This window comes from Sminthopsis crassicaudata, chromosome 1 (assembly GCF_048593235.1).
Source record: "Sminthopsis crassicaudata isolate SCR6 chromosome 1, ASM4859323v1, whole genome shotgun sequence".
Taxonomy (NCBI): Eukaryota; Metazoa; Chordata; class Mammalia; order Dasyuromorphia; family Dasyuridae; genus Sminthopsis; species Sminthopsis crassicaudata.
The window spans coordinates 413,896,579-414,009,995 of record NC_133617.1 but is presented as its reverse complement, the minus strand read 5'-3'; the positions used below and the strand labels follow the sequence as shown (position 1 = coordinate 414,009,995).

Genomic DNA, 113,417 nt, shown 5'->3' with positions numbered 1-113,417 from the left:
GAAAGTGGTCCCCAGTTAATAAAATAATTTACTTTTATAGGGTACTTAAAATGACAAGGCAGAATAGAAAAGGGTAACAGGATGTCACCAGGAATTTCCTATTTCAGAGATTCTTAATCTAGGATCTGTGAACTTGTTAATTAAAAATACACACATTTTAATAAGTGCCTCAATATAACTGGTTTTCTTTGTAACCCTATGTATTTAATTTTAGGCATTTTAAAATATTCTGTAAAGGGGTCCACTGTCTTTAGCAACTTGCAAGTGAGGTCCATCATGAAAACATATACACACACATACACATGCAAAACTGAACTGTGAAGAACACTAGAACTATTTAAAATCTTAACTTTTGGGCTACGTAGGAAATTTTAAAAAAGCTTTAACTATTATCTTTCCCTCCCTTCTTTCCTTCCTTCCTTCCTTCCTTCCTTCCTTCCTTCCTTCCTTCCTTCCTTCCTTCCTTCCTTCCTTCCTTCCTTCCTTCCTTCCTTCCTTCCTTCCTTCCTTCCTTCCTTCCATCTACCTATTTTTATTTAAACTATTTTTAAAATTCCCATCACAACTTTTTAATGTGGACATATGGGGCGACATGTGTGTATGTCTAAGAAATATTCAGAGTGTCATGGAATTACCTACAAGTCTTTTGATCTTTATATCTATGACTGAACCCTATAGACTGTGCTCTGGAGGAGAGAGAAAGGAGGAGCAGAGATTGATAAAATAAGGCAGAAGATTCGATTTTGTTCTAGGTATCATGTTTCATAACTGAAATGTTTGGTCCCCAAATGTATCATTTCAGCTGGCCAGTATCACTTGGATAGAAACAAAAGTGGATGTAAGTAATTAATGCTTTAATGCCAGTGGAGGGTACATGATTCAGGCCCTGCTTCAGACACTTCCTTCCAAAGAGCACTATTGACTCAAAGATAAAGCAGAAATAAAGCATCCCAAACTAAAAAGTAAAATAAAATAAAATAAAATCAGCTGAAACACTGGCTTGTTTAAAATCTGAGAGTATAGAATAAATCTCTTTTTCTACATTTTAGCAAATTAATAAGATGATATTTTAGATTCTACTCTTTAAAAAAAAAAAAAGCAAGAGACTAAAATCCTAAATTCCCCTTTCCCCTTAGCTCCAACCGTGGGCATTTAATTAGGCATCAGTGAAGCAGGAATTCATGTGACCTGTGATTTTAGTGTCAGCAATAATAGTTGTTATTTTTGATTTATCAAACTTTCCCGGAGCTGAACTTCTGGGCACACTTACCAAATGGATATACAGTTAATTAATTCACAGGCACTTCAGTCCAAGAACTTCATACCTATTCAGCCAATCTGTTCGCATCTATCAAGCAAATGTCTTATGGAACAGATGGGCTTAGCACAGTGCCCTAAAGGGTTGCAAACCTCAGCTCTGGAACATGGGGGAGAGAGAGTGAATTTCAGAGTTGCCTACTCTCTGAGGAAATACTAATGTCCATGTGTGGAGATCATTAGCAAAAACACCCCTTCCTGACTGCTATGGTAGCTGGAAAAGGAGATCAAAGATAAGCCCAGATGACCCCACTCTGTAAATCAAATCAGTGCCCAGGAATTATACTCTCAGCTGAAATAGGAAGGCCGGGTAGGATTTCTAGATTGAGCCTTTTCAAATTTTAAAGTACATATTAAAAATATTTTCAATAAGAATAATGTTTTTTAAGTAGATTTCTGCTTCTGACTGATAGTTTCATCTTAGGAAATTGTTACCTCATTAGAACAAGATTCCATTTTTTAAAAATATGAAACTAGATGAAAATGCCATCCTTGGGTTTGGTGAAAATCCTGAGTTGTCCAGGGAGACAGAATCCAGTGAATTCATTTTTGTTAATGACCATTAGCTTTCCCCAACCAGATGCCTTCAGAGGGCATGGATAAACTGAATCTCTTATGAATGAGTGTGTTTCATCCCGCTTTTTAATTTCAGGAATTTCTTATTCTTCCTCCTCCTCACCAATCCCCCTCCCCCTTCCCTTCCCTTTTCCATGAGAAATCTCCAAGAACTGAAGTACAAGGAGCTCACATCTTGACCTGTAGGTGGCAATCTTTCCCTGTTAAATAGAACTCTTTCTTCCCCCTGGACAAAAAAGCACAGGCCACTGCTTCTCACAGTGAAACTTGGCTAAGAAAAAGCCACTGAGGTGGAAGTTTATTGTAGTTAATGGAGGTCTAAGATATCTGCTTAACATACTACACTATTAATTTGAACAAATTACCTTTATCTTACTAAAGAAAAAAGGTACATGGTCATAATCTATTATAGATAAATAGAGAGGTTATATAGCCATACACATATCACTGATTCCAACAAACATTTATTAAGTATATACTCTATGCAAAACACTCTGTTAGGAGCCAAGGATTAAAGAGAGAAAATTAAAACAGTCCCTGCCCACAAAAAGCTAATATTATTTTGGGGGACAAAGACATATATCTAGACAGCTATCTAGGACTAAGATACTTAATTTTTTTCTTTTTTCTTTGTGCATTATACATTATTAAAGAATTGTGCATATGGAGTTTTACATGTTAGGGCCAAGTCACAAATTTACATACAAACATACATATATATATATATGTATATATATATATACATATATATATATATATATGTATATATATATATATATATACATATATATATATATATTCTATGTCTTAGCAAACAAAGTGAGCCTTTCCCCTTATGGAAAGAGTAAACCTAAGGGAGAGAGGTAGTTAGCACTCTGAGAACAATAGAGAGTCTTGGATATCCTCCCAAGAAATCTCCTTTTGGTGATGAGTGGGGTGTGTACTTGTTATGTTAAGCACGGGATTATCAGTTAATTGTATCAAATATGCAGGCAGAAGGCCCATCTGGAAGCTAAATATACAATGTCCAAACTATACATCAGTCTATCAATGATGTTTATTAATGCCTGTTCTGCTTACTTAATTCATTGATTGCAATTTATTTAAAAAGTACATTTAAAAATTGACTGAGAAATTAACAGCTCTCCCCAAAAATCTAGAAAAAGGTTGGGAGAAAAGAGAGAAACATTGTCTAAATCCAACTAATCGGTTGAAATTTTCATTTATCAGTTGAGTTGTGATTTCTTAGATATGCCTAATAATTTCGACATTCATTTTGACCAAAGACTTACAATTTTGCATTTCTAGATCTGGAAGGGTCCTAAGATCATTTTTTTAAATAGTGAATTATTTTAAGGTTTTTTAAAAGCGTGTTTTGTTTTTAAATTATACAGATTTTCAGGCTACCTTCATTCTGTGAGAGGTGTTTTATAACAAAGTAGATCAAAATAAAGTAATTGTCAAAACTAGCAAAAATTACAACATAGTGAACTCATTGGAAAATACATGCGACATTGAGACATTGACATTCCATATCTGTAGCATCATTCACCTCTCTATTTTGATTGTTTTCTAAAAAAATGAAAAAAATATTTTTCTCTTCTATTCCCATGGCATTAAAAATAGAAAACAATTGTTATAGCACATATGCATAGTAAAGCAAAACAAATTTCATGTGCTTTGTGTGTATGTACAAGAGAGTAAAATTGAGAGAGAGAAAATGAGAGACAGAGAGATAGAAAGATAGAGATAGAGAGGGACAGATAGAGACAAACAGAAAAAGACAAAGAGAGACAGAGAGAGGAAGAGAGAGAAAGAAAGAGAAGGAGAGAGAGATGAGGGGAAACAGGAAAGATTATATAAAGAAGAGGAAGTCAGGAACTTTATAGTATATTTTATTAATTCATCATTTGTCTTCTGGAATTATTATTATATTGTTCCTAATTCTTACAGCTTTCAAAGTTCTTTGTCATTTCAATATTTTTATTGTAAAATTAATTTCCTAATTTCATTCTTCAGAAATGTACAAGTCTTCAAACTGTTAATTTTTAAAATATCAATTTTAAATTATTCTCCTGCTTCTGCTTATTTCATTCTTTATCAGTTATAAAAATGTTTTCTTCTCTCTGTAAGAACATGTATCTCCTCTTCTTTTAGAGTACAATAATATTACATCACATTCATACACCTCAACTTAATCAGCTATTCTTTATTTCAAAGGCATCTCTTTAGGTTCTGTTTGTTTCATTGTGGGTTTTTTTGCTACAACTTAAAAGAACTTCTATAAATATGTTTGTATATAAAGGATTTTTCCCATTTCTTTGATCTCTTTTGGTTATAAGCAATTGTTTATACCAGGACCAGAGGATATTTACTATTTAGTAACCGTTGGTGTATAATTCGAAATTTCTTTTCGTAATAGAACATTCACGGGTCTACTGAGAGTGCCTCAAAAGGTTGATTTTCTCATAACCTCTCCAGCCTTTATAAATTTGCCTTCATTTTTTTTTTTTTATCATTTTTACCATTATGATGGGTATTGGATAAAAATCTCAGAATAGTTTAATTTGAATTTCCCTAATTAGTAATTATTTGAAGCATCTTAATATAATTGTGTATGTATTTATATTCCCTTTAGAACTGCCTGTTCATTTCCTTAGACTATTTATCTTTTGAGGAATAGCTCTTATTCTTATAAAAGTATATCAGTTCTTTATGTATTTTGAAAATGAGGAAAATCAAAAATATTTTTTTACCACACTTGTTTCCCATCTTAGATTTATTGGGGCTGTTGAACAAAATCTCTTAAATTTTATTTATCAAAATTAATCATTTTATCTCCTGTGATCCCCTTTAATCTTTGTTTTATCATGAACTTTTCTTCTTGTCATAGATCTTACAATTTTTCCATGTTCCTCTAATTTATAATGTGATTTTTTATAACTAGATCATTTACCTCCTTTTGAACTTATTTTGATATTAACTGTGAGTTGCTGATGTAAATCTAATTTCTTCCATATGTTGACCAAATTTTTTTGGAGTAATGTCAATTAATGAGGCCTTATCCCAGTAATCTAGGCCGTTAGAGAATTAGTGTTTTGTAATATAGATTAAGATTTGATACTGTTCTACCCCCTTCTTCCCATTTCTTTTAATTATTTAGCTTTTAATTTTTTTTTTTTTTTTGCTTCTGTGTGAATTTAGTTATTATGTTTCATTAGTTTTTAAAAAGCAATTCTTTGGCACTTTAACATGACACTGAAAAAAAGTAAATAATTTTAGGTAACATCATTTTTTATTATATTGATTCATTCTATCCAAGGGCAACATATTTTTTAAAGTTATTTTGGTCTTTTTATGTAAACAGTCATGTTTAAATGTATCTATATGCTTGTTGGAAATATCTTGGTAGGTAAATTTCCACGTATTTTATGCATTATATTGTTACTTTTCATGGGATTTCTCTTTCTGCTACGCTTAATTCATATTTTATGGTAATGGTGATGATTATATTTTAAATTATGATCTGTAGATTTATTTTATATTCTATAAGTTTCCAGAGATTATTGTTTCAATTAATTTTTTAGTTGTATAAGGTTTATAAATATAGGATCATATCATCTGCAAAAAGTTATGGCTTTGCTTTTTCTTTACCTATGTTTATCCCCTCAATTTCTGTCTCCCCTCCCCCCCCCCATTGTTATATCCAGTAGTTCTGGCACTATGTCAACTATAAATGGTGATGATGGACTTGTTTATTTCATTCCTAATTTTATTGCAAAGGCTTCTGTTTATTTCTGTTGCATATAATGATAGTTCTTGTTTCAGCTACATACTATTTATTATTTAATGAAAAGTCTATTTATTCTTCTATATTTTTCTTAACAAATCTTTTTTGTAATTTTTCAAAATATATCTATAGTTTTTGTTTACTTATTTTTAACATAGTTGCTTATATTTTTTCTTATATTAAATTAACCATATATTCATCACATACATTTAACCTAGTCATTGTGATATGCTATTTTAGCCTCTTTATCATTATTTCATTTAAATATTTTGCATTAATGTTCAGTAAGGCTAATGATTTCTTTTTTTAAATATAAACTATGTATCGAGATTAAGTTTTGTTATAGATAAAATTAGGTAAAATTTCTTATTTTGCTATTTTTGTATAATATTAAAAGTAATTTATATAATATTTTGTATTATATATTGTATAATATTAAAATTAATTGCTTTTATAATATTTTGTAGAACTGACTTGTTAATCCATCTAGTCTTGTGATTATTTTTTTCTTTGAAATTTCATTTATTACTTGTTCCACTTCATTATCTGAAATTAAGTTAAGATTCTGCTTCTTGTTCTGTTAATTTGAGGATTCTATATTTCTGTAAATATTTATTTTAAAATTTATGTTAGTTGTATTGTAATATACACAAAAAGTTTATAATAATTTTTTATTAATTCTTTATTTGTTGTCAATTTCCCTTTCATTTTTGATAATGGTAATTTCCATTTTTATTTCTCAATAGCTTTCAATTTCATTTATTAATAATTTAAAAACATTTGTTAATTTTCTTTTTTATCAAAATATCTTTTGCAGTTTTTTTTTTTAGTTTTTTTTTAAGTTTATTGGCTTCCTAGTTTTTTTAAGAACATTTTTAGATCATTTATTTTTCTTTTCTAAGTAAAATAAAAATAATAGTGTAAAGACTGATTTGGTTGCATTTCCAAATTTTGAGTAGGTTGGATAATTATCTGTGCTTTCTATAATTATTTCTCTGAACCACTACTTCTTTAGATCTCTTTTAATTTCAAGTTCATTGTAAAATATACATACATATATATATATATATATATATATATATATATATATATATATATATATATATATATATATATATATATATATGCTTATTATTCCACTTTAAAAAAAACAATTTTATTGCATTATGGTCAGCATGGTATGTGTATAAAATTTTTTGATTTTCTACATTTCTGCATTTCTTTGTGAGTTTTTTTGTCATCATACATGATAAATGCTTGTAAAGGTATCATAAACAGCTTAAATATATGTATACTCCTTTTCATTTCTGTTCAATAATACTAGAGGACTATCATGTGTACTTTTTCTAAAACTCCATTTGATTCCTAACCTTCTTTCTTATTAATTGCTTCACTATATTAATCTACAACCGATGGGGGTAAACTGAGACATACCTTACATTCATGTAGTTTTATTTTCTATTTCTCTACATAATTTCTCTATTTTTTTCCTTCAACTATTTAGAATCTATGTCATTCAGTATCTATTGTTAATTATTTTAACACAATCTATTTTCTGTTATCTTTTAGCAAAATGCAATTTCTTCTTTATATATTTAAATAAAGTTTATTTTTTCTGTCTGAAATAACAATTATCACTTCTGCTTTGTTGCTGGTTGTTCAGCTAACATACTAGATGTTCTAATCCCTTATTTTAACCCTGCTTTAGTCTTTATGTTTCAAGTGTGTTGTTCTGACCACTATACTTGGATTTTGTTTCTTAATCCATTCTGATAAATTGAATCACTTATTTTTACATATGTAGAAAGTGAAATTTAGAGTGGTAAACTGATCTGTCCAGATATAATGTTTGGGACTAGAATCAATGCACTGTGACTCCCAATTCAGTGCTCTTTTCTACCATGCCATTTTTACTTGCCATGGTTGGTTTAGACAATATTTTGCATTTTCACTGAAAATGATACTAAATAGGGACAGATGGTGCCTATGGTTTTCAGCATATGGGTACTTTCATTTCTATTGTGCTTCAGTGTGCTACTGTAAGTGGAGAGGGGGTTCGTTAAGGAGGGGCCAATTCAAATTAGATTCTATCAAATCTTCTTGAGAGATGGGAATCTAGTTGATTTTTAGAAGGCCTCATAGGATGAAGATTTTGTTATTTGACATAATCTGATTATGTGTTTAAAATTTACACTCTTTTGCATTCAGTTGGGTGTCAAAAATAAAAGTTATAATATATATATGATGATTCAACCACAGAAAATTTTTATTTCTCAGAATCCATGCAATATTCACCTGCAGTCAAAACATAATATTAACATTCAGTAGATCATCTTGTGCTTGATACAATTTTTTTTTGTTAGAATCTTAGTTTTTCTCTCCCTTTTTGTCACTTTACCACTGTTGTAAAAGAAGAAAGGTTCATGGCACACAGGGCTAGGGACCATTTTGTAAATCTCTTAGTTTCATAAATTACCTCTGACAAAGATTTCCTCACCTAGGGATCGCTTCCAAAATCTCTCACTTCATCATATCTTTCAACTTACCATAAGATTTCAAATAAGAAATTTTGAATCATGAAACATTAAATTTATAACATAAAATATTGTCATTTGACTTCAACAATTTCCCCTATGGGACATTATCTTCTGATCTTTGGCAGGGCCCCCTTCCTAATCCAGATCTATAGGAGTATTTTCAAAGTCTTCCAAATAAGAACAAGGATATTTTCTGCATTCATTGACATTACAAACATAGAATAAAGTTGATTTTTGTGCTCATTCTGTCAATTTGCTCAATTTACCAGGGATAAAGTTCATTGTCTACATAATTTCAGATGGAAAGCTACACATAAACAACTAAAATGAATGTCCTGGCATGTGGTAGATTCTTTTAAAATGCTTGTCCATTGATTAGCTGGCCTTTCTGTGTTCAAATAGCAAACCAATCAATGTGTAAGCATTTTTAAAAAATATCTACCAAATGCCAGACACTGTGCTAGGCAATGGGATACAGAAACAAAGATAAAAATGTTCCCTATTCTTAAGGAGCTAAAATAATATCAGGGGAGGACAACACACACATAAATAAACATTTATAGTATATATAAAAATACATATGATAGTGTATGGGTGAAAAATCCCTAAAAGCTGGGAGAAATAGGAAAGCTTTCATGCTGAAAGTGCCTCTTGAGCTGAGCTTCAAAGAAAACCAAAGATTCTAAGATATATTAGTGAAGAGGGAGTGCATTCATGTCACTAGTTGGACATAGTCCTATATCTGTTTATTGACATTTTAGGTAGGGTTTTGGAATGCCACTGGCAAAGCTAAAGTATCAAAGCTTTTACAAGTTGTGATAGAAAACTTTAATTTTTTAAACTTATCTATCCATTCATTCATCTGTTCATTTTCTTTGTGATAAGAGGTTCTTCAAGATATTGTAGTAAAACCTCCTTTTTTAAGTAGAGAGACCTGAATTCAAGGACTGCCTCTGATATATAGTGGTATATAGCCAGGTCACCTGCCATCTCAGTGCTCTAGGTAATTTTTAAGTATGTTGCAGAAAGAATGCTATTATGCATTATTTAGAAGCATTTTCCTTACCAGGAGTTCCTCACATAAATAAAATCACTAGGAAAATCCCAGTCTCTATTTGTTATTCCACTTTGTGTCCATTCATTTATCTATAAATTTATTGGCTGAAGCAACATTTTTTAAGGCCATGGGCTTTGGCTAGCCACATGCCAGATTGTGCCAGGGACTATGTGAGTTATTGGAGAATTTTTTTTTTTTAATGAAACCATTCCTACCCTATTCTTTTGATACTAGGTAAACAATAAAAAGTGAAATCATTCTTTCCCTCAAGGAATTTATTTTCTATTAGGAAGAAACAATACGTTTCATTCTTCAGTCATTTCAGAATGACCCCATTTGAGGTTTTCTTGGCAAAGATACTGGAATGGTTAGCCATTTCCTTCTCCAGCTCATTTTACAAATGAGAAAACTGAGGCAAACAGGATTAAATGACTTGCCCTGGGTCACACAGTTATTTAAGTGTCTGAAGCCAGATTTGAATTCTGGAAGATGTCTTCCTGATTTCAGGTCTAACATTCTATCCTCTGAACTACCTAGCTGCCCAGGAATAGCAGGTAAGTCATTTCAAAATAGATTCAAAATATTTTTTTTTTCTTCCTGAAGGGAAGAATGGGGAGGGAAATTGAAGGATAAGGCCCTTGCCCTTGTAAGAGATTCTATGAGAGTTAAACCCTTAATTCAATTAGGAATTCCAGGATTAAATAAAGTCCTGAAGCAATTAGGAAGGTGATTAAGAGCTGCAGTAGACTCTTCAGTGAATAAAATGGGGCAAATACATGAGATATTTTGAAAGTAGAAATGTGGAAGTTATGAAAAGAGTATGCTTGAATGGGCAGGTGGGAAGATAGTAAGTTCTGTTTTGAATTTTTTGAGTCAGAGATGATCATTAGACATACATTTGGTAATTTCCAATAGGTAGTTAGTAATCTGGAACTGGAATGCAGGAGGGAGAGTAAACAAAATATATGTATCTGAAAAACATCCACTAGATGATTTTTCTTATCTTTAATATATATGAAATTAGTCAATAATCATTAGGAATTAGGAAGATAAATTTTACTTGTGAATTGAATTCTCCTTTTATTAGGCAGATAAGTGCCACAGTAGATAAAAGGAACATTCTTCTTGGAGTCAGGAAGATCTAAGTTCAAATCTGGTATCAGATATTTACTAGCTGAATGATCTTGGGAAAGTCACTTACTCTTTTTGTCTCAATTTTCTCAGCTGTAAAATGAGATAACAATAGTATCTACATTGATTGAGATAATATTTGTAAAACACAGTGCCTGGTACACAGTAAAAGTACTATGCTTTATAAAGTACATAGTGCTTAATAAATGTTAACTATTAGCTATTATTAAATCCTAAGGAGATTCTGGGATTGTATAATTAGGAGATATGTTGAAATACTACTCCGACTACTCACTACTTTATATAACAATTGGCAGGTCACTTTGTTTATATGGAATCCAGTTTCCTCACTTGTAAAATTTGGGGCATTGAACTAGATAAATTCTAAAGTCTATTTTATCTCAATCAATCCATATGCATTTATTAAGTGCCTACCTCAAGATGGACTTTGTGCTAAGTTTTGCACATGTACAAAAGTTAAATAGTTAAATCCCTGCTTTCAAGGAGTTTATATTACCCCAGTCCAAAGGATACTAAAATCTTAGAATTGCAATGTCTTAGAAATCAATTAATTCAACTTAATTTAATCTCTTCCTTAAATACTAGGGAGGTAGAATCACTGGCCCAAAAATCATACAATTGTAGTACAATTGGAATGAAATTCCTAGGTTTTTGATTCTCAGTTCAATCCTTTTGCAGCTAAACTTTTCTGATTTTGTGTCATAATCTAAAAATGTTTAATTTTACTATTTGTTAATTTAATTCAATCTTTAAAATGCTTTTAGTATATTTTCCTCAATTTGCTATAATTTTCCATGACAATAGTTTGCTTTGCCTCAACACAAAGCAAGCAAATTAATAAAAAAAAAAAATCTTCACATTTTAGGATTAAAGAAGATATATTTTTGCTTTATGCATTTTTCCTATCATAATGAAAAAAATTAATATTTCTGAAAGAATTCACCATTTTAGCATAGAATCATGGTTATCTTACCAATGGTAACATTTCCAAGTGATTATGGTTACATTATACAATATTAAGTGATGTGGTTCTTCATCTAGAATTACCAATATTTTATTTACTAATGGAAATTTTTATATTTTTGCTCTTCATTTAAATTATGGATCTTAAACAAAAGTGCTCTTTGAGGTTAATATTTTCAATCAAAAATAGCCTGCTTTCCCAGTTCTGTAAGAAGATAGTATTGATATTTAGAACACAACCAAGTACATGATTTCCTTCTAATAAGGTTTGCAATGTTGACAAAACCGAAAAAAAATCAAATCAAAATTCATCCAATTTTTGTAATTAAAAGCCAATTTTAATTTTAATATATTTTATTCATATCTTTTGTTTTATATTACCTAGATTTCTACCTATATAACTTTCCATTTTCCCTTTTGCAGAATCAACTGTTATAACAACCAGTTTTTATTTTGTTTTGATTTGTTTTAAAGAAGAGGGAAAAATTCAGTAAAACCAATTAATATGAAAATGAAAATGAAAAATGATGCTATATACAGTCTTCCATACCCATGGATCACCATCTTTGCAGTGGAAGGGAGAAAACTATTTTGTCACACCCCTCCTTGAATCCATGTTTTGTCTTCAGTAACATTCAAGTTTCAATTGTATTGCCAATTTTAATTTAAAGTATCATCTAGACTTACTATCAAGCCTCAATGTGACTAATTTTTTGTGGAAAAGAGTAGAGGGCTAGGAGAAAAGTGGAGTAAGAAAGCAACTCAATACTTGTTTAAGAAATACCCTTCCTGAGTGCTTTCACTGTGGTAGGAAGTTGATGGTTTAAAGGGGTCTAAATAATGGGCCAGACTGTATTTCTTTGTCTCCAAGGGCCTGTCCTGTTTCGACATCTGTTCCTGTAATCCTTAGGCAAAATCAAGTCTTTTGGAGTTGGGTCTATCAAACGACTTTCCACATGCTGTATTTATATGCCAACCATTGTTTGTCCCTGCATGATTTATGTGATAGAATATGTCTGCTACATTTCTGTTTTCTCTTCAGTCTATAGCATGATTGGCATGTTCATCTTTATAAGGAAAAAAAAAAAGATTTTTAGTATAGCTCATTTGTGAATGCTTCCTATGGACTTTTCTGTCAGTGTCTTTGAACTCAATAAAATTCTAAATGTATCCAAGTAAGCCTTTTTTAAAGAGAAAAACAACAACAACATGACATTCTGTAAAACTGAGTAAGACAGTTGTTTTTTTTTTTCATTGCCACTTGTGCTTAGTTTAGCTGCTGCAAAGCATCTTAAAGACCTGTTTTAAGCAATTGAGGGGTTTTCAGTGCTTGTGACATAAGGGTTTATGCAATGTCTAAAGTGATGTCAGATCATCAGAAGGCCCAGAGGAATCTAAGCAGGTTCAGATGAAGTTCAGTTTTTTTAAAAATCCCCCCACATCTGCTTTTTGCAAGCTTTTCCTCTCTCCCTGGACCTTTTCATTGTATCACCACCTTTAACCTCTAAATCAGATTTAGAAAAAAAGACATAATCTCTGGCTTGTTCCTACCAACTTGGGAAATGCAAAATGGATTGAGTATTCAAAGTCGATCTTTAAAAGTGGTTTTATGTGAAGCTGACATATTTGCTTGTGTGAATTGCCTAATCTTCATGGATTTCATGCTTGCTTTGAATGCCCCACATTGAGGAGTTAGTATTTTAAGTCAAGCAGATATGGAGTAACAATTAAAATATAACTGAATATGCAAAATAGCAGTATTTAAGGCACAGCAAACATGTCTTCCTAATTTTGGCACAATAACAACTACATTTACTTTATTGCCTCATCTTGAACTAGACCCGTGTGGCTCTTATAAAGGAGTGCATCTGTTTAACATCATCTGAAAACAAACAGAAGTGTTGTCAACTCTTCCAATTTCAAATAGATAAAGACAGTTAATCTGGAAATGGCAAGCACACAGAGTGCTTTCTTGTGGGGAGAAGTCCTGGAGAGGTCAATTTCTCAAGGGTAATGGAGATCCAACTTTGAAGAATGAATGATGGTTTGCTTCCCTCCCCTTTCACTCTGTTTATTTTGGACTCCCTACAGTAAGCCATCTAAGAGACTTGCCCTGCTCATTTTCCAGCATGGAACAAACAGCTTCTGTTTGTTTGGTGATATTGTTTGTGGCCCTTGAACCCTGGATTTTCAGTGACTACAAAAAGAAGGGCTATGAGTGTGTTTACCAGCATGTAGTCTGCTTGAAGAGATGTTTGTTTATATTTGGAGAGAGGATTCTGACTGAATAAATAGGACCATAGAAAGGGAAGAAAAATGGGCAGGTAAGGATGAACAGGTTCTGTGAATGTATGAATCCTTGATAGAGAACTTCTTGTTCTGGGACAATAAGGTGAGTACCTCTATAGCTTCTCTCACTTTGGGTTTTGTGGCAATGCCTAAAATTCAGAAAATGATTGTCTTTATGTAAAATATTTTAGATTTTAAGAAATGGATACAACCTCCAGAAATAAGGGTCCATCTTATAGATGATATAATCCAACCCACTCATTCCATGAAAGAGAGAGATGAGGCCCAAAGAAGATGAATAATCCAGATTCAGATCAAGTAAAGAATAGCAGAGTCAGAATTTAGACTCAGTTTCTCTAACTCTAAATCCTGTGGTAATGAACCTGAAGGATTTTATGGTGGGAGAAGGGGTAAGGAGGGAAGGAAAATGTTAAGAATATGAATCCTCTTCTAAGTAATATTTAGTGGGCTTCATTCTTTGTGGAGCTCAGTAGAGTTATTCATATTCCACAAATGATTCTGTTCACAGGTTTTTTACTGAAAGTAAATGAACCCTTTTCTGAGTACTGTGGGTACATCTAATAAATGGTACCTCTTGTTCCCTCCCACCCACATGCCCTGGCTTGCTTAAGAATCAACAGCCAACAACAAAGCTATTTATAATTACTCTACTTGCTAATTTATGCCTTTCAGCATAAATTTGTTTGGGAGTGGGATGATGGCCCTAAAGAAAATAGCAGTGGAGAGAAGAAATGGAAAAATTAGTTATTTCCCAGTGAAACTAAAAAATACAGAATTGATGATTAATGAATACCAATTCTGGCTCCCAAGCTTTTGGCATATAAAAGTTTAGCACCTGAAAAAATGCACCAGGTTTACAATACTTAGTCAAACCTATGTTGTGTGGATGGTGGGTTAACTCAGTTCTCAGAAATCATTTAAAGGAAGCCAAAAGGAGAATGGTATGCAGATGTGAATTGAACCACATTGGATATGGAGGTCCTTTTATTCACACCTCTACATTTCTATATTACATAGCAGAAAAACACACTGTGGGGAATTTTATTCAAATTTTGTTCAAAATTGCTCCTTGAGCTCTATCTCAAGCCAAAGAGCAAGAAGTTTTAATTCCCCATTTTACAGGTCAAATTTGGTACTTAATCCCTAAAGTGTTGTGAAAGAAGTACACCTGTGGATCTTTTGCCAAGCACATTGGCCTTCTGTTGACATAAGTGGTAGTTTTGTCTGATAGCACAGAGATCAAAGACAAATAATGGAAAAGTAACCCAAAATGCAGAAGAGGAGCTTCACAGTTTTGTACCATTTCATTATGGCATTAAATTGCTTTAATTGCTTCATTACTGTATAGGTATAAGGATTTCATTCACTGAGTTAAATTGATATTTTTATTTCTCAAAAAGCTTCTTAGGAAAAGGCACTTCAAATGCATGTATTTCTAATGATCTCATAAGTACTATTCTTTTTTCTTTCTGATTGCTAGGTAGTTTCCTTTTTTTTCTCTTCCAATGTTCATCTTCCAGATCCTTTTTATATTTCCAAACTGCTGAAGTAAAGCTCTAAATAGTTACTTATCAACTTAGAGTGTGATAGTTTGCTATGTCATTGGTAATAGAGAGGATCATCATTGTGTTTTTTTTTTTTATTTTTGGACAATAAGCAAAGATAGGTTTGGTTGAAAAAGAAAATGATCTGGATTTCATCTAAAAGGAAGAGACTGTTTAATTAAGGTGATGAGGGGAAACCTTAGAAACAAACATGACCAAATGGTTGATGCCAAGTTCTATATAAGAAGGACAAAATCACTTAAAAAAATCTCAGAACTTTGGCATCATAAATACCTTTTACAAGTAAAAGGACAAAAACAAGGAGAAAAATATAAAACCTAGTTAGGGAATGAAGAAGATGACTGTGGTATATGAATTTTATTAAAAAAAACAAATGTTTTGTTTACTCTATTTGACTATAGTTGGCTTCTTGTTTAATTCTGTGTATTTTATTTCATACATTTAAAATATTGTTCTGAGAAAGAGTACCTAGGCTTCATAGAACCTTAAAGGTTCTATGACAACATGCAACAGCTAGTATTTAAATAATGCTTTGAGACTTGGAAAGCACTTGACATTTTTAATTTCATTTGATTTGATGCTCTCAACAACCCTATAGTAGATGCTATTATTATCTAGATTTTATAGATGAGGAAACTGATGTTTAGAAAGATTAATGACTTGCTCAAGGTTACAAAGTTAACAAATGGATTAGAGAAGATTAGAAGTCATGTCATCTCTATTCATGGTACCAGGTAGCTGCCTGAAATAGGTCCATTCCTCAGAAAAAAGTTAAGAATTCCCTGATGAATAGCATAGAAAATGCTAGTAAATCCAGCTTTTTGTAAAATTGGCTTTTTGCCAGCAAATCCAAGCACATTGTTTAAATTCCATTGCCTTAATGGCAAAGATCCACTATTCAGATGATCTGATTGATTGTGCAGAAAGCAGTTGTTAGGACAGCTTTAAAAGAGGTCTCCTAAAATGGAAGTTGCTTCTGTGATCACTCAGGGACAAAGCCTAAGCATACTGTTGGACTCTTATCATTCAATTGTCCACTAAAAGGTGTGAATACATGAAACAGATATACCAGAGGCTCTTGATTTTTGAATCATTTATGCTCAAGAGAATACCCTCAATTTTCAGAGTTCCTGTAAGTTACCTATAAGTACATAAAGGAGAACTAGCTGAAAATGCTTGGCCAAGGCTAAATTTTTCTTTTTGGAGTCTCAGTGCTGACATTAAGCCACCCCAACAAGAAACATGAAAGCTAAACTTAAATCCAGTGAAGAAAGGTAAGGCAACTATCAAAAAAAAAATGTGTTTGCATATATATATTTTAAGAGATTATCCCTCTAAAAAATATCCCCTTTCTTCCAGCTTTCTATGGTATTTACATAGAATCTATTGAAGCTCATGCATTTTCAAAGAAGTTACAATTTCCTGTCAGAGTTCTAGCAAATCCCTCTAAACAGCTGTAGACGGAAATCCAGCTACTTCTGTAATGAATGACCTCCAGTGTTTGGAACCCAAAGAGTAAACAAACATTTACTCTCCTGAGAAACTGTGTCCGGGACATAACATTAAGATTTCTGTGTTTTACCTTCCCTTGACAGTTGGCTGGAACCAAATTTGGTGATTGCCCAACAATCAGTTCTTAGTGAAAATGAAAGTGAGTTGAATATCCCAGAAGTTATTCTCCACACTTAAGAGGTAAAAATGCTAATGGTGTAATTCTCAAAGGCCCCTTCCAATTTGGCAGTCTGTGACTCCAAGATTCTGAGGGTGGCAATAATATAGGGGACATCAGGTTAAAATTGAAAAGACATGTCTCACATTTTCCCCCTTGATGTTTATTTTACCTTTCAGGTCACTAGTTTCCATAAATTCTCTGTGTCTTAGCAGCATAAAGGATATTTTTAAACACAGCTCTTATGCTAGAGTGTACATTAAATATTTGTTCAGCTGATTAAAACAGTTCTACATTTATTTAATGTTTGAACAGTAAACAGTTTATTGAAAACTGAAATGTCTTTTTATATACACACACAGACACAGATACACACACACACACATATACACACCTCTCATTAGACAGGCCTCTGTTATTAGGTTTCTTAACCTGTATAATCAAGTATAAGCAGAATTCAGATAAACATACTTTTCATAGGTTTTTAACTAACACAGAAAGGCGGGATTATGGCTGGGCCTTCTTGGTCTACAGGTAGGAATCCATGATAGGGGGCAGAAATACTGACAATATGCAGGAATGAATGACTAAAGTGATATGTGATTTTAAATCAGAATTACAATTTCCCATTAACTAAAATATTTATTTTAGGAGAAAACAAAAATAAAAACAAATTAAGCTAGTCTTGCATGTGATTTGACATAATCTTAGTAGTAATAGTCAATTATCTTTGACTCTTTATTATTATTTGACTATTTATTTTATTATTTAAAACAATCAATCAATAAGTCTCTATTGATTTCTTCCAGGCTCTATTCTAACTGCAAAAGGGTATAATAAAAAGATGAAGATAGAACAATCTTTGACATCATAGAACTTACAATTTAGCATGAGAAATAACAAAAAGAGGAACATATACATATACAAAGAGGAACATATGAAAAATATTTTTTGGGGGAAAATTTGCTATCAATTACTAAAATCAGAAAAGTTTTTTTGTTTTTTTTTATGTAGAAGGTGCTTGATGCCATTCTTAAATAAAGTGGATTCTAACATTCCTCTTGAAGAGATGGAGGGAAGGAGAATATGTGTTCTAAGCATCAGGATTTGTTAATTAAAAATGCATATATCTGAGATATCAGAGATATAGAGCTTTGCATGAGAATAAGACTAGTTAAATTATATGATATAGCCTGTGATAGAGATGGGGGAAAAGAACTTTATATAAGTCAAACAAAACCAAAAAAATAGAATAGAAGAAAATGTAAAATACTTCATTGAAGAAACAAGTGATCTGGAAAATAAATCAAGGAATGATTTTCTAAGAATTATTAGGCTTCCTGAAAGCCAAAATGAAAAAAAAAAAAAAAAAAAAAAAAAGGAACCTAGGCAGGAAATCATCAAGGAAAACTGCCCTGATATCCAAAAAACAGAGTGTAAAATAACCATTGAAAGAATTCACTGATTGTTAGGATTACTAGGTACTAACTCGGTTGTCTAATTTAGCATGGCACTTAACAATTCCCTAGCTCAGAGTTCACACTTTTAGTTAAAGAGGTTTACACCTTTAAAAGGAGTTTACACCTTTAGACTTCTTAAAGGAGTTTACACCTTTGGAGTACCTACAAGCCCATTCTCTGGGAGGATAAAAGGAGCCAAAGGTTAGTCTGGAAGAAGTTAGAGTCTGGAAGGGTCAGTCTGGATTGGGTCAAGAACAAGACTTCCCAGGAGAACTTCAGGGGAGCTGGAGGAGATTCAGAGTCAGTATTCAGGAAGAGGGGGATTAAAGATTCTACCTTTGTACTGATTGGAGGCTTTGGATTCAGAGGGAGCTAGAGACTGAATCTGGCTGGAGAGATTCTGACAGGAAAAGACAATACAGAACTAAAGCCAAGGCTGCCTCCCCAGAAGCTCCCCAAGAGATAGATCTCCTCCCAGAGAATGATCACAAATCTAGAGACAATCAGAACATCACAATTGATCACCCTAAAATGAAAACTCCAAGGAATATGGTAGCTAAATTTCAGAATGATTGGATCAAGGAAAAATATTGCATGCAGCCATAAAAAAAAAAAAATCAAATAGAGGAACCACAAGCAGGACTACCCAAGCCCTAGCAGTTTCCACATTAAAGGATTAAAGGGCCTGACATCTGATATTCCAAAAAGCAAAGGAACTTGGATTTCATCCAAGAATCAATTATCCAGTAAAATTCAGCATTATCTTTTAGGAAAGAAGAAAGAAGATAGACATTCAATAATACAATTTCATTTCAAATTTCATTTATTTTTTTATGAAAAGACCAAAGCTAAACAGATTTGCTCTCCAAATACAGAACTCAAGAGAAGCATAAAAAGGTACAATGAAGAGAATTTTTGAGTACTGTATCCCTATATCCCTAAGTATGAATATACTTAGAGGGTGCAAGTATAATTAGATTTTATTGTGATAATATAAACAAAACAACAAGGTGGAAAAAGCATTGTACTGGAAGAAGAGAAAAATGGAGATAAAATTAGATAAATTATACCTCAAGAAGAGGCAAAAAAGACCAATTATAACTGAAGGAATAAAGAGAGGGGAATGAACATTGTATGAATCTTATTCTTATCAGATTTGACTCAAAGAGAGGATATCAGATTTATTTAACTTCAAAGAGAAACTTGTCTCACCCTATAGAAAAGTAGGAGGGGAAAAGGGAAAGGAAAGGAGGAGACTAATAGAAGGGAAAATAGAAATAGTAGGAGAAAAGCATAGGAAAGGGAGAGAGGTGTTAAAAAAAGGAGGTATGTTTGAGGGAGGTGATGGTCAGAAGAAAAAAGGGGGGAAGAGGGAAAGGGGGAAAAGAAAGGGAAAAGTATAAGTTGGGGAAAATAAGAGAGTAGGAAAAACAGAATTAGTAATTTAAAGTGTGAATGTGAATGGGATGAACTCTCCCATAAAATGGAAATAGATAACAGACTATATTAACAAGAATCCTACAATATGTTATTTATAAGAAACATATTTAAAGCAGAATGATACATACAGAGTAAAGGTAAAAGGCTGGAGCAGAATCTATTATGCTTCAACTGATGTAAAAAAAAAAAAAAAAAAAAAAAAAAGCAGGGATAGTGTTCCTGATCTGAGATCAAGCAAAAGCAAAAATAGATCTCATTAAAAGAGATCAGGAAGGAAACTATATCTTGCCAAAGAGTACTATAGATAATGAAGTAATATCAATACTAAACATATAAGCACCAAATGGTCTAGGGGAGAAATTGAGAGATGCAAGAAGAAATAGACAGCAAAACTATACTAGTGGGGGATTTCAACCTTGCTCTTTCAGAACTGGATAAATCAAACCAGAAAATAAATAAAAGATGTTAAGAAGGGAAATAGGATTTTAGAAAAATTAGGTATGATAGATGTCTGGAGAAAATTTAATGGTGAATGAAAGGAATATACTTTTTTGTCAGTGCTTCTTAGAACCTACACAAAATTTACCATATATTATGACACAAAAAAACTCAAAATTAAATGCAGAAATGCAGAAATAGTAAATATATCTCTTTTAGATAATGGCAATAAAAATTACTTCCAATAAAAAGCCAGGGGAAAATAGAACAAAAATTAATTGGAAACCAAATAGTCTAGTTCTAAAGAATGAATTCATGAGACAACAAATGATAGACACAATCAATAATTTCATAAACAAAATGACAATAATGAGACAATATACCAAAATTTGTGGGGTGCAGCCAAAGTGGTAATAAGGGGAAATCTTATATCTCCAGATGCTTAGTTGAATTAAATAGAGAAAGAGAAGATTAATGAATTGGACATGCAACTAAAAAAGCTAGAAATACAACAAATTAACCCCCCCCAAGTAAATACCAAATTTGAAATTCTGAAAATAAAAGGGGAGATTAATAAAATTGAAAGTAAAAAAAGAACAACCATTGAACTAATAAACAAAACTAAGAACTGGTTTTATGAACCCAACAAAATAGATAAATCTTTAATTTGATTAGAAAAAGGGAAGAAGAAAATCAAATTGTTAGTCTTAAAAATGAAAAGGGAGAACTTTTCCACCAATGAAGAAGAAATTAGAGCAATAATTAGGTGTGATTTTGTCCAACTGTAAGCAATAAATATGATAATTTAAGTGAAATGGATGAATATTTACAAAAATATGGATTGCCCAGATTAACAATGAAGGAAATAAATTACTTAAGTAGTCCCATTTTAGAAAAATAATTAATTATTAATAAACACCCTGAGAAAATATCCCCAGGGCCAGATGGATTTACATTGGAAGTCTACTAAATATATAAAGAACAATTAATTGCAATATTATAGAAACTCTTTGGGAAAATAGGAAGAGAAAGGATCCTACCATATTCTTTTTATGACAAGGGGCTTATAATTAAACCAGAATAGGCTTAAAACAGAGAAAGAAAATTATAGATCAATTTTCCTTTTGCATATTGATGCAAAAATCATAAATAAAATATTAGCAGATATTACAGCAAATTATCTCTAGGATAATACACCATGACCAAGTAGGATTTATAACAGCAATAAATAATTGTTTCAAGATTAGGAAAACTTTAAACATAATTGACTATATCAATAAGCAAAGTAACAAAAGTCATATGATTATCTCAATAGAGGCAGAAAAAAGCATTTGACAGAATCCAGAACCTATTCTTATTAAAAACACTAGAGAGTAGAGGAATAAATGGGATTTTTCCTTAAAATGATCAATAGCATCTATTTAAAGTCATCAGCAAATAAGTCTCAGATGTAATGGGGATAAACTAGAGCCATTCCCAATAAGATCAGCAGTGAGACAAGGCTGTCCATCATCACCATTACTATTACTGAAGGTGGCCTAGCTATAACAGATCTAAAATTATATTACAAAGCAGTGGTCATCAAAACCATTTGGTACTGGCTAAAAAATGGAGTAGCCGATCACTGGGACAGGTGAGCTTCACAGGACAAAATAGTCAATGACTACAGTAATCTATTATTTGCCAAACCCAAAGACCCCAGCTTTTGGGATAAGAACATACTATTTCACAAAAACTGCTGGGAAAATTAGAAACTAGTATGGCAGAAACTAGGCATTGACCCTCACCTAACACCATATACCAAGGTAAAGTTGAAATGGGTTCATGATCTAGATATAAAGAGTGATATTATAAGCAAATTAGAAGAACAAAGTATAGTTTAGCTCTCTGATCTCTTGAGAAGGAAGGAATTTGTGGCCAAAGAAGGACTGGAGATCATTATCACAAAGTAGATAATTTTGATTATATTAACTTAAAACATTTTTACATAATCAAAAACAATGAAGACAAGATTAGAAGGGAAGGAAAACATTTTTTTTTACATTTAAGGATTCTGATAAAGGCCTCATTTCTAAAATATATAGAGAATTGACTCGAATTTGTAAGAACTCAAGCTATTCTCCAAGTAAGTAGTCAAAGAATATGAACAAACAATTTTCAGATGAAGAAATTGAAACTATTTTTAATCATATGAAAAGGTGTTCTAAATCACTACTGATCAGAGAAATGCAAATTAGGACAACTCTGAGGTACCACTACATACTTTTCACACTGGCTAAGATGACAGGAAAAGACAATGACAAATGTCAGAGGAGTTATGGGAAAACTGGGACATTAACATATTATTAGAGCAATTTGGAACTATGTCCAAAGGGCTATCAAACTGTGCAAAATTCAGTAGTGTTTCTACTGGGTTTGTATTCCAAAGAGATCATAAAAAGGGAAATGGACCCATATGTGCAAAAAAATGTTTCTGGCTGCCCTTTTTGTAGTGGCAAGTAAGTGGAAAATGAATGGATGCTTATCTGTTTTAGAATGGCTGAATAAGTTAAGGTATATGAATGTTATGGAATATTATTATTCTGTAAGAAATGATCATCAGAAATCATCCTGATCCAGCTCTCTGATCTCTTGAGAAGGAAGGAATTTGTGGCCAAAGAAGGACTGGAGATCATTATCACAAAGTAGATAATTTTGATTATATTAACTTAAAACATTTTTACATAATCAAAAACAATGAAGACAAGATTAGAAGGGAAGGAAAACATTTTTTTTTACATTTAAGGATTCTGATAAAGGCCTCATTTCTAAAATATATAGAGAATTGACTCGAATTTGTAAGAACTCAAGCTATTCTCCAAGTAAGTAGTCAAAGAATATGAACAAACAATTTTCAGATGAAGAAATTGAAACTATTTTTAATCATATGAAAAGGTGTTCTAAATCACTACTGATCAGAGAAATGCAAATTAGGACAACTCTGAGGTACCACTACATACTTTTCACACTGGCTAAAATGACAGGAAAAGACAATGACAAATGTCAGAGGAGTTATGGGAAAACTGGGACATTGACATATTATTAGAGCAATTTGGAACTATGTCCAAAGGGCTATCAAACTGTGCAAAATTCAGTAGTGTTTCTACTGGGTTTGTATTCCAAAGAGATCATAAAAAGGGAAAGGGACCCATATGTGCAAAAAAATGTTTCTGGCTGCCCTTTTTGTAGTGGCAAGTAAGTGGAAAATGAATGGATGCTTATCTGTTTTAGAATGGCTGAATAAGTTATGGTATATGAATGTTATGGAATATTATTATTCTGTAAGAAATGATCATCAGGATGATTTCAGAGAGGCCTGGAGAGATTAATATGAACTGATGCTAAGTGAAATGAGTAGAATCAGGAAATCATTGTATACAGCAACAAAAAGATTACATGATGATCAATTCTGATCAACATGGCTCTTCTCAACAAAGAGGCCAGTTCCAACGAATTTATGATCAACAGAGCCATTTGCACCCAGAGAGAGGACTGGGGGAATTGAGTGTGGAACACAACATAGTATTTTAACTTTTTTGTTGTTGTTTGCTTGCATTTTGTTTTCTTTGTCATTTTTTTTTCCTTTTTGATCTGATGTTTCTTGTGCAGCATAATAATTGTGGAAATATCACTGCATTGAGTGTAATAGTCAAGTTTTTCACAGTTGATCAATATTACAATATTGTTGTTACCACACACATTTTGCTTCATTTCATCTAGAAGTATTTTCCTGAAATCATCACCAAGATCATTTCTTATAGCATGATAATACTTCATCATAGTCATGTACCACAACTTGCTTAGTCATTCCCTTGTTCACAAGGATCTCTTCAGTTTCCAATTCTTTGCTACTTCAAATAGTTGCTTAACATTTTTGTACAATTAGATCTTTTTTCCTTTTTCTTTGATCTTTTTGGGTCAAAGGGTATGTATAATTTTATACCCTTTACACATAATTCCAAATTGTTCTACAGAATCATTGAACCAGTTAACAACTTTACAATAACAGCTTTACTATATTTTTCCTATTGCCCCGATTCCACCCAGATTTGTTCATTTCTGATAGATGACGTATAATCTCAGAGTTATTTTAATATGCATTTTCTCATCAAATGTGATTTAGAATATTTTTTCAAATAACTGTAGATAACTTTGATTTCTTTTGAAAACTTCCTGTTTGTATACTTTGACCACTTATCATTTGGTGAGTTTTTTCCCCATTTCTTTCAGTTCTCAATGCATTTGAGAAATGGGGCTTTTATTTGAGAAACTTAATGTAAGGTGTTTTTTAGAAAAATGTAATTTCTCTGATTATAACTTTTTAACTGGGTTTATTTTTGCTTTTGCTTTGTCTGAGATTGTGATTGCTACCTCTTCAGTTGAAGCATAATAGATTCTGCTCCAAAGGCAGATAGGGTGATATAGTAGATAAAGTACTGGTTCTGGAGTCAAGAAGGCTTAAGTTCAAATCTGACCTCAGACACTTACGAGCTGTGTCACTCTGGGTAAGTTCTCCAATCATGTTTGGCTCTATTTCTTCATCTATAAAATGAGGTGGAGAAGGAAATGAATAGCAAGCCTCTCTAGTGTCTTTGCCAAGAAAATCCCAAATGAGGTCATAAAAAGTTGAGCAAGAATGAAAAATAGCAAAACTTGTGTCTTTTTTTTTATTTCACCTGAAGAATAATACATTCTGCTCTAGTCCTTTATTTTAATACTGAGTAACTCTTGTATCAAATGTGTTTCTTGTAAACAAGATATTTTTTAGATTCTGCTTTTTAATCCATTCTGCTATTCACTTGTTTCATGAGTGTGCTCATCTCATTCACAATCATAGTTATGTTTACTAAATTTTTATTTTGCTCCATCCTAATTTCTTCTGTTTATTTTTCTCTCTCTTTTTATCCTGTCCCTCCTCAAAAGTATGCCTTGCTTTTGACCACTACATTCATTATTCCATTCTCCCTTTAATTTTAATCACCAACTTCTTCTCTTATCCTCTTTACTTTTTATTACCCTCTTTGTTATTACATATTTCTCTAATCAAAAGACTGAACATGTGTGTCTATGTATTCTTCTTTGACTTTCTGATGAGATAAATAAGTGTTGCCCACCATTTCTTCCCATTTAAAAGTTTTTCTCCTGTAAAAGTTTTTCTTTGTATACCTTTTTTATGTGAGAAAATTTTCTCATCCTGTATCTACATTTTTATTTCTTTCAGTGCATCACTATTTCTCAACCTTTCATTTTTTTTTTCAGATAACCCTAACCCACACCATCTTTGCAGAATCCTTCTAAATGCCCTAATAATGAAAAAGTTCTTATAAGTTGCATGTGTCACTTTCCTATATAAGAATATAAGCAGTGTAACTTTATTGAGTCCCTTATGATTACTTTCATATTTACCTTTTTATGCTTCTCTTGAGTTTTGTGTTTGAAGGTTGAAATTTCTATTTAGCCTTTGTTCTTTTCATCAGGAATGCTTGAAAACCCTCACTTTCATAAAACTTCATTTTTTTTCCCCCTGAAGGGCTATATTCACTTTCCTGGGTAAATTATTCTTGGTTATAATCCTAGTTCCTTTGCTTTCTAGAATATTATATGTTAAATATGATTACTATTCATTTTATGTGGTAGCTGTCGAATCTTATGTGATCTGACTATGGTTCTATGATATTTGCATATTTTCTTTTTGGATGCTTGCAATATTTTCTCTTTGATCTAGGAGTTCTTATAGTTGGCAATGATATTCTTAGGACTTTATATTTTGGGATCTCTTTGGCAATCAGTGAATTCTTTCAATTTTTATTTTATACTTTTGATTTAAGCTATCAGGACAATTTTCCTGTAAACAATACATTGTAGAATTCTGGCTTTTAATCGAACTATCTGCTTCTATTTTTGGGGAGAGTTGATCTCCTTAACATTTACAGTTATGATTACTAATTGTCTATTTCCCTTCATTGTATTTCCCCTCATTTAAATGATTTTTCTTTCCTTTCATCTGATCCTTCTCACCAGAGTTTTGCTTCTGACCTTCACTGCCCTCAATCTGCCCTCCCTTTCATAAATCCTCACATCAGCCTCTATTCCCTTTTCTTTCCCCTTTCCTCTTCCCTATAAGATAAGATACATTTCTATAACCAACTATATATATATATATATATATATATATATATATATATATATATATATATATATATATATATATATATATATATATTTATTTATTTATTATTCTCTCTTTGAGCCAAAACTGATTGAGAGTAAGATTTAAACAATGCTCATTCCTTCCCTTTCCCCCCTCTACTATAATAGGTCTTTTCTATCTCTTCATGTGACACAATTTATACTGTTCTGCCTCTCTTTTTCCTCTTCTCCCAGTGCAATACTTTTTTTTACCCCTTAGGTTTTTTTTTTTTTGTTTTGTTTTGTTTTTTTCATATCACCACATCATACCTATACCCTTTGCCTATGTATACTGTCCTAATAGAGATACAGTTCTCAAGAGTTATAAGTATCACTTCCCATGTTGGGATGTAAACAGTTTAATTTTTCTTGTTAAATAACATTTCCCACTTTCCTGTTTACCTCTTTATGCTTCTCTCGGGTTTTGTATTTGCAGATCAGATTTTCTGTTCTGCTCTGGTCTTTTCATCAGGAAAGTTTGAAAGTTTCATATTTCATTTTTCCCCTGAAAGATTGTTTCATTTTGCTGGGTAGTTGTTGATTGGTTGTAATCTAAGCTCTTTCACCTTGTAGAATATCATATTCCAAACCCTCTGATCTTTTAATGTAGAAGCTGCTAAGTTCTGTGTAATCTTACCTTGGTATTTTAATTTTTTTCCTTTCTGGATGACTTTAGTATTTTCTCCTTGACCTAAGTTTGGGATCTGGCTACAATATTCCTTGGAGTTTTCATTTTGGGATCTCTTTCAGGAGGTGATCAGATGATTCTTTCAATTATTATTTTGCCCTCTGATTCTAGGAAATCAAGTCAGTTTTCCTTGATAATTTCTTGAAAGATAGTTTCTAGACCCTTTTTTTGTCATGGCTTTCAGGTAGTCCAACAATTCTTAAATTATCTTTCTTAGAACTATTTTCCAAGTCAGTTATTTTTTTCCAGTGAGCTATTTTACATTTTCTTTTATTGTTTCATTCTTTTGATTTTGAATAATTCTTGATGACTAAAAAGTTATTAGTTTTCACTTGTCCATTTCTAATTTTTAATGATTTTTTTCACTTAGTTTTCTGAAATCTCTTGTTCCATTTGGTCAATTCTAATTTTTAAAGAGTTGTTTTCTTCAGTTAACTTTAATTTCCCAAGCTGTCAATTCTTTTTCTCCCCATATTTCTTTCTATTTTTTTAACCTCTCTTACTTTATTTTTAAAAATTATTTTGAGCTTTTTTAAGAATTTTTTTTTCAGCTTGAGAACAATTCATATTTCCCTTTAAGGCTTTTTTTGCCTGAGCTATCCTCTTCTGAGTTTGTGTTCTGATTTTTCTTGTCACCCTATTAGCTTTCTTTGGTCAGGGCTCTTTTGGGGGTTTTGAAGGGCATTTTTTTGCTTATTAAAAATCAGCTCTGTTCCTAGGGCACAGGGGGTATTGTTCCAAGCTTCTTTTGCTAAGGGGAGAGGCAAGAGCTTGATCAATGTATTTCTGTGCTGGGGCCTGAGGTACTTGGCAACTTGCCCACTGAGCTGGGGTGGTCTAGTTTAGTTATGCCTGTTGTGCCAGAATTCTGGCACAACATTCTGGCATTTTGCACTGTGGCTGGGTTCCTCCTAGCTGGCATGCTGTGCCACTTGTTGAGTCAGGACCAAGGGGCCTTGGTTCCTGCTTTGTACTATGACTAATAGCCTCCCACTAGATTGCCTGTGCCACACCTGTGCTAGGCTATGCTTTCCTTTTACCAAAAAGAGACAGGTAATTCCTTAAAGTCATTTTAAGTTATATTAAGTTGGAAAATTATTTCAGCTCATCTTTTTGTGAGTTCCATTGCTCCATGATTTGTTTAGAAGTATCATTGTTCCTAAGGGAAACTGGGGATAATTCAAGCAACTTCCTGGTTTCTCTTTACCATCTTGGCGGTGCCACGCAGGACAATTTCCCTATATAATGTCTTGACATATGGTAACTTGGCTCTCTCAAATCATGGTTTTTAGGGAATGCAATAATTTTAAAGTAATACTTTCCTTATTTTCCAGGTCAGTTGTTTTTCCAATGAGATACTTCACATTTTGTGATTTCCATCCCCCATTCTTTTCATTTGATTATATTGCTTTTTCATACCTTAAAATGTCATTTCCTCCCAATGGTCCAATTATTTTATTTTGTTAGCAGTTATACATTTTTTCCTCATCCCCACTCAATTTGGCCTATTCTGCTTTTTAAGGAGTTTTCTTTTTTTCTTTAGTGAATTTCTCTGCCTCTTTTGCCATTAGACCAAATTTTTTATAAAGTATTATTTTCTTTAGTATTTTTGTGCTACTTTTACCACACATTTCTTTTTTTCATATTTTTGTTCTGATCACATTTCTCTTATCCAAATTTTCCTTTACCACTCTTTTTTATTTTTTAAATTAATTTTATAATTATAATTTTCTTTTGACACTACATATGCATGGGTAATTTTTTACATCATCCCTTGTACTCACTTCTGCTGCAAATTTTCCCCTCCTTCCCTCCACCTTGTCCCCTAGATGGCAGGCAGTCCCATACATGTTAAATGTGTTATAGTATATCCTAGATACAATATATATATATATATATATATATATATATATATATATATATGTGCAAAACCAAATTTCTTGTTGCACAGGAAGAGTTGGATTCAGAAGGTAAAAATAACCTGGGAAGAAAGACAAAAATGCAAACAGTTTACATTCATTTCCCAGTGTTCCTTCTCTGGGTGTAGCTAATTCTGTCCATCATTGATCAATTGGAAATGAATTAGATCTTCTTTTTGTTGAAGATATCCACTTCCATCAGAATACATCTTCATACAGTATCTCATTGTTGAAGTGTATAATGATCTTCTGGTTCTGCTCATTTCACTCAGCATCAGTTCATGTAAGTCTCTCCAAACCTCTCTTTATTCATCCTGCTGGTCATTTCTTATAGAACAATAATATTCCATAACATTCATATATCATAATTTACCCAACCATTCTCCAATTGATGTCATCCATTCATGTTCCAGTTTCTAGCCACTACAAAAAGGGCTGCCACAAATGTTTTGGCACATAAAGGTCCTTTTCCCTTCATTAGTATTTCTTTGGGATATAAGCCCAATAGTAGCACTGCTGGATCAAAGGGTATACACAATTTGATAACTTTTTTGGACATAATTCTAGATTGCTCTCTAGAATGGTTGGATTCTTTCACAACTTCACTAACAATGCATCAGTGTCCCAGTTTTCCCACAGCCCCTCCACATTCATCATTATTTTTTCCTGTCATCTTAGCCAATCTGACAGGTGTGTAGTGGTATCTCAGAGTTGTTTTAATTTGCATTTCTCTGGTCAATAGTGATTTGGAACACTCTTTCATATGAGTGGAAATAGTTTGAATTTCATCATCTGAAAATTGTCTGTTCATATCCTTTGACCATTTATCAATTGGAGAATGGCTTGATTTCTTATAAATTAGAGTCAGTTCTCTACATATTTTGGAAATGAGACCTTTATCAGAACCTTTAACTGTAAAAATATTTTCCCAATTTGTTACTTCCCTCCTAATCTTGTTTCCATTAGTTTTGTTTGTACAAAAGCTTTTTAATTTTATGTAATGAAAATTTTCTATTTTGTGATCAATAATGATCTCTAGTTCTTCTTTGGTCACAAATTCCTTCCCCCTCCACATGTCTGAGAGGTAAACTATCCTATGTTCCTCTAATTTATTTATGATCTCGTTCTTTATGCCTAAATCATGGACCCATTTGGATCTTATCTTGGCATATGGTGTTAAGTGTGGGTCCATGTCTCATTATTGCCATACTAATTTCCAGTTTTCCTAACAGCTTTTTTCAAATAATGAATCCTTTTCCCAAAAGTTGTGATCTTTGTGATTGTCAAACACTATATTGCTATAGTTGTACACTATTTTGTCCTGTGAACTTAACCTATTCCACTTAACCTATTTCTTAGCCAATACCAAATGGTTTTGGTGACTGCTGCTTTATAATATAGTTTTAGATCAGGTACAGCTAGGCCACCTTCATTTGATTTTTTTTTTCATTAATTCCCTTGAAATTCTTGACCTTTTGTTCTCCCATATGAATTTTGTTGTTATTTTTTCTAGGTCATTAAAATAGTTTCTTGGGAGTCTGATTGGTATAGCACTAAATAAATAGATTAGTTTAGGGAGTATTGTCATCTTTATTATATTCGCTCGGCCTATCCAAGAGCACTGAATGTCTTTCCAATTATTTAAATCTGACTTTATTTTTGTGACAAGTGTTTTATAATTTTGCTCATATAATTCCTGACTTTCCTTTGGCAGATAGATTCCCAAATATTTTATACACTCAACAGTTGTTTTGAATGGAATTTCTCTTTGTATCTCTTTCTGTTAGATTTTGTTGGTGATGTATAAAAATGCTGAGGATTTATGTGGATTTAGTTTGTATCTTGCAACTTTGCTAAAGTTATAGATTATTTCTAATAGCTTTTTATTAGAATCTCTGGGGTTCTCTAAGTATACCATCACATCATCTGCAAAGAGTGATACTTTGATTTCCTCATTACCTACTCTAATTCCTTTAGTCTCTTTCTCAAATCTTATTGCCAAGTCTAGAATTTCTAATACAATATTGAATAGTAATGGTGATAGTGGGCAACCTTGTTTCACTCCTGATCTTACTGGGAAAGGGTCCAGTTTATCCCCATTACATATGATGCTTACTGACAGTTTTAAATATATGTTCCTGACTATTTTAAGGAATAGGCCATTTATTCCTATACTCTTAAGTGTTTTTAGTAGGAATGGATGTTGGATTTTATCAAATACTTTTTCTGCATCTATTGAGATGATCATATGGTTTTTGTTAATCTGGTTATTAATATGGCCAATTATACTGATAATTTTCCTAATCTTAAACCAGCCCTGCATTCCTTGTACAAATCCTACTTGTTCATGGTGTATTATCCTGAGTATGATTTTCTGTATTCTTTTTGCTAATATCTTACTTAAGATATTGGCATTAATATTCATTAAGGAGATTGGTCTATAGTTTTCTTTCTCAATTTTCAACATATCTGGTTTAGGTATCAGTACCATATCTGTGTCATAAAAGGAATTTGGTAGGACTCCTTCATTCCCTATTTTTAAAAATAGTTTATATAACATTCGGGCTAATTGTTCCTTAAATATTTGGTAGAATTCACATGTAAATCCATCTGGTCCTGGGGATTTTTTCTTAGAGAGTTGATTAATAGCTTCATCTATTTCTTTTTCTGAAATGGGAATATTTAAGCAATTTACTTCCTCCTCTGTTAATCTGGGAAGCCTATATTTTTGGAGGAAGTCATCCTTTTCACTTAGGTTATCAAATTTATTGGCATAAAGTTGGGCAAAGTAACTCCTTATTATTGCTATAATTTCCTCTTCATTGGTGGAAAGTTCCCCCTTTTCATTTATTTCTTTTTTTCTTTTTTAATTTTTTTACATTTTTTAAATTAATTTTATAATTGTAACTTTTTTTTGACAGTACATATGCATGGGTAATTTTAATTCTCTCAGATAATAATGAGTTTTCTTTGCCTCTGCCTGGATGTAGTTTCCCTCTTTTATTTCCCCTTTTCCTGTTTTCTGACATGTCTAACTCCATTTTTATGTTATATCAGTAAAATCAAATTATACATGTAGTCTTAATGTATATCCACAACAGAAATATAGTTCTCAAGAGGTCCTTTTACCTTTTTCTGCTTCTCTTGAGCCTTGTGGTTGGAGATCAAATTTTTTGTTTAGATCTGTTTTTTTTTTTTCCTTAGAAACAAATGGAATTCATCTGTTTCATTAAATGTCCATCTTCTTCCACAGAAGGAAATGCTCAACTTTGCTGGTTAGTTTATTCTTGGCTGCATTCTAAGTTCTTTTCCCTTTCAGAATGTCAGATTCTAGACCCTTTAATCCTTTAATGTGGAGGCAGTCAGATCTTTAGTTACCCTTATTGTGGCACCTTGGTATTTGAATTGTTTTTTCCTGGCTGCTTGTAATATATTTTCCTTAGTCTGATAGTCCTGAAGTTTGGCCACAATATTCCATGGAGCTTTTTTTTTTGTTTGTTTGTTTGTATGTTTGTTTTTTAGGGTCTTTTTCTGAAGGTGTTCAATGAATTCTTTCAATGCTTATTTTACCTTCTGTAAGGGTCCTTTAAATGGACAGTGCCATAATGCAACAGGAGATTGAGTGCCCCAGGAAGTAATCTCTGTGGATATAGGACTACCCTGTGGGTAGGATCCTAGCCATATTGAGATAGCTTAGTAATGGGTGACGGCTCTCTTGCTTGTTGGCTGTGCATGTGACTTCACAGGCCCTTTATAAGCCCACTGCAGACAGCAGTAGCTCTCTTTAACCTGGATCCCTAGTCTGGGGTAGCTGAGCCAAGCTGACGGAGCTGTGAGAGGTAAGAAGTTAACAAGTCAGGTCATCAAGTCAGGGCATTATCTGAGTAGGTATAATAAAGGCTTTTAAGATTACATGAGGCTGTCCTTGAGTGTGCTACCGGTTATTAAACTATAGATTCAAGAAATCATGGCCAGAGAACTTTGAAGGCCTCAGAGGAGGCGAGCTGGGTAGAGTTGACACTGCAAAGGTCAGTGGTCAAACGTACTCTGTTGGGCCTAGGACAGACTGGTAATATTAACTGCCAGGAGGGCATGTTACAACCTTCTGGTTCTATTATCTCTGGGAAGTTCTCTTTGATGATTTCCTGTAAAATAGAATCTAGGCTCTTTTTTCATCATAATTTTTGGGAAGTCCAATAATCTTCAGATTATCTCTCCTAGATCTATTTTCCAGGTCTGTCGATTTTCCAAGTAAATATTTGACGTTTTTCTCCAGCTTTTCATTTTTTTTTTTTTTTTTGGTTTTGCTGATTATTGGTATCTCAATGAATCATTCATTTCTATTTATTCAGTTCTGATTTTTAATGACTTATTTTCTTCATTCACTTTTTTTTTTTACTTCTTTTTGTATATTTCCAATTGAGTTTTTAAATGAGTTGTTTTGCTCCATGGAGTTTTTTTCCATTTCACTATATTTTTTTTTTAAGTGAGTTATTTTCTTTTTCCAATTCACAAATCCTACTTTCTTGGGAATTCTTTATCTTTTCCAATTCACATTTCAGGACATTGTTACTCTCTTGCATAGCTTCTCTTTCCTTTCCCCATTTTTCTTCTAGCTCTCTTTTGAGGTTTTTAATAATCTCTTCTAGGAGAGAGTTATGTGATGGCAGTTATGTGATGGGGGCCAGGTAACATTCCCCTTCAGGGTATTATCTGGAGACTGTTTGCTATTAGTCTCCTTGTGGTTGCAAACCTGCTCTCTTTCTGTATAGAAGCTATCAATCATCCTTTTAATTTTTTTTTTTCTAATTTTTATAAACCTATAGGGTCTGCCTTTAGTGAAAGGAGGTTACCAGCTTCCTCTGCAGAACAGGGATAGGTATATGGATGGCAGCTGTCTTGTGAATGGGCTGTAAAGGTACGAAGATGCTCTGGGAGAGTTCCTCCCCCCCACTGGAAGTGATTCAGAGCTGTTAAGCACTAGCTAGACTGGGGAAATGCCCATTGAAGAACTCCTGCTGTGTGGCCTGCCAAATGCCCTGAGGTTTGAGGCTGAACAGTGAAAGTGTCACAACCCCAGGCCAAAGCCCACCATGGCTGTGGATATTAGTAGCTGACCAGAGAATATCCTCAGCACACCTACTGAAAGTGTGTCTGCCCTGGGAAGCACAGTCACTGCTGCAGAAGTTTCGCTTCTTTGTTCCACTGCCTCAGGCCGAGCCCCGCACTGTGCAGATTAGAGGCTGCCCAGGCTGTGTTGGCTGTGTCCTCCTGCCATACAGGTTCTTAGCTGCCCTAAGGAAAATCCCAGTACAGCAGAATGGGGCTGCACAGCTGTGCTGTGATCTGTGCTGAGTTACTTCTGGTTTTGGGTAGATAGGCAGACTATAGTTTCTGGTGTTTTTTAAAGTGGCTTTGATTTCTCTGCTGATCTGCTGTTTTGCAAGCAGAGTAGAGCAATCAGCCTATGCTAGAGTTGTCTATCTCTGTAGCTTTTCTAACCCCAGCACCTCCCCAGCCCAATCTGCACAATATACTAGCCTAGTTTTATGACTGTCCACACTGGTCTTTTCCTGCCCCTTGGGACAGACCTTTTCTGACGAAATTCCAGATTCTCTTTGGCTGGTAAGTTGTTGTACTTCTAATCTTCATGGGTTTTACCAGTCAAGGGCTATTTTTGAGGCTGAATTAAATAGTTGGTAGTGAGTGAATGAGAGACTTATAAAGTAGTAATGTGGCTTCTCCTCCATCTTGGCTCTGCCCTCCCTCCTTTACCACTCATCTCTTTTTTAAACTCTTCCAGGAATTCTTGTTGAGCTTGGGTCATATTAGTAATTTTTCTTTGAAGTTCTGCTTATAGTTATTTTCATATTGTTGTCTTCTTTTGGCCTTTTTTGTCACTGATTATTTTGTGGTTAAATTTTATTTTGTTGCTCACTCCAGATTAATTATTGATTTTGAACGTTTACAGTAAAGTTGTGCTCTGATCACTTTGGGATGAGGAAGCTCTGTCTAAAGCTTCACAATTTTTTGTGTATTACTTTCAGTGCTAGTTATGTGGGTCTGCAAGTTTTTAGTGCTTCCAAGATAGTGTAAATGAGGGAGATGTGTGGTCACTTCTCTCTTGGTTAACAAGCTTGTATTTACTCAAGAAGAGCCCCTGCTTCCCTGCAGCTTCAAGAGCAAGCTCTTTTCTTTATTTTAGAACTGTGACCAGGGCCTCTTATGATCCAGAATGCAGGGCAATAGAGTTCCCAATCCGTGCCATTTATATCCAGTACCAGCAAAACATCTCTTCTTTTACTACTGTTCAACTAGTTTGAACTAGTGTTTAAATAGAAAGATATTGTTTCTGGGATGAGAGATGCTGAAGCTTCTACTGATGCTCCAGCAGTATACAACAAGTCCTGCTACTGGTACTATGCAGCATAATCTCTGGACTGGCTTCTACATTAGTGTCACAGATCTCTCCTCCTGACCAATTTTTTTTAGATTGGACCAATGTTTCACCATGACCTTTGTGATGGTCAGAGGCCATCTAAAATTTCAGTTGAAATATTATAAAGTTTTTTGGAGGAGAATATTGAGAAAATTTAACTTGATTGCTGCCTCTAATACACCATCATATCTTTGCTGAATGAAATATAAAATCTTCTTAGCTTTTAAAACCCTTCAAAGCCTTTCTTCCATGTATTTTCCTAATCTTCTCATGCCTTACTTCCCTTACTTGCACTGCAGTCTAGAAAATCTGACCTCTTTCTTGGTTCTCATACAGGACATTCCATTTCCCCAATCTGTACCTTTTCTACTGGCTGTTCTCAGTGCCTAGAATTTTCTTGCTCCTGGCTATGGTGGCTTTTTTCAAAGTCTCAGATAAAATCTTACCAAATTCCTCTTAGTGCTAGTGCTTTGTTTCTGAGATTACCTCCAGTTTATACCATATAAATTTTGTTCATATGTATTTATTCTTTAATAGGTAAGCTCCTTAAGATCCTTCTTGGATCCCAGCACTTAGCAAAGTGACTAACAAATGCTACTTGAACTGTTCACTTTTTCAATGGTTCTGGGATTCTTGCTGGGGTTCTTGCTACTCATAATTCAAATTGCAACCCCTTTAGAACCTTATAATACATAGTTCATGCTTATAGCTGATTTACCATTATGTCTGTTAACTAGTATAATGGAAACACTAATTAGACTTTTCTCAATGAATACAATAAAACTTTATTGGCAAAAACATGCAAGAAAACATGAAACCCTCTTCTAAGAATAAACCATTGAGCCTGAATCTTATGAGTTTCTTATGAGTATATTCTATTCAGGAGTCATAACTAAGTTTCCTCTCAGCACAATGTGAAGCCAAGTTTTTTCTTCCAAGGTGGCCACCTGGAAAACCTCAGTTCAGTCAATTTGCATTGCTCTAAAGCTACACCCTTAAATATGGGGAAAGAAGGAGTCAGTAGTCAGGATGGGAAAGGGGTGATAAAGAGGGTCTTTGGTATGAGTGTACCTAAGTTATTATTTTTGCTATTTATTTTAACTGATATTTCACTATATAAATTACTGATAAAGTTTGAAATAGTTTTACATTGATGGTCTTTGTCAGAAGGTACAAATAATTTTTTTTAAATCAATTACTCAAGAAGACACATTTATCACACAAGTGCTTATGGTATTTTTGAAAAAGATCTCACAGATTAAAGGAATTAGAGTAGGTAATGAGGAAACCAAATTATCACTCTTTGCGGATGATGTGATGGTATACTTAGAGAACCCCAGAGATTCTAATAAAAAGCTATTAGAAATGATCCACAACTTTAGCAAAGTTGCAGGACACAAAATTAATCCACATAAATCCTCAGTATTTTAATATATCACCCACAAAATCCAATAGCAAGAGATACAAACAGAAATTTCATTTAAAATAACTGTCAATAGCATAAAATATTTGGGAATCTGTCTGCCAAAGGAAAGTCAGGAACTATATGAGCAAAACTACAAAACACTTTCCACAAGTAAAGTCAGATCTAAACAATTCAAAAAATATTAAGTGCTCTTGGATAGGCCAAGTGAATATATTAAAGATGACAATATTACCTAAACTAATCTTTCTATTTAGTGCCATACTAATCAAATTCCCAAGAAACTATTTTAATGACTTGGAAAAAAAGAAGGAAGAAAAGAAGAAAAAGTAGAGGAAAGGAAGGGAAAAGTTGGAACAAAAGTGATTGCAAGGGACAATGTTTCAACCTAGTTGCCTTAAGACAAGAATCTTTAAGAATAGTTCTATTTCCCATGAGCTAACATAATGGCAATCCTCTCTGAATTAAACTAAGCTGGCTCTGGACTAACAGACTCATAATCTGTCACTGAGCCAACACCAAAGTCTTTCTCAGCTTGGTAAAATCTACAACTACTTAAATTATTTCCATAAAAACCTTTAGTAGTCAAAGAAAACTTCCATTGATGAGATATTGGAAGAATTTATTAGGAGAATTTTCAGAAAATTCAAATATAATATAGAATGTGGCTTTTAAGCTATATATAATATTTAATCATTCTCTGATGATCCAAGGGTTACTTCACCATCTGTCAGTACTTCACAGTACTGATAATAATACAAACAGTAATAATTGTAGTAGTATAGTTATCCCAAAGTTCTAGTTTTAGTTCTAGTTCTAGGATACCCAGCAATCCTCTCCTCACTCCAATTTTCATTTCTCAGGATACTGGCTTCCTTGCAATTCTGCATAAATTTTACCTTATCTTTCCATTTGGGGTATTTTCTCTGGCTGTCCCACATTCTTCTAATGTTCTCCTTTTTCATTTCTTCCCTCTGGATTTTTCAGCTTCCTTAAAATCCACCTTTTATAGGAAATCTTTCCTAATCCTTCTTAATTTGGTGCTTTCTCTTTTATTTCCTATTTACCATGTATATCGTGTCTTACTTTACAAAGTGATCTCCTTAAGGGTAGGAACAATATCTTATTTCCTCTTGTATTCTATTTTATGTATTCTTAGAGCTTAGCACTATGACCAAAGCATAGCAGATAATTATTGAGTCGTTGACTAAGGTAGTGCAATGGATACAATGTTGATCATGGAGTAAGAAGGGCCTATATTTAAATTCTCATATTTTTAGCTAGCTATGTTACTGTGGACAAATTACCTAACCTTTATCAATTTCAAAATCTGTATCCATAAAATTGATGTAATATTAGCATCTAGTTCCTAGTGTACATTTAAATTCTCATATTTTAAACTACTTATGTTATCCCAGACAACTTACCTAATTTTTCTCAACTTCAAAATATGTAGCCATAAAACAGATGTAATATTAGCATCTACTTCATAGATGCTGTGAAGAGATAAAATGCAAACTTTAAAGTATTACAGGATGGGAGCTATTCCTCCTCTTTTTCTTCATTATTATTATTATTTTATCATCACCATCACTACTGCTACTACTCCTATTGCTACTGAGAGTTCACTCTGTGTATGTATTGTGAGCCAGGAATTGAGGAAATATGAGTTAACTCCTCATGTCCTTATAGAACCAGCCTGCATTTCTGTGAACTAGGAAGCTGTGCTACAAAACTGGATTTTCTAGGGTTAATTTTAGATTAATCTCAGATTCACCTATGGACCCTGGTGAGCAAGGATATAAAATTAGTTCCTAGAGTCTTGCCTGATCATTTGAAAACCCGAGAATTACACTATCTGTGGCTTTTAACTTGCTTGTAGATGACTTTCTTTTATCTTTCTGAACTTCCTGTTTTTATCTAAGACATTTGAATATATTTTTCTTAAAGGGACTGTTTGCTTTAGTCTTTGGGCTCTGAGTGATATATTCCAATAGATGAGGAATGTGACCAGGTAAATATGTTTATTTATATAATTATTTACTTACTACATAATTTTACAAACCATTAAATTGATCCATAGGAGTCAAGACAGGAGATGGATTCAGTAAACATTTATTAAGTATATACCATGTGCAAAGGCACCACACCAGATTCTTAGGACATAGAGGAAAAACAAACAATTCCTTTCCTCTAGGAGCTGTATCATATGCACACGAGATGCTTACCAAGCAATGTCAAGAAACAGAGAGGACTAGTAAAATTAGGGAAAGACATTGAGTTGCTTCTTGTACCATGCTTTGAAGGTGATTAGGGATTCTGTGGTTTAGAAACTAGGTAACTGTGCATTTGAAATATGGGCACCACCTGTATAAATGTGCACAGATGAGATATAGAACTGTTATGTGGGGAGACACGTGCAGACCACTTTGACTGAAATTAAAAAAAATACAGAAAGGAAATTGTAAGAAACAAGACTGTAAAGTAGTGGGAGTTGAGGGCATTAAATGTCAAGTGGTCTTGTTGGTTTGTTGTTGTTGTTGTTGTTGTTGTTGTTGTTGTTGTTGTTGTTGTTGTTGTTGTTGTTGTTAAGCCTAGAGGCAGTGGGGAGCCACTGAAGTTTTATGAGTCAGGAGTTGAAATGGCCAGATCTGTGTTTTAGGAATAAGACTTTGTCAGTTATATAAAGGATGGCTAAGAAGGGGAAAAGAATTAGAATCAGGAAGATGAAAGAATAGTGTAGCAAGAAAAAGTGATATAAAGTTGTCCCAATGGAGAGAAAGGGAAGTGTGCAAGAGATTCTCTGGAGATAGACCAATAGTTTCATACTAACTAGATGTAGGATATAGTAGGAGAGAATTAGGAGAGAAAAGTCAACAATGGCTTTTTATTTTCAAAACTTATAGATAGATAATTTTCAGCATCCCTCCTTGCAAAATGTTATCTTTCACATTTTCCCCCTTATTTCCTATAATCCTCTCCCCTTGATGGCAAATAATCCAATATATGTTAAACATGTATAATTCTTCTATAAATATTTCCACAAATATCATGATGCACAAGAAAAATCAGATCAAAAATGAAAACAATGAGAAAGAAAACAAAATGCAAGCAAACAACAAAAAAAGTGAAAATGCTATGTTGTGATTCACACTCAGTTCCCACAGCCCTCTCTCTGGGTATAGATGGCTCTCTTCATCACAGGATCATTGGAACTGGCCTGAATCATCTCATTGTTAAAGAGAGTAATGTCCATCAGAATTGGTCATTGTATAAACTTGTTGTTTCTGTGTACAATGATCTCCGGATTCTGCTCTCTTCATTTAGCATCATTTCATGTAAGTCTCTCCAGGTCTCTCTGAAGTCATCCTGCTGATCATTTCTTATAGAACAATAATATTCCATAACATTCTTCCATATATATACCATATATATAAGTTATATACCATATAACATATATATAACATATATAAGTTATATACCATAACTTCTAGCCATTCTCCAACTGATAGGTATACACTCAGTTTTTACTTTCTCGTCACTACAAGAAGGGCTGCCACAAACATTTTTGCACATGTGAGTCTTGGGGAAGGTTGAGAAAGTGATTTTCACTTGGATTTTGTGGAAAGGAAGAGGGATTGGAGACAGAGAAGATGAAATTAACTTAGCTCTAAGTAGAGATAAAAATTGTGAAATAAGTGTTATGATTGTAGGGACCTACTTATCTGGCCAGTCAGGAAGATAATCTGGTATAGAAGAGAAGATACTGGGTTTGGAATCAGAAAGATCTCTGTCACTTATTCCCAGTATAAGCATAGACAAGGCATTTAATTCTCTGAGACTCACTTTTCTCATCTGTATAGTGAGGACAATATCAATAGCAGCTGTCTTACAGAGTTGTGATGATAAAGAGAAAGATTATTATAAATTTAGGAAATTTTAAACCTCACTATAAATATCAATTATCACAATGAACAGTAGATAATTCAGAAAAACACTATTGTTAGTGAAAAAAGTTCACATGTAATATGTTATTGTAATTCCTGACAAAAAAGAGGATGTTTAAAAAAGAGATTATCCTGCATTGTAGCATGTGTGTGGCATATAATGCAGTGAAATTATGTAACTGTCTAGGCAGCTAGGTGGTGTAGTGGATAGAGTTCAAAACTTGGAATCTGGAAGAACACAATTTAAGTCCTGCTTCAGACATTTACTATTTATGCCTCTCTGATCAAATTCATTAAATCTCTTCTGCTGTTTCCCCATCAATAAAATAGGGATAAAAAGCATCTCCTTCCGAGATTTGTTGCAAAGGTAAAATAAGATAATGTTTATAAAGCACTTTGCAACTAGCAATAATGCTAGTTGTTATTGTTATTCTAAAGTTTGACAGATACTTTGTATATATTATGTCTTATTTGATGCTCATAATAATCTTCTGTGGTAAGAGCTATTAATATCCTCATTTTACAGATGAGAAAACTGAGGCCAAAAGAGGTTAAGTGACTAACCCAGTGTATTTTAGCTTGAAAGTATCTAAGGTAGTACTCCAACTTGGATCATCCTGCTTCCAGGTCTATCTGGATATGACTATCTAGTGGCTAGCATATAAAATAACTTGGTCCATCAATTGGAGAATGGTTGGGTAAATTGTGGTATATGAAGGTTATGGAATATTATTGCTCTGTAAGAAATGACCAGCAGGAGGAATACAGAGAGGCTTGGAGAGACTTAAATCAACTGTTGCTGAGTGAAATGAGCAGAACCAGAAGATCACTATACACTTCAACAACAATACTGTATGAGGATGTATTCTGATGGAAGTGGAAATCTTCAACATAAAGAAGATCCAACTCACTTCCAGTTGATCAATGATGGACAGAAATAACTACACCCAGAGAAGGAACACTGGGAAGTGAATGTAAATTGTTAGCACTACTGTCTATCTACTCAGGTTACTTATACCTTTGGAAGCTAATAATTAATGTGCACCAAGAAAATGGTATTTACACACATATATTGTATCTAGGTTATATTGTAACACATGTAAAATGTATGGGATTATCTGTCATCAGGGGGAAGGAGTGGAGGGAGGGAGGGGATAATTTGGAAAAATGAATTAAAAAAAATAAAATAAAATAACTTGGAAAACAACCATGAAAGATGTGATTTCTGCTCATGTTTCAGTGAAAAAAGAATATAGGTTAATTATATGGCAGCAGTAAAGGATAAGTTCAGAGAGCTGTATTTATTTCATTTGGAGATTCAGTTATATCAATAAAAATTGAGGAAGACATGGGATCTTTGGAAAGAAATTGAGAGAAGGCCTGACTTGATTAAATCTTTTATTGAATGGCCTATTATTGACTAATTTGCATTAATATTTACTGACTACTATTGAAGAAATCAGAGCTATTTAAGTTGGGTATTTGCAAGTGGAAATGACCGAGGAAATAGATAAATGACAGTGTTTGTTGCCATGTCTAATAATAGACTTCCATATCCAGTTAATAATATGGTATATTTCATAAACAAAAAAAAGTATTAACTTCTTACCATTGGGACATTCATCTTCTAATACTTAGAAGAGTGCCTTGCATCTTTAGAAATGACAATTGATACTCATCTATCCATGAATTCATGCCTTATTACCCATGCATTGGTAAAATATCTGGTCAGGGTTGGAGATATATTCCATAACCACAGAACAGTTTGATAAGCTAGTGGCTTGTAGAAACAATGAACCTTCAGCCATGGCTTCATTAACTTGGAACTGAGGTACCTGAAAGTAACCAGCTGCAAACAGCATCTAAGAACCATGACCCATCTCTGGGAAGGGCTCCTGCCGTTTGCAGCTCCAACTCTTAATCTCTCCTATTAAAACAGAGGTTGTTGGTTGAATTGGGAATTGAAGCAGGACTCCCAACTTTCAGATTAGTCTCATTTCTCTTGAGCACAGTCTCTTACCAGAGGAAATCTCTGCAGTCAGCAAACTCTGTGATACTGTCTTTGACAAAGAGTTGCCTTTGCTTCCCCATTCCCTTGTCTTGTCTCTGAGATCAAGGACTTATTCCTGCTTTCCGAAACTTCTATTCTCAGACATACTTAGAAGGTGGGGGTAGGGGGCAGCCTCAAGAATAAGGGAGGTCTTTTCAGGTTATAACCAAAATGAGCTGCTTAAAGTATCAACACAGGGGAGCATTCAGTAATGTGTCGATAAGAGTTTAAGAGAAACCTTGCAGCATCTCTCCCGTAATGATGCTAGAAGCTGCAGGAGGCCATAAGCAACGGCACAGGGAGCTAGCTGACACGTTCTAGCAGATGGCAATGTGTGCACTCCTTTCATCTGCAATCCTTCCCCAAATTAAAGATTTTTCTCTCCCCAAACAATTCTTTTAGCAGGGGATAAAACCTTCCACCCTCCTCATTCTGATGTAAAAAGCCTAATATAGAGCTATGCCAGGAAAAACTTTAAAAGTCTGGGTGTTCAGGTGGGTTTCTTTGTTGTTTTATGACTTCTAAATGTCCAGAGCAATTCAACCTATGGAGAAGAAGCTATGTAGAACTTTGGCCCTCAGCTTATCTTATAACAAAGTTAGGTGAAAAATGAATTTTTCATCTCTCTATATAATATATGCTTATCATCATCATTATCATTATTTCTGGCAATTTTTAAAAATTATAGTTCAAATTGTAAAATATAAAGTAAATCCATAAAATTGTAATTCAAATTAGAAAACATGAACTAAACACTTACAAAAATAGAAAATTATCCCTGAAATCAAGTCATTTAAATTTTATTGAAGGGAGAGTGGTGAAGATGCATGGAAGGGGCACCCATTATTTTACAAGAGTGAATAAATACAAAATATAAACACAGTAAGAACCTGAATCTTGATCTGGATAAAACATCAAGATACTGCAATCTGATTCTCTCATTTTATAAGAATAGGGAATTGAGAGTGAATGAAATAAAATGATTTATTGAAGGTCACAGAGGTAAATGTTACAAGTGGGATCTGAAAGCAGAACCTGTTTCCAAAACAAATAAGTGATTATTAAAGAAGATGTCAACAAATGTGGGGATTTAGAAAAAAATATCATGGAGGAGATGGTTTCTAAGCTATGCCTTTTTTTTATTTTATTTTTGATTTATGGAATAAAACAAGCATTTCCATATCATAGAACATAGATTAGAGAGGGGAGAGACTAGGTAAAAGAAAAGCAGTAAAGTTGAATATAGTAGTCTACAAAAAGGTTAAATTCAAAAGTTATTTCATTTTATGAGGTAGCATAGGCAACACTAGAACAGCTAGGTGATGTTGTGAAAAGAGCATTGACTTTGAAACCAGGAAGAGTAATCTTCCTGAGTTCAAATCTGGAAAAGCATCATAAAAGAGATGGTGCCTGAACTATAGCTTTTGTTTTTATTTTGATTCATTTATTTTAAGGTTATTCATATACATTCACTTTTATGTATTTCCATAGGAATCATGTTGGGGGAGGAAAAAATAGGAATAAAGGAAGAAAATAATGAGAGGAAAAAAATGTGAAAACAGTGTACTTTATTCTGCATTCAATTTCTATCCAATTTCTATCTATAATTTATTGGCATTGCATCCAAAGTTTATAGGAATTGCTTTTTATTCTAAACTTATGGAATAAAACAAGCATTTCCATTACATTATATGATAAAAGAGATGTCTTTTAGAACAAGCTAAAATATTGTAAATATAATGATTTTTAAAAGTATCTTATTAGAAGCTTAGAAGAGGTAAGGAGAGTATATTTCAAGCATAGGGAACATACCTATTTAAAGGCATAGAGTTTAGATGTAGATTGTAATGTAATAGAGAGCAAGGCACTGTAGGGCACCTACCATTGAATCCTAGCAGAAACTGTATGACAGAGGTCATACAGTTCAACTTTAGGTCATAAATTCAACTTCGTAGTTAAAAGATCTGGATCCAAGCCTTAACTCTGATGCTTACTGCCTATATGACCTTGAATCTGAGATTCCTTATCTATCAAATAAAGGGGTTGGATTAGATGGTCTTTTCCAACTTTATATCCATTATGCTTTGAATAATGAATCAAGAATGGAAAAGTAGTTGAGACCCAAAGTGCAGAGGGCTTTAAATATTAGGTTAAGTACCACATATTTTATATGGCAGTAGAAGAGAGAGTAGAAAGTTATGGAAGAATTTTGATATATGTCTGGAAGAAACATAAATACAAGAAGTTTAGAAAGTAACATGATCCTATTTTAAGGTTATCAGTTTAGCAATTTTGTAAAGCATTGGTTTGAAATGCAGATAATAATGGGACTTTAAACCATATGCAAGGATTACTAAAGGGTATGTATATATTGACTTAGAAAATCATAATGTCTTCTTTGTTCTACTGTCTTTTCATTTATTTTGTTAAATATTTCCGTTCCTTTTAATTCGCCCAGATTCATCTTCCTAAGTTCAAATCAGACCTCAGGCATTGGTACATAAACACTTTTTGCTTCAATTTTCTCATCTGTAAAATGAGCTGGAGAAGGATATGGCAAACCACTACAGTATCTTTGCCTAAAAAAACAAAAACAAAAACCCAAATGGCGTCAAAAAGTTTTGAACACTATTGAGCAACAGATAGGCAACAATCAGTTGATCTTGACGAACAATTGATTAGGCTGATTCTCTACCAACCCTCTTATGTTGGCTGAATTTACAGGCAGTTTTGGCATTGCAAAGCATTAGCCATATAACAGCATCAGACTATAATGAAATTAGAGAATAAAAAAATGCATGGGTTATGATAAGAAAAAGAAAGACAAAACAATGGAAAAAAGCAGATCCAGATTAGCATGAATTTTTTCAGTTTTATAAGTAGCAATTTCTACATAAATACAAGTTTCTATGAAAAAAAAAAACAAAAGTAATGGGAAGGAACATTAAAAAATGACTATTATTAACAACAATGTACTGAAGTTGTTGTTTTTTTTTTTTTAAGTTGAATGGGCTATAAGTATGTTTAGTTAGTTTTGTTATTGTTTAAAGTCACATTCATATAAAATGAAGAGAGACAATATTTCACAAGATTTGGAATCAGAGGACCCAAATTCAAATAATGTTTTATCCAATCTTGAATATGTATTATTGCTAGTATTTTGGGCCAATTGATATGATTTTCCAGTATCTTAATTCCAGAGAGGCATTTTGAAGATGAATTGGCAGAAATGAGAGCTATTTCCTTTTTAATGAATTTTTAAAATAAAAATATCACATGTGAGCTCTTTCACTTATATCCAATATGTTCCATGCCCTCTTTGGACCTCAATTTCTTCATTCTATATTTTATGGGGGGAATTTTTTTAGGAGATCCTGTTTTAAATGGTTGTAATTGATAACAAAACTTGCTGATTTTTTCCCCGAGAATATGCTTTTTTAGTTGTTGTTAATAATCTCATCATTTTCCAAAGTGGGGTAATCACTTAATATCTCTGCAATTAAGTTTCCTCATCTTCAAATTGGTACTTACTGTCTCTTTGTTAACTGCTTCAAGATGATAATGAGAAGAACTGAAATCATTTTCCATATGCATTTAAAGAACAAACCAGTACACATAAGTGGTATGTTTTAAGTTATAATAAAAAAGGAAAATGACTTGCACCTCTCCTAACTCATATTGGAGCATGTTGGTCTGGTAGGCTAATGATGGATATGTACCTCAATCACCCAATTAACATTGAAAACTGCACTTATTTATGTTTTTATGGATTATTATTCCTGTGAAGAAATCCAGGGTTTGTTGTGGAAAATGTTGTTATCAGTGTTCCTTATGTACTTTGCTGTCATGGAAAATTCATATGTAGCCTACTTAAAACTGCCTAGAGAAACAACATATACAGACCAAAAAAAAATTCTTAAAAATGAGGAAACAGGGTGTTGAAGGAAAATGTAAAACACAGAAAGCAAAGTTAGAATATTAGCTTCCCTATGGAACCACTTGCAAATAAAATTTATGCTTTACTTTGGTCTACCCTGCTATAATGTCTTTTACATTAGACTCACTCAAGACCTTGTTTTCCTTGGCATCATTCACCATTAGTACTGGGGTAAAATGTTATTTCAATATTTATAAATTGCATAGAGGATAGATGATTTGCAGCATAATCATTTATATGTTTTTTAAATGCAACAAGTAATTCCATTAGGTTCTTGCCTTTCTTAAAAGGAAAATTCAGTTAGACTTTAAAAGAATCTGCTCCAGATAATAAACTGCCACTTGTCACCCTTTGACTTCTTCATGCTCCTTGTGTTTTCCATTTTTGAATATGTTGTAGAGGGAATTCCTTTGAGGAGGGAAAGAAGGACTGTGAATTCAGCTGTGTGTATGACCTCACAAATCTCTTCCAACTCTGAGATTCTATAATTTGTGAACTTTAACATTTATTTATTAGGCTCAGAGATATGAGGTAGATCATCCATAATGAAATGGAATGAAAACCAGCTCTGGGATCAAAAGACCTGGTTTCAAATCCTGACTCTGACACTCCCTTTGTGACCTTAAGCAACTATCTTTAGTTGAGTTAAATTGGGTTCAATACTCTTGTCACTAAAATGATGAATTGTGTTATATGACATCTTTTAATGTCTGGACTCCATCATTTTATGAGGGTGTGATCAAGTCACTGAGGTTCATTTAGAACTCCTGTGTAGTGGTAACCTTAGGCAAGAAGCCCCTTCAAAAAGGTTTAAAATGAAAGCTAGAGTTTCCATTCATAGCTCCTTAAGTGACTTCTTGACTTTGCATTACTCCATCCTTTTTCTTACTTACACAAAGTTCAATTTAAGAATTATTTCTCACCAGTAATATAGAAATGCCACTGCCTTCCATGAATGAGATTGCCTCAATGCTTTTCATTCTTGGTTCATGCAGGTGAGAAAATATTAGAGAGCTGTAGATAAAACTGGCACACTATGCCATCTGCTAAATATGACAGAATTTACAAAGTTTTATGAGTTAGAAAAAATTTTTGTTACAAAAACCAAATACACCAAAACTGAGCTGTAAGCAGAAGAGGCGAGTGGAACTATCACATGACATGCTTAACTATTATATTTTGGATCTCTAAGATCATGAAAGACCTTATAATATATTGACTTTAAATAAAGAAGATTCTGAGATCCAGAAATTGTTGAAGACAGAAAAGACATTTAATCTGAGTATAATATGAACGTGACCAATACTTACGACATGTACTGAAATATTTATTTTAGTCTGTCTGGACCCTATTTTCCAATTAATTCTTAGAAGTGACCATAAATATTGCTATTCCTTTTCAAGTCCTCTAATATAATCTGAAATAAAGCTTCTTAAACTGTAGATTGTGACCACATAAGGGGTCATATAACTGAATGTGGTGTCACTAAAATTTTGACACCAGTAAAATATTTAATTTTCTTTATAAAACATGCAAACATATTGATCTCCTTAGTATGGAAATTTGCTTTCATCTTTAATATTATGGTAAAATTATATGTATACCAAAGAATTGTTTTAAAATTTTTTAATGATTCATTATCAGCAAATATTTGATTGTATATTTATTTTATATATTTATATTCACAGAGTGGCAGAAAAAAATTTATTGGGTAAAAAGGGACTGAGATTGAAAAAAAACTCAAGAAGTCTTGATCTAAAGTAACTATGTACTCGTTAGAGGAGAGAGATTTCTTTATCTGCACTCTTGCTCCTCCTAAGGGTTCTCTGTTGCATTGACCATTAAAATATCCTCTCAAGAGTCTAAAAGAAATTGATCTTATCATAGGCTAGGGATTAACATAGCTGAAGGGGTGCCTCATAAGGATTGAGCTTCATGATTCTGCATCTATAGTGGTTAACTTAAGTCAAATATTGGTTGGGGCATATTCTTCCCAGTAACCTATAGTTTCCAAATACATGGAGATTTGGTCATTGGGTATATATCCATAAGTACTATTTTCTATGCAATGCCTTAATGTGTGATAAATAGAAGACCTTGTTGTTTCAAAGTATCTTGTTATTTTCTATTTCCTCAATTTATTTTAAATAAAAAAACAACCTTTTTTATTTAAAGTTATGTTAGTAAATTGAACTTCATTCCATTTCTCCTTTCCTTCCTCCCTGAGATGGTAAGCAATCAGAAATAGGTTATACATGTGAACTTATGTAAAACATTTCCATATTAGTCATTTTGTCCAAAAAAGATTCAAGTAAAAGAAAAAATAGAAGAAAGAATATGAAAAATGCTTCAGTCTATATTTTAAATAACATCTGTTTCTTTGGAGGTGGACAATATGCTTTGTCTTTAGTCCATTGGCATTCTCTTAGATCATAGTATGTGAACAGCAAAATAATTCACTGCATATTGTTATTATATACAATGTGATCTTGGTTCTGTTTTATTATGCATTCGTTCATCTAAGTCTTTTTAGATTTTTTTTTCCGAAAATGATCCCACTTGTCATTTCTTGTGGCACAATGTTCCATTACACTCATATTGCAGCCTGTTAACCATTCCCCAACTGATAGACATTCTTCAATTTCCAATTTTTAGCCAATCTTGGCATTTTCTATCCCATTCCCCTTTTGTCTGAATATGTGATTTCAAATATGTAGAAAATTTCCAGTGTGATAACCAATTCCAATATAGATCAGAAATTTATCTGAAATTTATAGTCTTTCAAGATGTCTTAGGACACTGAGAGATTAAATGATTTGACTAGGGTCACATAGCTAATATGTCAGAGGCAAGAATTAAGCATAGACTTTCCTAACTCCAAGGCTGACCTCCATTATACAATACTTTATTCCTTTTTATTAATTTTTAATTTGGAGGATTGAAGTCATGGCAACCATGGAGGGAGAAAAAATGAAGACTATCCTTTATGTTTATTTGTGTTTTAGAATGATTTGGGCAGATAAATAAGTGCATGGCTAATCTTGTTTTAAGTAGAAAGAAGTCATGCTCTGTTCTCATATATAATGGCAAGTTCAGAGATATACCTTATGCTGAAAAAAAAAACACAGGGAAATATTATCATAGACTATGCTAGAATATCTCAAAGATCTTAAAAAAGTAAAATGGCAGGAGATGATCCAAGCATTCCATACTTCTTTTTGGCTATTCCATGAATTACACATTGCTTCACGTATGTTAATTTTGCTTGGGGGGAAAGTTCTTGATTGAGAGTAAAGGAAGGTGTCACATTCAAGAATTGTCTGTCAAGAAGCTGATATGCATGAAAAGTCTCCAAAGCAGAGGAAGTCTTTGAAATACTGGAAATATTAGAACATGAACGGGGTTATGCATATGTGCATAATTGTTAAAAGGGTTAGTTTGTTGCTTTTCCTTCTTCCTAACTCCTCTTCCCTACCTCCCAGGGGAAGATAAAAAATAATTAATTGTTATTTGAGTGGAAACAACTTTAAAAGGACACCCCCTCCCAAAAAAAAGAGATTTGGATATAACAGCAATTAGGCTTGCTTTGGTGAGGAAGAAAATCGATGACAAGAAACATTCTTGAGACTGGAGGTTTTCATCACTGAAAATCTCTTCAAAGAGACTGGAATTCCAAACCTTTTAATTTTCCTCTGCCACAAGTTTTATATCACTTAGGAGTTTTGTTGGTCATTATTTTATTCCTTCTTGTATACTTTTTGTCAAGATCATTTGGGGTTCTTGGTCTACAAGAAGGATGGAATGCATGATGCTTTCCAAGTTTCCATTCTCACTTAATGTTTCACAAACTGAAAAAAAATTTAAACATCCTTCAAGGAATTAAGCCAGTTTTGTTCAACTTTCAAATGTCCTAGAGGAGGGATGTGGGAAGGGGCCCATAAACATACATGACTTATGGAATATTCTTCCAAAAGAAAACATGACTATTACCAAAAAGTCACACATTTAAAAGAGATTTTGGTACAAGCTAGCTCAAAAGAAACACATCACTCTTAATGCTATGGGTGTAAATCATGTGTTATAGAAGATAATGCTGGACTGGAAGCCAGAAAATATTATTTTCAAAGGCTTCAGATATTGCTTAACTAGCTCTGTAATCACAAACAAACCATTTAATGATTCTGAATCTCAGCTTTCTCATGAACAAAAAAGTGTGGATATTACCTATTGTACTCACCACAAAGAGTTCTTCTGGGGCCCAAATGGGTGAAAATAAGTAGAACATTCCAGTTATTATTAATAGCATTCTTAATTTTTTGATGGAATTCAAATAGAATGATCCTAGGACAACTATCCTTCCATTATTAACTTGTTTTTCGGTTGGTCAAGATACTAGAGTAGTTTGCGTTTTCCTTCTTCAGTTCATTTTACAGATTAAAAAATTAGGCAAAAAGGATTGAATAATTTGCTCAGTTACAGAGATAAAAAGTGCCTGAGTCTGGATTTGAACTCAGAAAGAAGAGTTTCTTCCTTACTCCAGGAGCAACATTCTATCTACTGTACCACCTAGCTACCCTTACAAAAATGGTTAAAATGATGTTTTTTTTTTTTTTTTTTTGTGACCTAATTAGACTATTTGGATGTGAGTGTGCTATCCTTAGACTAATTGAAAGCCTCATCAGGACAACTCAATTAGCAAACAGGATGGCATGGATATGTGACCTGTACCTCATCTTATGGCAAGGTAGTTTCAATTTCTTCTACTAGATTTTTCTATTTTAAAAGGTTTTTTTTTTTTTTTTTTTTTTTTTTTTTTGCCACTCATGTCATTAGAAAATTATAGTATCTGGTATCACAACATCCACTAAAAATCCTGTTCTCAAATTTTTACAGATCAATATTATGTCAGTGCAATATGGGCAGCATTTCTATCTCTAATAATGCTCCAGTTTCAGTACAGTTTGTTTGCGGAATCGTCAAGGATATTTTGGAGTTTGTATTTGTACTACTGGGATTTGTCATCTGTTAGTTTATAAAGGAGAGTGAGTGAGCTTCTGGTGTATAATTCTAGTCCTTGATTATATCTTTTCAAAAGTTTGTTTAGCATATTTTTATAATTTATATTTGAAGGGGACACTCGACCTTCTTATTGCTTCAAGCTTTTCTTCATCTCTTTAAGTCAGTGTCCTCCAAATCAAATTTTTTTTGAATTTATTTCCTTTATGCTCAATTTTTCATATGTGATCTTTGCTAATAAAAAGCATCCTCCTTAAGATCAGAGACCTTTTTATTTTTGTCTTGCTATAAGCTTATAACACAATGCCTAGTATATAGAAGTTATTTGGTAAATGCTTATTGACTGCTTGGTTGAAAATAAATGTGAGGCTGTTAAGAAAAAAGTGGTAATTGTGCTGTGACTATGTATGATCCCATTTAAGTACTGGTTATTCCTTTATAATATTTTGAGGTCTGTATTGTTATTTGTCATCCTAGGAGACCTGGGGAGCTTCTGATATATAATTCTAGCTACCAGGTCACATCTTGCTAGTTATTTAATAGATACTAAGTTTTCCAGTATATAGTGATATGCTATACTGTTTTCTTTATTTCCTAACAATCTACAATGGTAACTAAATTCAGTTTCCTTAAAGATAAACCTTCTGTAGTTTCCTGTGGCAATGACCTGATCCAGAATTCTTACCATAAACCACTCCATTAACACATATAGATGCATGAAATTTGTTAGGCTTTTTTTCTTTCTTTCTTTTTTTTTTTTTTTTTTTGTCTCCACATTGTTGAGTTCAATACAGCGTGTTTGTCTCAGATCTTTGCTATTTCATAAGCTCCATCTAGTGATAAACCACTTTCATTTACATTTGACAAATCTGGTGACATGTATCTGTTATTAATCTTTACTACTATTGCTTGGGGACATTATGTTAACTTATTCTGAAAGTATTTATGGAGACTTTTTTTTTGTCATGCTTGTCATGTGTTCTGTGAATTTCTATCAGTTTTCTTCCTCCTTTTTGGATGGTAAAGTATTTAGTTTTCTGTTGCTTCTTCAATATTATAAGTATTATCTCATTAATATTGTGCCTTTTTATATAACATTTATTATTGTTTATTTTGAAATTCCAGAAGAGTACCTTGAAATATTCTATAGGTATTAATTCTTTTAAATATTTTCTCTCCATTTAGAATGGAGAGATTTGATTTCAGGATGCCAGTAAGTTGCTTAGCATTTTTAGCTAGAGGAAATAAAGGCATTTTTAGGTATTACTTTCTTCTATTGGTGTGTTGTGATATCCAGATTCAAATTCAAAGCTTTTAATCTCTATCTTTCTTTGGCATACAGTAGATTAAGAATTTTATACTTATTGAGTTCAATTTACCATAATAACAGATAATTTCTCATGAAGAAAGTATCCACTAGATGAAGGGGCCATTTAATTTTGGGGGTAGAATTATATAGTTATACTATCTATGATTATTAATATTATTAACATTATATAGATGAACACCTGTTAGACTGGCTAAGATGACAGCCAAAAATAATGATGAATGTTGGAAGGGATGTGGGAAAACTGGGACACTGATGCACTGTTGGTGGAGTTGTGAAAGGATCCAACCATTCTGGAGAGCAATCTGGAATTATGGCCAAAAAGTTATCAAACTGTGCTTACCCTTTGATCCAGCAGTGTTACTACTGGGCTTATATCCCAAAGAAATACTAAAGAAGGGAAAGGGACCTATATGTGCCAAAATGTTTGTAGCAGCCCTCTTTGTAGTGGCTAGAAACTGGAAAATGAATTGATGCCCATCAATTGGAGAATGGTTGGATAAATTATGGTATGTAAATGTTATGGAATATTATTGTTCTGTAAGAAATGACCAGTAGGATGAATACAGAGAGGCTTGGAAAGACTTATATGAACTGATGCTGAGTGAAATAAGCAGAACTAGGAGATCATTATACACTTCAACAACAATATTCTATGAAGATGTATTCTAATGGAATACATGGAATTCATGTATTCTAATGGAATACATCTTCAACAAAGAGAAGATCTAACTCAGATCCAAATGATCAATGATGGACAGAATCAGCTACACCCAGAGAAGGAACACTGGGAAATAAGTGTAAACTGTTTGCATTTTTGTTTTTCTTTCCAGGTTATTTTTATCTTCTGAATCCAATTCTTCCTTTGCAACAACAACAAAATAATTTAGTTCTGCACACATATATTGTATTTAGGATCTACTATAACATATTTAATATGTATGGGAATGCCTGCCATCTAGGGGATGGGGTGGAGGGAAGGAGGGGAAAATTCAGAACAGAATAGAGTGCAAGGGATAATGTTGTAAAAAATTACCTATGCATATGTACTGTCAAAAAATGTTATAATTATAACATTAATAAAAAACAACAACATTATATTGATGAAGTATACTAGGAGTCCAAGAACATAGATTTAGAGCTGAATAAATGTTTATTCAGGGGTTCTCAAACTAAGGCCCACAAGTCAGATGCTACAGGCGAGGACGTTTATGCAGCCGGCCGGGTTATGGCAAATGGGCTGAGGGGAGGAGACAGAGTATGAGTTTTTGTTTTTACTATAGTCTGGCCCCCCCACAGTCTGAGGGACAGTGAACTGGCCCCCTATTTAAAAAGTTTGTGGACCACTAGTTTACATGCTATCATATCTAATCCCCTCATTTTATAGATTAAGTAACTAAAACATAAAAAGTGACTTGCCCAAGTTGACACAACTGTTAATCGTCTGAGATGGGATGTCAACATGAGTTTTCCTAACTCTCCCTTTTTCAGGTCTTGTGGGAAATAGTCATCAATGCCATCCATTTCCCTATTATTCAAGCAACCAAAAGAGAAGGAGCAAATTTTAATGTATTATCACATCAGATTTTAAGTTTGGTGGATTCAGGCAAAATATGAAATCCCAGTGAGATTTCCACAGTTTGCCATGTAGGATGAATCTGAGAAAACAGGAGCTCATAATGAAAACACTCAGAGACTCTTAACTAGATCACCACTAGCAGGCTTTGCTATAATAGCAAGACAATTTAGTGATAATGGGTGAGTAGGAAGAAAATTAAGTAGTTTGCTGAGATACAAAAAATGCCAAGCCTGAACATATTTGGCCCTATATTTGTCTTCAAATGTATAGTCGGTTCATTAGTGTAATTTAACCTTTCAATAAACCATTGAGTGATAAATTCTATTAATACATCCGAAATGCTAGCTTTGAGAGTAACTGTCTGGCTGGTGAGGGGAATTGAAAAAGATGGGGTAAAGTATTATCTCCCACTTCATCCTCTAGCTCAGCAAAATGAGGAGATGACAGGTTTTTACCTTGCTATTTGATGGCAAATGTTCTCATTCCTCTCCATTCAGTCTCAGCCTTAGGGCAAGCCAGTGTTTGCTGCAATTTACTACAATAATAGCAAGACAATTTAGCAGTAATGGATAAGTAGGGAGAAAATTAAGCAGTTTGCTGAGATACAGAAATGAAGCCAGAAAATATTTGGCCTCATGTTAGGCTTCAACTTCATAGTCAATTCATTAGTGTAATTTGGTCCTTTGCATAAGCCTTTGAGTGATAAATTCTCCTAATACATTGGAAATGCCAGCTGTAAGAATAACTCATTGAGTGTTGAGTAAAATTAAAAGATAGGCTAGCATAAATCCTTCATTTTCATCTCATATGGGAAGATTTATTGTGGCCTCTGAGAAGAAGCATCTGTCAGCCTGTAGAAAATTGATAGTGTAAAGGAAAAAAAACATCCTTGTGTTTTGGTGAAGTGACTTTAGTGAAAGAAGTGTTTTTACTCAGACTCTTTACAAGGGTAATCCCTGTGGGACGCTCTTATCAACAGCATGTGAGGCTTTTAGAGTCTTCTGGGGGCAGGGAGGAGAAGGGGGACAAAGGGCACAGTTTAAAGGAGATGAAGTGCTTGGAATGATGAGTTCACTAGATGCTTTCTAAAGAAAAAAAATGTCTCTCTTTGCAGCAGATGATTGCATGATTTCAGAAAAGTTCCTACTCTCTCCTAAGAAATTGGAATAGCAATGACTGAAACTGTGTAAATGGAAAGGATAAGCTGTGGTAGTACTATAACAAGCAAGTTTGGCTCTATAGAAGGAAGAAATCATCCGAATGATGTAGAAACCATTAAGGCCTATACTCTACCTTAAAGAACAAAGTTTTATTGTTGGAATTTGTGGGAGAAGTTTGAGGGAGGGAGGGAATTTGAGGGAGAAGGAGGAAGAGAAAAGAGATGTACTTGATTCAAATAAGAAGGAAAGGAAATAATATGGTGACTTGAATAAATGGTGTCTAATAAAGTAAGTTGAAGGATGGGGGAAGAGGGAAAATGTAGCTGAATTTGGGGGAAATTGAGGATATTTTAAAAAATAATATCTAAGCCTAAATACTGTTTTGATTCTGTTTCTAGATTGAAAAAAATGGAAGGATAAAGTGTAATTAAGAAGACTAAAAGATTTAAGGAGGGTTCATAAAACTCAACTAGTAAAAGAAGGGGATGTAATGGGAATATCTTATAATATACTTTATCTTATGCTGTACTTTGTGAAGATGGAGGAACTGCGTACTAAACTGTAATAGAATTCAGTACTGTTTGGACTGCTGAACTCAGAGTAGTTGTTAGTGACTCATTGTCAACATGGTGAGTGGTCTGTAGTGGTCTATACTAGTTAACATTTATACCAGTAACCTGGATAAAAGTATAGAGGTCACATTGATAGCTAAGTGATACCACAGTGCATAAAGTGTTGGGTCTGGAGTCAGGAGTTCTCTTCCTTAATTCAAATGCAGCCTCAGACACTTACTAGATGTATGATCCTGGGCAAATTATTTAACCCTTTTTGCCTCACTTATCTCAAAATGCAAACCACTTTAGTATCTTTGCCAAGAAAACCTCAAAGGGGTCACAGTCAGAAATGACTGAAAAACAACCAAACAACATCAATAGAGGGAATAACTAACAGATTTGGAGACAATACAAAGCTGGGAGTAAGAACAAGCACAATGAATTATAGTGCCAGGGTACAAAAATATTTTGGCAGGCTGAAGCCCTTGGGTATTAAAAAAATAGACTTTTACCTTGTCTGATGGCGATTGTTCTCATTCTCATCTCTTCAGCCTCAGCTTTGGAGCAAGCCTTGAAGTATTTCTCAAGTACCTTTCATAAGTAGAAATTTGTGGAAGCATGACTTGACAGTTATTATGAAAAAAAGATGTGAAGGTTTTAGTAGCTTGGAAGCTCTATATCAGCAGTTATATGTAGTGGCCAAAAATGCTAATGCAATTTTAAAAATCATTATCTTGGTCCCCACTGCCTGCAAGGAAGGTATGTTACCTTTCATTCCCTTCCTTTCCCTCAGTCATTTTGTGGCACCCACATTGTACATGAAGAGTACCTTCACCCCTAAGATAACTGCAAAAATAAGACGGGATTATCTCAGCCTGATGGTTTTTAAAATGGAACCTATTTCATCTGGGAAGGCAATGGGACAGAAGCCTTTTTCATCCATTTGCCAGGAGAACATTTCCTTTTAGAAGCAGGTTCTTGATGTCTGCCAATTACTTTAGCGTGACTCCATGTTAGATGGCGTTTTCCTCCAAAACTCCTTTACACAATCTTAAACTGTGCTATAACAAAGGCATAGTTTTTAGGAGGTAATGGTAGCTTTGTCTCTTGCCCTTATATAAGACTTCATAAAGAGTATGATGTTTAGTTGTAGGCATTACAGTTTAAGCACAGTGATTTTAAGGATGGCATCCAGGACAGCAAAGAACCTTTTTGGAATCAATGCCATATGTTGATTCATTGAAGGAACTTGGAATGTTTAACCAGGAAAAGACTCAAGGTTGATATATCTATTTCAAAGTGTTTTAAGAGCCATCATGTGAAAGAATAATTAAATTTTGTTATATCTGGCCCTTGAGGAAGAATAAAACCAGGAGTGATGGTAAAAGTCTGGTGTCTAACCTAAGAGTTAGATCTGTCTAGAAGTAAAACAAGTAGAAAAGGGGGCAGCTATGTGGTATAGTGGATAGAACACCAGTCCTGAAGTAAGGATGACCTGAGTTCAAATCTGATCTCAGACATTTAACACTTCCTAGCTGTGTGACCCTGGGCAAGTCACTTAACCCCAATTGCCTCAGCAAAAGAAAAAAAAAAGATAATAAGTAGAATAAGATTGCCACTTCAAAGCAACATCTGGATGACTACTTGTCAAGTATGTTGTAGTGGAGATTTTTTTCTGGATATTTAGATGGACATTGATTCAAGTCTCAAGTTCTTTAGTTCTGTGACTCTGATTTCTTGTTTTGGGGTCACCACTGCACCATAAGGGAACATTAAAATAGAATTCCAGTGAAGAAAGAAACCTTGATCTATTTGTTAGTTGGGGATTACCTCTAAATGCAGAATTTACTTTAGCAGGTTGGGTGTCCTTCATCATTAGTGATAGCAAAACCCGCAGATCTATCTCCATATGAAAATATCAAGATAGGAAAAATAATAGAGTTACATATATCCTTTCTACCATTCATTTATTATTCATTCATTTTTCTCACCCTTCTTTCAGTGGTTAATAATAATGACCCAGCTGAATAGTTCCAAGATATCAGAATTATGTTGTTGGATCTCTCTATTTGAGCATAATAGTATATTTGCACAATTAGATAAGTTGAAAATTGGCTAAAATTTAAGGTGATACTATAGATAGAGGACTGGGACTATAGTAAGAAAGACCTTACTTCAAATTTGACCTCAGTCACTTCATAATTGTATGACCCTGACCAAGAAAACTAACTTTGTCTTAAGTATTAGATGTTGGAAATAATGAATCATTGTGCTCAGCAATGATAAAAAAGACTCTTTATGAATGTGTCCTTTGATTTGGCTGACAGAACTTATGCTAGCTATTATCTTAGATGATCCTCACAACCATTGAAGTAGGTATTATCATCATTCCCATTTTATAGATGAGGAAACTGAAACCTTAATTGATTTAATCAAGTTAATTGATTTGTCAAGGTCACATAGGTAAGAAGTATTGAAGTAGGATTCAAATTCCTGTCTTCCCAAATCTATCCAACACTTTTAGCTACTGCATCAAGTAGGTTTCTTTTTCAAAAACAAATCCTAGAAATTATGACCTAGAAAAATAGGAAAGCTTCAATTTAATATAATTTTCAAAGACTTTTTTTCAGCTGATATACTTTGATTTTTTGAGAAAGAGTTAATTTGTTGTTCTCCCATTTCTGACATTTTTTAGTTCAGAATAGCCAATATTAATTAAAAACAAACAAAAGGCCCCACCAAATATTAGAGCCAACCATAACTGATTTGTATTGGAATTCTTACCAACACTGTTGATGTTTGCCTAGCTACTAATTACTTCATAATTATAACTTGTCCAGAGTAAATGCTTGTAAGGAAATTATTGTACTTTCAAAATATTTCCATTTTGATCTTCTTAATTGATGCCTTCTGTATTTTTTTTCTTTGTTGAGTTCTCACAAAACTAAATGAAATTAGAAACAAGATTAGCAAATTTTAAAATACTTATAAAGTAAAAATGAGCCCATCACCTTAAAAATGCTCCAATGACACTTTTAGCAAGGTTTCCTTGAAATGCTTTAAAAATAATTTTTGGAAATATGATCCAGACATCCTTATATTCAAGCTGCTAAAGATAAAAATATACAGTGGGAATAGGTAGAGGTCCTGGAAACATTACCCTTTATATTTTTAGGAAGCTAAGTTTCATTGTAGAACAAAATGCAAAGATCTAACATTGTCCATGTTGACAAGGCATCCAACTGGGCAGGGTACAATAGAAACTATTCAAACTTTCAGTGTATTGGAAAGAATATAGAAGTCTTTGTCATTATTGTTAAAAGAATATTTTCTGTACTGTCTGACCCCCAGGCTGGACAAAATGATATTGAAAAATCTAACAGACAACAGATTTGCCCAATGATTCCTCCCATTTTTAATCATATCATGGCAGAATTTGAGAATTTTTTTAAAAAGTCTTCAAAGGTTATCTAGAACAAGAATCTTCCCCATAATATCCCTAAGAAATGGGAATATAGCCAAAATTTTAAATTAAACAATGAGGCAAAACCTACATTTCTAAATTAAGACTTAGTCCATTTTTGGTTAGCTTTAATTGTTGGGAAATTTTTCTTTATGTTGAATGTTTATTTCCCTATCTCTTTTTCCCATTATCACTAGTTTTGTCTTTTGAAACCAAACCAAAAAAAAATCCATTCAATTTGGGAGGCAAAATGTACTATGTGAAGATGTAAAGGAGATTGAAGGTAACCTTGGAAGTGATGTCTTTAGTAACTTAAGGGATTCAAAAAGGTTCAGATAGAAGATAATACTCAAATTAATTCTTAAAGGAAAGTGAAGACTTTAATATACAGGAGTTAAGAGGGAGAATATTTATGTTCACTAAAATCTACAAATATTTCTTATATGATTATATATTCATATTTGCTCCAATTTGTACTTCTAAAGTCAATTTCTGAACCCAAGTGTAAGATGTTTTACTTGAACAATTGAATCCAAACTGTATTACTTAATGAATTAGTGAAAACCCAGATTTATATTGATATTATATGGACTTTATATAAGTCATAATTCCCTCTACCATCATCCATGACTTGGATAAAAATATAAATGGCACAATTATCAAGTGGGAAGATGACACAAAAATAGGAGGCATAGTTAATATAATGAGTGACATAATTAGAATCCAAAAACACTTGTGGGAGCTGCAATGATTGGGATAACAACTGAAATTTAAAAGGATTAAATATAAAGGTTTACACTTTTATTTACAATATTAATTTCATAAGTAACAAATACAGATATAGGAAACCTAATTTAATGCAACTTCATGCAAAACAAACTTGATTTGAAGATGACTGTTTAAAATCTAAATCACTACTTTGATGTTTTCCCAAAATTACATATGCAATCAACTTGCTTTTGTGAAGAGTAATTGAAATCATATGTAAAGGGCAGACAAAGGGAATATGTCCAAGCTGTTATCTCAGACAAGAACTGCTTGAAGTCATGTTTCATCAGTAGTAGCTAGAAATCATTATTATAATTCCACTGGGCCAACTCCTCCACCTCTGTCTCATAATTTCTTCTTAATTCCAACAGACAATCTCAGATTATGCCTTATTCTTCCAAAGAGTTTGTCTGGCCTCAGGATTATATAGAAAGACAGATGTTTGGACACAGATTCACATGGTTTGTAAAGAGATAAATTCATATAACCAAATAAATAGATGTTTCATTGACAACTTGGAAGGATATTTAGAGAACAATACATTAAATATCTGTCAATGACTCTGTATTGTTTTTGACATTTTTATTTATGAGTCAAAAAATGGAATGGATACATTTATTTATTTATTTTCTGAGGCAATTGGGATTAAGTGACTTGCCCAGGGTCACACAGGAATTATTAAGTATTTGAGGCTGGATTTGAACTCAGGTCCTCCTGACTTCAGGGTGCCATCTAGCTGCCCCATGGATACATTTATAAAACCAGTTAATATCTGATAAGTACATTCTGACCTAAGCCACATTTTCCCATATTGGCTAAAAGGATATCAGGTATAACTCCATGTCTAAACAAATATTTCAATATCATGTCCCATCAGTATTCATACAGCAAGCCATAGGAAATGGGTGTGTAATTCAATGATAGAGAGAACTCTGAAAAAAGAAATTCCCCTTACCAATGTAGATTAGAATGTGCTACATAATTTATATACTTAGAAATGAGTAATGGTATCAAACTTAAATAGAAATGGAGACCACTAAACCTTATGCAAGGATCTGTGAGGCCTACATAATAACTTAGAAAACAACATATTAACATAATATAAGTTGTATTATATTTTTATGTTTTTTGTTAAATATTTCCTAATTACATTTTAGTTTGGTTTTAGACACACTTAAAAGTGTTATAAGCTTCACACAGGTATTTGATACCTCTGACCTACATCACAGAAAAGTTAAATGACTTATGCAAAATCCAATAGCAATGTGTCCAACAGAGGACACAAAATAGTTTTTTTCCCCCTATATCTTATTAGTAGTAAATACATGTTGACTGATGGTGATCACTATCTGTCTATATGATCATTAAGTTTTCTTTCTAATAAAGCTCACTAACTTTTTTTGAAGGTTGAATAAAATTTTATTTAATGAAAATTATTGATCTTGGCTTCTTTTTTCCAGAAAGAAATATTAGTGTTTATAAATTTAACTGCAGCATAGTTATAGAATTGAAAATGTAATAATGGTAACTTTAAAGATAACTGACATAAACCAGTATAGTTCTATTTTTTTTCTTTTTGAACTTTTTCAGAAATGAAGGTGTATTTCTATCAAGGAAGGCTGATAAAATGAGTAAAACAAAGAAAACACTGATGTGAAAGAAATATAATGGAGCTAGGTTTGTACAGATATAAGCCTAGTAAAAGAGAATAATTCCACTAACATCCCAGTTTTCTATAAGTCTTATTTGGATTCCTGGAGGAAAGGGAGATTTTAAAATGATTTTCTTTAAAAAGGCTCCAAAGAAAAGAATGGAAAAGGGAATGAGAGTTCTGGTTGAAATGATTGAGGAAATAAATAGCTTAATAGAGAGAAGATACAATCTTTTTTATGTAACAGAATTTTTAAGAATTGAATTGTATCAAATTAATGACTCCATGAGACAAGAAAAATTAGAACAGAATTTGAAAAGAAAACCCAGAAACATTAGAAAATTCCTATCAAAAACAACTCACCTGAAAATGTCAAGAGAGAGCCTAAGAATTATCTAAATATCTGAAAATAGTAGAAACCCAGATCAGTTGTTTCAAGATATTATGAATCGGGAGGCGGAGCCAAAATGGCGGAGAAGAAACACACGACTCAGTGAACGTCCTCACTCCCTCACAACCAATTAGATAAATTAAGTCTCAAAATTAGCTCAGAACTGATAGATACCACAAGGACTGGAAGCACGACTTACCAGCTGAAGAGAATCTGGAGTTTCAACAGGAAAGGTCAGTTCTCAGGGGAGGAATAAGAAAGACCAGCACAGACGGTGGGGTAGGGGCACACTGCGCCCATTGCGCTGGGAAGGGCTCTGGGATCAGAGAAGCCACTGAGGTAAAGGAATCTGGCACAGGCTGTTAGCTCTTCTCTGCTAATTATTTAGCAGTTCAGAAGAGAAAGCCAAAATATTTTAAAAACTCAGATTAGATTTTCCCCGATCCTGGGGGGTGACTCAGCAGAGAATCGGCACCAGGGGGTGTGGCCTCAGCTACCTCCTGAGAATAGTTAAGAGACTGACAAGTGGTTGGATACGGCCCCAGGCAACACACACTGCCTAGCTTAGCTGGAGGGAGTGGAACTCAGCTCCAGGAAGTCCCAGAGAAGCGGAACCTTTGAACTAGGGACCGCGGTTTCTGGCAGACACTTCCAGTTTGAGCGCAGGGGCTTCTCACGTCACCTGCTGCAGACATCCACGCCCCACCCGGACACATAGGCTGGGCTTCCTGCAGTCTTCACTATTCTACGCCCTCGAAGCACAGTAGTGCTAATCACCTCTGAAGCACTTCCAGGGAGGGGGTGGGGAACTCTCTCCCAGAGCTCTATCTTAGCTCCGGCGCAGGGGCCGCTGCATCCATCAGGTCTGGGAGGAAGCTGGTAAAGAAGTAAATAATTTCCTACCCCAGGGACAGACCCCAAAACATTTTTTAAGTATGAGCAAAAAAGCTAGAAAAACTATAGATTCCTTCTATACAGAGAAAGAGCGGGTATCCAACCCCGAGGAAGTTAACAGCAAAGATTCAGAAGATAACAACCTAAAGGGGAACGATTCCTGCCCCCCATCACATAACTCTCTCCTAGAAGAAGCTCTTAAAAAATTGAGGGAGATCGAAGAAAAATGGGGAAAAGAAAGGGAAGTTATGATAGAGAATAACAACGTCCTGAAATTGGAGTTGGAAAAAATAAAGAATTCACAGGAGATGCAGGGAAACAAAATTTATGAATTAGAAAAGGTTAAAAAAACACAGGAAAGTAGGATTTCTGAATTGGAAAAGATAAAAAAGTCTCAAGAAAATAGAATTTCTGAATTGGAAAAAGAAAATAATTCTCAAAAAAAAAAATTAGGGAAATGGAAAAAAATTCAATAGAGCAAAATAATTCATTTAAAAACGAAATTGGGCATTTACAAAAAGAACTAAAAACTGTGAAAGAAGAAAATAACTCCTTAAAAGTCAGGATGGAACAAATAGAAATGAATGATTCACAGAGAACCCAAGAATCAGTCAAACAAAACAAAAAAAATGAGAAGCTGGAGAACAACGTCAAATACTTACTGGGAAAATCTATAGACCTGGAAAATAGATCTAGGAGAGATAATCTGCGGATTATTGGACTTCCAGAAAACTATGACCAAAAAAAGAGCCTAGATTCTATTTTACAGGAAATTATCAAAGAGAACTGTCCAGAGATAATAGAAACAGAAGGGAAAGTAGATGTGGAAAGAATTCATCGAACTCCTTCTGAAATAGACCCTAAAAAAAGAACACCACGGAATATTGTGGCTAAGCTGCAGAATTACCACACAAAGGAGAAAATCCTGCAAGCAGCTAGAAAAAAACAATTTAAATACCAAGGTGCCACAATAAGGGTCACCCAAGATCTGGCTGCCTCCACATTAAAAGATAGAAGGGCCTGGAACCTGATATTCCGTAAGGCAAAAGATCAAGGACTGCAACCAAGAATGAACTACCCAGCTAAGTTTAGCATCTTTTTCCATGGAAGAAGATGGTCATTCAATGAAACAGAGGAATTCTATATGTTTCTAAGAAAAAAACCAGACTTAAACAAAAAATTTGATCTACATCCACAAGACTGAAGAGAAACAGAAAAAGGTACACAGAACCCTTGAGAACTGTAACTCTGTTGTGGGTATATAAAAAATACTCAAGGATAATTTGATTTTACTGATATAAAAGAAAAAAAGGGGGGTGTAGTAAAGGGAAGGAGGTCGGTTCAGAAAAAGGGGAAGGAGTGATAAAAAGAGGGAAACTACATCCCAGGAAGAGACATAGAAAATACACCATATCTGAGGGAACTTAGTGAGGGGGAGAATCATTGTGTGAATCTTACTCTCATCAGAAGAGGCTCAAAGAGTAAATAATTAACATATTTGTTTTTCAGAGAATTTTCTCTCACCTCATTAAAAGGGGGGAGAGGAAAAGGGAAAAGGAAAAGGGGAATAAGTGAAGGGACTTGGAGGGAGGGGGGAGGGATCCTAAAAAAAAAAAAAAAAAAAAAAGAGGGAGGGTTGCGCGTCACAAGGGGGGTCTGTAAATTAAATATCGGGGAGGGGGATCAGGGGGGTCAAGGGAAAAAAGCATAATCTGGGGATAATACGATGGCAGGAAATACAGAATTAGTAATTTTAACTGTAAATGTAAATGGGATGAATGATCCCATCAAATGGAGACTGATAGTAGATTGGATCAAAAAGCAGAACCCTACAATATGTTGCCTACAGGAAACACACTTAAAGCAGGGAGATACATACAGAGTAAAGGTAAAAGGTTGGAACAGAGCCTATTATGCTTCAGGTAAAGCCAAAAAAGCAGGGGTAGCTATCCTTATCTCAGATCAAGCAAAAGCAGAAGTAGATCTCGTTAAAAAAGATAAGGAAGGAAACTATATCCTGCTGAAAGGTAGCATAAATAATGAAGCCATATCAATACTAAACATATATGCACCAAGTGGTATAGCATCTAACTTTCTAAAGGAAAAGTTAAGAGAACTGCAAGAAGAAATAGACAGTAAAACTATAATAGTGGGAGATCACAACCTTGCACTCTCAGATTTAGACAAATCAAACCACAAAACAAACAAGAAAGAAATTAAAAAAGTAAATAGAACATTAGAAAAACTAGGTATGATAGACCTTTGGAGAAAACTGAATGGCAATAGGAAGGAATATACTTTCTTCTCAGCAGTTCATGGATCCTATACAAAAATTGACCATATACTAGGACATAAAGATCTCAAAATTAAATGTAGGAAGGCAGAAATAATAAATGCCTTCTTCTCAGATCACAATGCAATAAAAGCTACATTCAGTAAAAAGTTAGGGGTAAATAGACCAAAAAGTAATTGGAAACTGAATAATCTCATCTTAAAGAATGACTGGGTGAAAGAGCAAATTATAGAAACAATTAACAATTTCACCCAAGATAATGATAATGATGAGACATCATATCAAAATCTTTGGGATGCAGCTAAAGCGGTAATAAGGGGAAATTTTATATCTTTAGAGGCTTATTTGAAGAAAATTGAGAAAGAGAAGATTAACGAATTGGGCTTACAACTTAAAAGGCTAGAAAAAGACCAAATTATAAACCCCCAACCAAAAATTAAACTCGAAATACAAAAATTAAAAGGAGAAATCAATAAAATTGAAAGTAAAAAAACTATTGAATTAATAAATAAAACCAAGAGTTGGTTTTATGAAAAAGCCAATAAAATAGATAAACCTTTGGTAAATTTGATCAAAAAAAAGAAAGAGGAAAATCAAATTGATAGTCTTACAAATGAAAAGGGGGATCTTTCCACCAATGAAGAGGAAATTAGAGAAATAATAAGGAGTTACTTTGCCCAACTTTATGCCAATAAATTTGATAACTTAAATGAAATGGATGACTTCCTCCAAAAATATAGGCTCCCTAGATTAACAGAGGAGGAGATAAATTGCTTAAATAGTCCCATTTCAGAAAAAGAAATAGAACAAGCTATTAATCAACTCCCCAGGAAAAAATCCCCAGGGCCAGATGGATTCACATGTGAATTCTACCATTTAAAGAACAATTAGCCCCAATGTTATATAAATTATTTGAAAAAATAGGGGATGAAGGAGTCCTACCAAATTCCTTTTATGACACAGACATGGTACTGATACCTAAACCTGGTAGATCGAAAACTGAGAAAGAAAATTATAGACCAATCTCCTTAATGAATATTGATGCTAAAATCTTAAATAAGATATTAGCAAAAAGACTTCAGAAAATCATCTCCAAGATAATACACTATGATCAAGTAGGATTTATTCCAGGAATGCAGGGCTGGTTTAATATTAGGAAAACTATTAATATAATTGACCATATTAATAATCAAATTAATAAGAACCATATGATCATCTCAATAGATGCAGAAAAAGCATTTGACAAAATCCAACATCCATTCCTACTAAAAACTCTTGAGAGTATAGGAATAAATGGATTATTCCTTAGAATAATCAGGAGTATATATTTAAGACCGTCAGTAAGCATAATATGCAATAGAAATAAACTGCAACCTTTCCCAGTAAGATCAGGAGTGAAACAAGGTTGCCCACTATCACCATTACTATTCAATATAGTACTAGAAATGCTAGCCTCGGCAATAAGAGCCGAGAAAGAGATTCAAGGAATTAGAGTAGGAAATGAGGAAATTAAACTATCACTTTTTGCAGATGACATGATGGTATACTTAGAGAACCCCAAAGACTCTGCTAAAAAGCTACTAGAAATAATTCAAAATTTCAGCAAAGTGGCAGGATACAAAATAAATCCACATAAATCCTCGGCATTTTTATATATCACTAACAAAATGCAACAGCAAGAGATACAAAGAGAAATTCCATTCCAAACAAATGTTGATAGTATAAAATATTTGGGAATCCATCTACCAAAGAAAAGTCAGGAATTATATGAGAAAAATTACAAAACACTTGCCACAAAAATAAAATCAGATTTAAATAATTGGAAAGACATTCAGTGCTCTTGGATAGGCCGAGCGAATATAATAAAGATGACAATACTCCCCAAACTAATTTATTTATTTAGTGCTATACCAATCAGACTCCCAAGAAACTATGTTAATGACCTAGAAAAAATAACAACAAAATTCATATGGAAGAATAAAAGGTCAAGAATTGCAAGGGAACTAATGAAAAAAAACTCAGAGGAAGGTGGTCTAAGTGTACCTGATCTAAAGCTATATTATATAGCAGCAGTCACCAAAACCATTTGGTATTGGCTAAGAAATAGACCGGTAGATCAGTGGAACAGATTAGATACAAAGGACAAAAAAGGGTACATCTATAGCAATCTAATCTTTGACAAACCCAAAGATTCCAACATTAGGGATAAAAATTCATTATTCGGAAAAAAACTGTTGGGAAAACTGGAAATTAGTATGGCAGAAATTAGATATGGATCCACACTTAACACCATATACCAAGATAAGATCAAAATGGGTCCATGATTTAGGCATAAAGAGGGAGATAATAAATAGATTAGAGGAACACAGGATAATCTACCTCTCAGACTTGTGGAGGAGGAAGGAATTTATGACCAGAGGAGAACTAGAGATCATTATTGATCACAAAATAGAAGATTTTGATTACATCAAACTAAAAAGTTTCTGTACAAATAATACTAATGCAAACAAGATTAGAAGGGAAGTAACAAATTGGGAAAATATTTTTAAAAACAAAGGTTCTGACAAAGGTCTCATTTCCAAAATATATAGAGAACTGACCATAATTTATAAGAAACCGAACCATTCTCCAATTGATAAATGGTCAAAGGATATGAACAGACAATTCTCAGAGGAAGAAATTGAAACTATATCCACTCACATGAAAGAGTGTTCCAAATCACTACTGATCAGAGAAATGCAAATTAAGACCACTCTGAGATACCACTACACACCTGTCAGATTGGCTAAGATGACAGGAACAAATAATGACAAATGTTGGAGGGGATGTGGGGAAATTGGGACACTAATACATTGCTGGTGGAGTTGTGAAAGAATCCAGCCATTCTGGAGAGCAATCTGGAATTATGCCCAAAAAAGTTATCAAACTGTGCATACCCTTTGACCCAGCAGCGCTACTACTGGGATTATATCCCAAAGAAATACTAAAGAGCGGAAAGAGACATATATGTGCCAAAATGTTTGTGGCAGCTCTTTTTGTTGTAGCTAGAAACTGGAAGATGAATGGATGTCCATCAGTTGGAGAATGGTTGGGTAAATTGTGGTATATGAAAGTTATGGAATATTATTGCTCAGTAAGAAATGACCAGCAGGAGGAATATAGAGAGGCCTGGAGAGACTTAAATCAACTGATGCTGAGTGAAATGAGCAGAACCAGAAGATCACTGTATACTTCAACAACAATACTATATGAGGATGTATTCTGATGGAAGTGGAAATTTTCAACATAAAGAAGATCCAACTCACTTCCAGTTGATCAATGATGGACAGAGGTAGATACACCCAGAGAAGAAACACTGGGAGGGGAATGTAAATTGTTAGCACTAATATCTGTCTGCCCAGGTTGCATGTACCTTCGGATTCTAATGTTTATTGTGCAACAAGAAAATGATATTCACACACATGTATTGTACTTAGACTATATTGTAACACATGTAAAATGTATGGTATTGCCTGTCGTCGGGGGGAGGGAATAAGGGAGGGGGGGTAATTTGGAAAAATGAATACAAGGGATAATATTATAAAATATATATATATATAATAATAAAAAAAAAGATATTATGAATCAAAGCTGCTCACAATAAGAATGATAAAGCAAAAATAGGATTCCATGAATCAATTCCTGAAAAATAATCCTAAAATGAAAAGTCCAAATAACATCATATCCTGAATTCAAAATCCTGAAGGTCATAGAAAAAATATTATGAAATTCAAATGTTTATAGATAAGATCAAATTCATACAAGATCAGTAGCTTCTGTTAGAAAGAGAAAAGAGATTGAAATTCATTATTATGGAAGGCAAAAGATGAAGGTATATAATTAAATTTTTTTAATCTGAAAAAACTTAACAAAATCTTATAGGAGAAGAATATAAATTTAATGAAATAGATAATTTCCACGAAATCCTGATTTAAAAAATGAAATCATAGTTGAGTAGATACTTTGAAATGCAAGTACAGGAATTTGGAAAAACACATAAAACTAAATATATATAAGAAATGAGAAAGAATATGTGATGATAGAGACTTCATATTCTGATAAAAGGAACAACCAATGTCCCTAGACAATCCTACCTAATGACTTAAAGGAAACTGGAGGAAGTAAACAAGATAGAGCTTAAGAGTGGTTTTGATGACTTTAAGAAAGGAAAGTAAGAGAAGGAAAACAATAATTTATGTAACAGGGATCCTAATACTCATATAATCTGAATATTTAAGAAGAAGCACATATAAATATGGAGGAAGAAATTGGAGAACTGTGCCATTAAGTAAGAGCTTTCATGTGAATCAAATGAGGGAGAGTTGATCTGAAAGCAGAATAAAAGGAAATAAAGGGCAACAAAAACAAAAATCATACAATTTTGCTCAATAGAAGTTGAAGAATGTGAAGGCATTGAAAACTTGCACATAACAGAAACTCCAAAAATGTTACCAAACAATGAAATGCATAGTTTAAAAAACAGCACCAATGTCCAAGATAATTTTGAAAAGGAGATGGGTGTACTTGGATTGGAATTTCAAAAAAAAGTCTTATTTGAGTTTCATGTCATAAATCCAAATAATGATCCAACCATACCACAACAAAATAAACAAACAAACAAAAAAATAGCCCCATCTCCACTCACTGTTATCTGACAAAAATAACACAGAAACCACACATTGTGACCAGATGGGGATTTATATATAGAAGGTAGAACTAGATCAATAGTAGTAAAATTGTCAGCATAATTCACTATCTCAATAATAAAAAACAACAGAAATCATATGATAATCTCAATGCATTTTGTCTTTGACAAAGTACAATCTTTTATGTGAAAAAATCCTACAAATCATAGAAATAGAGGGATTTTAATATCAAAGTCAAAACCAATCATTATATTCAATGGTGTTATTCTGGAATCTTTTCAAAAAATTACTAGAAAGAAGTAAGGATGCCCAATTTCCTTACTAGCATTTGACATACTTTGGAAATATTAGTAACAGCAATGAGAAAACTGATGGTTGGTGCTTGTCCATTCTCAAAGAAGGCCAAAATGAAAACATTATGTTGAAGGTAAGGTAAGTGTGTCTGGCTGCTCAGTCCAATGCCAGTTCAGAAGACTTACCAAGTGTCACTAGGTGGCACAAAGCACTAAAATGGAAATCAGTAATACTTCTCTTTAGGAGTTGTAATTTGGTCCCAGACACATACTAGCTGTATGACCTGGGCAAGTCATTTTATCTTTCTATAAAAAGAAATAAGGTAAAATAATTTCAATGGCCAAATATGGCAAAGAAGAGATACAAGTACACATGTTTGTTGATGTTATGATGGTTTACTTGGAAAAATCCTAAGTAATCATTAAGATATTTATAGAAACAATTAGCAGCTTCAATTGTATGGCAAAAAATAAATCCTTAGGTGGAGCCAAGATGGCGGAGAAGATACACGCGATTTTGTGAGATCCTTTCTTCCCTCATTACCAAGTAGTTAAATCAGCCTCAAAAATACCGCTGGACTGATAGAAACCACAAGGTCTGGAAGCACGACTTACCAGCTGAAGAGAATCTGGAGTTTCAACAGAGAAGGTTGGTTCCCAGGAGAGGAAGAAAAAAGGCCAGCACAGACAGGGTGAGGTGCTAGCACACTACGCCGATTTGGCTGGGGAGGGCTCTGGGATCAGAGAAGCCACTGAGATAGAGGAATCTGGTACAGGCTGTTAGCTCTTCTCTGCTTATAAAACAGCAGTCCAGAAGAGAACTCAAGCCACTTTAAAATATAAAGCCAGATACTAGAACCACCCCAATCCAGAAGTGACCTAACAGATCTCGGCACAGCAGTGTGCCCCGGCTTCTGCTGCCTGGGACTTCACCTGGGGGTAGTTAAGAGAATGAAAAGTGGGGACACGGCCCAAGGCAACATCTAATTCACACGGTAGCTGGCTTGGCAGGAAGCTGTGGAGCTCAGCCCCGGGAAGTCTCAGAGAAGCGGAACTTTTGAAATAGGGACTGCGGTTTCTGGGCAGACACTTCCAGTTTGAGTGCAGGGGCTTTTCACTTCAGCTGCTGACATCCACGCCCCACGGGACGCATAGGCTGGGCTTTGTGTCACCTTTATTGTTCAGTCTTAAACCTCAGGGAAGTTGCTAGGACACACAGAGCACTCAAAGCTCAGCCATGCTAATCATCTCTGAGGCACTTCCAGGGAGGGGGTGGGGAACTCTCTCACAGAGCTGTCTCTTAGCTCAGGTGCAGGAGCCACTGCATCCATCCAGTCTGGGAGGAAGCTGGTGAAGAAATAAATAAATAAACTTCTTATCCCAGGGACAGACCCCAAAAGATTTTTTAATCATGAGTAAAAAGCCAAGAAGAACTATTGATGCTTTCTACAGAGAAAGAGTGGATATCCAACCCCGAGGAAGTTAATAGTAGAGAGTCAGCAGATAACAGCCTAAAGAGGAACGATACCTGCCCCCCATCACATAACTCTCTCCTAGATAAGCCTATTAAAAAATTAAGAGAGTTTGAAGAAAAATGGGGAAAGGAAAGAGAAGCTATGATAGAGAATAACAATTTCCTGAAATCTGAATTGGAAAAAATAAAGAATTCACAGGAGATTCAGGGAAACAAAATTTGTGAATTAGAAAAGGTTAAAAAATCACAGGAAAGTAGGATTTCTGAATTGGAAAAGATAAAAAAAATCTCAAGAAAATAGGATTTCTGAATTGGAAAAAGAAAATAATTCTCTAAAAAAATTTAGGGAACACCCAGAGAAGGAACACTGGGAAGTGAATGTAAATTGTTAGCACTACTGTCTATCTACCCAGGTTACTTATACCTTCGGAAGCTAATAATTAATGTGCAACAAGAAAATGGTATTTACACACATATATTGTATCTAGGTTATATTGTAACACATGTAAAATGTATGGGATTACCTGCCATCGGGGGGAGGGAGTGGAGGGAGGGAGGGGATAATTTGGAAAAATGAATAATAAAAAAAAAAAAAGATAAGGGGGGAAATAAGAAAATAACATTATTTCTACCTGCACCTATTTCTTTTATTTGAGCATACCCAGGCATGTTCTGTTTGCTTTCAATACAACAATTAGGAAGTAGGGAAATGAGTCCCTTGTCAAGCTATGTGTGATTCATGAGCTTTTAATTTATTACCTTCTTTCACCCATATTATGGTTTCTTTTTGGAAGTACTTTTTAATGCTTTAGAATGTCATGGAAGAAAGGATCTTTTGATGGTCCCTCTGCCCTGTGACAGTAGCAAGAAAGCAATGTGCTACATCTGATAAAAGAGACACTCTCCATCTGATACCTGCTTGGATGCAGCCCTCCAAACAAGATGTGAGAGCAGTAAGGGCACAAAAAGGCCCATTCTCAAGGTCAGGAGTTAGATAATAAAGGATCCTAATTCTATTTCCTATCTAGGTTATCTTGAGCACTTTGCATCTGTGAACTTCAAATAAATTGAAAGGCAATCAAATGAAGCGGTCAACTAAATAATTTCTAATGCCTATCCCTTCTGGCTACAAATCTTATAATAACTCTTGTGATAATTGCACACTTATTTAGAAAGTTCTTTTATCAATACTTAAATGTACTTAGTTAACAAACTTTGAATTAAAATATAGAAATTTTATACCAATTTCAAAAAAAAAATTAGGGAAATGGAAAAAATTCAACAGAGCAAAATAATTCACTTAAAAACTCAATTGGGCATATACAAAAAGAACTAAAAGATGTGAATGAAGAAAATAACTCCTTAAAAATCAGGATAGAACAAATAAAAATGAATGATTCTTTGAGAACCCAAGAATCAGTCAAACAAAACAAAACAAAAAAAAAAAAAAAAAAAAAGCTGGAGAATAACGTCAAATACTTACTGAGAAAATCTATACACCTGGAAAATGGATCTAGGAGAGATAATCTGAGGATCATTGGACTTCCCAAAATCTATGATCAAAAAAAGAGCCTAGATTCTATTTTACAGGAAATCATTAAAGAGAACTGTCCAGAGATAATAGAAACAGAAGGGAAAATAGGCGTCGAAAGAATTCATCAAACTCCTTCTGGAAAAGACCCTAAAAAAAGAACACCATGGAATATTGTGACTAAGCTGCAGAATTACCACACAAAGGAAAAAAATCTTGCAAGCAGCTAGAAAAAAACAATTTAAATACCAAGGTGCCACAATAAGGGTCACTTAAGATCTGGCTGCCTCCACATTAAAGGATCGAAAGGCCTAGAACCTGATATTCCGAAAGGCAAAAGATCAAGGATTGCAACCAAGAATAGACTACCCAGCTAAGTTTAGCATTTTCTTCCATGGAAGAAAATGGTCATTCAATGAAACAGAGGAATTCCATTTGTTTCTAAGAAAAAAACCAGACTTAAACAAAAAATTTTGATCTACATCCACAAGACTGAAGAGAAACAGAAAAAGGTAAACAGAACTCTTGAGAACTATATCTCTGTTGTGGATATACAGAAAGTCTACATGGATAATTTGACTTTACTGATATTAAAAAAAAGGGGGAGAGTAGTAAAGGGAAGAGGGTAGTATCAGAAAAAGGGGAGGGAGTGATAAAAAGAGGGAAACTGCATCCCAGGAAGAGGCATAGAAAATATACCATATCTGAGGGAATTTAGAGAGGGGGAAAAAGATTGTGTGAATCTTACTCTCATCAGAAGAGGCTCAAAGAGTAAATAATTGACATAATTGTTTTTCAGAGAATTCTGAAATTAAAAGGGGGGAGAGGAAAAGGGAAAAGGAAAAGGGGAATAAGGGAAGGAACTTGGAAGGAGGGAGGAGGGATACTAAAAAAGGGTGGGCTGTGCATCACAAGTGGGGTCTACAAATTAAATAATGGGGAAGGGGTTCAGGGGGGTCAAGGGAAAAAGCAGAATCTGGGGATAATATGATGGCAGGAAATACAGAATTAGTAATTTTTTTTTAATTCATTTTTCCAAATTATGCCCTCCCTCCCCGCTATGGCAGGTAATCCCATACATTTTACATGTGTTACAATATAACCTAGATACAATATATGTGTGTAAATACAATTTTCTTGTTGTACATTAATTATTAGCTTCTGAAGGTATAAGTAACATGGGTAGATAGACAGCAGTGCTAACAATTTACATTCGCTTCCCAGTGTTCCTTCTCTGGGTATAGTTATTTCTGTCCATCATTGATCAACTGGAAGTGAGTTGGATCTTCTTTATGTTGAAGATTTCCACTTCCATCAGAATACATCCTCATACAGTATTGTTGTTGAAGTGTGATCTTCTGGTTCTACTCATTTCGCTCAGCAACAGTTGATTTAAGTCTCTCCAAGCCTCTCTGTATTCCTCCTGCTGGTCATTTCTTACAGAGCAATAATATTCCATAATCTTCATATACCACAATTTACCCAACCACTCTCCAATTGATGGACATACATTCAACTTCCAGTTTCTAGCTACAACAAAAAGAGCTGCCACAAACATCTTGGCACATACAGGTCCCTTTCCACTCTTTAGTATTTCTTTGGGATATAATCCCAATAACAGCAATGCTGGGTCAAAGGGTATGCACAGTTTGATAACTTTTTGGGCATAGTTCCAAATTGCTCTCCAGAATGGCTGGATTCTTTCACAACTCCACCAACAATGTATCAGTGTACCAGTTTTCCCACATCCCCTCCAACATTCATCATTATTTGTTCCTGTCATCTTAACCAATCTGACAGGTGTGTAGTGGTATCTCAGAGTTGTCTTAATTTGCATTTCTCTAATCAGTAGTGATTTGGAACACTCTTTCATATGAGTGGAAATAGTTTTAATTTCATCATCTGAGAATTGTCTGTTCATATCCCTTGACCATTTATCAATTAGAGAATGGTTTGGTTTCCTATAAATCAGGGTCAGTTCTCTATATATTTTGGAAATGAGACCTTTGTCAGAACCTTTACTTTTAAAAATATTTTCCCAATTTGTTACTTCCCTTCTAATATTGTTTGCATTAGTATTGTTTGTACAGAAACTTTTTAGTTCGATGTAATCAAAATCTTTTATTTTGTGATCAATAATGATCTCTACTTCTCCTCTGGTCATAAATTCCTTCCTCCTCCACAGGTCTGAGAGGTAGACTATCCTCTGTTCCTCTAATCTATTTATGATCTCATTCTTTATGCCTAAATCATGGACCCATTTTGATCTTATCTTGGTATATGGTGTTAAGTGTGGATCCAATTCTAATTTCTGCCATACTAATTTCCAGTTTTCCCAACAGTTTCTTCCGAATAATGAATTTTTGTCCCTAATGTTGGTATCTTTGGTTTGTCAAAGATTAGATTGCTATAGATGTACCCTTTTTTGTCCTTTGTATCTAATCTGTTCCACTGATCTACCGGTCTATTTCTTAGCCAGTACCAAATGGTTTTGGTGACTGCTGCTATATAATATAGCTTTAGATCAGGTACACTTAGACCACCTTCCTCTGACTTTTTTTTTCATTAGTTCCCTTGCAATTCTCGACCTTTTATTCTTCCATATGAATTTTGTTGTTATTTTTTCTAGGTCATTAAAATAGTTTCTTGGGAGTCTGATTGGTATAGCACTAAATAAATAGATTAGTTTGGGGAGTATTGTCATCTTTATTATATTTGCTCGGCCTATCCAAGAGCACTGAATATCTTTCCGATTATTTAAATCTGACTTTATTTTTGTGGCAAATGTTTTGTAATTTTTCTCATATAATTCCTGACTATTCTTTGGTAGATGGATTCCCAAATACTTTATACTCTCAACATTTGTTGGAATGGAATTTCTCTTTGTATCTCTTGCTGTTGCATTTTGTTGGTGATATATAAGAATGCTGAGATTTATTTTGTATGCTGCCACTTTGCTAAAATTCTGAATTATTTCTAATAGCTTTTTAGCAGAGTCTTTGGGGTTCTCTAAGTATACCATCATGTCATCTGCAAAGAGTGATAGTCTGATTTCCTCATTTCCTAGTCTAATTCCTTGAATCTCTTTCTCAGCTCTTATTGCCAAGGCTAGCGTTTCTAATACTATATTGAATAGTAATGGCGATAGTGGGCAACCTTGTTTCACTCCTGATCTTACTGGGAAAGGTTGCAGTTTATTTCTATTGCATATTATGCTTACTGATGGTCTTAAATATATGCTCCTGATTATTCTAAGGAATAATCCATTTATTCCTATACTCTCAAGAGTTTTTAGTAGGAATGGATGTTGGATTTTGTCAAATGCATTTTCTGCATCTATTGAGATGATCATATGGTTTTTATTAATTTGATTATTAATATGGTCAGTTATATTAATAGTTTTCCTAATATTAAACCAGCCCTGCATTCCTGGTATGAATCCTACTTGATCATAGTGTATTATCCTGGGGATGATTTTCTGAAGTCTTTTTGCTAATATCTTATTTAAGATTTTAGCATCAATATTCATTAAGGAAATTGTTCTGTAATTTTCTTCCTCAGTTTTTGATCGACCTGGTTTAGGTATCAGTACCATGTCTGTGTCATAAAAGGAGTTTGGTAGGACTCCTTCATTCCCTATTTTTTCAAATAGTTTATATAGCATGGGGCTAATTGTTCTTTAAATGTTTGGTAGAATTCACATGTAAATCCAACTGGTCCAGGGGATTTTTTCCTGGGGAGTTGATTAATAGCTTGTTCTATTTCTTTTTCTTAAATGGGACTATTTGAGCAATTTATTTCCTCCTCTGTTAATCTAGGAAGCCTATATTTTTGGAGGAAGTCATCCATTTCACTTAAGTTATCAAATTTATTGGCATAAAGTTGGGCAAAGTAACTCCTTATTATTTCTCTAATTTCCTCTTCATTGGTGGAAAGATCCCCCTTTTCATTAGTAAGACTATTTGATTTTCCTCTTTCTTTTTTCTGATCAGATTTACCAAAGGTTTATCTATTTTATTGGCTTTTTCATAAAACCAACTCTTGGTTTTATTTATTAATTCAATAGTTTTTTTTACTTTCAATATTATTGATTTCTCCTTTTAATTTTTGTATTTCAAGTTTAATTTTTGGTTGGGGGTTTTTAATTTGGTCTTTTTCTAGCCTTTTAAGTTGCAAGCCCAATTTGTTAATCTTCTCTTTCTCTATTTTCTTCAAATAAGCCTCTAAAGATATAAAATTTCCCCTTATTACTGCTTTAGCTGCATCCCACAGATTTTGGTATGATGTCTCATCATTGTCATTATCTTGGGTGAAATTATTAATTTTTTCTATAATTTGCTCTTTCACCCAGTTATTTTTTAAGATGAGATTATTCAGTTTCCAATTACTTTTTGGTCTATTTACCCCTAACTTTTTACTGAATGTAGCTTTTATTGCATTGTGGTCTGAGAATAAGGCATTTATTATTTCTGCATTCCTACATTTAATTTTGAGATCTTTATGTCCTAATATATGGTCAATTTTTGTATAGGATCCATGAATTCCTGAGAAGAAAGTATATTCCTTTCTATTGCCATTCAGTTTTCTCCAAAGGTCTATCATACCTAGTTTTTCTAATGTTCTATTTACTTTTTAAATTTCTTTCTTGTTTGTTTTGTGGTTTGATTTGTCTAAATCTGAGAGTGCAAGGTTGAGATCTCCCACTATTATAGTTTTACTGTCTATTTCTTCTTGCAACTCTCTTAACTTTTCCTTTAGAAAGTTAGATTCTATACCACTTGGTGCATATATGTTTAGTATTGATATGGCTTCATTATTTATGCTACCTTTCAGCAGGATATAGTTTCCTTCCTTATCTCTTTTAACTAGATCAACTTCTGCTTTTGCTTGATCTGAGATAAGGATAGCTACCCCTGTTTTTTTGGCTTTACCTGAAGCATAATAGATTCTGCTCCAACCTTTTACCTTTACTCTATATGTATCTCCCTGCTTTAAGTGTGTTTCCTGTAAACAACATATTGTAGGGTTCTGATTTTTGATCCAGTCTGCTATCCATCTCCTTTTGATGGGAGCGTTCATCCCATTCACATTTACAGTTAAAATTACTAATTCTGTATTTCCTGCCATCATATTATCCCCATATTATGCTTTTTCCCTTGACCCCCCTGAACCCCTTCCCCAATATTCAATTTATAGACCCCCCTTGTGACGCACAGCCCTCCCCCCCTTTTTTTTTAGTATCCCTCCCCCCTCCCTCCATGTCCCTTCCCTTATTCTCCTTTTCCTTTTCCCTTTTCCTCTCCCCTTTTGTAATGAGGTGAGAGAGAATTCTCTGAAAAACAAATATGACAATTATTTACTCTTTGAGCCTCTTCTGATGAGAGTAAGATTTACACAATGATTCTCTCCCTCTCTAAATTCCCTCAGATATGGTGTATTTTCTATGCCTCTTCCTGGGATGTAGTTTCCCTCTTTTTATCACACCCTCCCCCTTTTCTGATACTACTCCCTTCCCTTTACTACACCCCCTCCTTTTTTTCCTTTTATATCAGTAAAATCAAATTATCCATGTGTACTTTCTATATACCCACAACAGAGATATAGTTCTCAAGGGTTCTGGTTACCTTTTTCTGTTTCTCTTCAGTCTTGTGGATGTAGATCAAATTTTTTGTTTAGGTCTGGTTTTTTTCTTAGAAACAAATGGATTTCCTCTATTTCATTGAATGGCCATCTTCTTCCATGGAAAAAAATGCTAAACTTAGCTGGGTAGTTTATTCTTGGTTGCAATCCTTGATCTTTTGCCTTACGGAATATCAGGTTCTAGGCCCTTGGATCTTTTAATGTGGAGGCTGCCAGATCTTGAGTGACCCTTGGTATTTAAATTGTTTTTTTCTAGCTGCTTGCAAGATTTTCTCCTTTGTGTGGTAATTCTGCAGCTTAGCCACAATATTACATGGAGTTCTTTTTTTAGGGTCTTTTTCAGAAGGAGTTCGATGAATTCTTTCAATGCCTATTTTCCCTTCTGTTTCTATTATCTCTGGACAGTTCTCTTTGATGATTTCCTGTAAAATAGAATCTAGGCTCTTTTTGTGGTCATAGTTTTTGGGAAGTCCAATGATCCGCAGATTATCTCTCCTAGATCTATTTTCCAGGTCTATAGATTTTCCCAGTAAGTATTTGACATTGTTCTCCAGCTTCTCATTTTTTTTTGTTTTGTTTGACTGATTCTTGGGTTCTCAATGAATCATTCATTTCTATTTGTTCCAACCTGACTTTTAAGGAGTTATTTTCTTCATTCACAGTTTTTAGTTCTTTTTGTAAATGCCCAATTTCATTTTTAAATGAGTTATTTTGCTCTATTGAATTTTTTTCCATTTCCTTAATTTTTTTTTTTTGAGAATTATTTTCTTTTTCCAATTCAGAAATCTTATTTTCTTGGGACTTTTTTATCTCCTCCAATTCAGAAATCCTACTTTCCTGTGATTTTTTTTACCTTTTCTAATTCACTAATTTTGTTTCCCTGCTTCTCCTGTGAATTCTTTATTTTTTCCAACTCCAATTTCATAGCTTCTCTTTCCTTTCCCCCTTTTTCTTCAAACTCTCTTAACTTTTTAATAGTTTCTTCAAGGAGAGAGTTATGTGATTGGGGGCAGGAATCGTTCCCCTTTAGGTTGTTATCTGCTGACTCTCTGCTGTTAACTTTCTCAGGGTTGGATACCCACTCTTTCTCTGTGTAGAAGGAATCGATGGTTTTTTTGGGCTTTTTGGTCATACTTAAAAAAATCTTTTGGGGTCTGTCCCTGGGGTAGGAAATTATTTATTTATTTCTTTACCAGATTCCTCCCAGACAGAATGGATGCAGTGGCCCCTGCGCCTGAGCTAAGAGACAGCTCTGGGAGAGAGTTCCCCACCCCCTCCCTGGAAGTGCCTCAGAGGTGATCAGCACTGCTGTGCTTTGAGGGCGCTGTGTTTTAGCGCCTTCCCTGAGGTTGAGACTGAACAGTAAAGGCAACTCAAAGCCTAGCCTATGCGTCCCGGTGGGGCTTGGATGTCTGCAGCAGGTGATGTGAAAAACCCCTGTGCTCAAACTGGGAAGTGTTGCCCACTATCACCATTACTATTCAATATAGTACTAGAAATGCTAGCCTAGGCAATAAGAGCCAAGAAAGAGATTGAAGGAATTAGAATAGGAAATGAGGAAATCAAACTATCACTCTTTGCAGATGACATGATGGTATACTTAGAGAACCCCAAAGACTCTGCTAAAAAGCTATTAGAAATAATTCAGAATTTTAGCAAAGTGGCAGGATACAAAATAAATCCACATAAATCCTCAGCATTTTTATATACCACCAACAAAATGCAACAGCAAGAGATACAAAGAGAAATTCCATTCCAAACAAATGTTGAGAGTATAAAGTATTTGGGAATCCATCTAGCAAAGAAGAGTCAGGAATTATATGAGAAAAATTACAAAACACTTGCCAAAAAAATAAAGTCAGATTTAAATAATTGGAAAGACATTCAGTGCTCTTGGATAGGCCGAGTGAATATAATAAAGATGACAATACTCCCCAAACTAATGTATTTATTCAGTGCTATACCAATCAGACTCCCAAGAAACTATTTTAATGACCTAGAAAAAATAACAACAAAATTCATATGGAAGAATAAAAGGTCGAGAATTGCAAGGGAACTAATGAAAAAAAAAGTCAGAGGAAGGTGGTCTAAGTGTATCTGATCTAAAACTATATTATATAGCAGCAGTCACCAAAACCATTTAGTACTGGCTAAGAAATAGACTGGTAGATCAGGGGAACAGATTAGATTAAAAGGACAAAAAAGGGTGCATCTATAGCAATCTAATCTTTGACAAATCCAAAGATACCAACATTAGGGATAAAAAATTAGAGATAAAAAATTAGGGATAAAAAAGTAGAGGAAGCCCCATCCCCCGCAAAACAGACCAATTGTTTCTCTTGTCAATTTGTTTTCTTTGATTCCTACTCTGACAAAATGAACAAAATATTCAAATGGGCTCTAAACATTGACAGCTTTTGTATGGAGAGAGAGCAGACTTCAAACACTCAGGAGACTAAAAATAGATTGTCCCCAGATGAATCCCCTAAGAGGGATATGAGCTGCTCCTCAATACAAAAGAATCTCATAGAGGAAATGAAAAAGGCTCTCACAAGAGTGCTGGAAGAGAAATGGGAAAAGGAAAGGGAAGCTTGGCAAGAGAGCCTGGAGAAGTCATCCCATGCATTCAAAGACAGAGTGGATAAAGAAATCAAATCATTGAGAAACAAGATTAGTGAGCTGGAAAAGGTAAACAATTCCAAGGAAAACAGGATTAGTGAGCTGGAAAAAGAAAACAGCTCTCTAAAAAATAAAATGGATAAAATGGAAAAAAAAATTCCATAGAAGATAAAAACTCTATTGGACAATTACAAAGAGATATAAAAAAAAATGAGTGAAGAAAATACATCATTGAAAATTAGACTGGAACAAGTAGAAATGAATGACAAGGAGAAACCAAGAGGTAGTCAAGCAAAACCAGAGAAATGAAACAATTGAAAAGAATGTCAAGTACCTTATTAGAAAGACAACAGACCTGGAAAACAGATCCAGGAGAGCCAACTTGAGAATAATCGGACTCTCTGAAAAATGTGAGGAAAAAAAGAGCTTGGACACTATTTTTGAGGAAATTATCAAAGAGAACTGCCCAGACGTTCTGGAAACAGAGGGTAAAATAGACATTGAAAAAATTAATCGATCACCTACTGAAAGGGACCCTAAAATCAAAACGCCAAGTAATATAGTGGCCAAGTTCAAGAACCATCAGACAAAGGAAAAGATATTGGAAGCTGCTAGAAAAAAGCAATTCAGATATGGAGGAGCCACAGTAAACATAACCCAGGATCTAGCAGCGTCCACATTAAAAGAACGAAGGGCCTGGAACATGATATTCCGAAAGGCTAAGGAACTTGGTATGCAGCCAAGAATAACTTACCAAGCAAGAATGAGCATCGTTTTCCAGGGAAGAAGATGGACATTTAACAAAATAAATGAATTCCATCTATTTTTGATGAAAAAACCAGACCTACATAAAAGGTTTGATCTTCAAATACAGAACTCAAGAGATTTCTAAAAAGGTAAAAAGAAATCTTGAGAACTATACTTCTGCCAAAAAAATATATAAAGAACATATGTACAATTTGTCTTAGAAACTAGAGGTGGAAAGGAAATTATATCATAAAAAAGTGTAAAGTGGTGGTACTACATCTCATGAAGAGGCAAAGGTAACCTATTATATCTGAGAGAAAGAAAGGAGGGAGATGAACATAGTGTGTATCAATAGACATATTGGATTTATGGTGAAACTTCTTCCACTTCATTGAAAAGTGACAGGGAAGGAGTAAGCTAAGGGGAAGGGAATACAGAAATTTTGAGGAAAAGGGGTAAAATAAGGGGAGGAACTTTAAGGTGGGGGAGGGATCCTAAAAAGGGAGGGCTGTGAAAAGCAAGTGGTGTTCACAAGTTTAGAGGGAAGGAAAGGGGAAAAGCATAAGCAGGGGTTAATAGGATGGCAAGCAATACAGAATTAGTCCTTCTAACCATAAATGTGAATGGGGCAAACTGCCTCATAAAGAGGAAGCAGTTAGCAGACTGAATTAAAAGTCAGAATCCTAGTATATGTTGTTTACAGGAAACACACCTGAAACAGGGTGAGACATTCAAACTAAAAGTAAAAGGGTGGAGCAGAATATATTATGCTTCAGGCAAAACCAAAAAAGCAGGAGTAGCCATCCTCATCTCAGATCAAGCAAAAACAAAAATTGATCTAATTAAAAGAGATAAGGAAGGGCATTATATCCTGCTAAAGGGCAGCATCAATAATGAAGCAGTATCAATATTAAACATATATGCACCAAGTGGTGCAGCATCTAAATTCTTAAAAGAGAAATTAAGAGAGCTGCAAGAGGAAATAGATAGCAAAACTATAATAGTGGGAGATCTCAACCTTGCACTCTCAGAATTAGATAAATCAAACCACAAAATAAATAAGAAAGAAGTCAAAGAGTAAATAGAATACTAGGAAAGTTTGATATGATAGATCTTTGGCGAAAGCTAAATGGAGACAGAAAGGAGTATACTTTCTTCTCAGCAGTTCATGGAACCTACACAAAAATTGATCATATACTAGGGCATAAAACCTCAAAATCAAATGCAGTAAGGCAGAAATAGTAAATGCATCCTTTTCAGACCACAATGCAATCAAAATTACATTTAATAAAAAGCCAGGGGAAAATAGACCAAAAAATAATTGGAAACTAAATAATCTTAAACTTAAAGAATGATCGGGTAAAACAGCAAATCATAGACATAATTAATAACTTCACCCAAGAAAATGACAAAAATGAGATATCATACCAAAATGTGTGGGATACAGCCAAAGCAGTAATAAGGGGACGTTTTATATCTCTACAGGCCTACTTGCATAAAATAGAGAAAGAGAGGGCCAACGAATTGGGCTTACAACTAAAATTGCTAGAAAAGGAACAAATTAAAAACCCCCAGACAAACACAAAACTTGAAATTCAAAAAATAAAAGGTGAGATTAATAAGATTGAAAGTAAAAAAAAAAAACAAAAAAAAACTTTTGAATCAATTAATAAAACTAAGAGTTGGTTCTATGAAAAAACCAACAAAATAGACAAACCCTTAGTAAACCTTATTTAAAAAAGGAAAGAGAAAAAGCAAATTGTTAGTCTTGAAAATGAAAAGGGTGAACTCACCACCAATGAAGAGGAAATTAGAACAATAGTTAGGAGCTACTTTGCTCAACTTTATGCCGATAAATTCGATAACTTAAATGAAATGGAAGAATACCTTCAAAAATATAGCTTGCCCAGATTAACAGAGGAAGAAGTAAGTAGTCTAAATAGTCCCATCTCAGAAAAAGAAATAGACCAAGCTATTAACCAACTTCCTAAGAAAAAGTCCCCATGACCAGATGAATTTACATGTGAATTCTACCAAACATTTAAAGAACAACTAACTCCAATGCTATGTAAACTATTTGAAAAAATAGGGATTGAAGGAGTTCTACCAAATTCCTTCTATGACACAGACATGGTACTGATACCTAAACCAGGTAGATCGAAAACTGAGAAAGAAAACTATAGACCAATTTCCTTAATGAATATTGATGCTAAAATCTTAAATAAGATATTAGGAAATAGACTTCAGAAAATCATCCCAGAATAATACACTTTGACCAAGTGGGATTTATACCAGGAATGCAGGGCTGGTTTAATATTAGGAAAACTATTAGTATAATTGACCATATTAATAATCAAATTAATAAAAACCATATGATCATGTCAATAGATGCAGAAAAAGCATTTGACAAAATCCAACATCCATTCCTACTAAAAACGCTTGAGAGTATAGGAATAAATGGACTATTCCTTAAAATAATAAGGAGCATATATTTAAAACCTTCAGTAAACATCATATGTAATGGCAATAAACTAGAACCTTTCCCTATAAGATCAGGAGTGAAACAAGGTTGCCCACTATCACCATTACTTTTCAATATAGTACTAGAAACTCTAGCCTCAGCAATAAGAGCTGAGAAAGAGATTCAAGAAATTAGAGTAGGAAATTAGGAAATCAAATTATCACTTTTCGCAGATGACATGATGGTATACTTAGAGAACCCCAAAGACTCTGCTAAAAAGCTATTAGAAATAATTCAGAATTTTAGCAAAGTTACAGGATACAAAATAAATCCACATAAATCCTCAGCATTTGTATACATTACCAACACAATCCAACAGCAAGAGATACAAAGAGAAATTCCATTCAAAATAATGGTTGATAGTATAAAATATTTGGGAATATATCTACCAAAGGAGAGTCCGGAAAAATTACAAACACTTGCCACAAAAATAAAGTCAGATTTAAATAATCGGAAAGATATTCAGTGCTCTTGGCTAGGCCGAGCAAATATAATTAAGATGACAATACTCCCTAAACTAATCTATTTATTTAGTGCTATACCAATCAGACTTCCAAGAAACTATTTTAATAACCTAGAAAAAAATAACAACAGAATTCATATGGAACAACAAAAGGTCGAGAATTTCAAGGGAAGTAATGAAAAAAAAAATTTAAGTGAAGGTGATCTAGCTGTACCTGATCTAGAACTGTATTATAAAGCAACAGTCACCAAAACCATTTGGTATTGGCTAAGAAATAGACTAGTTGATCAGTGGCATAGGTTAGGTTCACAGGGCAAGATAGTGAATAAAAATAGCAATCTAGTGTTTGACAAACCCAAAGATCCCAAATTTTGGGCTAAGAATTCATTATTTGACAAAAACTGCTGGGAAAACTGGAAATTAGTATGGCAGAAACTAGGCATGGACCCACATTTAACACCACATACTAAGATTAGATCAAAATGGCCCCAAGATTTAGGCATAAAGAACGAAATCATAAATAAATTGGAGGAACATGGGATGGATTACCTCTCAGACTTGTGGAGGAGGAAGGAGTTTGTGTCCAAGGGAGAACTAGAGACCATTATTGATCACAAAATAGAAAATTTCGATTACACCAAATTAAAAAGTTTCTGCACAACAAAACTAATGGAAACAAGATTAGAAGGGAAGTAATAAATTGGGAAAACATTTTTACAGTTAAAGGTTCTGATAAAGGCCTCATCTCCAAAATATAAAGAGAATTGAGTTTAATTTATAAGAAATCAAGCCATTCTCCAATTGATAAATGGTCAAAGGATATGAACAGACAATTTCAGATGATGAAATTCAAACTATTTCCACTCATATGAAAATGTTCCAAATCACTATGGATCAGAGAAATGCAAATTAAGACAACTCTGAGATATCATTACACACCTGTCAGATTGGCTAAGATGACAGGAACAAATAACGATGAATGTTGGAGGGGCTGTGGGAAAACTGGGACACTGATGCATTGTTGGGTAGAGTTGTGAAAGAATCCAACCATTCTGGAGAGCAATATTGAATTATTCCCAAAAAGTTATCAAAATATGCATACCCTTTGACCCAGAAGTGCTACTACTGGGCTTATACCCCAAGGAAATACTAAAGAAGGGAAAGGGACCTGTATGTGCCAAAATGTTTGTGGCAGCTCTTTCCATAGTGGCCAGAAACTGGAAGATGAATGGATGTCCATCAATTGGAGAATGGCTTGGTAAATTATGGTATATGAAGGTTATGGAATATTATTGCTCTGTAAGAAATGACCAGCAGGAGGAATACAGAGAGGCTTGGAGAGACTTACATCAACTGATGCTGTGTGAAATGAATAGAACCAGAAGATCGCTGTACACTTCAATGTTGTATGAAGATGTATTCTGATGGAAGTGGATATCTTCAACATAAAGAAGATCCAACTCACTTCCAGTTGGTCAATGATGGACAGAAACAACTATACCCAGAGAAGGAACGCTGGGAAGTGAATGTAAACTGTTAGAACTACTGTCTATTACCCAGGTTACTTATACCTTTGGAATCTAATATTTAATGTGCAACAAGAAAATGGTATCTACACACATATATTGTATCTAGATTATATTGTAACACATGTAAAATATATGGGATTGCCTGTCATCAAGGAGAGGGAGTAGAAGGAGGAAGGGTATAATTTGGAAAAATGAATACAAGGAATAATGTTAAAAAAAAATAAAGAACCATAGTTCATATATGGCTAAAGGCAATTAATACCAAAATTTTTGTTATGTTGTCTTATTATTGTCATTCTCATTAATGAAATTATAGATTTTTTCTAAAAAAAAATAACAAATCCTTAGAAATCAACAGAATTTCTTTTTTTTGTATTTTAATTTTTAATTTTTTATTAATTTTTAAAATTATAACATTTTTGACAATACATATGCATAGGTAATTTTCTTTTTACAACATTATCCCTTGTACTCCCTTCTATTCCAAAATTTTCCCCTCCTTCCCTCCACCCCCTCCCCTAGATGGCAGGCATTCCCATAAAGATTAAATATCTTATAGTATATCCTAGGTACCATATATATGTGCAGAACTGTATTTTGTTGTTGTTGTTGTTGCAAAGGAAAGATTGTATTCAGAAGGTACAAATAATCTGGGAAGAAAAACAAAACAAAACAAATAAACAAAGAAAAAACAAAAACAAAACACCTCTAAACTTGATCACATTGATAAATGAAGTATTCTGTATTCCTATCATTGAAGGATAGGAGAGAAATCCAGACCTGTGATTTCATTAATTATGCAATTTATGTACTTATGATGCAATTTACTCATATTCCAGAAATAGTTCAGCCACTCCCTACTCTATACCAACGTGTTTTCTTTAGAAATGTATTGACATATACTTCCTATGTCAAATGGTATGAACACTTTAATACCTTTCCTTGCCATCCATTTTTAAAGTGGCCTGTGTATGAATTAGGCCTTTTGTTATAGCAAATTGAACAGTGTATTTGGAGTGAAAAATCTTGTCTTCCTGTCTTGGTTCTGATACCTCCTGACTGTGTGGTCTTGGGCATGTCAATGCACTTTTCCTAATCTCAGCTTTCTTTTCTGTAGGAAAGGATGACTGATATATTACCTATATCATCATGATGTTTATTGTAAGGAAAGTGCTATGTAAATGTGGCTCTTGTCACCAAGGAAGGCTGCTTTCCATTTTTGCACCTTGCAAGCTTAATATTTTATCTATAAGATTACCAACCACATGAAAGCTGATATCTACTCTGCCATACATCTTCATGAGTGAGAAGGAGAAAGATAACTCATTGGAAGCAGTGGTTTCTGGACACCTCGTGAATTATCCCACTTCTTATGCAGATAAATGCCATGACAGATTAGTTATTAAATGTAAAATATACTGTACAATATAAATCTTTCCTCATGTTGCTCTCTGCATGACAGAAAGTGCTCCAGAGACAAGACTAGAAAATTAAGTGTTGGGAAAGAAGGAAGTGAAGAGGAAGCTGCAAAAAGCATGGATCCTTAGGAGACTTTGAGGAACAAAGAGTGGGTTGAACTATAGGAACTATTGAATGGTGATTAGGTGACATGGTTGCAATGGTAAGTAACTTTTTGTAAAGGAAGAGTATACCTAGTGATGGGAGTGGGGGAGAAGCTAAACTCTTAGAATAAAATAAATTGGTTTAGTCAAAGGGAACCTAATTTTCTATCTACAAAGCAAAACTTTCTAACAATTCTAAAAATGGAATGGGCTAGGAGGTCCCCTTCCTAAAGATCTCCAGGCAATAGTTGGATGATGACTTTGGGGAAGTTATTCTTTTTTATTTTTACAAAAATTTTATGCTTAGATAATTTTCCAGCATTGACAATTGCAAAACTTTTTGTTTCAACTTGGGGAAGTTATTAAAGAGAAAGTTCTCAGTCAAGTACAGTTCAGACAAAATGGATCCTCATCTTCCTTCCAGATCTTAGGATCCATGATTCTATATTTTGTTCAATTATGACAAGAAGGTAAAGACAATCTCCAAAGAGGTCTCTAAAAATGCTTTGCAATTTTGTATTTCAATGTCAACAGCAAACTGAACTTCCTAGTATAACAGGAACGATAGACAGAAAAACGACTTAGTCACAAGAATGTTCATTCTCCATTCAGAGCATGTAATATCTTACATGTGTATAGCTGTGTCCATTTGGATATATTATTCATATTTGCACTAATTTTTGTCCTATGTGATAAATTGTAGTAGCTAAATTTCATTTTATACTTTCTCTGAAATAATGAGGAAGTTACTATGGCCCCATGATTCTAGACATCTGCATCATGGGAATTTGTCAGCCTTCTTTGAAAAGACTTTATAATCTGGGTTCTACCAGGTATTTCTCTTTTTCTAAAGTTCTTTGCCATTTAAAGAACCGTTTATAGCAACCCTTTACATTGATAGAATTATCTATCCAGAGCACCTCAGAGGTCAGTTTAACCTTTAATTTTATAGCTAAGGCCAGAGAAATTAAGTGGCTTGCCTAAGTCACACAGATAGTAAGAATCAGAGACAAATTTTGACTTTAGGCTCAACTGTTTAAGGGGGGAACTGATGGGGATTGAGGTCCCTTTTAAGATTCCTTTCTAATTGCCCAACCCATGGCTGACCTTGATTCACAAATCCCGGTCAAAGGCACCCTTTGAATATCTGGGCCCAGCCCTACTATCAACTCAGCTTCCCCCCACTCTCACCTGATCTGAGCTAACTGAAAAGCCCACCAAGAATTTAGGGGTACTGCCCATCATCTTCTAGGTATAAAAGAAATGAGCTGGAGTGCTCTCTTGGCAGGAGCCCTCCCAGCCAACACATGGTATCCTTCCAGCTATGTAAGGGTTCCTGCCTGCCCAGTGGCCACCTCTGGCCCTGGTGTCTTTCTAACTGAACTTTACTTCCAAATTTCTACAATAAACCTTTTATTTATCAATCTAGGTTTTTGGGCCTGTAAATTCATTTACAAGGGATACTGCGCCTCATGGGATCTCTGAGCTGAGAAATGGGGTTCCCCCTTTTCTTTCCCTCATTAGTTGGTGGCCCTCATGGGGACCCTGAAAATTGTTCCCCAGAAAACTAACGTTAACCTTTTCAAGTCTCTCAGAAGCAATTTTTGTCCTTAGAAGCTTGAGCAGCTTCCAGGAAGAATATCTGTGTTCCTACACTCGTCTCCTCTATCTCTAAAACATAGGGCACCCAGACCAGGTTTGGGGTGCGAGCAAAGTCTCCCATGGAGACTACCTGCATTTCAGAAAAAAAAAAAACACAACACTCTCCTTTTGTCTCACTCTGTCTGTCTCTAGAGACAAAAGACCTTCTTTTCCAAGACATTTCTAATCCCTTTATCTCACCAGAAAAGCCTGCCCTCAGGCCACAACTCAGACACAGGAGAGTGTCTCTTCACCCCTCCCCCCACCATGTGACCAATCTTCTCAGGTCCCAGGCTGACAGAGATTCTGGGGGAGAAATCTGCATTTGAGCCCCTCTCTCACTTCACCATAGTGGTCAGTCTGTAGCCACGAGGAGATGGTCAATGGATTGGGGTGAACTTGGAGATGTGTCTCTACCCCATGGTGTGAGCCTTCACCTTTGCCACCCGAGAAGCACTGGCTAAGATAACATCTCTGCCTTCCCCCATCCTCTCTCTTTCCCATGTGGCTTAACCTGCCATTTAACTGCTTCCATCCTGTTCCCTTCTTGGGGTACAGTGGGGAGATTTGGGGACTCTTTTCAAGATCTCTAGAAACGCCCCTCCCATAGCTTTTACCTGGCTCTTAAAGGAGCCAAGGCTTCCAGTTCTTCTTAGAGAACTAGCTTGTCCCATACCTTTTAAAATGGAATTCAGTTTCCTGACCATGCTCCCTAGGCTGGATATAGGATTTTAAAGCTGCCCATTTTCTTTCTAAGCCTCAGGGCATACTTACCTGCTCTCTAAAACCTAGAAAGAGAATTTAAACTGTTCAAGCTTTTTTCTGTCTCAGGAGTTCCTAGTGCACTCTCCTATTTCTCTGGATTGGCATCCTATGCCCCCTATGCTGACAATTAAAAGATGTGCTTTCTAAGTTCTGGTCCTGGCCAGTCTAGAGCTTCAGAAAGGAGATATTTGCAATTTTGGCTGGGGAACTAAATTCCGAATCCAGGCAAATTAATTGTTAAGAGAGTGAAAATAGTTTCTTTTATCTTTCTCTCATCCTGACTACAGCAGCGGGAGGAGAATTAAGAGATTGAAACTATTTAAATACTCTTTAACTACTTTTAATTTGGTGCCTCGCTAGAATCTTTTTCTGTTCTGGTGTGCGACTGCCTCAGTTTCCTTAAACTGTCTCTCTCTTGTCTCAATTTATTTGGCTTCAGTCCAGGAAGTCCAGGGATATAGAATAAGAATAGACTCTCCCTCAAGCTGCCTTTTAGAGAATGGCTAAATTAACACTTGAATTCTATGTAGAACAATCTCTGTCTACTCGCCCAACCCACAACTTGCTTCAGTAGTAGTTTATCTCCAATTAGGGCCTGATCTTTCTAAATGCCCCAAACGCTCCCACACCCTAATCACTAGAAGATGGGTGGGGGTAGGGTCTTTTGTCTTTGACTCACTATTCTCAGCATTAAGTACCTCTAGCCGGAGGTAAATGTTAGCTGCCTTCCCCTCCCTCTGCCTCTTCTAACAGAGTAGGGAGGGGTCACATGGGATTTCTTCACACCCACCTTTCACAGAGAAGGTTCTGAGTGAGATAAGCCAGTTTTCAAATTAATCCATCTATTTTTTTTTTAAAGACTTGTTAAAACTGGGGGACTACTGTTTGAATATTGTTCTGTATGAGAAAAACTTTTAACTATTGCTGTATAAACCTGTTTAAATATTGCTGCATAAAACTATTTACTATTGCTGTTTCAGGAAATTTACTAGTCTGTTATGTATAATCTGATAATTTCTGTAAACAGGGGAGGAAGGAAACTGAGATTTCAGCTGGTTAGGAAATTGGGAAAAACTGATGTCTTATTTCAGTTCAGGCCAAATTGGAAACTATTTTACTCTTTGCTTAAAATTTGCTAGACTATGATTTGCTGAGTTATGTTTTAACTTTGAAATCCCTTATTCAGTCTTTGGGATTACTCTTTAAAAACAACCAAAACTCAGACACCTGTACTAGGACTGGCAGCCTCTCTGATCTGTTTCTCCCCTTCTATTACCCCAGTTCCTTAATTATTATTTCAGCATTTTGACATCAGAACTCTAATGGTTTGGGGTGGCCTGTCTTGGTCTAACTGCATAATTTGCTCTTGCTCGAGAGACAGAGACAGAGACAGAGAGAGAGAGAGAGAGAGAGAGAGAGAGAGAGAGAGAGAGAGAGAGAGAGAGAGAGAGAGAGAGAGAGAATATGAAGCTCTCAACTTCACTTTTTTTTTCTCTCTCTCAGAGCCCCTGACGGACTTGGGGTGCCCTCTTAGGGGCAGCAGGACTGCCTTGAGCACTGCTACACAGCAGACGCTGAGTTAAATGCACAAATGACCACAGACCTAAAGACTGTCCATCTCTGGCTGAGATGCCCCCAACTGCAGAGATTCGAACAGGAAGACTTTTGTCTCTCTGAATAAGGAGTGCTGTTCTATGCTAATAATTCTGGGGTTATCGGGGAGAAACTGGTCCTTGCCACAAGTCCTTGTGTTTTCTAGTTTTAGTCTGGTTTCTTATTATTGTCCTGACTCAGTTTTCCTAATTATCCTGCCTCAGTCCTGCCTCAGTTTCCCTGCCTCTTAGTTCAGCAAAACCTCCCCCTTTCTCTTTATCAGAATACTTGATAAAATCTTATGTTTCAGAATAGCAGAATGCCTCTCCCATCCCAAGCTATGGGAATCTCTTATCAAGATGCTGTCTCCACTGATTATGTCATCTCTCTAGAGACCTACTCCAATATTGCTCTTGCCTCTATTTCAGTCTTCCTGTTCATGAGGTAACATAAACCCCCACACTCTATCAGCGAGGTGGGACAGCTCAATTTCCTAGAACTTGATTGACACTGTCTAGAGCTCTACACTCAAGCCAAGCATTGCTCATTGAGACATCATGGCACAGCTCTGGTGAAATTAAAACTTTTTGTTGTATCTCTCTCTCTTTTAGGGTTGCCTAAAGGGAATGAAGGCTATAGAGTTGGGGTCTGGTTACTGCTTCTCAATAAACTTCACTGAACAGATTATCTAACCTTATCTCTACCCACCTTGAGAGCGCTTCTACCCCCAGCAAAGCTAACTCTTTTGAAGCCAAAAGGTTAGGAAAAAGCAATAATCAGACTTAGCCTGGGTTTCTGTGAATGTCATCCATACTTCAATAGGATTTATTTTTAAAAGTTTAACTGCTAACTTCTTGAATTCTCTTATGTGGAATTAGACATCCTGTATATGATTGTATTTTGCTATGGGTATTTTAAAAGCAAACTGATTTGTATGAATAATTTGTATGAATATCATCTACTTGGATATGAACCTATGGGGACAAATTCATTATTGTTATCAATATAAGGGATATTTGTTTAGAATTTATGTTCTTGCATTTTTTCCTTCTGTAACTGATTTTAAGATCAGAGCAATAGTCAATACAAATTGTTAATGCAATTCAATTATGTCATACCTTGCTGTTTCTAGCCTGATTATATGTAATCATTGTATCCTAAATGCTTGGCCAAATAAGTATTTAGCCTGGTCATCTGTCTGCTACTGGACAACTAATAGAGATCTGTAAGAACAAAACTGACTTCTAACACCTGTTGGTTTCCTTTATCTCGTTAACCTGAGACTCTTCCTACTCTTCTCAGGGTAAGTCCTCCCTCCAGACACTCAGAGAGAAGCAGAGGTGCTCTTTTAATGCAAATCTCTTCTAGACTTAAGCCTTAGAAGACCCCAATCTCTGACCTGAATTCGAGCAGGAGGAGCTGCCTTCTCACCACCACAGCAAACACCACAAGGGTTGACCTGGCCCCCAGCGTCCTGTTCCCTGGTAGGAATTGAGGTCTGGCCCTGTTTCCTTTTTACCTCAGGATAGCCCGAACAGCCCAGGGGTCAGTAAGCTGGGTAGGCTATGCTGATGCTTTTCACCTCTCCCCCATAAAGAGTGGAGAAACTAGGAAGGAAAAGATTCAGGATGTTTGCTTATTGAATAACTAACTCTCTTCAAGAAAAACAGCACAGTTTTTCCAACATTTCCAAGAACTTAAACTGCATTCTTATCTTGATCTGCAGCTTTGACAACTGGGGATACACACCCATCCCTAGACCCTGCCTTACAAAAGAGCAGTGGTTCATTAAATCTACTAAATATCAAGGCCTCTTGCCTCCCCTGACTTCTGAGTCCACACCCTTTAATCCCAATCCCAGGAGAAATTAGCTTTCCTGGAAATTAAGGGTGAAAGAGCTAGGCTACAAATATTTTTTCCTCTCAGCATTTTCTCCTATTTCTCTTTGATAATTAGATGGGCCATCAGACAAGCAGCCCACAGAAGGGACCTGATGCATTTCTTGCTAAAGGCCCCATTCTCCTGAATGTCACCATCTCCACCCTGGATGACACCCCACTTTTAATTTGTTCCCGAGATCTGTTTTCTCTAGGCTTCACACTTTGGATTCTCAGCTGGCCTTTTAGCCTAGAGAACATTGACTGGGGACAACTGACTGGGACACCCCCTCGATGCCCTGCTGCCATCCCCCACACCTCACGCCTCACCTCCTGGCATGGAATCCCAAATCTCTACGACCCTTGTCACCTCGAAGCAGTTAAAAGGAGATCGATGCCCCTTTTCCCACATGAATCTGGAGGCAATGGTTTGAGGGGGGGAACAAGACGAGGGGACCCCGCTACTCTGAAGATCTTTGGAGAAAATCTTCAACCTTGCCTTAAATGAAGGACACTGCCCCAAATTTTCTTTTTTCTTAAATGAATTTAAGGCTCAACTGTTTAAGGGGGGAACTGATGGGGATTGAGGTCCCTTTTAAGATTCCTTTCTAATTGCCCAACCCATGGCTGACCTTGATTCACAAATCCCGGTCAAAGGCACCCTTTGAATATCTGGGCCCAGCCCTACTATCAACTCAGCTTCCCCCCACTCTCACCTGATCTGAGCTAACTGAAAAGCCCACCAAGAATTTAGGGGTACTGCCCATCATCTTCTAGGTATAAAAGAAATGAGCTGGAGCACTCTCTTGGCAGGAGCCCTCCCAGCCAACACATGGTATCCTTCCAGCTATGTAAGGGTTCCTGCCTGCCCAGTGGCCACCTCTGGCCCTGGCGTCTTTCTAACTGAACTTTACTTCCAAATTTCTACAATAAACCTTTTATTTATCAATCTAGGTTTTTGGGCCTGTAAATTCATTTACAAGGGATACTGCGCCTCATGGGATCTCTGAGCTGAGAAATGGGGTTCCCCCTTTTCTTTCCCTCATTAATTTTAGTGTAACTTCTCTTTCCACTGTACCTAATGCAATAGCCATTATGACCTCCGTTATGTTAATGGAGCAACTGTGGCTTAGAAAAATATTAAAAACTTCATCTGTGTCATCTAAAGTAGATAGAACCCAAAGTTCTGGACAATTGGTCCATGATATTCTCTGAAAGTTCATTAATGTATATGGAAACTAGTTTTAACTAAATAAAGAAAACCAGTACTGCTAAGGACAAATTAGCAATAGCAGTTGCTGTGGTGGTTAATTAGGCAGGAAATGGCCATCCTACCACCTTTTCTCTTTCTTTTCTCTCCCTCAAGTACTATGGTGGACATTGTACAAATATGGGATGCCATTCTTCTTCTAAGAGTTTAAAGTAACAGAAAACAATGGTATATACAGTATGACCTTTGAAGAGTACACAAGCCTATACAAACACTGGCATTGATTATAGAAATGAATAATTCATTTACATTCTGTGTGCAAGCAGAGGGGTAAGTGTAGCTATTGAAATGTGCCTGAAATCTGGGAGTGGGCATAGTAGTACTGGGGGAAAGCACCTATTGGCTTTCTTTAAAAAAATATATATACTTTAACTTTTTTTTTTTTTTTTTTTTTTTTTTTTTTTTTTTTTTTTTTTGATTGGGAGCTAGCTTGAAAAAAAAAATATCACTTTTAACACCTTGAGAGTAGGAAGAGCACTGCTCTGGGAGTCTGGAAAACCCCTGGGCTCTAGTTATGGTTCTACCATTAACTAGCTTTGGATATCAGCTTTTCAGTTTTCCCATCAAATTTAAGAATTTGAATTATATGATTTAATGTCCCTATGTCCTTATGTTCCCAGAGCTCCACTAACTCATAATTTTATATACATGAATTTGGATACATGAGAACTCTACTTATTTCTGGATTTTTCTGTGTCCTCAATCCTTAAAAGAATCAAAATCTAGATTGTGTTTTCAAATACTAGAGTTTGTCTTTGCCCTTCTGATTTAGTGGAAAGATAATAAAAGCTACAAGTAAATAGAAAAACTCCTGGGAGAATGAACAACAACTTCACAGCATTCCTGTTATTTATGAATTACAGCAGAGAGAATATATTATGCTTTTGAGATGTACTCCTGATATTACAGATTAAGATATCAGTAGATTAAGACATACCTAAATCATCAGAAATCATCCTCCTTTTCTTAACTAGACCAGGACTTGGTTTGGGTTTCTTCTTGTCTAGGATGGAGGAACATATGATCTTCATCAATGGTATTTTAAGGCTATGACTTACACTGATCAAAATTAAGAATATTGCCCCTCCACAAACCTTTATACCCCAACTTAACCACTCTTCAATATTCTAGATGTGTCCATATTCTGTTTTTTATTTCCTTGAGTGGATGTTGATTTGTTTCTAAAAAAGCTACAATTTGCTCCATTCCTCTGCCTTTGTTGAGAGTATAGGTATAAGCAGTATCCACAGGAGAAAGGCAGGACTTAAAATGAAAGAACTTCCCTCCATCCTGCCAGATTAGTATAGCTGTGAAAAGGGACCTCTCACTAGCAACTGTAGTGAAGCGGCTTTATTAAAAATAATAATAATAAAAAAAGGGATCTAGGTTAATTCTAGCTATTGACCCTGCGGGCAGCACTTATATGGGCAAAAGGGGATGTTTTCCAGTGCTGGTATTGATTTCCATGTATAAATCCCTTCTTGCAGAAACTATTCCCTCATCCTTGCCTGGGTAAAAGTAATCATTTTCTTTATGAATCACTCATTCGAGCCATACCCCAATCCACTTGTAAAATAAAGAAAGGTGGGAGAAAAAATCCAAAAAACAAATACCTTTAGTAGCAAAGTAACCTGGCTTTATATCAAGGTATTTTCTTTTATAGACTGTGCCTTAGGATATCACACAGCCTAAACGGCTAAGTGCCCAAAGAGCACTGGCAACTTGAGCACCATGCCATAACTGTGGCAAAAACTAATCCTCTGCTTTGGTCATTGTGACTGTGTTATACTGAGAGCTGGTGAGAGCCTGGCCTCCCACCCCCATGCTCGCTGAGCTGCTCCCTTCCATGGGTTCCAGAGGTCCAGAGCCCTTGGGTTGGAAAAGGGCCCCTTTCCTTGGCTTGCTTGAGGTAGTTCAGCGGTGGGTACAATGAGAGGTATTTATTCAAGGGGTTCAGCCATCATGCTAAATAAAATCACCCATTTAGGTTGGCAAATATTGACTCAAGCTGTTACATGCTTTTATGTATTTCTACAACTCACAATGTTCGAGGGCTCAGCAGGCAAACAAGAACAGGTACAGGAAGTCATTGTGGTGTTTTGGACCTCTGTTTGTTTTTCGCCCGCTGCTGATGTATGTTTCCCATTGTATGTGGCTGGTTACTAATGACCTTGTTATGGAGTGCACTGCAGTTGATAAGACCAAAGGCTTTAATAGAATACAAATACATTTTACATTTCCACTTGAAGAGTTTATTTTAATTGTGTTTTGAAATATACTGTACCCTAAAGGCCTCTCTCTTCCTTGTAATGTACATTTTCAAAATAAAATCCTGCAAGGAATGGAATGCATAATGGGGTGAGGTGTAATGGGCAGTTTTGTATTGAATTTGAAGAGAAGTTGATAGTATCTATTCTGCATAAATCTATACAAGTCTATGGGCTAGGCAGGGAAAGAAATGGGGAAGAAAGATTTGCTACTTGGGAAGGGACATTGTATTCATCCACATTTTTAAAGAAATGTATGTCAAATGATGGAAATCACCTTATAGGTTTCTAGACATTTTCCTCTGCTTTTACCTTAGCTTATGTCAGCACTGTGGACTGGTGCAGATATAGCCAGAGAGACTCTTGCAAATCAGACTTTTATAACATCTCTTGTAAAAGTCCTCTTCTCTATCTATACCTGGACTATTGCAATAGCTTTCAAACTGGTCTTCCTGCTTTAAATCTTGTCCCATTTGACCCTATCTTGCACATCACTGCCAAACTGATCTTCCTAAAGCACAGACTGAACCATTTTATTCCCTTTACAGTAATCTCTAGTGGCTTTCTTTTATCTCTAGAAGCAAATATAAACTCCTTTGCTTGACATTTAAAACCCTTCCAATTGGCCCAACCCTGACTTTTCAGTCTGGCCTCTCAAGTCTTTTTGATAGTTCTTATGTGTGACATTATATTTCTAATCTTCTGCTTTTACATTATGGATCCCTCATGGCTTGTACACATCTTACCTAACCCCTCTTGCATCTCCTTTTTAGAATCCCTTACTTCCCTTTAAACTTAGCTCAGCTGCTATAGTCCACATGAAACCTTTTATGATTCCCTGATTCCCTAGCCAAGTCATCATGTATCTATCATATATATGTATGTATGTATGTATGTATGTATGTACAGAGATAGAAAATATAACAATGCCATCTCTCCTAATAGAATAATAGAATATAAGCTGCTTAAAATCGGACATTATTTCACGTTTGTTTTTGTTTTCCCAGCTCCAGTAAAGTATCACATCTACTGAATATTGATTAATGCAAAAATTTATTTCAGCATAATATACATACACACTTGTAAATACATATACACACATATCCAAATTCACATTTTCAAATTTTAAGAATCCATGATTTTACTCCTATGAGCATTTTGTGTTTTGATAAACATTATATCTCTTCTATGCTTTAGTTGGTATCCTGTTGAAGAAAATGCAGCCAAAAATTCATCTTCACTTGATAAGATTCTTCTTGGTGATAAAACACAAATAGAAAGACTCAAATCTTTTTTTCTAGGATGCAGCTCATTCACCATCTTTCTGATGCCCACAATTGCTAGTGTCCTCCCTCCCATAGTGACTTTTATTTAACTACTTCATAGTAACATGTCACCAGCTGCCTCAAACATAAAGTGAATAAGCAATGTTTCTCGAGGAAGAAAGACTTGGGTTTAAATTGGTCCATAGACACTTCTTGATTATGTCATCCTGGCAAATCATTTAATTTCCATTTTCCCTCTGTTTCATCAACTATAATATGGGGATAAAAACAGCAGCTACCCTACAGAGTTGTTGTGAGGTTCAAATGAGGGAATATTTGTAAAAAGCACTTAGCACAGTGCCTAGCACAAAACAGGAACAATATAAATCCATCCTTCCTTTCTCTCCTTCCTCTCATTTATGCTATATACTATATATGATGTGTATATATGCCTATATATACACATATACATGCATAATTCTCTATATATGTCTGCATGTACCAACATGTATAAATGTATATATGTAATATATCTGCATACACGTATTGTTTTCATTAGAATGAAAATTTCTTATATGTTAGAATTATTTCATTTTTTGTCTTGTATCTCTAGTACTTAGCACAGGGGCTAATTCATGATTAATAAATATTTGTTGATTGGTCAAAATCTTGCTTATGCCATATGCAAGCTCTGTGACTTCAGGTAAGTCACTTAACCTTCCAAATATTCAGAAACAATTTAGTATTTAGCATCCTAAGATATGCTCCAAATCTAAAGATTTCAGATGAAATTTTGATTTGCTTCTGTCTAGGAAGTTTCTATGCAGAAAATTTCCCAAACTTATTAAAGTATAGGCTAACATAATTTTAAAATAGATATTAAATACATGCATATATATGTGAATGTGTGCATTTATCTATATACTTAATAAATGTATGATTGATATATAAATATTAATCTGTTTAATAAGTACAATTATATTTGGGAAATACTCAATACTTTAAAAAGGTGTTGAAAATCCAAGTCTATTTAACATTGATATTCTTTAGGTGATCTAGAACCCAGAGTCTTAAACTATGGTTCACAACCTTATATGGGCTCTCATAACTGAATGTGAGATTCATGAAATTATGACTTTTTAATCAGTAAATGTTTCATTTATATAATTACCTCATATACATATATACCTGAGGTTACATAAAAATTTCTTAGGTGAAAAGGGGTCATGAAAAGAAAAAGTTTAAGAATCCCTGGTCTAGAGTAATTGCAAGTGAAGTAGAGGGAATTGGACAGATGAAGAATGGGTGGGGAGTAGGCAGTAGAACATCATTATTGAGTTGTGGCATAAAAAGAAGTACCAAAGACATCTATTACCTTAAAAGGAGATTGGCTAGTCATGTAGTCATTGAGGTCTAAAAGTTGAACTCTCATTATTAAAAAAAGTATCTAGCATAGAAATTCTTAAAAAGGCATGAATTAGGATGAAAAGTTGTGGTTAGGATTGCAATATGTCCTAGTGAATTGAGCTTCTCTGCTACTAAGATGAGAGATTCATGAAAATATTGAAATATTTTTGCATATGTCCCCAAGTATATACACTTCCATTTATACATCCACACTTACACACATGCTTTCCACCCAGTCACATTAGCCTTTAATTTCATTACTGAAACACCTGAGTTTAAATTCTCTTCATGGATACAGATCAGTAGCTGATCTATGCATTCAAGAGCTGCAGAGTAACCTGGAAAGTTATGAGGTCCATTAACTTGCCTCTCATCTCACAGCCTATGTGCCAAGTTTCAGAACCAGAATCTGACCATGACTTTTCCCAGGATCAATATTGTTAACTTCCGTAGCTCAGGGACATAAAGACACAAGCATACTTTAGAGTTGGAAGACATTTGACCATCTAGTCCAACCCACACATTTTTCAGGTAAGAAAACAGAAGCAGAGAGAACTCATTAAGATAATACTGACAGGAAATAATAAAAGTCCGGATTTGACTCCAGTTTCCATCTGGTTTCAAATTGAGTGTTGTTTCCATTGCACCATTCTGCCTCCCTCTATAATCACACACACATCCACACACATCCATATACACAAATTTATGACTATCTATAATTATAGCTCTATCTAAAGTTCTAATTATATCTCCATAAATGTAAGAGGATTCACTACATGTGAAAGTCTCAATAGTCTGAGAGGTAATTATGGCTAAATAACATTGGTCCTAAAGTATTTAAGAATCTATAATGCTGTTAAGCCTTTGATTTTCCGTTAGTATAAAACAAAGGTGTTTCTATTTTTTTTTTCCTTTGGAGTATCTTGACAATGATTGTATTCAATAGTGAAGGTGAAAAGTTTCGTTTTAGCTTTTTTTTTTTTTTTTTTTTTTTTTTTAGATTTTGACATTGTTGTTAGCTCAGTAAAGGGAGGAGAATTATGAAGTTGGTTGATTCTGATTTTCTATTAAAGAGCCCTTTTTGTTATAGCTTAGTATCTAGATATGTAAATGGAAAATACCTTTTGTTTGAGTTTTTTCCATTAGACACTTTTTATGCAAAAAAAATCTGCTAGTATAACAAATTAGATTGATTATTTGGCCCAATGGCTTAGCATAAATCTGGTTTGACTAAAAACCAGACAAATCAAGTTAATTCTCCATGGTTACACGTCTAGTGAATATTAGAAGTAAGATTCAAATCCAGGTCTTTCTGGCTTCAAGTTTAACGGTATGTTTTATGTTATGCTATCTCTCACATATTTTAACTTTAACTTGTGAAATGGTGATGCTGAATTGATTATACCGACTATTAGAAGACTTAATTCTCTTTTAAAAATATTTACTAAGCATTACTATATACAGAGCTTTGTAGTAAGTATTAGGACTACAAAAACAAAAAAATCCCCAATCTAAAGCAGCTTATATTCTATTGGCTTATGACAACAGTAACATCTGTTGAATTTTTACAAAATTCCTTTGGAGAATAATGATGCAAAAAGAAAAGCCCTACTAAAAAGTGACCAAAATCCACAGGCATGGGTAGCACCTAAACAGTCTCTGAACTTATTCAAAGGCTAGAATGGGGATATATAGAGAGCCAGTTGCAAAGTGGCAATATTTAGGGCAAGAGGAGAATTAAGGAACTTTGTGAAATTTTGCATAATCCCTCAGAATTTCATCTTAAAATATTAACACACTGAAACTTAAGTTGAACTAAATTTTGTTCATTACAGTCACATAAATACCCACAATATCTTTCTCTTATTATGTGATAAAATTTTTTATTCTAGAGTTTAAAGTAGATTCCTGATCAATCAGAAAAAGGCAAGGAAAATCACTTATAAACATTATATTTGTAATAAGCAATGTCAGGATATTTTCTCCCAACCCCTTCTTTCCAAACTCTGTCTCTCCTTCCCCTGCCCACCCCCCCAATTCTCTCTTACGTCTCCTTCCCATTTCTCTCTTCCTTTCTAATTTTTTTTTTACTCTTTAGTTATCAGAATGCACATCTTTAGGATACTTAAGTATGTTTTGAGTCCAAATAAATGGTTAATATCTTTGAAATTTTGCACAAAATATGTACCTATGTGTATCACACACCTATGTGTGTATACAAGCATATATTTAGGAGCTCATCATGCTAGTTCTGTGTATAGGCACAAAAGTGAATTCTCTAGATTTAGCAGAATCCCAACTGAATTAATTGGTAGGTCTTGAAAGGAAGATCTGTGACTTTGTAGGGGCTTTTATCTTTTAATGGTGAATTACTCTATCCAACTCAAACCTCCCTCAGAGCTCCAAAAGATCTCAGCAAGCAAAGAATATGGCACCACTCAAGGCAGGACAAGATGGGGCTTTGAAGATAGTATAAACTATGTTTTCTTGTTGACAAAATAATCTGAAGCTTTTGTTATGTGTTTCCATAAAAGACTTCCCAGGCGTAAAACAATATGGCAGCACTGGTTTCTCTAGAGTCCAGGATGATAAGTATAGTTTTCAGCACTTCATAACTACTCATTACATTTATTTCCCTATTTTCTTTGTTAGTCCTTTCCTGTTGCTATTCTGAGCCAACACATTTTTGGCTTCCCCACTGAAGCATGAGCTCTGCCAATCAGCAGGAAATATAATACAGATAAGATTCATATAAACTCTTTTGAACTAGTAAAATAGCTGGATGGGAAATGGATGTTAAATTGTTTACATTTGGCAGGAGAAGAAAAAAGTTCCATTTTTAAATTCAAAGCCTCTTCCACCTCTGTAAATGAAAACAAATCACATGGGTCATGTAGCGTTCCACTCCTGTAAAATCCATCATGAGACTGATAAAAGCTTTCGTAAATCACCAACTTTATCTGGAGCTTGTTTGAAAGACTCATTCCCCAGATTAAAATGATGCAACCTTTTGCCCTGTGTCCTTTGGAAAAGGAGAGAGTCATCTACAACAAACCTAGGTCACACTCCAAAAATAATTTTCCGAATACCGTCAGGCTATTCAAATGGATGCCCAAAATGCTTTCTGGGAGATGTACCCCCAAACTCCTTTTTCACTTAGCCCTTTTCAAGTCAACAAGAAAAGGCACAATGGCAAGGACTCAAAGAGATACAGTTCTTTTTTTTTTTTTTTTTTCTCTTGTTCCTGTTGAGTGGAAATAGTTGTAAAAGACCTTAGGGAGTACCTGGTTGAAACCTCTTAATTAACAGAAGAGGAAACCGGTCCAGTAAGATGATGTGACCAGTTCAAAGCAATATAAAGAGCTAGCAACAGATGGAACTAGAATATAGTTTCCTGTTTGCTAGTTCAGTATTTACTCAAACTAGACAAGCATTTGTCTAGTTCTGATTATTTGCAAATCACTATTAAGCACAGAGGATACAAAGACAAATATGGTAACAGTTTCTTCTCTTAAAGACCTTTTTGTACTCTACTTCTGTAGTTCCCTGCCTTTCTTCACGTCTTCCCTCCTTGCTTAAAATATTATGGAAAACCTGTCCTGATCCTTCTTAATTTTAATGTCTTTCCTCTGTTGATTATTTCTAATTGATCTTTATCTTGACCATAGGTTGTTACTTTCCTACATATATACATACATACAACTATAAACATATATATATATATATATATATATATATATATATATAGCATATATGTGTATGAGAGAGAATAGTCATTATATATTAATTTTACATGTATGCTTTTATACATATGTTCATAACTAGTTATTTTTATGTTGTCTTCTCAGACTGAACAAGGACTATTTTTCACATTTCTTTTTATCTCCAGAACAGTTGCTGATATATACCAGGTGTTAATAAATATTATTGACTGGTACATATATATATATATATATATATATATATATATATATATATATATATACACACACACACACAAGTTGTCTCTTGTAAATGAACATAAGTTCTTTAAATACAGGGACTTTTTCCTTTTGTATCTCTAGCATCTAGCAGTTTAATACAATCCTATCCAGTAAAAGCTTATAAACATTTGTTTATTAATTGATACTGACTCAGTCTTTATCTCTACTATATCTTTTCCAGGTCCAAACTCTAGGAGAACACACACTCCTTGAAGAGTTTTAAAAAATTTTATTTCGATTGTTTGTTTTTCTTTTGCCATTTTCAGTGCTTACCCCCATAACATGCTTATAAAAGTCCACATTTATCTAACTCATTAATGCTATCAAAGCCTGGGTTTATAATTTTGTAGTTATAGAAATAAGGGAAGTCCTACCAGTGTAGCTATGCAACTTCTCATAATTGATTCTTGTGATTAGATAAATCCGATCTAATAAACATTGATTAAAATTTTGAGAAATAATGTGGTTAAATGGATTAGGGTCTGACTTTAGTTTATTTATATATACTCTCTGCACCTTCATCTTTCCCATGTCCTACCTTGCCATAGGAAAGGAAGTATGAACGCTGCTTGCTTCCCATTGCCATTTCCATATTCTCTTCCTATCATTGCCACTCATATTCTCCTCCTCTGAGAATCATTCAGGCATATTTATGAACCAAACAAGAATCTGGTAGCTATTATCTATACATCCCAGTATACTCACTTTTCTTCCTTCCCTAGTAATAGCAGTGCCTATGTGAAGGTCTTTTACTCCTTCCCAAATCTTGCCTTCATACCTAAGAACTTAAGCATACAATATCAATGCTCTCTCAAGCAATATAACTTCTCACTTCCTCAGTTGACTTATTTCCCAATTATTTCTCCATTGCTCTTCAATTACATGCAGAAATGGTCATATCTATGATGTTGCCATCACTTGTACTCTACTTTTATATTTATGAACTCAGAAATTAATTTATCTGAGCATAATTTTTCTCATTTACATTTCCCTCTCCCTTAATCCTGTTCTTCATGCTCATTGTGACCTTCATTCCCTCTACCCCTTAGCTCATTAGCTAGCCATCATCTTTACTCTGTTTACTCTTTCCTCTCTTCCCATCTTCCCTTGGCAAATCCATTTAATTCTATATTAACCTATTAGACATTCAAGCCCTTAGCCTACTGATGAACATCTCTGGCCAGATCCCATCATCTAAATCATATCTATTATTTTATAGGTGAGAAAACTGAGGTCCAGACAAGTTAAATAACTTACCCTGAGTCACTCTCACTAATAAGTGTTTGAAGAAATATTCAAAGGCAGGACTTTCTGACTCCCATTCATGTATTTTATCCAAAACAGTCTCATCAATTTGTTTAGCAATTTTTGATTGACATCTATTTTATTTTGTATTTTCTAGTACCTTGCCAAGAGCACACAATGGGGAGGACAAGAATAATTATGAAAGCACACCATATCTGGATTATATTATTGACTGCTATGCAGAGTATCTTTGTTGGTATTCAATAAAAATTTACTTAATGAATGAAAAAAATAACACTTTAATATTTTCAGGACATTTTGTCTATATTATCTTATTTGCTTCTCACAATAGAGTAGATTCTATTATTAACCCTATTTTACAGAAAGGAAAATTATAGCTTAGTGCTTATGTCACATGGCTAGTGAGTATGAGAGGCAATATTTGAATACAGTTTTTCTTGACTTCAATTCTAGAATCCTGTCCACTGTCTTATCTTGTATAGTAGAAAGAAGACTGACTCTGGAGACAAATGATCTGAGTTCAAACTGTCTCTGACACTTAACTATTTGTATGACCTTGGATAATTAATTTAACCCTAGGCCTCCATTTCCTTATCTGTAAAATGAAGGGGTTGCAACAGAAGGCCCTTTAAAGCTCTAAATCTATGAATTTATGTATAAAAATTTGCCATTATTTAGTGCCTAGAAAGATGCATTTCTGAAAAGGGAAGATTTGAGTTTGAACTATAACATGGCTTTCTCACAGCAAGACCTTCTGCCATCTTGGCTCCTTGTTCAGAGACTAATGCCATGGTAGACTGACAAAGAGTTTACCAGGTTCCTCTGGGGGACTAGTAATCAGCCCCATAAGGATGACTGAGTCTAGCCTCTGGGTTCTCTTTGCACCCCATTGATTTGCTTTCTGCCCAGAACTCCTACTGACTTCAAACAACTGTGCTATATAGAGAAGACTCAAGGAATTGGGCCAGAGGAAGAAATTCTGGCCCTCTGACTGATCCTGAAAGGCTACTTTGAAGTCAATGGGCTCCATGTGGAAATCAAAAGGAAGTCTGTGTGATGCTGGGAGAAGCCAGAATTTTTTTTTTCTTTAAAGTGAACTACACTAGAATTCCCCAAAGCCAGAAGTGCTATCTGTTGCCAGCCTTATCCAGTCTGTTGTGACTCCTACTGCCACAGAATGATGGACATGCTCTATTGCCTGGGTAAAAGAGACCACTAGAATCTCTTAATGATCACAGCATAAGATGGAAAAATTAGACAGAATTGGCTAGGTGGTTTTGTGAATTTTTAAAAAGAATACTTCAGGTCTACACACTAACAGGATTTTATTCTTTATTTGCTCTGTTTTCATTCTAAATATGACAGTCACTAAAAGGAAGAACAGTCACCTATTAACACATGTAATTTGAATTCACTGTGAATGAACAAAAATAGTTGAACGAGTAAAATTTGCGCTACTGAAATTCAAGACAAAGGGAGCATAATCTCTGATAGAAAGATGCAGCTGTCCTGACAGGCTTTATTTTTATATTAATGGAAAAAAAACAACAACAAAAAAAACATAACATCCATTATTGCGTAGAGGACTAAGGCGAGGCTGTGGAATCAGGGCTAAGCAATTATCAGCTTGGGAGGTGTTTAAAACACACTTCAGTGGCGAGGTGAAGTGGTTGCTATCCAAAATGTGAGTGAAGCACGTTTGGGAGCTCCATGTAAACACCTGGGATTCTAATTTGATTATTCACAAACAAGCCCCCTCTTTAAAAGTTCATAAATAATAATGCAGCTGGGATTCCCAGCATTGATGCAATCAGGCCCAATTTATTGCAGAAACATAGTGAGCTGGGGGAGCATACCAGGGGGAGAGTTGCCTCTTATTTTCATATTCCATTGCATTTTTATTAAAACTGAGGCTGTTCTCTGATGATAGACGGTTATGAAATTTAGCAATGAAATGGATGAAACATTATCACACACACAGCTGTGCTAATGATACTTGGCAATAGGCTTAATAAAGGTGACTGGATAACAGATGCTTTCCTGATGAGGTGATATCTTCTACAAATAAAGCAAAATGTTCTGAAGCAGGGATTTCAGACTTTCCTGTCCTTTCAGCACATATATGCACAGAAAATGTGTATGTATATATATATTTATACACACATACATATATATACATATATGTGTATATATATATACATATATGTGTATACATATACATTTATGTGTCTGATTTTGAATAGGAAAACTTTCTTTGTAATTCCATTCTTATCTGAACAAATTCAAACATTCTATTCTAGTTCTTTATCATGATAAATATAGTGTCCAGGATTTTTGAAGTTTATTCCAACAGGATTTGTGTTCTGGCATGTTGCACAAGCTGAAAAGAATATGTAAAATGTGCAGTTCTAGTAATAGGCAAACTTACTTGTGTGAGAACCAGAGTATCTAAATTTTTAGAGAAAGATTAGTAGAAGGGCATGATTTGGAAGACCACATGCCCTTAGAAACAGAAAGTGGCTCAATCTTCTGTATATAGCTTTCATTTATAAAGTGAAAAAGCAAGAGAAAAGAAGGCACAGAATGCTCAAGGATACAGCCATGCAAAATGATGACATCATTTATTTTTTGGTTTCCTATATCACATTTCTAAAATCTCTCCCTTGAACATAGAATACTTCATACTTAAAGCCTCCCTGTGTCCTTATGTTTAACTTGGTTGGCCATCTCTTCAACTTTCTTCTACCTCAAATCTTACCAGTTATCTTTCAGAGAAGCACTCAAAATATTTAATTTTTTCCAATTTATTTACCAAATTTATTTATGTCAAAACATTTTTACACTTATTTTAAATTTTTGATCAAATTATTTTCTCTATTTAAGAGGTATCCCCTAAATTTTCAATTATTTGCCACCACTAAAAGAGTTGTTAGAAATAATTTTGTGCATATAAGTTTTCCTTTTTAAAAATATCTTTGAAAATTAGTATCACTGGGTCTAAAGGTATGTATAGTTTTATATCCCCTTCAGTATAGGTCCCAATTGCTCTCCAAAATTATTAGATGGTTTCATAACTCCAACAGCGCAGTAAGTGACCCAGTTTTTACACATTCCCTCAAGTATTTATCATTTTTCTTTTTTGTCATATTAGTCAATCTGACAAGGGTGAGGTGGTACCTCAGAGTAATTTGAATTTATCTAATCAGTAGTGAGAGAGAACTTTTTTATATAACTATAGATGTCTTTGATTCTAAAAACTTTGTCTAAAACTATTCATATCCTTTAAACATTTACCAATTAGGCAATGATTTATTTTCTTATTGACTCAGTTCTTTTTATATATTTGAGAAATTAGGCTTTATTCAAAATATTTGCTGTAAATTCCATTCTTCTCATTTTCTTCTGTTCTTCTCAAATTGGTTAAATTTGTTTTGTTTGTGCAAAAGGTTTTCAATTTGATGTAATCAAAATTTTGCATACTGTAATTTTCTCGATCTTTTATTTGATAATAAATTCTTCCCTTATACATAGATCTGACAGACAAACTATTTTATGCTTTCTTAACTTGCTTATGGTTTCACCCTTTATTCTAAATCATATAATCTAATCTGTTGGGTAGTTCTGTTTTATCGGTGAATTCATCTTTTTCACATTTACAATTATGATTGTTATTGTTCAGTTTTCTCACATTTGACTCTTTGGGCTCCCATTTCAGGCTTTCTTAACAAAAAAAGAGGAGTGATTTGCCATTTCTTTTTCCAGCTCATTTTATAAGTGAGAAAAATGAGGCAGAGTTTTAAGTAACTTGTTCAGAGTCACTCAGCTATTAAATATCTGAGGCCAGTTTTCAATTTAGATTTTCCTAACTGTAGGCCTAGTATTCCATGCACTGAGTCACTTAACTTCCATCCTACTTTCCCCCTCATAGTGATTATCCTTGTCTCCTTTTACCTTGTTTCTTTTCAAAAATAATTAGCTTCTCACTACCACCTCACTAATCTACTCTCCCTTCTATTAGCTCTTCCTTTCTTTTATTGCCTTTCTCTCCTATTTCCTTATAGGTTAAAATAAATTTCTATATCCACCTGAGTATGCTATTCTCTCTTTGAGCCAACTCCAGTGAGAGTAAGGTTGAAGCATTACCCACCAGACCCACAATTTGATTTATATTGTAAAATAAACTCTTTTGTACCTCTTTTACGTGAGATAATTTATACCATCCCATCTCTTTTTTCCCTCTTCTACCTATATTTTCTCTTTTCTACTTTAATCTTATTTTGGGAGGAATAAAATTCCATAATTACCAACTTACACCCATGTCTTGCTTATTTATATTCCTAATTGCTTCAATAATAGTCCTTGGGAATTAAAAGTATCATGTTCACATATAATAATGCAAAAAGTTTAACCTTATGGAATCCTTTATAATTTCTCTTTTCTGTTTACCCTTTTTTACTTCTCTTGAGTCTTATATTTGAAAGGCAATTTTTCTGTTCAGTTCTCCTTTGATTAAGATGCTTGAAAGTTCTTTATTTCATTAAATGAAGGTTCTTCTACTCCCCCAGAGAATTCTACATTTCAGTCCTAGTTCTTTTGCCCTTCAGAACATCACATTCCAAACTCCTTCCTTCTTTAATGTAGTAGTTGCTAAAGCTTGTCTTCAATCTAAATCATATACCTCTTCTAAACTTATCTTGATATATTCTGTGAGGTATTAGTCTATACATACTTTGTATCCTAAGTGTTTTGTACTTTTCCTAGTTTTTTAATCAAATAGCAAGTTCTTATCCTAAAGTTTGGGGTCTTGGGTTCACAAAAGATTAGGCTATCAAGGTTATTTATTACTGTGGTTTGTGTACCAAGTCTATTTTACTGATCCATTACTCATTTCTTAGCCAGAACCAGATAGTTTTAATGATTATGTCTTTATAATAAAATTTGAGATTTGGTATTACTAGGTCATCTTCCTTTATTTTTCCTCCATTAATTTCATAGATATTTTTCTAGTTTTATTAAATTTTTTTTTTGCTAATTTGATTATAGCACTGAATACGTGAATTAATTTAAGCAGAATTGGATAGACCACTACCCTGAAGTCAGGAAGACCTGAGTTCAAATTTGATCTCAGATACTTAATATTTACTTGCTGTGTGGCCCTGGGCATGATACTTAATCCCAATTGCCTCAAAAACAAACAAATAACCCTTTTCTCCCCCCAAAAAAAATCTCCTGATTAAGACTGTCTCAATTTCCCTTTCTATAAGGAAAGGGTAAATAATATGATTTCTGAAATCCGTTTTAGTTTCAATACCCTATGAGTCAGTGAGATGTAAGTTCCATTCAAAAAGAGTTGGTTAAACATTTTTCTGTGATTTTGGACAAATTAATTATCTCTTTAGAGCCTCTGTTTTCCCCACTATAAAATATAATTGGACTAGATTATCCCTAAATTCCCTTCTACCTTTAATGGCAAACTCTGAAAATTTAAGGAGTTTTTTGTTTGTTTGTTTGTTTGTTTGTTTTCCAGTTGATCCCTTTGGAGTGATCTTGGCAAAGATACTGGAGTGACTTGTCATTTCCTTCTCTAACTCAATTTACATATGAAGAAACAGAGGCAAACAGAGTTAAGGTAACAGATTTAAGGGATACCCAGCTATTTAAGTGTCTGAAACTGAATTTGAACTCAAGTTTTCCTGTTTCTTGGACTGACACCAATTAGCTTTCACCCCCTCAAAAAAATCACTGGAGTGATTTGTCGTTTCCTTCTCCAGTAGATTAAAGCAAACAGAGATTAAGTGACTTGTCCAGGCTCACAGAGATTAGATGTCAGGTCTTCCTGAGTCCAGACCTAATGCTCTATCTGTTGAGCCATTGAGCTGCCTCAATTGAGGGGAAGTTGGTTTCAGCTCCTTTGTTAGTTCTTTTTCTGAAAGGTTCTATCTTCTGAAGAGTAAACATCTTACTCCAAATCCTTCAATCACATTCTTATATTTCAAATGTAAAAGTAGAACTGATTTATCAAGAAGTGAAAGGAAAGAACCAAAAGAACAAAACAATCAAAGGTGAATACCCTGAAATTATAAAAACCTAGATTGTCACCAAAGAAGATATATGAATATCTCTGGGGAGGTGGGGGTTATAAGAGATTAGAACATATATTACCAGATTATTTTTACATATTTTTCAGCTTTGTTGAACTATATATTTTCCCCCCACTCTGTTTTACTCAGTAATAATGCATTGCTCTTTGAGAGGAATATATTGGGAGTTGTAAAAAAAATAAAGGTATCAGTAAAACTTATATTAAAATCATTTGCTTAAAAAGGAAAGTAATAAATGGCTAACTTCCAGAGGGGTTGGGGGTAGGTCATTTTCTAACTGTAGTTGTTTATGGAAATCCTCTTTCATTTCATGAATACTACATTATCTTCCTCTCATTGAATATTCCCTCAGCACTCATTGCTCTAGTAAGGGTAAAAACTCCTAGTTTGGTTCTGTGTGAGGATGATGTTGATGATGATGATGATGATGATGATGATGGTGATGATGATGAAGACTACATGGGTGACTACTAATGATGAAAACTCCTTCAAGGAGAAATTCTCTTTGAATCCTCCTCTGTGAGACCCACCCCAAGAAAGCAAGATAAAATGGTTTATCTTGGTGAGACTAGTTGAAGTATTCAGTTCCAAAATTTTCTATCCTTATTGTTGGCTCAAAACCACTCCCAGTAAGTGGTCTTATCTAGGCCTGGGGCAGTGACAGCTTTGAGAGAATCTCATTCTATCGAAAATTCTGTCTTAGATTTCCTTATAAAAATGGCAATTTTAAATTCACTCCTTTGTAGAGGAGCTAATATGCCATCCCTGGAATAGCAGCAAAATTCTGCCCACTGGAATGATATTCTCTTTCAGCATTACCCTCTATTTATCCTCACCTTTATGCTTCTCTGTAGTGATTTCTCTACTAGAAACTTTACTTCTCTACCAGGACTTATCCACCATTTTACTCCTCTGTC

At 34.4% G+C, this 113,417-nt stretch overlaps 1 long non-coding RNA gene across 2 annotated transcripts; it reads left to right on the top strand.

Annotated features, from left to right (window-relative positions):
• The first annotated feature begins 13,516 nt into the window (after positions 1–13,516).
• LOC141554829 (uncharacterized) lies at positions 13,517–112,015 on the top strand. Of its 2 annotated transcripts, XR_012485975.1 has the most exons (4): positions 13,517–13,716; positions 16,863–16,959; positions 88,966–89,124; positions 111,927–112,015. It is a non-coding gene; the product is annotated as an uncharacterized LOC141554829 (long non-coding RNA). The 2 variants fall into 2 exon arrangements; XR_012485973.1 differs by lacking the exon at positions 13,517–13,716 and having other exon boundaries at positions 16,587–16,959.
• Positions 112,016–113,417: the final 1,402 nt, after the last annotated feature.